The 144,179-nt window shown below is 44.7% G+C and overlaps 1 protein-coding gene across 1 annotated transcript; it reads left to right on the top strand.

The window, feature by feature from the left end:
- Positions 1 to 15,163: 15,163 nt before the first annotated feature.
- Positions 15,164 to 102,522, top strand: PMEPA1 (prostate transmembrane protein, androgen induced 1). The gene is made up of 4 exons (XM_078651962.1): positions 15,164 to 15,831; positions 83,624 to 83,778; positions 87,321 to 87,374; positions 91,057 to 102,522. The coding sequence occupies exons 1-4, from the start codon at positions 15,729 to 15,731 to the stop codon at positions 91,597 to 91,599; spliced, it is 855 nt and encodes a 284-aa protein (XP_078508088.1). The 5' UTR covers positions 15,164 to 15,728; the 3' UTR covers positions 91,600 to 102,522.
- Positions 102,523 to 144,179: the final 41,657 nt, after the last annotated feature.

Raw genomic sequence — 144,179 nt, forward strand, 5'->3', positions numbered from 1 at the left:
AACCAGTTTAAGACTAGAGTACCACTGAGTTTTCTAAACCACTGCACTGCTAGCAGGGGTGGTCTAATGCTATTGAAGATGGTCCTAAGGTTATTACTAAGAGAGATTGGACCGTCACCATGGATAGGGACCCTGGCGTGCAACTCTGCACACAGCTTGGGTGGTGAGAAAGTTTCTCACCTTCATTGCCTATAGAAATTGCGTCAGATATATTAGAGCAATGCTCTATGCTGAAGCTGTGATGGCCAATGAGCTTGCACTTAAAGAAAACACCAACTGGCAATAAAGGCCCCCTAGGCACAGCTCACGTCTGTGAAGGAATAAGGACCATCAGCCAATCAAAACGTGACTCTCGGCATTCTCTGATGCATGGTTCTACCTGGGGAACTCCTCATAACGTCCCACGTACATGCCAAAACACATGCAAAATGTTACGGTAAAAAAAAAAAAACTTTCAAGTGCAAATACCGGCGTTGTCATTTCCCCACTATGATGCTTAAATTACTTGCCACCCTTACAGTGCGGAGAATAAAGCCAGCACTTTATTACACACCTACTCTTACACATGCTAGACGCCTTCTCACAGAACAGACTCCCTGGTGCCGCACTGGGCACAATGCGTCATCGTAAATACTGCATCAGAGAACGTGTCCAATAAAGTGTTGGAAGGTCACACGAGTGTACACAATACTGACAGCACGTCCTCATCCTATTTGCGTTTCAGTTGAAGATATTCGGGTGCGGGGGTATTATCAAATGACAGCCTTTGAAACAGTTTTCGTTCTGCTGGTTACTTCGCGCACGATGTACGCGGGTTGAAGTTAAATTCGCTTACGCAATTATTGATTTACTCACATAAACTTACCAGAACCGGCAGACCGTACAGTACAAGGTGATGCAGACGAGAAAGAGGGCACGTTATCCTGAGTGCTAGCTTTGGAGATGTTGATCCATTAAGTATATGTATCTATAAACTACGCAAAAAAGTAGCATAGCATGAAGAACGGCTAAACCTGCACCTCGGCGCACTACAAAGCGGCTCCCCTTAACCCTCGTGTTGCGTAATTACAACTATTAGAATAATCGACTCTCGCAAATAGTGTACATAACGCATCTAAACGAGCGTCGATCTTTAACGGATTTGCCTACGTTTCGAGTCATGCACGGCAATTAAAATAGACGTTTTCTATTGTTTTACAAACTTAGCACACAACGTTACCTGTGTCGTGTTTTACCACATTAGTAGACTAACACTGCATGTCCCACTATTGAAAATATACATTCGTCTGCTAGACCCCTTATACTTTAACTGATGCTTCGAAAATAGCCCAGAGCATCTTTATACCTAAACGTCATTCTTATAACAAAACGTCCATTGTGGACATGTGTAGGTCACAGGCTCGAACCCCGACGAGTCCACTTGGCTGTGCATCCTTCCGAGGTCGTATCAGTCAGTTGGTGCTACGGTTAGCAAATATTTTATCACATACATGCGAGAAAAATGTTGTAAAGTGTGCGACATGTATACTTATTATTAAAAGTTTGTTTTGTAATGCACGAACCCGTGCAGAAGACGTCAGTGTGACCATTATACTGGAAAAAGAATTCCAAGGTTTAATATGAAGGAAAACCTTATCACCTGTTCTAGCTCTAAAGGGCTGAACCCACAAACAAAATCCCCTTTTGTTGCACTGCCCTTTGGCCACACACGCACACTTTGATTCCATTACTCTGCCGACCGAGACAGCCATTTTAAATATCAACTTTAAAAATAATACAAAATTTAGTCAACTCCACGTTAGTACCAAGCAGTAGCCGATGACCTGCACAGACAGGTGTATGGTTGATTTGAAGGTTTTACCTTAATGAAACCTATTTTGTTTTCCCATACATTTAAAGTACTCAAGGGCGTTCTAGGGTATGCCCCGTAATGCTAAGCTATGGCGCTTTCTGGCTATACACTCGATTACTTTCGATAATATTTCACACCCCAGATCCTTCCCTAAAGCCACTACGATTAACAGCGCAAAGCGCTTTGCTGACAGCCACATAAACCACCAACATAAAGTGTTCTGCTACCATCCACAGAGCGCTCGGTAGCCGGTAGGAGAGCAGATGGGTAGCACCGACACCCCCCTCCAACTCGGGCGACACCGACACCCCCCCCCCCCGACTTTGTGCCCCCGTCTGGAGCAACCGGGAGTCAAGCACCGGATGCTCGCCCTTGGACTATGCCACTGAGTAGTGTCAGGACACCCCGCTGCGTCCCTGCTGCACTCCAAGAGGCCTTGTCCCCACCCCGTGGCGTCACGAAACCTGAGCCTCCCACACCCCCCAAATACATGAAGACCCCCCTCCCTCCTCAGTCAAGAGCCCTCAGGCCAGGTTACTATGCTGAAGTGGCCCTCTGGAGCTCGCTCGCGCTCCCCCCCTCGCCCGCACCGCGGGGGCTGCCGGGGCCTACATTACGCCACTGGTCCCACCCCTCCCAAACCTTGACCGGTACTACCCACGATCAACCCAATTTAAGCGGGACCGCCCCACCTGAAGGCTCGAGCATGGACTCGGAGTCAGGGATTTAGGTATTAGGAGTGCGGTAGGTACACCGGAACCCCAACCTCTCGCGCGCAGCCCGGCGGCGCAGCTGCTGCACGCGGGCAGACCTTGCGTCGGTGGCGTGGGCCGCGGCGACCGGCGTGCCTCCATTCCTTTGTGACGACGCCGGGTCAGCCCGAGGTCACCCTGTCCCTGGAGGCGGGGTGCCGCAGGGAGCGGCCCTCAATCGCCCGGCTAAATAAATTGTGCTCTGTGCGCTGCCCGTCGCAGACAGTCACGTGGTAAGTCTCCGTTTCCCCCTACTCCCCCCCTCCTTCAGCCCCACGTGGGTCCCCCTCTTACAGACCAATCACAACTTCGCCGAAACGTGGATGGCAACTTTTCATTGGTCGTGGACTTTGTCGCTCCCGCCTCGGTCTAGGACGATAAAGGAGAAAGGCGGTCCCAGACAGGGCGTCACGCGCTTGTGACGTTGTGTCTGGCACCGCCCTCTTAGGAAACCAGCCGGGCGTGCTGCGATTTAAAGGGGCCACGTCGTGGCATGAAGACAGACTGAATGTGTACAGTTCACCTAGGTAACGATAAGAGAAAATCGATCTAAAGCTGAAGCAACCAGTAAACCTACCGCAAGCCTTGGGCTTCTACCGGAATCAATAGCTTTGCCGGCGAGTAACGGTTCTAACTTGTGTGAGTCTCTCACCAAATCTAGCCTCCAAATTCAATCTTTTTTTCTGTTATATAAGAGGTGTGCATGATTTATTTCGGACCCTTCCTTACCCGCTACTGATATTTTGAATCTGCTATCCTTATTATATTTGTCAATTGTTACAATAGACTGCAACAATTTGTGTACATCCGTGTTTTTTTGAATAGCAAGAACATTGCCAAATGCCTCTTTAAAGTGCCCATGAAAATATGTAATACTATGCATTGAATTAAAATGTGAAATGTCCAGACCTCTGCTGAAGTCAATCTAGTTTGAGAGGGCTACACCCCTATTCTTTCTCATCCCTCTTATGTTAATTCTCCAGCTGTGCATTTTAGTGACATCTGCCCTACGGGGTGTATTGTTACTGCAACATGAAAGCATTTCGGTTGAATGCCTCAGTAGTGGTTATGTGTGGACCCACCCTATTACAACCCCTTGCCTTTCGGTTAGGAATCTACCGCTGCTGTTGTAAATCTTGGAGGTGGGCTACATTCAGGGCCACGTGAGTTATGCGACAGGTGAGGGCCAAAATATGCGGCTGGGTTGAGTAAATTATGCGGCAACAAAACGCAAATTATGCGACATAATGCGGATCATTTTTTGGCAGAATTCATAATTATGCCATCTCTAAACACGTTAACACTGTCTGGGCACACGTTTCAACTGATTAGTTCCAAATTTACAGCCAAAGACAGCAATTTGTAAGAGTGGCAAGTAAGTACTTGCGAAGGGCTTTCTATTGCATAGCCGCATGCCTTTTTATTTCAGCAAATTGTGATCCGTTTAAAGCTAGAAACAATTTTTTGTGTTAAAATCTGACAATTATGCAGATGATGATGGATTATGTGGTAAAAGTGGCTAATCCATGACTATGTGGAAAACACAGTCACAGAATCCCATAATTCAAGGGACCCGGCTATGATGCCTTGTAAATGAGTATTTGTTTACATCTATATAGTATATATTGACATATTTACACACTTCATTAACTTTTATGACTTTTGTTAACTATTGATAATTATCCATGCTTGCATTTATGTTTTGCATGCTCCTTGTACCCTCTATGCCGGCTCCTGTTTTGTATTTGATCCACTGTAGAACCCTCTGCTTCATTCATTAGTTTTTCTGGGTCCAGGCCAGACAGCACCTGTAAACCATTAGCTTACATATTGTAGCAAGAGTAGCATGCACTTAGTCACACTAGGTTTAGCAGAAATCCCAAATTACACCTTATTGAAGTTAAGAGGCAAGAGCATATGTAAATACAAGAGATTTAGACCTACTTAAAATGTATCTCCTCAGAGATGCTTTCTGTGAATAAGCAGTATCGCCCCTTCTTAGCCACCTCAATGAACTTCAGGTAAGACCTCTAGAAGCAGCCTAACACACATCATGTAGAGCTGAGCGAATGCACCCAGATTTAATGGCAGTAAGAGCCTGGACCTTTTATTCTGGGTTGGTTACAGTGTTATGAAGTCATCTCCTCTGTAGATTGTACAATAAGCTTTTGAGTGTGTGCTGAGCACCGTAGGGAGCTTGAAAAGCAATAAAGAAGTCCTCTTTCTCCACGAACTCAATTATGTAGATTATTTCAAATGAATTAAACCAGCAATTAAAGCAGCCGTCGCTTCTAAAAGTAACCCAAACATGATTCACTCTCTGGTTGGTGTCAGTCCTTATCACATTAAGGTTATTGCCATCTTAATATACATATCCACTTTATTTTATGAGGAATTAAAGCAGTTCATCTTATGTATATTGTATTGGATGTGTATTAACATCTCTGTAGTTTATTTTCATGTGCTATTGTTATGTACCTCGCTGATGTGATAGGCCCTTGCCAGCAAGCCTAACTACGCCTTCCATCATTCTGAGGTAGGAACACTGAATAACACTGAACTGAGTAGCAGTAACACCTGTTATTCACAAAACATGGAAATGACAGACGCACCGAATGAAGGACTATGTCAAAAGAAGCAAGTATTATGATTGAGCCAATAATAATTATTCTAAAAGGTTTGACTGTCAATCAAAAGAAATGTACTTATATCAGAGTTCTCCCGCAAAAATATTGTTGCTTATTACCCAGATCAGTTTTTGAGGGCGGCCTAACCTGGAATATTGGCTCAAAATGTCCCCAGACTGCCAAACCCTTATTAAAGGAAATCCAAAAGAGAATTAGCAAGAAGGTGCAAGGCCAGCTGCTGAAATTATATCAGGAAACAGCAAACATCTTACTATTTATGAGATGTGGTAGGAGAATTTACAGATGCACTGATGAAAGATGTGGCTTCTTAGCATAAACAGCAGACACAGGGCGAATGTGGATACACTCATCGTTTGAGCAGCTAATGCTCTCCTCGTCCACACCCTTTTCAGTGACATGGTCTTCACACTGACTAAAGCCTTTACCCTGGCAGGACCATTACCATGATACTGAAGGAACTCCTCCTGTTCTAACTCCAATCCCAGAAGTCATTTTGGGGTTGAGGCAAATTCTCTTCCTGGCCATGTGAACAAAAAGTTTTGTCAGTGGGAACGTCTGCATTGTAATATTTTGTTACAAGTGTGTCTGTGGGCCGAATCACCCAACTAGCCTCTATGTGGTGGTAAAGACAGAGGAAATAATATGTAATCAGACATACTCAAATGGAAGTGATAAAGGAATTGTCCAGGGAAGAGAGGACTCTTTCTGAAGGTCAAGTGGTCATTGATGTTTCTCAGGTGCACATGAAAGGTACGCCATGCCTTTGCTGCCAGGCCCAGACCTTTCAAACTGCAATTTAACAACGTTGGGCTGACCAAAGAATGTGAGAGGGTTGTGCAGTGTCACACATGCACCTCCTAATCAGATGAACCACTGCAGTGTTATGCGCGTGCTATTTAAAGAAAGTGGCAGCCTCATATGCCAGCTGCTTGGCACGTGGAGACCAAATTATTGCGAAGTCTCCTTGCCTTCTTATTTAGGTGATGTAACATAGGCCTACATTCTCAGAAACAACAATCTGTTATAAGCTAGTCTTCTTCTGGAGTAATTGAGGACATTTTTGTGGACTGCTTAGTGAAGGGTGCATGAGGTCTAATAGTAGTTCTCTCCTCAGAGGCCAAAGAGCTAAGGGAACTTGCTGAAGGTAACACATGGTCTCAGTTTTTGACCTTTACCAGCAACTGTGTGCTGGAATTTTGATGCAGTTGTGTTCTGTGTGCAGCTGCTGTGCTAGGCCCAGATGTATACTTTTGGCACAGCCACTATTACAAGAACCTGTCTAGAACAAAAATAACTAAAGTTTGGTAGAGGGTCCCAGGGTTATTTTATAGACCAACCTAGGATTTATTCCCCAATCGATTCCTTCACAACAAAACAAAATATTCCGGGGGGTCTCTTGAAGCCGGGCCCTTTCTGTGGAGGACCCTCTGAACATGTGTAACAACAGGTGTACTACAGCAATCAATTACAGAGAAGAAAGACCCGAATAAAAAATCGGATTCCCATCATTCACCGAGGTGATCAGTATCATCTTCTGGGTATCCTTCCTAATATCCACTTTACCTCTTGATCATAGAGGGATTTCCCGTGGATGAATTTATATGCGTCATGTGGGAGGAACAAAGAACCAATCAGGAGCAAAGCTCTCCATGTACAGGTGTGACCATAAATAATGTATTGGAATGATGAGTGCAGTGCTATAATGTGAAAGTGAGAGATAAAAAAGGATTAGCAAGGAAGAAAAACTTTTATTGCGATATCCCTTGTAATCCTTAATTAAAAACAGTGCAAAAAGCAGTTTTCAAACATACCTGCTTATACATGTGGACTGCTTAGGTGCATGAGGTCTAATACTAGTTCTCTCCTCTGTGGCCAAAGAGCAAAGGGAACTTGCTGAAGGTAACGCATGGACACAGTTTTTGACCATTACCAACAACTGTGCACTGAAATTTTGATGCAGGTGTGGTCTGTGTGCAGCATCTGTGCTAGGCCCAGGTTTATACTTTTGGCACAGCCACTCTTGCAAGAACCAGTGTTGTAAGTCTAGAACTCCAGGAAGGAAGAGGAATATGGAAGATGGAAAAATCCTGTCTTCACTAAGTTTAGGAACTATGTCTCCATGGGAAGCTTTAAGCCATGATAACCCCCAAGTTTCAAAACTTGGTGCCTAAAAAATGGAATGCCCAAGGGTAGCGAGTCAAACATAAACTGCCCAAGGAGTGGCTGTGGCTCCAACCATCATGGATACCAGTCTTTTGGATTTGTAGTTAGAAAAGTGCTTTTCATCCTACAGTGGCCAGCAGGCATGTGGAAAATGGTCACGCCTTATGGGGGGGTTAAGGGAGTGAGCTTCAGAAGCAACTGGGAACCACCGCCACAGTTGAAAATGTTATCCCAAAAGACTGGATCATCTCTGTTAATGGCCCCACATAAACATTAAAAGACAGGAAGGAAGGGTGAAATCGTGACATTCCCTGCAAAGGCTTTTTGATGGTGGAATCTTGAATGCTGGCATAGCCTCTAGCTGGAGATCTAAGTAAGGAGTAATACAAACCTACGACAGTGTTACATCTTCGGTACAAAAGGGGGCAGAGTGGGCTAAAGAACGGTGATGGATCAAACCCAGATCTTTTGACTGGGTGTGAGTGTTTGATTGGTTCAGATGCTCCGTCCATCACCACCCCCTTTTGTACCGCTTTGGCCGCCATAAGTGTGGCAGGGTATGCTCAGACGTGAGTCCCTTGCTCACTTTGCCACTGGATTCAAGCAAGCTGGGTTGAAGACGGCTGGAATGCCAGAAACCGGTCCTCGGAAGCTTGTTTCCGGTCCAGGGAAGGCATGGCTTGGCAGTTCGGGCTGGACTGTTCCCATGAGGCACAGGGTCAGACTGATTTGCATATAGCCATGTCTGAACTGGGGTGGCAGAGTGGGCTAAAGAACTGTGATGGATCAAACCCAGATCTTTTGACTGGGTGTGAGTGTTTGATTGGTTCAGATGCTCCGTCCATCACCACCCCCTTTTGTACCGCTATGGCCGCCATTAGTGTGGCAGGGTATGCTCAGTCGTGGGTCCCTTGCTCACTTTGCCACTGGATTCAAGCAAGCCGGGCTGAAGACGGCTGGAATGCCAGAAACCGGTCCTCGGAAGCTTGTTTCCGGTCCAGGGAAGGCATGGCTTGGCAGTTCGGGCTGGACTGTTCCCATGAGGCACAGGGTCAGACTGATTTGCATATAGCCATGTCTGAACTGGGGTGGCAGAGTGGGCAAAAGAACGGTGATGGATCAAACCCAGATCTTCTGACTGGGTGTGAGTGTTTGATTGGTTCAGATGCTCCGTCCATCACCACCCCCTTTTTTTTTCCCCCACCCCCTTTTGTCACCACCCCCTTTTGTACCGCTAGTGTTACATCTTCAGCACATTTCGCGTTTTTTTGCTCGTTTCCAGGTTGTTTGGGCTAAAAGGCGCTATGCAATTGTCCCCTTTAAATCCAGGGATGACAAGCTTGATTTCAGATATGACTTGAGAGTTGGGTGGATTCCATATAGTTTGTTATCTTAATATGTATAATTTATAAATACCATTGGTATGGCCACATAGCAATCTGGCCTGTGTCTACATCACTACTGATATATAAGCAGATTGAATGGCTCATTGCATGCCCACTGTTTCCACTGGTTAAGATAAGACATATAGCCACCTGGTAGTAGAGCCAAAACAAACAAAAGTGTGAAAACGGCCATGTTTCGCTACATGGGGAGTGCTTCAGTGGTAAAATAGCTTTGTGCCGGAGTGCTAAAAATCGTTATCCCTTTCCAGCGCAGCAAAAAAGCCCATTTATCGGTACAGGACAAGCTCCCTCAACCCCATAGAAGACTAGGGATGGGTCCATAAAATGGGGTGCAATTGGCATAGGAAATGGCAGGCAGAAAGTCCTTTCTGGGAAAAGATCCTCCAGGGCTTTTCTCAACCTTCCCAGCAAGCATCTTGTTTTGTGTCTTAAAGGGCCAGCGAAAGAGGTCACACAATAAGTCTCAGTATCCAATCAAAGATCCTCAAACAAGGCCACCTTCTGGAAGAGTAAGCACTCAGCCCACACTGTGGAGCCATTTGGGCCGCAATTTTAATCCAACTGAGGGTCCTGAACGCTAAGGCGCAGGGGAGGTGGCAGGTTGCCTTTACCCCTACAGAAAGGTCCAGAAGTGGGTTGGGAGACAAGTCTGGGTGAAGAACGTGGCAGAAGCAGGCCAATGATTGGACAGTTCAAAGTCCATCAATCCATGGTATCCAGCCCCTCAATATATGAGGTAAGTATGTGACATAAGCCATGCTTTAGGACAGTTTGAGCCATGAAATCGCATCACCCACGCCACAGCAGATGGTGATAGGCTTCAGGGGTGTTAGATGAAGGCGTAAGGTACGCAGGAGGTGGGCACGTGTTGGGTTCTCTTCTGTTCTATTTGGCAGTTCTCTTTTGCAGGTGAACATCTAGAATCTGAACAGCTTGGAAGATTGAATGATCACATACCCTGGGGTTCTTGGGATACAAATCGACGGGGATTCCAGAGGATGGGTGGAAAGAAGCGTTGCGCCAAGGCCTGATCGACATGGCACCCCTGCTAACGCCCCAGAGACGCTGGCGATGTGACGTGCAAACAGGTTGCCAGATGTCCTGATGGAAGGGTCTAGGTGGATAGCAAACCAAGCCGAACAATTGGTGGACAGCTGTGACCAGCAGTTCAGTGATTTGGGGGCTGTCTTTTTTGTACCACTTTGTTCGCCATAAGTTGGCAGGGTATGCTCAGACGTGAGTCCCTTGCTCACTTTGCCACTGGATTCAAGCAAGCCGGGCTGAAGACGGCTGTAATGCCAGAAACCGGTCCTCGGAAGCTTGTTTCCGGTCCAGGGAAGGCATGGCTTGGCAGTTCGGGCTGGACTGTTCCCATGAGGCACAGGGTCAGACTGATTTGCATATGGCCATGTCTGAAAGGTCTTTTGTACCGTCTTTTTTAGGCCAGCACTTGCCACTGAGGACTGTAGTTGCCCACTGTTGGCTGGCTTGGCATGTATATGTACATTTTTATTTTTTAAATTTGATCTGTAATTTAACAAGTGTACAGCAGAACTTCGGCCAATTTGTCCACTATAAAAGGTGTGGTCACTGTTGCTAGTGGTGTGGCGGTTGGCCCTGGCACGAATGCCGGACTTATCTATGTTGTTGGTGGTGTTGGATCGAGTAAAGGGGCTTCGATTTTTTTTCTATTTAATGGACTGCAGGCAGGTCAGCACGATGACCCAGGGACCTTCCTTTGCTCAAAGCCCTTCATTCTACCCCCCCCCCCCCCCCCACCCTCTTATAGACCCAGCAGCTCCTAGGGCAAAGGATGACGTGTTTATCTGAGAATAATTGCACCGAAAAAAATACAACAGGGCTTTCGGGTCCGGGAACCAGGGCTTTCAGACCCCGGGAAACAGGACTGTCGGGTCCGGGAAATAGGATCTGTGGCTGTGGGCGTCTACGTTCAGCTGACAAGAGGCCCTTTTTCGAAGGGGCAGTTCTCGGTAGGACGGCTGAGCTCTCAGAGATGCATTGGCACATCACGCCGGCAGTGAAGGCACTTTGTTGTGTCTGCATTCCTGGCCCGCAGAATTCAACATATTCCTCTGCCCGGACGTTCCCTGGAAGCTGGGAGTAGAAGGGTACTTACACATATGTTCACGAGAACGCCCTTATATGGACACCCACGAGATGAAAAAGCATCGCCATAATGGTAGACTTACACACCAAAGTCAGAACAGATCTCCACCATAAGCAAACTAGCGCATGTATATATGTTCCCCTATGCAAGGACATAGAGGAAGAAGGCAGGTGAATATTTATAGACACCCACAATTCTTGGGTTTTGCACCGTCGCCGATATGACGTAACAACAAGTGTGAAATTAAATGATTACAAATTCTCGTTTTTTGATATGATGCACGTGGGTTATTTGCAGTTCACCGACCCGTGCACTCGTCAAATTGGCACAAAGATATCAGGGGGTGTCAGACAGCCACCGCACTGTTTATGTTGGACGTTTCGTGATAAATTACGAAAAATTCTCGGTTGTTTTTTTTATCATCTCATAAACCTGTGGTTTTGACCGGCGCGTTTCCTTCTTTCCTCGGCACAGAAATTAAGAAGTTAGCGGCACTCCTGGAAGAAAGCATAGCGCCTAGACTCCAGAGCGGGGTCTTTCGACCAGTTCAGAGCCGCACAAATGGGATTATTTCCAGCACCAGGTGCTGCTCTAAGCGCTTCGCCAGCTGTGAAAAAATTAGAACAGCGGGGTTTCGTTCCTGTGAAACCATTTACACACACAAGCACACTTACTGCTAACACATCAACTACACTCGTTACCACTACACACACAATTGCATTCACATCACAGTCCCGAAGGTGTAAATACGCACAATATATATATACAAACACATCACACACATATACACAAGCGCATATATGTGAAGTGTTATGCTTAGCGCTGCTTTAAGAAAGGCGCACATCCAGGCGCTGCAAGCAGAGCCAGGCGTGGCGGGTATTTGTAGGAATGTAGTTATGTCGTGGGTTTAGTCGCACTTATTGCCCCGATGGCCGTTTAATACCAGTGCAAGCAGACTGTGTCTGGGCAGAGGCTGGAGGAAGGGGGAGGGAAGGTGTTGGGGGCACCTGTTCGGGAGGGGGCCGGACAGATGGGGTGGAGGGCAGGTGCGCAGAGATATTTGAAATAGTACGCAGTAAGTCAATGGGAGGTGAGGAAGAGCAGAGTGTGTAGGGGCATAAAGATGCATGGGGGTACAGAAAAAGGCGAATATATGGCGGGCGACAGACTTTGGAAAGAGGAGGATGTTTTCTCGTGCAGCAGGACTTCTAAGACCCCAGGGGGTTTAAATGAGGGCTGCGGGTCTTAGCCAAACTGAGAGCATCCATCCGCAATGGCCTGTGCACCCCCCCCCCCCCCTTCCACACCCACACGGCCCCGAAGGCAATTAGGATGAACCCCCATGGGGCGAGCCCCCATGCAATGTGCAGACTGAGTGCCCAGTACCCCATAGTCAAGTGGGCTGTTTAGCATAAGCCCCTCCCCCACCTCCTGTGGGGTGTAAAGATTCCTCCCTGACCCTCCGGCTGCGAATGCACCCTCCCCGATGATATGTACAGACTTGCCTTGTGCGCCCCCCGCAAGTGAAAATGCACCCCCGCTGGGAATGTGGTGTCTGATTCCCTCCCTCTCTTGGGGCTGTGGAGGCGAAGCCCACCTTTCTAGGTTGTGAAGCGTGAGTGCCCCCACCCCACCAAGGTGCTGTCTAGACGCCCTCCTCCCCCCACTGGTGAGAATGAGGCAATGCCCCCCACACCCCAAAACCATATGCACACACCCGTGTCACCGAAGGAGAGCCCCCGCGAACTCTGAAGGCTGACCCTCCCCCACCCCGCGCCCGCAGACTGCACCTGTCTGCCCCCCGGTGATTCACGGTGACGTCTGTTACATTACCGGGCACTGCGGGTCACCGCCGAGTACTTCAAACGCTGATTTATGCCTCGAGACTGCACCGTCGGTGCTAAGTGACATCAACGCCGTGCCGAGATCAAGTTCACTTATCTGTCTGCGCAGCCGTCTGCCTCTGCCGAGACCACGTCTGCTGCTGGTGTGACTGTCTTTAAACCTGCTTCTACTCCCGCTATTTCTTCATCTTTTCTCCTGTCCAACAGTTTCTCTACTTATTGTATGTACCTTTCTGCCTTTGATTGGTCTGTCTATCTATCTATCTATCTATCTATCTATCTATCTATCTATCTATCTATCTATCTATCTATCTATCTATCTATCTATCTATCTATCTATCTATCTATCTATCTATCTGTCTGTCTGTCTGTCTGTCTGTCTGTCTGTCTGTCTGTCTGTCTGTCTGTCTGTCTGTCATGCCTGACCTATATTTTATATGTACCTTGCAATCTCTCTATATATCATATTTACCTTCCGACCGTTCCATCCATTCATTTTATCCTGTTTGTCCGTTCCTCCTATTTACCTTTCTAGCTGTACATGTCTGTCTGTCCGTCTGGCTCTCTTTCGTCTTTGCCTTCTACTCTTATTACGTCATGTCACTGGCTTTCTAACTATATGTTTGCCTTTCCACACGACTGTCCATCTTTGTCTGACTGTGTCTCTCTGTCCCATTTCTGTCTACATATCTACGCACTTGTTTCTAATAATCGCCTGCCGGCTCGTGTGTGCCTGTCTGCCTTTCTATCCGTCTACTACCACCTATAAATGTGCCCCTGCCCTTCACTTTTCACTGGCACAATCGTATAAAAGTGACCCCCCCCCCCCATCTTTAAGGTCGCCCACTTCCACCCCTTGGTCGCGGCGTTTAGCCCTGGGTACAGATGAGCCTAATTGTGCACAAGTTGGTATGGGGTTTTTACCTGTCGTGCAAAAACACCAGCGTGTACGTGGGCACCCACCTGCCAGGATAAACTTCGGTCTTAGAGTGAATTACAATCTGTGGGGTAAAAAACGCGCCAAGTGGGGCGAACATTAATGAGACTACCAGACAGCGTCCTCTGAGAGAAGGGAGAGCTCGGTGCACTTGGCACCATTGCTCATCCAGACGAGCACAGCTCATGCACCCCAGAGAGTCTGGGTTAGACAACTGGCCAACTGTCGGATCCGGTCACAGGGTGTCAGCGGGTCTTCACACCGCTATAGACTACACCTCAGAACAAACCAGACTATTCCACTGACATGCACCCCCTCAACTTAATCCTCAACCCCCCTCTAAGAATTCACGATACATGAAGGGTTAATGCACAAGCAGTGGAAATCTAGGCGCAACTTGAATCGTGGTCCTCACTGACTCAGCCTTTCACCCTTCAGTGGTCGATAAAATAAGTACCTTGAGTAGGGTAACGTACGTTTCAGTCAGTAACTGACAGGTTGCCCGCTGAATTGTGTGCCAGGAGCATTAACCCACTCGGCTGTCTTAACTAGCAGGACACACATTACTTCGCCAGAGTCGGGAAGGCATTGCGACAAGCCAGCACAGGGTTACAGTGCTGACATCCCAGGATATTGTTAAGAGGCTATATAATGAAGCGTTCTACTCTGACTGTATAATGTTTCGAAGCGCTATGCTTCATTGCAGGATAATGGGAAACCCAAAACTGGGATTGTGTGTCTCTTTGATCTAGGATCGAGGTGGGGGGGGGTGGAGGGAGATATGGCTTGAAACATTATGTTGCCAATACATAACGGATCACGTCATTAGCTCTAAAGTAACATAGTTAGAGGATGATATTGTACTTTTTGTATTGTATAGCCCCTGTGATGTGCTGATTGGCGGTGTCAATGTAGATATAATCATTATTTGCATTGCTGTACCGGTCCTGCGCGGATTCCATAGCGCCGACTACGTGTAAATTGACTACATGCTCTCGGCGACCGGGATACAACAATGTGTCTTCAATATTACCACATTTCAGACCTGCAGCCAGACTGAGAGGCAAAATCGTGACATTTTCTAAGTTGCAGCTCAAAAGGAACTACACGTTCTGCATGAAAAGTCACCCTCGGTCATTGGAATGTGTCTGCTACAGCCAGAAAATCCTCCGGGGGAGCAGGGAGTGTGGGAACTGAGTGGCTTCTTTGCCTAAACTTGAAACTTTAACAAAGGGGTAGACAGGAGACAGCCCGACCCCCAGACTTACTGCGTTCCCCCGCCCCCCGGAGCCAGGCAGAAGTTTACTTCTCTGAAGGGCGGCAGCGGCCCCTTTAAGAGAGCCGGAGCCCGGCTCTGAGATTGGCAGGCCGGGGGACCAGTCGGCTGCGAGGGGGCGGGGTCGGGAAGTCTCACACGTCACGGCTGCCCGTCTGCCTCCACATCCCCTTCTATGAAGCTGGATCTCCTTGGACTTGAATGAGGGGGAAGCAGGAGCCGGAGACGGGCTGAGCCGGGACAGGGACGCAGAGCAGCGACGGCCGAGGCTGCCCCCGGTGCCCCAGCTCAGAGGGGTGGATCGGGGCGGCTTTCGCCGGGGCTCCCTCAGTCCCAGAGGCAGAGGGGGGTACGCTTGTACCCGGGGCTGCCCCCGACCTATTGTCCCCCGTCCCCCCGGGTCTGCGGGGCGCAGTCCAGGGCGGCCCGAGCCATTGCCCCCCCAGGACTGGGGGAGCAGTGAGTCCAGGGCAGCCTTCGCATTGCCCCCCCTGGACTTGGGGGCACAGTGAACCCAGGGCGGCCGAGGGGCACACGGCGAGTCAGAGGCGGCGCCGGCACTTTACACCACACTTGTACCGAGAGACCGCCGGGTTCCTGGGCTGGATCCCGGCCCCACGGTGATGTAGGGGCTGGCGCCCTCTCGATGGGCTGCTGCCGGGCTCCGGAGACCCCCCCGCCGCGCCTCGAGCCCCCCGCTTCTCGCCGTGCCTGCTTTGTAAATGTATAACTTGATGGGTCTGAACAGCACAGCCGCTGCCATTCAGCCCAATGTCTCCTGCACATGCAACTGCAAGCGCTCGCTGTTCCAGAGGATGGAGATCTGTAAGTACCGATCAATGTCTGTGTGTCTGTCCCCTGTGTGTCTGTCTGTCCGGCTGCCCTCTCTCCGGGGATGGGGGGATATCTCTTCTAAGAAGAAGCGGGGAAGGCTGTACTTGCTCCAGGTCTTCTTGGCTTCTGGCCCTGGAAAAACTTTCCGACTTATTAAAATGTTCCTCGAGCAGTTTCTTAGGCAGCCGTGTCTTGGGATGGGGGCGCTGCGCGTACACGGAGCTCGGGAGCACCAACATGGCTGTCGGGGGAAGGAAGGGCCCGGGAGGGGGGGCAGATTGCTTCCACTCCTGGTGGGAAAAGCGCCTTATGGGACTCATGGACACAATCTGGTGTTTTACCCCCGTTAGCAACCCCAAGCTTGGAAGCGGTCATTGAATTCCTAGAAACAATCTTGCTCGCAGATGTACAACCATTGTTGAAACAGTTAGAAAAACTCATTTTTCTTGCAAATAAGACAGTTTTGGAAGGGTAGAAATGGGAGTCCCTTGTAAGGAATGATTGGTTCCTTGGAAAGAAAGTGTCTTTAGAGTCCAAAGGAATTGAGTTTTTGGTAAAGGGCGGTGTATACTGGTTGAGTTCCGCTACCAGATAATAAAGTGTTTTCTTAGCACCTTTTTAATAAATTATTTTACAGTCATTAGTGGCGCTCTTGGTGCCTCTTTTTGAGTCCTTTGGTGGGTAAATGGCTTTTGGAGGTTCTGTTAGGAAAGTTCTTTACCTATTTTCAGGAGAAACGCCACAGAAAACAATTTTATGAAAGCAGAACTTTAAAAAGGGAAGTGCGCCTGAACTGAACCGCTGAAGGGGACGTCCTGTTTGGTTGTCTGACACGAAGTTTTCAGTAACTGGATTTTTGTTCCTCTTAGGAAAGTACGTTAGAGCCCTTTTAAGTGACTTCCAACATTTAAATGTGAACGGAGCATAGGCACCGAGACACCTTTTTTTGTGGCAGCATATTTCCTTCCCAGGTTCTCGACACATTTTGTGTGTTTTCCGAGGTCAGTGCCCTGTGAGCTCCCGGGGGGGGGGGTGTTTATGCTGCTGGCTGGAGCTTCTCTCTGCGGGGAGGCGGCCGTCTCTTCCACCTCCCTGGGCAGACCCATGCTCGGCTAACAGCTGTGCTTTTTACAGCCGAGGGGGGCGGGGGAGGGGCAGACACCGGGTCATTGGTCAGGTTCACCGTGGGGTTAGCTGGTCGGTTTCGTTCTACGGATGGGTCACTTGCGTTCCTGTCACTTTCAGCAGGGAAGGGGCTCCCTGGTCACTTCCTGGAGGCTGGGGAGGGTTATGCCGCTGGCCACTTGCTGGAATGGTCCTGGTTACTTCTGGGGCTGTGTTTGGAAGTTACTTCTCCCCACATCCCTGTTTAGAAGAATTCACGGTGTTCCTACTTCCTCGTTAGAAGCCCCTTTGTAGCAGCCACCCACGTATCAAGCCTCGTGCCCGGACAGGGGTTCTACCTTCCTGCTCCCCTCACAGGCTTGGGGTCTCTCTAGATCCAGTCACCGTTCCTGGACTGGGCTCTCTCGCACAGGCATCCCATAGCAGCAGTCTTCTGTCCCGGGTTAGCTCTACCATTAGCCCCACTCGCTGTAATGGGCTATCACATCTGGGTTAGCAGTCCATTCGTGTCCTATCACGGATCAGCCTATAGTATTCCTTATATCCCGGCCCTGTCGCGGTTTAGCAGCCCTCTACAGTCCTATCATGGATGGTATTATATGTATACCCCGGGCTAGCAGCTTTTGGTCTTGTCTCGAGTTAGCAGTTCCTCTTAACCTGTCACAGCATAGAGTGTGTTTTAGTCCCATCAGCGTCTCCCGTGTGCGGCTCTAGTCTGGTTCATGGATGGGGGGCTTCACACTCCATTCTATTCCGTGGTACATATTCCCTCATGGTTTTATCCCGGGTTAACAGCCGCGTCATAGAGTTTATCTTACATTAACACGCTGCCTCGCTAAATTCTATCCATACCGAGTAATGAGAGACCCCTTGTCCCGGGTTAGCTTCTCCCCCTAAACCTAACCCGTGTCACCAGTCTCCTTCATTCATATCCCGGGTTAGCAGTTCTGTTAGTCCTCCCCACCCCCTTATTCCTGTCCCGAGTTAGCAGTCCAAATTATTCCTATACCGGTTTAGCTGGCCAGTTTAGCTATTTTAACACTGCCAGGTTCCCTGGTCCTCTTTGGTTTTACCCCGAGTTATACATAACTTTTGGTCCTATCCCGGGCGAGCTGCGCTTCTCACTCCCGTTCAGTAGCCCCCTTAGCCGACCCGTCCCCAGAAGTCCCTTTCCCGGACCAGCACTCCCTCTTTCCTTCACCCGGTGTTAGTCGCTCCCCCGCCACCACGCTAGGTTTTGAATTAAACCACCTATCTGAAGGGAATTGTGCATGGCGCTGCTGCTCTGTTCCCCACTCCAGCAGCCCCCGTGCCACCCGCAGCCTCACTGGGATTGTGCAACAAACATCTCGTGCCCCACGGGAAGAGAACGCTAACATCGCATTCAGTGTGTGCAGCTTTGAGCGCTAAGAAGCTATGTAGCGCCTTGCCTCCTCCCACAAGTAAACACGAGTGCTCGCCTCCCTCCAGGTGCAGACTAAACAGTCCCGAGCAGCAGCCGTCGCCGCTTCCTCCGGGATGCCGGCGTCTAGCCAGCCAGCCTCAGGGCAGCGAGAGGTGACTCACTGAAGTGGTGAGATAAGAGCGTTCTTCAGCTCTGGGAAACACGGTGTCACTGACCCGTTGCCCTCTGTACACGGCTGGAGGCGCCCCGCCCGTGCACAAGCGCTTGTCACTGTTCATAAGAAACTGGTAGGATGCCAGGGGCTAACAAGAGGGTGAGGGTCTCCTAAAGTCAGGTGTGCCATCCTTTTCCTCGTCTTAGTTAGGCGTGGATGTACAGAGTAATAGGCGACCACAGGGCCATTAAGAGGGGTCGCCGACTGCAACGTCACGAGCTTGTCTCAACTTGTCTACTTTTGAGTGTCTATAAGTATCCGACAGTATAGTTCAGTTCACTTGCCGTCTGCTGCTGGAGGCTTTGCGCAGCCCGAAGCACCAGGCACGCAGTCCAACGGCAAACACTCCGCTTTTCATCTTCCCAAGGCCGATACAATGAGTACCACTCAGTGGGGCAAAAAGTGACACCTATTGTTTTGCGTGCCTTTAAACTGTAGTTTGCTGAAGTAAATTATGTGGAAGGAAACAGGTTTTTTTATTGATTGCGGTCAGAGGTTCCTGTTACTTCTGTCACGTTAAACGAGTGATCTTGTAATATGCATCAAAGCCAAACGCCTGCAAGCCTGGAATGCTGCATACATTTTGCAAAAAACAGGGAACCCTGGGTAGTTAACATTAAAGTATATACTGTTCTCTTAGGAGACTACCGTCACACCATTGCATTACTCCATCAGTGGGACATTTGTCTGCTTAGGGCTTGATAGAGGAAGACAAGAAACATGTGGACCACAGTGAGCAGTTAATACAATATATTTCTGAATCCCTGCTAAATTACACAGCTCACATGCCCTCCCTGATTGCTCTGCATAGAAGGTTCTTTTCTCCCACTCCCTGCACACAAGGCAGCGCAGCGCCTCTTTCCACATCTGGAATTACTTTGTGTAGACGCTGCCTAGGGGACTGCATGCATTTCCAAATCTTTCAGTTTTGTTGAACTCAATATGGTCTCTTTCGTCTTTTTTCTACTTATTGTCACACGCTATGTCACTGTCATCCGGTATTTATCTGCAGGGGGTCCTTCTGTGACGCACACAAGCACCTTTATGGCATTTTGTGCCCCAACAGTCGTCCCTGCATGTCTCCAGCTTCCTTGCGTGGAGACAGTACAAGCAATTTCCAGCCTAGCCCTGTCTGCTGCCACAACTCAGACACAAGCAGTCATGGCAACTGTTAGCAGGCACTGCCCAGCCACAAGTAAATCTGACACCACACAAAGTGCCTCTCAATAGACAGCTGCCTGCTTGACAGATGGTGTGGGACTCCTAGCTTATGCAGATGTGCAGGTGCATTGACAAACTTATTCCACTTTGTAATGAAATTACATTGTCACTGACATACAAAAGTACCTGCAATCATTTAGGACCCATACTTGACAGTGTCCAGGTCTCCAAGGCAGTTGGATCAAACATACACGCTATATCTTTGGGACTCCCCCCAAGATATCTTGGGGGGCAAATTCCCCCTTTTGACCAAGTGTTCTTCTGCACTGTGTGGAGTTTGCCAGTCAACACATCTTTGCGTACTCTTGTTTATGTTTTTGTGCCATTTCCTAGACTCTGTCGATCAGTGTAGCCCTGCTTACCTCCATTTCATCCCTTTCCCCCTCAGCCCCTGCGTCACACAAAGGCATCCCTTGAAATGGTTCTTTTTCTAAAGTAATATTTTCTTCAGAAATATCTAAACTCACTACAGGTAATCTTACTCCTTCAACACACCACCTTTTCTTTGACTGACACAGAAGGTTGCCATGGATCATCTGAATAGGCGGCTGAAACATGTTCACACCACATGCAAAAGAATGTGTGTCCTTCATGACCCCCCCCCTCCCCTATTTCCTAGTATTTTGCTTCTGAGTTCTGTTAGCCAGCTCCATAGACTGGATTATGTTGTTTTTCCCCGTTTGTTGGCAGCCACGTCTCTTCCATTGAATTCCACTGACCTTCATTTTATGAGAGCCAAAAGTTGCCCCAGGCTAGTTAACATTTTTTTTACTAGCCCTGGGCAAGTGGATCTCGCCCAACACTGCCCACGTCAACCGCCCATAGTTGGGTGGCATGAAGGGGAGGTTTGGGGTCTCTGCTCCCCCTCTTCTCAATAAATTAATTCACCCTCCCTCCCACATTAAACAAAAATCCCCTTTGGCATCCTATCTGCTGGGCACAGTGCAGGGGATTGTATGGCCTCCGATGCAAAAACTGTAGGTTGTGTGTTGCAGGCAGACATAAACTCCATTTAACCCCAATCATGTCCAGGCAAAGCTGAGCAGCGTTTTACCTGCTTGTAAGAAAGTGAATGAATGGGGTCTTTCATCCTCTGTGAAATGTTTCCATACTCTCCCAGCCCTACTTCCAGATATTCAAATGTGCAACTGTTCTCGACTTTTCATTAGCCAGGAAATGAGTCGAATGGAAAGCAAAATTCAGAAATGTGTGTTGGTAGCAATAAAACATAACCTTCAAACCTGCAGGGCACCAAGCATGTTGTTTAAACATATTTTTCCACCAGCCATCATTCACTCATTTGCTGTGCAATGTATTTTTGTAGCGTTTGCAACTGTATGACTGTTCCTTTATGTAGGTATTGTTTTACTTCAGCTTTGCACATTACATTACTCTTTTTTTCATACTGATCTTAAGTGCTGATGTTCAAAGTTGCAGTAGTCCATATAGCGGTTCTATTAGCTTGGTGCAAATGAACTGCATTCTGCAATTTATAGTACTGTAAAAGAGACCAGAGTCCTTTAATCCAAGCTTTCTTTTGGGACGTTCGTTTTGTGTCGCACATGGAATTAAAATCTTTGGTTTCGATGTGCACATATGCATTTTATAAAAGTTTTCACTTCAACACCAGACAAATGAGATCATCCTCAGCGAAGCCACCCCTCCCTCCCCCCTACCCTCTCTACTTCTCGCCCAGACGAGTATTTTGTTCCTTGGCACATCAAAGTGGCGCATAGCACAAACGCACCTCTGCAGCAGGAGACCTGATCCCCTGAGGTGTGCACCACAATATCGAGCTGCGTAATGTTGTCCCACCAATTCACAGTAGCAATTACCACTGCATCTTAACTATAACTGTCGATTTAGTCTTTTTAACACCATGATTATGTACCTTGAAAGATATGTATATTTTCAAGGTACATGTGGGGTTAAGGATAGTAAGTCTGTATCTCTGCATGATACAGCCTGAATTCAATATTTTGGCAGGACCATGTAAAAAACTCGATAACGTGGATATTACCCAGGACGTTGGATTTTTTTTTTACTGCTGCAGTCTGAGATTTGAGGTCGCACCATTCTCCCGGTAGACTAAATGTTATCATTTGTGAAGACATTAGCCCCTCCCCCCTTTGCATTGAGGTGTCCAAGCTGCCATAATTGACAGCACTTGGACACTGGCTTGTCCCCTCGTTTCCCCATCGTGACACGTCCAATACAGGGATCTGCGTTCGACCTCAAGGTCACAGGTCCTAATCCTGACGGGCCCTGTCAGCATTTCATCCTTCTAAGGTGGTTCAAATGAATATCTTTGAGCCGCAATACACATCCTTGAACTGCACCGAGGGCCCTCTGGTAGAAAACGTCCTCTGTATCGACATGCCTGCCCTGTTACATGAAAACCCCGACATCTCTATTTGTTGCCAGGCTGTGACATGCTCTCTAGTGCGTCTGGCACGTTTACGACGTCTCGCGCCTCCCGCGCGAGGACAGCGCGCGCTGCTCGGTGGCAGTGGGGCCCTCGGTGTGTTTGTTAATGGCGCGAGCCGGCGTGCAGACGTCACCCCGTGGAAAGTTTCCCTATTGATTGGCTGAACCTGAGGTAGACCGGTGTAAGGGCAGCCGCGGTGCAGCACGAGCCCCAGGTGGGTGGGTTCGAGACTCCTGTCACCCACCGCCATGCAGAAAACGTCGATATATTTAGGGCACGGTTAACCCCACGAAGAGGCGGCGCCTTCATGAACCAGCCAACGCCATACGTTGTGAGATAATTAACTTTACAAGTTACTGGGGTGGGGGGAGGAGTGTTTATTCTCAATAATATATTCCTGTGTGTGGGGAATTGAGCGCCCCTCCTCCGGTGGGGAGTACAGAGAGCCGCACAGTGAGGCATTTGTTTCAGGCTGAATGGTCTGGCGGGCCCATTGACTGCTAGGGGCTGTCTGACTTGCTGCCCTGCCAGCTCACAGGCGGCCATGATAACCGCGCCAGACTGGGCCAAGGCAGGTCAAAGGGTGAGTCTGGTGTTTGCCCAATCTGGCAATGGCTCATTGTGCCACTAAGACAATGCCAGGCTAGACACGACAGCTCGGTGGAGGCAGACGAGGCTGTCTCCCTGCCCCCCGCACAGTCAAACTACCCATGCCTCTTTAAATCTCTCTCCTGCAAAACAGAGGTGCTTCAGAGCACCAATGGAGCCCCAGCAATTGCTTGTTGGGGATCGAAGTGTCCCCCAACCTTAAGTTATCCCGTACTTTGGCAAACAGTGTATTCCAGAATAACCCACTGGAAGTAGCCCTGTGGCGGCCCCATGTACAGGTGTTAATGCCATGTATCGCCCCTTGTGCACCATTCTGGGAAGAAGTCACGTGACACTGAAATGGGGTCCTCCAGAGACAGTTCGTGGTGCACCTCCTTTCGACCTGTGTGAATGAAGCACTGGCTTCAAGTTGTGCAACGTAGATCGGAATCCAAGCCAGATTTTCAGTTCATCCACATGAAGCACATTTCCATACAATTTAATATAAATGGGTAAACATTTTGGTAGTTTTGAGTTTGGTTGTAATCCTGCCTTGGCTCCGGCATCCTGGACCTACGTTGGACAGCTTTGCCTCTGTTCTGTCTGTTTCTGTAGTAGCCAACTCAGCCGTAGTGATACATGACACCACCTGCGGTGACAGTGCAAATGAACCTATGCTTTAGATTAACATGCATTACTTTCAAAGAGTTTTTTTCTCAAGAAACAATCTTGCCCTCACTACCTAATTGTGTCCCACCGTCGAATGGCATCTGTGTTTGCATCAGTTCTGAATGTCATGACAAACCACAAGAGGCAAAAGCACCACTTGCAGGAAAAAACATCAAAAAATTGTAGCACACTAACGATAAGAGACAGCACTGTAGTCTCCCTGGGTGGGAACATTACTCATAGACCATGGCACTGCTAAGCAAATCTAGGTGCTTAGAATATTTATTTCCTACATACCATTAATTTTTGTACTTTGAAGCATTTGTTTAGAGTGTACAACAACAAAAGGTTTTTTTTGGGTTCCAGTATAGCCTGATACGTGCAGAAAAGCCCTTCAACGCCTTGTTAGGCTAGTAAGCGCTATATAAATACAATTATAACTTTATATGATTCTTCCAAAATACCTCATCTACTGGCCATACCGAATTGGCCTACATTAGCACGATTACTTCAAGAATATGTTCAAGGTAATAAACAGGCATCATATTCATGTTCAATGTTCCTGTAAAGACATCAAGTCAATGTTCAAGTGTTCGTACAGAGGCATCGGGTCCCTTTTCTGGTGCTCTTGTAGAGACGTCAAGTGTTCCTACCGAGGCATCAGGTCCATGTTCAGTTGTTCCTATAGAGACATGAAATCAGTGTTCACTCTTGACCTGCAGTTGTCTAGCAAACTTTGCACTTCTGGTGTGCACCTTTGTGGAGCATTTGTTGGTTGTACAATCTCAAAGACCTCTGAAGTGGCCATCAGCCAAAATAGACACCCCACGATACATAGTAAATAAATATCATACAGCTTATAACTCATCTACTTTACTGCAGTTGTTATGAATATTATATTTTTTCACAGACTTTTCTTGAGATCTTTTTTTCATTGGAGAAAATGCTTTGAAGTTCATGTGGGGCTACATACAAATCAAAAATGAAAATAAATAAATAATCCAGGAGTGGTATCCCTCTCTTTTTTTATTTTTTTTGTGGGACCCAAAGATGCAGCTCGGATAAAATGAAATCGAGGCCCTTCGGGTTGTTGTTTTTCAGCCCATATAGGGCACAGATAGTATTGCGGTCCCTGTCCCTCTGAATAGTTGCCACCAACCAGCGGACGCCCCATATCTGTTTTTTGTCGCAAACCCTCACCGGCTATCACGTGCCACAAAATGAAGATGGCAACTCGCGGTTAGTTGGTGAATCCATCCAACTACGGAATGCATGCCTAACCCAGTTCTCTGACAGTGACCCTAGACCCCCCTCTGCCTACAAATCTTGCCATCTGGAGGGTGTCTGGGGCTTCAGGATTGTCTGTTTCCGGATCTGCACCCCAGCCGCCAGCCTGGGGCATAATGTTTGGCAGCAACGGGCACAGTGACTGGCTCCAGCTGGAGCTCAGCTGGTGGAGCACGGTAGAATGCTGTTGGATCCTGGTCGACCGAAATAGCCGTGGCTGGTGGCTCATCGATGCATGTTTGTATTGGAGGGAGCGTGGAGCCATGGTCTCGCAGCCCTTGGGGAACTTGGCTTTGGGCAGCCTCATAGGTACTCTCCCTTTCGACTTAAAGTGGGGAGGACAGCATCTGCCGGTAACTGGGGTTACTTTGTGGCAGGACTCTTTCTTCAGCCACCAACCACATTGCCAGTTTAGCTGTGGGGCGGCTGCCCTGTTTGATGCCATGTTGCTGGCTGGAAGGCAAGCCTTTAGGCTGCAGGCTGCCATGGTAGAGCCTGCCCTGAATGGGAGGAAGGCTCCGGTTCCACTGTGGGCTGCCTCTCAAGCAGCAACCAGAATACAGGTCAGGATGCCTGCCAAGGTTGGACCAAGGGGGAGGTGGGTCGATCAGGAGCAGACACCTCCCCAAAGTTGGAAAAAAGTATTGGTTACCTGTCAAGTTGAATGACGATAGTATGAGTATCTGTAGTGGGATAAAAAGGGGGGGGACACATGCCCTCCCACAAACACCCAGTAGAGGGCAGAGGATTTCTCTGTTGTAACCACCTTGGGAGTTAATCCCGATTGAGTAGGCATTCGGGGATACTACTGTGACATGTCCAGCTGGACCTGACGGACTGTTTGTTACCCTGCTCACAACGTACAATGGATTTGTTTTTGACTGTGGGCCCGCCTTCAACTGTGTCTGCTGTGGTAATGATATAGGGCAGATCGATCCACCGATAACTGCCTCTCCTCTTTCTGGCCCAACAGAAGTTACATCTGGCACTAAGGAGCTGACTGCCTCTATCTCCGTTTTGTTTCCCCACCTGGATCTGCCTGAGGAGCTTATGGCTCCTGGGAACTCTCCTTATTCTGAAGTAGGGCCCTCAGTGGCTCACTTGATCTTAATACCGCAATCCATGCCACAATCCCTCCAGGTCCTCCAGCTTCTGTACCTGGGCTGCTCGCAGCCAGCCGCAACAGAGGAGGGCCAATTGGCGTTTTTCTCTTTTTCGGATCTTTCTGACAGTGGTTGGAACGAGGTCCTGGATCAAACGGCTCAATCAGTATTGGCATCTACCGCCAGCAGCAATCGCTCCGATCTTTCAAATAAGACATCCAGGTGCTCTGATCTTTTCACTATTTCATCTCAACGAAGGAGCAGGCGTGGCGGGAGTAGTGGAAGCATACCATTCGGCTCTCTGAAAAACAGTGGAAGCAAAGACCTCAGGGATTACTTAGCATGAATTGCAGCTCACCCTGTTATCAAGGGTGGAAGATTTGGAGAACAGATCATGTCAAAATATTCATTGGGTCCTTAAAGGCCTGGAAGGGGTGGATAGAGATGATTCCCCCCCCCCTCTGCTTGTTGTTCACCTGTTCCGCTAGTTCTTCCCCACTTTGAGTGGCTGGAACATGGATTGCAGAAGGATGGTGGATTGGGACTATTGGCCTGTCCTACAGCACATTTGGGGCAATATTTCTGGCCATGTGATTTGGAGCAAATGTGTTTATGGTGATGTTTATGGTGAAAGAAACATGTATATCTTGGTCTGGCAGTATATTTATGGATATGGTATATTACAATCTATAAGGTGGAGGAGTAGCTTGTGGACTTCGTGTTGTGATGGCAAAAGTTAGCAATGGTGGCAATCCTGGTGAGCTGCTGCATATCCTATCATGGAACATCAGTGGGGTTAAGTCGCCACATAAGCACAAACTTGTACAGGAAGAACTGAACACGCTTGGACCACAAATCCTCTGTCTTCAGGAGTCTCATCTGGCGTCTCGGACAAATGGTTCATTGTTAAAAGAACTTGGCTATCAGACTCTATCCATTTCTTGTTTTACTTCCGCCCAGAGGGGGGGAGGTGCATTCCTGGCACATGATCGAAAGGCTCTTTTTAAGACCTGTTTAAAAAGCTTTATGCTATTGGTGCCATCCAATGCCATCTTTCAAAAAGAGCAAAGCAGTGCCAATAACCCACCTGCCTGGTGCATCCTGTACCCTCAAAGAGCGATCTCTGAAATCCTATTCTTCCAACATAGTGCCTCTTGGTTCCAGCCAGTCCCTCGAGATTGAAACAACTGTCAGATGTTATGACTCCCCATACCACTTTGCCCTCCACATTTTGAAACCTTATGATGAATTTTGCCGAAGGGTGGTGGTTCCCCTTGATTGTCTTGCTACAGTAAAGACGCTGATCACTCTTAAGACAGGTGCTCTGCATTTCTTCGCCTCTCCAAATGATTAAATGGTACAAAGTACCTACTTGCATTGTGAGGCATCACCGTAGCAATTTTAGAAGAGTTGTTTGACAGCTTGAAGGGGACCCCATGTTGACGGTCACATGTCTTACAGTAGTCTGTGCCGTCCACACATTTCATAGTCTCCTATGTGACAGCAAATATCAAAATCTTCCAGTCAGCCAGTTTCTGCTCTGCAGAAGCGACTTGAATGTGCCATTTGATTTTGCTGAAAGATTGGAGTGGAACCTGGGGGAAGCAGCTTAGACTCCACCAGAATTTGTTTTTTTTTAAATCAAACCGGTAGGGACCAAGTCTACTATGGAGTAGGAAGAGAGAGCAACTAAACACCAATTGGTACAGAAACCCCACAGGTGCATTTTGTTGCTTGCACAAGATCACACAGAGTGGAAATTGAAAGTTGGAAACATAAGATCTGACTTAGACAGACTCCAAACTGTGCTCTACAGCAAGGGTTGATAATTGGACCTGGAGGAGACCGGTTTTGATGCACCCAATTAACAGCAGTAGACGGTCTAATGTGTTTTGAAATGGCGAAAAACCAGGAGTATTGTGATCCAGTATCCCCATGGGCAGCAGAAACGGGTGAGCTCCCAAGTTTCTCAATGCCAGACTAGAGAACGTCATCCATGTCTATGGATATTTTTGCAGTCTGTATTTCTAGCCCTGTGCAGACCATAATACACCCAGAATTAAAAGTAGAAGAAGGACCAGAAACACTGAGGACTGGATGTGCTATTTACACATAGAAACTGAAAACCTAGTAGATCTGAAAAGACTATGAAGTACCACCATTGATTGGTGCTTTCACACATTGGGCCTGGGTGACAGGTCATCACACTGAACATTTCCCTGCGTGTTCCTTTGGTAACTATATGAAACCTTTTTGTTCAGGCCATGATCTGTCAAAATGTCTGCCCTCCATTTGCGCCCAGCAGCGAAGCATTTGTGTGGCCGTTTTTTGTGATCTTGTGTCTTCTTATGGGTCTTTGTGATGGCGTTTTAAATTCTTTGTCTGCGGCGGCCTTGATGTAGCGCTGGCTCATATCCCCCAAAAATGGCAGTCTGTGTTTTCTCTTGGGACTCTTGGTCTAGGAGTGAACCCAAACAAGACTTGTGGGCAAAACTAATGCTTGATTCATGTTAACGTGGCTGCCTTGTGGCTAAATCTAAGCAGAGTAGTGGTGGAGACTTTGAATTCTTGCCAGCAGTGTATCTTTCAATGTCAATTTCCTCCATCCTTTGTTGTATTAGCAATCCTTACTTTTCATGTTGTTTTAAAATGAAACTGTTGTTGCCACAAGCACTCTCATTCTCCTTTTCTGAGGCCTGTGGTTCAGTAGATCCGAAATATTTCGTGATGGGGTTAGGCATGTTATGGCTTTTATGTTGGGTCTCGCCTTTTTTGACATGCAGTTGCCCTTGTTTTCAAAGTTTCTCCTTGAATCACTGACGCTCAGTTACATGGCTTTTGATTGGGAGTAAAGAGGGCATAACCAACCTCTATTATGTATATGCAATGGTGTAAAACCTCCACTGCATATCTTTTCATGAAAATAAATCCAAGGCCGGTGTTATACCAGGTCTGTCTATACTAAAACGTTTTAATGAAGTAATTTTGGGTTATAAGAGCAGCTGGGACCAAGAAAGACGAATGTGAGAAGTTAAAAACGTGCTTATGTGAGGTAAGTGTTTAGTGGCTGTCAGGGTAAACCAGGGTCTCCAGGTGCTGCAAATGTTGATGCATTGGTCACACTGGACTTGCCCGCTACCTGTCTCAGCTAGGCACCTTTTACTAGGCCTGTGTAAATTCTGAATTTAATTGAGCACAATACGGTGTATGCCCCCTGCACACCACCCTGCTTACTGGAGTTCTTGATTCCTATTCTGTCTGGAGTCTGCTAGCCCCCTTACAAAGTGTTAAAGTGTGGAAAAACTCTAAAAAGAAAACATGCTGATCAAGTATATACCATGAAACAGAATTAAAGGCCTTGCATTTGGTAAAAGGAAAGTTTAACAGTTCAGTGTGTACCTTTTTTTCTCTCCTTGTTACAATAATTGCCTGTTTTAGGGTGTATTTGTGTTCCCGTTTAAGCAATGTGTTTACTTAAACAGTATGTGTGGGCAAAGTAAGTATGTGGTTCATGCCCTTAATTAAAGAAGCACAGAGATTTTAAGATTTTTTTTTTTTAACCTTTTTACTTCCTTTATGTTTAAACCTTTACGTGGAGTACCTTCATAGAAGGCAGGGACAGGAAGTGGGCCTTTCTGCATATTTATAAGTTCTTTAAGGGTATCCGTAAATGTGTTGCACTGGACTCCCTTGCATTACATGGGCTTTTAGCATCTGTACACAGCAAGATCAGGGATTGCCCAGTTGCATATCTAGTCCTTCTGATTGTCTGAAAGCATTGCACTTGCTCACCTTGATGTGGCACTCGCTGAATTCCCAACATTTAATGGCAGACTCCTTTATATGTCTCAATTTTAGGGCCCGCTTGTTGCGAGACATATTGTTGGCTTACCACGAACCGATAGGGGCTTGGAACCTGCCCGTTGCTTACCTTTGGTTGACTTTCCCGTCACTCTCATTTCCCTGCTTCGCTCAATTGTCAACATTGTGTTTTGTCATGCAATGGAGCATAGCCCTTTTGATTTGGCCAGAGGATGAGAAAGGTGGAATAAGCGACTACGGTTTACTTAATGCATACGACACCTGATGCAAGTCTGTCCTGTAACGCCAAAATTCTGCATTCTCAGTCCTGTAAGGATAGCTGTTTGACAACCAGTTCAGGCTGGAACACTTGATGTAGAAACTGAATGAATACAGTTAAAATTATATTTCTGTAAAAGTGTTTTGAAAGGTCAACCTTTGAGAGACAAAGCTATTTAAAAAAGACTAAAAAAAAAGGTCTCAAGCAGCCCATTTGCTCCCCATGCTGGTTCGGCAAGTGTATGCCACGAGGAAACACTCAGTGGGTATTCAGTCATTCTGTACACCGATGATTCAACCTTTGCATGACTTGGGGCAAACATACCGAGCTGCTCCTTTGTTCGTTTCATTTTACTTTGTAATTGGAGTCTGTAAGAGCCCTAAGGTTTTGATCTTGTGAAAAGCATGATTCATTTATTGGTGTCTGCGCGGCCTACTTATCTCCCAGCACCTCGTGGACGCTGCAGCCAGCTGTCTGATTCATACGCGACTGAGTGCCCGGAAAGATAGGGACGCGTTTTAAAAAGGTAAAGAGGGTACAAGTACAAAGGGAGCCTAGAGTGGGGCCGATCGGATGTTGATGGGCGCTTCATTCGTACATAGACTGGTCTCATCTGGGGCTGTGGCATAAGAGGAATGCAATAAATGGGGTTCAGTAGGCGCCTGAGGGCTGGGCCCCGGCTCCACAGCACCTGCTACCCCATTGATGTCTACACCCCTGATTTTGAGCTGGTACAGTAGCTCATCCGGTTAAGTACCACATGTGGGCATCAGTTCCAGGTTTCCAAGTATCTGTAAGGTGTGAAGTAACAAAAAAAAAAAGACCAAAAGAGCTGTTCGTTTTATGTTTGTATTTAACTTTTTGCAGCAAGACACACCCATTCTTTTAGTTGGCCCCAAAGACTGAAGCGGGGTGTTCACCCTGAAATAGCAGTTTTTCTACTTGTAAAAGCAACTTTTCGGCAAGCACGTCGTCCCTTCTTGTGTTGGGGGGGGGGGGAGAGAAAGAGGGAATCGCCTCTGCAGAGGAATTTCTTCATGCCATGTATAGTGCTATGAACACCAATTTGAAGCACTGTACAGAAACCCTGACCCTTCCTACTGGTGCCCTGGCGGTGGGTGGGGCAGACCAGGTATCCCAGGGGGGCAGATGGGAGAGGTGTGCTGTTGCACTCGATAAAGGAATGAGCCGGCTTGGCACCGCTTTTCAGTGGCCATTTTCCAATGTTGTCTCTCCACGCTTCAGCGACTCTGATGGAAATTGGAAACACTTGCACAGTGTCCCATTAGACACTATATAAATATGACAATTTACCCATGATGATTGTTTGCCAGACGAGTAATCAGGAGGCAAACAGGATGTGACATTGTGCGTGTCTGAGACGGCCGCGAAGCCTTTGGAGCCTGCGTCATCGGGACAGTGCCAGACAGAGCCACTGCGGAGCAGTTTTTGGGAGGGAGAAGGGCCGCTCTGACTGAAAAATCTTGTTTTATGCCTTGACGCATCCTGGCGCGCAGCAGTCTGATTGCAGGAGGTTGCACCACCGCGATTCCTTCCTCTGGCTGCCAGTAATCCCATCTTCGCGGGCAAAGCAGCATTTCTCACCACTTTTCTGTCTGGCTAAGCACCCATGGGTGGGTGGGTGGTGGTGTGGTTGTCTGTGGGAAGGGGTGTGTTTGAAGTGCTGGAACCATTTGCTCTCTGCTTGCCTCTGATCCCATGTGTTACATTTAAGGTTAGCAGGTGACTCCATGTCACCAAGGAACACACGCTCCATTCCTGGATGTGTCATTTTCAAGTTCTTATTTTTCGACTTGGTTGTTTATTTAGTGCACCCAATGTTCCCCAGGGCTGAGACTCCCAGAATTCACTGTGTTCTTTTAAACTTAGCTTGAGCACTGTAGCCTTGATGACTTTGAGACTTCTAGTAAACTCGGAGCTTCCAGGAGCTGTAAATACTACAGGTTTACGTGGTAATTTGCTGGACTTCCCTGATGGTGCCTCGCAGACAGCACAACAGGCTCCTTACATGAGCTGAAGATAGTGTAGATGGGTTGGGGTGAGCACACATGTACCCGTGGATCATCCAACAACCTTTGCTGTCCCTCTTGTAACACTTTTTATGCAAGTGAAGGTACAGTGTTAACCAGACAGTAATTTACCACTGCGGGATCAATACTACACAAATCGCTTTTAATGACAATTAGATTGCTCTCTTGTCAATCTCAGTTCCCACTTTTTATTGGTTCCTTCCTCACGGTTCGTCTTGGTCCCTACACTGAAGCAAAACGTGCTTACCGTGCCTTTTGACTGGCCAGGGTATAGCATTCCGCTAGCGACGCCATGCAAGTAATTTTTTTTGTTTGTTTTTCTTTTCTTTTCTTTTCTTTGAATGCATTACTTTGCACACCATTGGAGTGCATGTCGTGGTTTTCAAAACGCGATCTTCAGCTTGACATCTTACCCTCTCGCGGGACTCGCCCTAAAGTACGCAAAGTGCTGGATGATGGCCTTGGTGATACTCTGGATGTTCTACTTAACCAGTCTCTTCCCCTTCCAATGCTCCTTCGCTGCTTGCCAGGCGACAGATGCCCTTGATGTTGTCGGTTGTCCATTCCAATGTTGCTCCTCTCCATGGTCGTAGCTCCTATTGTCTTTGCCAATGTTGGAGGATTTCAAACACTGCAGCCTTTGCAAAGTTAATAGCAGTGACAAGACATTTTAAAATTATAGAAAACAATTGGAATATAGTTTTCTGTACTTTCAAGATGGCCACTGTAATGTGTGATTCACCGTGCATTGTGTCGTTAATGCAGCGCAGATCGCAACACAAAGCTGTGGCCAGCTTGAAAGTATGTAAACAAGTATTTTTCTTTGTTTTCTATACTTTTAGCATGGCCAGTTTGGCACTCGCGTAGCTGATTGTGCTGCTCGCTCAACATTGGCAAAGCAAGACCAGTTGGCTTTGCCAATACTTGTTTTCTTCCTCTGACCTCCCAGCAGAGATTTAGCGAACCAATTTGCTTTTAGTTTGTGGGTCTACTTCATCCCCAAGACTTGTTGATTATGTTCATTGCAGGTCCCTGTGCAGGTTCCATTCGAGACAAGTTCAAAAATGAAACTGGCACTGCAGTATGGGCTGACATACTGATAGAACTAGGCGCCAGTGGTCCTCTGCTGGTATCTTCCATATGGGAGAAGGGGCGCAGTAACTCCACTTTCCTCTGTTAAACCTCACCCACTTTCATTTGAAATACTCAAGTTCTTGCCTGGCAAGCTTGTTACAATACTTCATTAATATTCGAGCGCACCGTTTAATTGCCTCCCACAAATGACATTTTAAGTGACGGCTTTAATGCTGCCAAAAAGAGATTAGCAAATGATATACACACAGCGGGTACCACGCACTTTGTCTTCACAGAACAATAGGCTGACATTACGTTCTTGTCAGGTGTGGGTAATCCCTTCCATCTGAGTAGGCATACTCCTTCAGCACTTGCGGGGACAGCCAATCAGCTCAGTCCCTTTCAATAAACCCTTCTATGGTTTCCACCGGTACTTCTGGAACCTCCCTTCCTGCTCAGGATTTACACTTTAAGGCAGTACACATTTTCACTTGCCTGGGAACTTGTGGCCTGTTGAGTGGCATGGACCGGGATGCCAGCTTCATCTCGCCACTTCTGCACGTTGTACCATTTTACATGCCGGCAGCTCCTACCACTTTACCCGTTGCCCTAACTTGTTATAGATTAGTGGTGGTCTAGAATGTAACCTCTTGGAGAAATTATTTTCTCCAACTCTCTAACCCCAAAATCCTGGTGTCTATCTAAATATTATGATGCATTCCTCAAAGTTAACTTCCTGGCAGGAGGGTTCCGTAATGGAATTTTGGATACATTTCAGGAAAGATTCTGAAATGGTTGAGGTATGGAGTCCATCATTCTACCTGCACTGTAAAACTTTTGTTGTTCGTGGATACTTGCAATATCTGTCTTTGTGCTTTTACGCGTGTTAACATCAATTTATACTGGTGACCACTGCATCTTCTAAACTCCTCTCCAGCAAAGCCGTCTTGGGTGGCCACTCCTGAAGAGCTGTAGACCCATGCCAGCAGGGAGGGCTTAGGTTCCCTCTATTCCTCCTTTATCACACCAGGCAAAACAACCCTCCTGTGGTATCCGACAAGTTGTCGTCATTTGTTCTGTATAGCCAATGACTGCTCAGTCCGGCTTCACCCTAGCACAGAGACATCATTAGTATTTTATTTGTATCTTTTGTGATATTTGTATCTGAGGAGACCACGAGGACTCCGTGGCCTTGGTCTTCCTTGACCTCGCGTATGGCCTTACATAAAATTCTTCTTGAATGACTCAGTCAGGTCAGTATAGTTTGGGTCTCTTCATAACCTCACGACTGTGCTAGGACAATCCACCTTCCACCTTTTCGTTCAGAGTTTCAGAAGTTGAGGTGAGGTGTGCTGCAGGGCTCTTACCATAGCCCCACACTTTGCAGTGTCCATGTACAGCTGTTAGGAACCATCCCGTCGTTAATTTCCTAATTTTGCGTGGCCTTTTTTTTTAACAAACAACTTTACTGTATTTCAGGAACTAGCCCTGCTCCCAATATCTTTTACTGCTGAAGACCCTGGGATTTGGGCGAGGACATAAAGGAAAAAGAACTAGTGCTTAGTTTATGCTGACTGTTGCAGGTGGTGGGCACCAGCAATTCATTTTCTGCCACAAGGACTTATATTTCAGCAGAGAGATGGGCAGAAAAGCGAGGACGATGGAGGAAGAGCAAGATGGGGAAAACTGGGCCAAAAGGAAAAAGCATAGATGAAAAGAGCCTTCAAGAGTGAGAGGTGAGGGGTGTTGGAAGAAAGAGCCATGAGGTGGAATCAAGACTAGCCAGCCTTGGCGTTCGTCAACCTTGGCACTCGGCAGCTGGCTCATAGCTAAAACTTTGACATGCCCAAAGGAACCTCATGCTTCGTTTGGCTCTCAAGTCCGGTAATACCTTCCCACCCCGCGTCTGGTCAACTTGGGTGATGATAACCTGGCCTTTCATGTTTGTTCTCCATACATTTAATGTCTCCCAGCACATGCATCATTCTCTTCAGCTCTTTGCCACGAACATTCTTTGGTGTGGGAGGGGTAAACAGTCTTTACAAAAAGCATGCGATGTAACACAGCCCAGAGCTTGAGGTGAGACTGAGCCAGGGTGGTCTCCAAGTTACGCTATCTGAAGCAGCTCTCCGAGACAAAAGTTAAGCCGACCTCCAAGGAGTTAACCCTGGCATAAAACCGTGTTTGGAAAAGCTGTGCACTGCAAGAACAAAGACAAGATGTGCTGTCTCTGGCTCCCAAAGAACACAAAAGGAAGATGACAAATATAGCTGCTGTCGTAGTGTTGCCTGGTCTCGCCCCAAACGCGCCCGTCTGCCAAGTGCGCCGTTAAAAAGCATTCGAAGACAATTCTTTTCGCCCTGCCTCCGCCCTTGCTGTTGCTTGTTTTTCAAAGTAGTTGCTGATTTGAGAAAAACACATTATTTAGAACGTCGCCTTAGTTCGGGATTGTGAAATTAGGATTGCTGCTGGGCTGTGCTCTGTGAGTATGCCACCTGCACATAAGTGCTGCTACCCTTCAACCGCCAATCCCTCCACACACCCCGCCCCCACACTTTTGGGTTCCTGCAGTGTGGTGCTGCGTATTGTGTACCAATAAATGGGTAATATCTGTATTCCATTACCATGGAAACGTTGGCAGTCGGCTACACAAATACACACAACATAATCACTTATCACAGTTCTTGAAAACACAGATGTGTGGTATTATGTGTTTTATAAAAAAAAAAGTGGTATGACCAAAGCTTTGCACCTTTCTAGCTCCATCCCAAACTCTTACTCTATTCACCTTGGTGCCAACCGAGTAAAGTACGCCTGCCAATGGGAACTCTTATCTATTTTATTATTTGTGTCTTGATTTTTTTTAGTAGAGTGCTGCATACTGGGACGTCAAAGCGCTTGGGGCCGAGGGACCCACACGGTTCTACCACTGCAAGGGTTGGGTTGGGGGGGGGGGGTGGTCATGCAGGCTTTGATGGTGAAGACCATGGCGAAGTGAGCAAAGTATAAGTATTGAGCCACCTGCTGGTTGATGGGTTAAAGCAGGTCCATTCTAAGTGTTTGCCGATTCACTTGCTGATTGTGGAATCTCCTGATGCAGTCTTTCATGTACTCTTACCAACTGCAATAGGAAAATCTGCTCAAATGGTAGCGTTGTAACCTTCCAACTTGTATTACTAGGTTTGTAGACCATCTTTCTCTATGGGATATTGAAGGTCTTATTTCGTAGGCCGCCTTTTGTTCTGTATAGCAGCCTTTGCCTGTCTCGGGGTGTTGCTCTACACGCACAGATAGTAAACCTTAAATATGTTGTCGGTTTTGTGGTGCATGATATGGGTCTTCTATGGTCGGCAGCAGAGAAATCTGTGTTTGGAAGAAGTCTGAGTTATTGGTATCTTGGAAATGCTCGTTCGTTGTGCCCTTAGGTAGACATCCCCAACACATATTGTTCTCCAACTTTGGGGTTTTCTGTCAGTGACCAGAGTTACAGGCCATGGTTAAGTTGCTGCAGCAGAAGGCCTCTTCGGCCTATGCCTATTCCCTGTGCAAAAGGATCCTACATGGTCACCCCTTATTGTGGTTCAGGATCACGTATGCTTTTCCTCTTAATTCACAATACCCAGTGGTGATGGCTTTAAATTTCTCTGCCCTAGTTATGGCACAGGCAAAGAATCCGTAGATTAGATATGGGCATGATAAAGGTATAAGGAGTAGTGGCAGTGGAGGAATCTGTAGGGCAGCCCTTCCTACCGGCAGAACCATATCATATGCACATGGAGTGGCTGTGTAGACGCGCGAACTCTTCTATAACCTTTACGGCTACCCAGAATCCTCCTAATCACGGATGCCATATTGGTGCTACAAACACCCGAAGTGGGGGTTGATTAGAGCAATGTAGGGGTGAGACAGGGCGGCCAATAGAATGGCAGTTTCAAGATGGTTTTCTTTTCCAGAGTTCTATATAGCGCAAACTTGACCCGAAGGTATCAGAGCGCTTTACATGAGCACCAGTTGCGTTACATATGAACACATACATTTTTGTTAGGCAGGGGGAGATTAAGTGATTTGCCCAGAATTCCATGATGTTGAGCGTTGTTGCAGTGACTCGAACCCTGTTCCCTAGATTTGAGGTCAACCACCCTAGCCGTTAAGCCACATCCTCTCCCCACATAGCACTAATGTTCTGCAGCGATCCCTAGACTGTCAAAGCAAACGCACCAAACCACCCTGGTTCTTGAGTCGCTCTGATGTCCGTAATTCATGCTTGTTTTTGTTAAATTTGCTGACTGCTTTTTGACCGGAATCCGTGCCCCATTTTTATTCTCTTGCCGGGATTCTGGAAAAGCGTCTGGTAATTCGTGTTTCAAGGGCTCGGCTCTATTTTTGGCTGTCTGAAACTCTACGCTGTGTGAATGTGATTTGAGCCACAAAATGCATATTTTCAGATATGAAAGGTTTGAGTCACCTGCCAAAGCAGTGGAAGAGTGCGCCCCCATTGGCAAGGCCCATTGGACGTTGTTCGTGACAATGACAAACTTGGCGTATGCTAATAATGCGACGATCCAAAAATAAGAAGCTAGCAGTTAGAAATAAAACATGTTGTTGTCGTTTTCGTCAGAATGAAGCTCGCTCATTGTGTGTCTGCTTTTTTTGGGAGCAAACACAAGGAGATGATGGACGGAGTGCTGAGACTTTTTATACACTCGCCCCCAGTCACAGATCTGGGTAGAATCCATCATTGTTCTTTACCTCTTTTTTGGAGGCACATAAGCAAGGCCGGAAGTTTGCCCATGTGGGTTGAGGGGGTGGATCTTGGCATGCCGCGTTGTACAGTGTCTTGGCTCTGTAGAAACTGGTCCGTTGCACTGGCAACTCTGGCACTTTAAAATGAATTGTGTCATTGTTGTGTGACTAGAATGGCGCCATCAAGGGTGGGTTTGATAACCACTGTGAAAAGGGGAATATGTCCCACTTTAAAATTCACTTCAAAACCCACCCATGTTCCCACACTTAAATCACACAGTAGACGAGACCGCTCGTGAGAGAGTGAATCTTGCTTCATCACATAGCTATGTTTTTATCCTCTCTCTCTCTGCTATGATCTTTTTTCCTGCTTTCTGTCTTTTGGCCCTCTTGTCTTTTCTTCTACTAGTTCACTCTTTCATTTGTCCCTGCCTTCCTTTGCCTACTGACCCCTTTACTTTTCTCATTCTTAAATAGGTGGGTCTCTTTAAGAGCAGTGTCTGCTCCAGTACCTCAAACCAGTGACAGTACCCCAAACGATGGGGCTTCCCTGCACAATATGGTGAGGGACTCATGCTACTCCCATTTCTCACAGATTTTCATAGGCCTTGTTCTGATTGGAGCCTTCACTGCTCCACAAGGACTGCAGGGGGCAGCATTACACCCCTGCCTCAACCTGAAATTTCCACCTGGAAAGAAATTGTGGAAACTATCTTTGACCTAAGAGATTTTAAAATTGTATCTCCTAACTTGAAACCTTAAAAGAAGCTGACCCAATATGATTTGGGTGTGAAGGGTGTGCCACTGCTCCCAACTTACTTTTCATGAACTAACAAAAATCTCTGATAGCCATATTCCATGATGTCAACATTTCCTTCCACATCTACGCAGTCATGTAGCGACTCCATCATTTTCCTTGTTCAAAATCCTCCCTATTTAGGCCTGTCCAGAAAGGGATTTTGTTGCAAAAGACCTTGTATGTGTGTGCGTACACCAAGCACATTTTGCAAATTGTTTAGTTATGTATATGTCCACGTATATGACGGTACTAAGCACATACCCCAAAATATCTTATTAAAACCCTTTAAAGGCTATTTTAATTGCTTCATAGCATCTTTAATTCTAACATTTGTTAAAACTTGCACGATTTCCTCTTTTTACCTAAACAAAAAATGCTTTTCGCATCACAAGTCAGTGGAAAATGTAAACCTAGCTTTGAGCCAACAAAAATCTGCCTCGTAGCTATTTGTAACTATGGCACTGTATGTTCTTAGTGCAGTGTGGGCTGAGCCACAGAGGAGGCCTGGTTTGGCAGAACCCCGCTTCTCTCCCTCCCATCCTGGGCCTTCTGCACATCGAGCAAACACATTGTGGCCTTTTTCTTGTCTTCAAAATTGTTTTTTAACAAAGAATTAAACTATTGCAATTCTGCTGGGGTATCTGTACCTTGAGGCACACTAACGGGTGCAAGCATTAGCTACTGGGTCGTGTATGCAGCATCTGCCTTGCTGTGTTACATGTTCTGTTGTATGTGGGGACTCCACTGCTTCCTGCCTCCGATATTAGGATGTTTTCCACTGTTCTTCCTTTTTTACCAAATAACCCAGCATGACATTCTGAAGCCCTTTGGTGCTTTCACTCCGTGTTAGGGTGACCACCTCACTCAAGGTCATTAAAGACACTAGCTCCAGTCCTGAACTTGTCACCTACAATTCATTGTTCTTAGGTGTGTTAGTTTAATCGAAGCAAATGAAGGCTGCAACTCCCAGAATGTATTAGGCGATCACATGAAGGTTCAGGACTAGAAATAGTGTCTGTAATGACCAGGAATGAAGTGGGAAGTCAAGTCAATTATGCATTTTGTGGTTTATTTTGCCAAGTGGGTCTGCAGATTGGTTAAAAACGTCCTGGGCATGGTTGTGGCAGAAATTACATGACACAAATATAATTAGTTCATGTCTTGCCTATGAGCACTGTAATCACACCAAAGCACCTGAAAATGGTTAAATTACTCGCCAACTCAAGGAAATGGATGTAAACACAGTTTAAAAATGTACAGTTCTGTAACTGTTGGGTGCACCAACTGAAATCAGCTCACCCTCACGTTGGTCCATGATTGATCCTGGTGGTCTCTTTTTTTGGATCAGTTTGGATCAGTTCGGATCAGTTCATGCCCACCCACGCCCCGGCCTATGTGCTTGTGTCCTGTCTACTGTCACGTAGTGCACATCTGCCCTACTTTTGCATCTGTCCTCTCTGATTCGGATGCCCCACTCATCCGTACCTAGTGGAAGAGGTGTGGCGCAGCGGCCAGGGTGCCTGACTCCGGACCACAGGGTTCATGGTTCTATCCCCTGCTCCGGTGGCAAGTTAGCCCAGCACCATGTGACTCTGGGCAATAGCTTGCTCAATCTTCCCAACGGCCCAATCGCCGGGACAACTCTCTGGAGGTAGCTGTGCACTTTACAAATGCTGGCATTTATTTACATTTATTTGAACCTATACCTCTTTGCTTTAGATCATCTGGACCATGCCTGTTTTCAGTTTCAGATCATCAACCATCATGGGATGGGAGAGGATGTGGCGCAGTAACCATAACCAGAGCTGCAAACTCAAGAGCTGGGGATCCTGGTTCAAGTCTCTGGGCAACATCCTATGGCTCTGGGCAAATCACTTAATCTCCCTGTGCCCATGGAAAGCGGCTGCATACCCTCACGGGTGATAAGCTGCGCTATATAACTCTGCGAATTTTAGCTAACCCATGTCCGATTTTGGGCTGGGTTTTGGATTACTACACGTCCCGGCTAATCGATAACCTTGTGACGGTATTCTGACATGAAGCAAGAGTGGTTCGGGATTATACTGTTTACGTGTGCCAGTCTGAGCAATGGTGCCAGCCGTCGTGCCACCATGCCAATCTAACCGCTGGCCTCTCTGGTCTGATTCAGGACTGTCTACCCTGGTCCATGCCTACATGAACCTGATCTTCCATTTCTGCTCAGGACACATCACCCTTGGGCCGTCCATCTATGTCCTGAAAGGTAGTTACTACCAGATTCACAAAGTGAAAAAAGCACATGCCGTAAAAAAAGGCACAGACTTCTTCAGAAGTTGGTGAAAGCCCAGCTGTCCTGATCCAAATGAATGGGGAAAGTTTTAACGCCACTTTTGTGAAGATAATATGGCACTTTCTAGTCTAGTGGTTGTAGAAGACTGCTTTGCGATGCAGTTGACACAAATAAAGTGCCCAGCCAATTGGCTTTTTCGGCTGTACGGCCATGGCTTCTTACAGACACTATACGTGCACGACGTCCGCACGTTCATGCGTTGTGCGTCGATGACATAATAAACCACTGGTCTACTCTGAGACTGCCGGGAATAGCCACTGTGGTCATTCACGGCGACATGCCGGTCTGCAGTCTAGTCTTCCTGGAAAGCAAGCCCCCTGTCCGATTGTAACCCCTGAGACAGATCGTTAAGTAATGATCTCCTTGCGTGGTAAGTGGCCGAAATGCGTCTAGCCACCCCAGCTTCCTTCTAAGTATATATAACAAGCCTGCACACGCCGTAGTGATGTTGAAATATCTTTTAGGCCTTTGGCTCTGCAACTTCCAGTTCCTTCTTGTTTTTAACAAGCTTTTCTCTATAGTTTCCAGGCTTGGCTCCCAGGGAGGAAACGCTACATGCTTGGTTGTTTTTTGTTGTGAACCCAGTAGCTGTGTGGTCGGTTTTGCAAATGGTCCGGAAGGGACAGGATGCGATTTCACATTTTAATTAAACCCACACCGTTGTCTTTTGCAGCAGAGACTATCTTGATTGCCCCTAAACGATTTTCTTCTTTTCATCTGTCCCATCACACAAGGGATGAAGGCAAACTAGTTTGATACTATAGATAGGCAGCATTTTTAAAATTCCCTTTCATGTTTAGCAGGTGCTTCCTTTTATACTTGCTCCGAACGGTCCCTCGTTTGCATTGATTACGTCTTTATAATGGCCCTATGTTTACATCAGAAAAATAAAAATGTTGGGTGGTGCCATCAAACACCTACACATTGTATCTTTAATGTGGTCATGCTTTCAGTAACTATTGTTGTTTATCTGTATTCTGGAGGGTAGCCAATGGATGATTTTTCATTGGCTGATCAGCAAATACCAGGGTGGTGCTCCCACAGGAATTGTTAGCCTTGTAGAAGTATTCTTTGTTTTTTGTTTTTTAATGGACATTTTGCTCTGGGAACTTTTTTAATGGATTTACTGCACCTGCAACATGGTTGCATATTTCACACAAAAAGTGTGTATCAAGCTCATATTGAACAAAATAATACTACCAGGTAATGTTCCACATAATTTGTTTTTGCTGCATAATTTAGATAACCTTGCACCCAAATGAGTCCTTCCATATTTCAGTGGGAACTGATAAATATTGTTTATATTCCAAGGTTCACTGTGAAATGTTTTTTATATCACTGAATTATGTGCAGTAAAGGCATGCAAACATCACTCTTTCTACACAAAAATGCAGGAGAACTCGTCGAAACTCAGATTAGAACTACACTCACAAACATGCAAATCGAGTCAAAACCAATATATATATATATATATATATATATATATATATACACATACATACACGCACATATATTATATATATATATATATATATATATATATATATATATATATATATAATATGTGCGTGTATGTGTGTGTGTGTGTATATATATATATATATATATATATATATATATATATATATATATATATATATACACATACATACATACATTTTCTGTTTTTTCCCCTTTCAGCATTATTCTGCTCCCTATGGCTTTAGCCTTCGGGATGTCTCGACGGCCTACAACTTGCTATGCCAGGCGCGGTTTTCTGCCATGGACACCGTGCAATGTTTTGCATATATGCAAAGGATCCTCCTGTTTAATGTCCAGCTGGTGCCCACATCAATCACTGCTGCTATTCTTCTGGCTGAGGGGGTAGCCCCACCCTCCCGAGACCCCTGACTTCTGCATCCCTCCTCGCTTTTGCCCCTGCGCTTCACAACACAACTCGCTCCTGTTCTGTCTGCTCCCTGGCTGACCTGAACTCCCACGGGGACTCGGGGAGGTGGGGGAGGGGTGTATGCGACAGGACAGTGGAGGGCTGGGACAATGGCGTACTTGGGAACAACGAGAGAGGCTGGAGATTGACGAGAGGGCCTGGGAGTGAATTGTCTGACCAGGCACGTCCCATCGCTTTAGTCGTTACCCAAATAATTGGAGACAAAAACCAGCTCCTGTAATTTCATTTCACGATAGCTCCACCCCCTTAAGTATACCCGGGACTAGTGGGAAATTGAGATATTGTGCAAGAGATTGGCGGTGGCTGCAAAACCACTTGGATGGCTCGGGCTGAATGGTCCGAGACTACATCTCCCAGGATGCTTTATGCCGGCAAGTGAAAACGTGGAGTGGAGTGGAGTCACCCTGGCAACTCTCAACAGCGAGCTATTTCTTGTGTGTGTTGGGAAAACGTGTTTTCATAGGGGGAGATAATATTTGAAAGTTGACGGTGGTGTGGGGGCGCAAGTGAAAAGATGGTAGAGTATGGTATTTGAGTAATATGTAACACAGTATGAGTTATAAAGAAGAACGTGTTTCAGACTAGAGAGAGAACGTTTAAGGAGAGTCTGCCTTGGAGGGTTTCAGGAATGAGCAGGTGTGATCAACAAGCATTGGTCCTGGCTGCTGAGCGGTGTGCTTGTGTCACGCTGGCTTCTCAAACAGCTCAGGGACCAGACCCCCTCAAGTACAGAGGGTGGTTTTGTAGGACACTGGCATGAGTTTGGATAGGCTATTCCCTTTAAATGCCAGTAGGTTTGGGGCACAATATGCGCTAAAACCTGATATGTAGTGCCTTTGTCTATCACAGGCTCCTCCATCTGCCACATTTCCTGTAGGCCAATTGGCCACACCGGAAGTCAGTTTTTCTGCCCGCTCGCTTTTCTTTAAAAAAATCTGTTTATGAGGGACTTCTCGGTTCCTCCGATTTGAGTGGAGACCCGCATGGTTTTCTGTTAAAAGTCGACGTTTTATTTCAAACACCCTTCGCTGTCACTCCTGCGCGTCACCGGGCCCATGATGCTTTTCGCAGGAGCTTGTAAATACGGAGTGCTGTGTTTTTTTCAGGAACCTGTAAAAACGAAATGGTCAGACTGGCCAGTCCCACAGCCGTTTTGTTGCGGTCGGTGGAGGATGTGGTGGGGGGCGCTTGTCTGCGCAGAAGTCATTTACAGCTCTCCCAGCATCAGTAATGCAGTCAGTCTGGAGCCCTTGCAGCTGGGAGGGGAGGTCAGTGCGGGGGCTTCCCTCAGCCCTACGATTTGGGGGTCAGGGAAGGAGGCGAGGGGGCACCGTGGTAGCAGCTGGCGCCTCTTTTTAGGCGGCTCTCTGGCCTTTCTTATGCAAACCCCAGCACTTACTCTGCGTTTATACGAGCTGGGAAGCTGGGTCCATCCCACAGGCGTGCGAGCGGCCAGAGCGAGGCTTTGTATCCTGGGTTTTACGAGACCTTGTGGGAAAATAGTGTCATCTGACCCAGCCACCCCATACCCCAAGTCCGATTTTAGGAGTAACATAGCTCTCAGCTTTCCCAGTTCTCTCCGTGAATAGCTCATACGTTTCCTTTTTTCTTTCCTTGGCATGCTGGGATTTGTAGTCCTGTTTAACCTATGCCTACGTCACAGAGAATTACAAGAAAATGCTAGGAATGGATGGTTACGCAGTCATGGAGCTGTAAAGCTTGAGAGCTCTGCTATAAACTTGCGTATTTTGATACAGCAAGCCACCAGACTAACATTCTTCCTTTGTCAAGATACAGCACATACTGGTTATGTCTCTCGAGACCTTTGTTTCTCTCATGGCTTCACTCTCGCTTCCTTATTCTAGACTATCCATATTTTCAGCCCTCGTTCCTCCCCCTCGCCCCATCTCTGCTCTTCCCTTTGCACTTCCAGTATTGTTTTTTTTTTTTCAATTACAAAGTTTATTTGAACCTTTATGGAGTAGTGGCTTCCAGAACTGAACACATCACTGTAGCCAAGGCCTCGTCTATGATGCTGAAAGCTAAATCTGTTTTGAGGGTCCAACAGCTATTGAAATACTTTGCACATTGTGCTTCAGCAATGATCGCCCACATACTACTTGGAACCTGGGGGCAGGGTGGCCATCGTGACCCAGGAACATGGTTTACAGTTCTGGGGTTTCTGCATCATAATGTTGCTATGAGGTGTTTAAATGTAATTAATTCAATTAAAGCAAACCTATACTACAACACCCAGAATGCATTAGGGCATCGTATTATGCCCATGAATAACTGTCCATGGTGACCGGGTGAAGTGGTCACCCTCAAAGCTCTCAAGTTCCCTAAGGAACCATGTGTGAGTAGCTGGTCCAGCCCACATTTTCGCTTTGAATTCTGGTACATGTAGTCGTTCATTTGTAATGGCTAAACAGGGCTACTCTAGTTCCGGCTTTTATGCCATGATGTGCATCTGTGTTGAACCACATGCAGGGTTCAGAAAAAGGGTGAGGGTTTAAGTTTAAGGCTGGTCGTGAGACTGCAAAACCTTGCTTGTTGGGGTGGTATCGGAATTACTGACCCCTCTTTGGGGTAGACCCACAAACAGTGACAATTCCATCACATAGGTTCAGGTAGAATCCAGTTATAACTGGGATTGCAGCTGGGTTAGGTACTTGGATCACCAATGGCTAGATCAGAGCAGGCATTACCCATCACCAACCTTGACTACAGTCATGGTGTGATTGTCGCAGGTGCTCTGTCTTCGTTCGCTCTCTGCCAGAAAGTGAAAGCTGAAGTCCCTAGAAGTACACTTGGATCAGAGTTGGCACCAAACTCCAGGTCTACATACCCCAATCGAACCAGGGAAGAGCTCAGTGAATTGTTCTTTTGGTTGAGAATAACTCCAATTTTCTTACGCTCATCACAGACTGCATTGTCTGGGTGTTTTAATAATTGATTTTGCCCAGTTTACTGGCACCTGTCCTGTGAACTGCAGACAGTTGGAAGCCTGACTCATCCCAGCTCGAGTAAGAACTTGATCATCTGTTGTCTTGCAGGTGCCTACTATCTTAGTAGTTTAAAATGATAAAAGCACTGCTATTCATCTCTGCAACTTTTTTTGACTGTTTTCTGTATCGTCCGACCCTTATAGTGATACTTTTCTGTGGTCAAGAAAAATGTATGGTTTGAACTCTTACCCTATAATGTTGTTGAACAAAAATCTTTCTATGCCCTACTACCATCCAAGCCACTTAAAAAGGACCCTGCTATCATCCAGGTTGGTGGGGGGAAGACTCGTTCTACCAGACACGTCAACAGAGATGCATGAATGTATCCGGCGCATAGGTGGAAAAGTACTCTTTGAACCGTGCATGTTAGCAGGGAAGGCTGGTGTGCCTTGTTCGACCACACGTCCATGAGGTAATGGTGCTTTAGCGTGCAAATCCACGGGGACGAATTTTACTATGGTTCATGCCTGCAGACTTTTTGCTTTTCTATTTGTCAATGAACCTTGCAAGGTTTTAGGTTTCACCAAATATATTTGAGTAAATCAAACTCAAGAAAACTGTTGCATGTTTTAGGGATTTTGCTATCTGCTTTCGAAGCTGTACGAACTACTTCAGTAACATGTGGCCAAGATTGCATTCAAAACTCCTTTCGAAAATGAACATGAGGAACCCAAATAATGGCTCTCACTATTCGGCAATTGAATTATTGTTTCATAATGTTAAACTACTCCTTGTCTCTGCCACTCAATGGCATCATGCCACATGATTTGAGCACTTGTAATGGGTGCAAGCAAGACCGAGTCACTTAAAAGGTGTTTACAGTGAGCCGTGACCCTCGATATTGGTAATGCACAGCCACATCTCCGAACCCACCTCGACCGACCATCACTGCATCCACTTCACCTTCCGGAAACCCGTCGCACATCACCGCACCCTACAGATCCCCTGTCGGTGATTTTGCCCCAGCAGCGGAGTACAACTATAGACAAACCTCGCACTCAACCCACCGACCAACCCCTCCAACCCCATCGATAGTGCGCACCCTTAGACGATGGATGGACGACTGCGCCAACACCTTAGCCCCGCTAAAAAAACAAACCCTCAAAGACACCAGCAAGAGAGCCAACTGGTTCACCCCGGAACTCCTAGCGTCAAAGCGCACCTGCCGGAAGTTGGAGAACATATAGGGCACAGTGAGAAGTCGCTGGGCAGCCGCGCAGCCCACAAAGACTCCATCCGCAACCACCACCACCTCATCAGGACCGCCAAGAGGACCTCCTCCAAAGACAGCCTCGACAACAACGCACACAACAGCAAGGAGCTCTTCAACGTCGAGAAGGAACTCTCCAACCCCAGCTCCAACGGCAACGCCATCCCACCGTCGCAAGCCCTGTGCGACTCCCTCACCACCTTCTTCCACCGCAAGATCGCCGACATCCACGATAGCTTCAACCCCCGGATGACCCTAACAGGCCCCAACACGCCGGAACCACCTCACCCCACCGACTATGACCCCCTGACAACCTGGGCCAACGTGAGCATCGAAGACACAATCAAGACCATGGGCACAATCCACTCCGGCTCGCCGTCTGACCCTTTTCCACACCACATCTTCAACAAAACGGCAGCTCCATCGCACCCCACCAATGCAACATCATCAACCTCTCCTTCGAGACCGCGAAATTCCCTGAAAGCTGGAAACACGCCGAGATCAACGCCCTACTGAAGAAACCCAAGGCGGACCCGAGCCAACTGAAAAACTTCCGGCCCATCTCCCTTCTTCCGTTCACAGCAAAGGGCATTGAGAAGATAGTCAACATCCAGCTCACCCGCTACCTCGAATACAACCGCATCCTGGACCCCTCCCAATCAGGTTTCCGCAGCAACCACAGCACCAAGACCGCTACTACTGGACTACGGCGGCCCTCATCATCCTGGACCTCTCTGCCTCCTTTGACACCATCTGCCAATGCACACTACGCACACGACTCCACGACACAGGGATCCGAGACAAGGCTCTGGACTGGACCTCCTCCTTGTTCTCCGGCAGAATCCAGAGAGTCCAACTCCCCCGTTCCGATCCGAAACGTTCAAGATCATCTGCGGCGTCCCACATGGATCCTTCCTCAGCCAGACGCGGTTCAACGTCTACATGTCGCCTCTCGCACGCATCGCCCGACGACACGCAACTGATCCTCTCCCTCACCAAGGACCCCCTCACCGCCAAATCCAACCTCCACCAGGGAATGAAGTCCGTTGACGACTGGATGGGGGATAGCCACCTTAAACTAAACACAGACAAGGCGGAAATCCTCATCCTCTGGCCCAACCCCTCAGCTTGGGATGACTCCTGGTGGCCCGCATCACTGCGGACACCCCGCACCCACCAACCATGCACGCAACCTGGGAGTCATTCTCGACTTGAAACTCACCATGACCAAACAAGTCAACGCTGTCTCCTCCTTCTGCTTCAACACCCTCCGTATGCTCCTCAAATTCTACAGATGGATCCCGATAGACACATGGAAAACAGTCACCCAGGCCCTAGTCAGCAGCAGACTCGACTACGGAAACACCCTCTACGCCGGAGCCCCGACCAAGCTCATCAACAGACTGCAAAGAATCCAGAATGCCTCTGCGCGCCTGATCCTCGATGTTCCATGCCGCAACCACATCACCCCCACCTGAGGAACCTGCACTGGCTCCCTGTCGACAAAAGAATCTCCTTCGAGCTCCTGATCCACGCACACAAGGCACTCCACAAGACCAGCCCAGCCTATCTCAACAGTCAACTCTCCTTCTACGTACCCAACAGGAAACTCCGCTCCACAGACCTCTCCCTGGCTACCGTCCCACGCATCCGTAGAACCACAGCCGGAGGCAAATCCTTCTCCCACCGCGCCGCCAAGACCTGGAACACCCTCCCCCTACTAACCTTCAGGAGACAACTCAAGACCTGGCTGTTCGACCAGTAGCAACAGCACCCCCTTCCTCCCCTCAGCGCCTTGAAACCCTTGCGGGTATGTAGTGCGCTTTACAAATTATATGATTGATTGATTGACAGTCGTCCGGGAGTAGGATTGTAGAGATTATGAAGCCAAGGTAGGACTTGGAAAAAAGAAAACCAGCAGCCAATCTATTTGCCAAGCCATCTCTATAGGGCATTAATGTTTATACTTGCCTAGGAATTTCCCAATAGTGCAGAATTTTCGCATTTATAGCCATAACATAGGATGCTGTTCTTTATGCATTAATCTCCTTGTTTGCAGCATAAATAATTTATTAAAGTGCTGATGGTGAACCCGGTAGTCAATCCGGATCTCAGCTATGGTTTTCAATATGCACTTGGTAGTACTATACTTCTTGTCTTGTAACATGTAATGCACGTTATTTCACTGGGAACAAATGTGGTTCTAGAATACAGTAAATTTGATCAACTAGTGTTCGTTCTTTGGGAAATGTTAATGGACCGTGAGCTGATGACATCTGCGATGTAATCTGTAGGTTGTGTAAATACATAGATGGCTTCTTTGCTTTGTGTCTAACGCTTCCCACCATGTCCTTATTTTTTCCTTTAGTTTTATGTGCCCTCAAAGGCAGCCTTCACTTCCTCTGACCAGTGTAAGATGTACAGATACTGGTGCTTTTATAAGGGCTATTTTCTGATTTTTCTGGGTAAACAGCTGTTCTCTGCACAGTGTCTTGAGCTGGTGACAAGCACCTTAACATTTTTGGTCCAAAACCAACGCAAGTACTGAGGCCATCTTCATCTCTTGCACTGAGTCTGTTGTGAATACTCTGTGGATGTAATCATCTCTCATCACTGCTGAAGATCCGCTTGCTTATTAACTACTAATGAGTCCCGGAACCATTTCCAGTGCTCGGGATTCGATTTTGTTCTGCGTGATATTAATTAGGATCTCATCTATTATATATGTGTTCATACAGTAACTTCTTGAGCTGTCGTCCGCTCCTCTGTATCTGCTGGTCCAAATAAGTGGCATTCTGACCGATGCATTTTGGTAGGCCCTAAACCAACTGGTGAAGCAAACTGTCCTGTGGATTGTTTTCCTCAACCAAATCCATGTGTATGTGTGTCAGCTGATGGTTGAAGGAAGGGGAGTAGGGAGACTCCTACAGATTATAAAAACAGGCAGAGAACAAGAACTCTCCCCTCCCACCTTCGGGTTTTTTGCAAACCACAAGTGGTTAATGTTGAATTCTTGGATGTAACATCTGCAGACCCTGGGGCGTGTGCTTTTGCACAGGTAGTAATACCAAAGTTGGAGCCATTCTTTTAACAAAATATTTATGACGTTCCATTTGAAATAGAATGCACATGTACATCTAAAAAGCAGAGCAGGTTGATAAGTACAAGGCTGTTCAATATGGAATCTTAAATGCCATTTTCTTTTACATAGGGATGGATTAATGTCCATTTTTGCACCACAGTGGGTACAAGAATGGAGGCATCAGATGAGAAAATGATTTGATCGGTCTCATAAATTTTGGTTTGTGTAGACATCATAAAACTCCCGGTCTCCATGAGCATTTCCAGCAACTTGGAAACTGGCCCTCCCAGATGTCACTGTGAACTTGTGTTACCATTCCCGCCCTTTCTCTTCAACCTGCTGTTTTGGTAATGAGTATCGTAGTTCTGATTAAGTGAATCTAGACTTAAGCCCCCAACGTACATTTGTTTGTTACCTGAAAGCAAAGGTGGCGTCCAAGTACATTGAGGCTAAAGTTAATCATGTGGAGAGAAGATCAAGAAGCCGAGGCAGGGATGGAAAGTTCTTTAGCTTATTGTTGACCAGCCCAAGTTCTGTTCTTCCTACAACTTATTGGCTCTCGGAAGAGGTGGGAGTACAATCTCTGCATTAAGTTGAGGGACAGTATTACAAGAGGAAAGGACACATATCAAACACCCCTTCTGGATATGTTAGAGGAGCTTATTTGCCACGCACAAATATATTTCTGAATCCCCATTGCCATTGTGAGGGTCATCAGTTGATTCTGTCAGTCGACCCGCCTCCTGTCCGGAGCTATCTTTCTAGACCTTATATTCTATTACTCTAATTGTGTTGTTTCAAGTGTAGTGACCGAAGATGAATCTCCCAGTACGCGCTATGCCTAAATTACCAAGATTGGTGAAATTTGACCCAGTATTTCCCCTTGCGAAAGTTACCTGTATATCTGCGGCATGTGTAATACCCAGGGTCACAAATAGTCCTGATTTGCGTAATGACATCTAGGAAATATTGTTTCTCCACGGATCCTGACTTGTTTTTCACCTGTGTTTCGGCAGCCAGTGTCTCGGGGTGAAACACCACATGCTGTAATTCCGATGCTAGTGACCCAAAGATAAGGTATGAACACTGACGATCACTATGCTAAATCAGGAGTGACTGAAATAAAGATCTCAGTGTAACAGCAGAATTTCACGTCTGCATATGAGCCACTGGGTGTTCATCATTTCATTTCACACCGATTGTCCCAATCAAGTTGTTGTACACTTGTTGTGTTGTTGTACCCTGCTAATGTATATGGAACAGTAGTAAGAAGATTGGTGTTTGGAAGGGTATCTAGTGTGTGAAGGATGAGGCAACCTGTTTACTATTAGTAGAAAGCAGGCATGCCTGACCACATTCCTCCCATTACGTCTTCTGGGGTCCTGTTGTCAGACTAGGCGTAAGTTGAGTGATGTGTCTGGAAGGCATCTCCGCCATATTGTGCTAACTGAATGCATGTACATCCTGATGTGTTTGCAAACCATGCTCTTTTAGGATTTCTAGCCATTGAGTAGGAATAAGTTGCATGTGGGCATCACCGAGCACTCTCCAGCAGTTGCCAGTAGGTCATTGTGCTTCACCATTTCATACAGTATTGGACTCAATGGCAAGGTGGAAGGATCCTTTCTTAAGTAAATTAGCCCTTAATACGCCCACACCTAATACCGCTATCCCGAGGTAAAGAAGGGTGGGGGAAGGGATGGCAAACTTCCATGTTTGTGAATTTTCCATCTTGGAACAGCTGTAGGTGAACTGATCTTTCCCAACCTGGCCTAAAGTCCAAGTTTTATTCTTACTCTGAAAAAAACAGAGACTGAATCAAAGTAAAATGGAGGTCCACTGGAGATTTTGTGTCGCAAATGCGGAAGTGGCAGGGCAGGGGTGACTCTTAGGATCAGGTTGACAGCCAGCAAGCAAGTGTGCCCACCAAACATGTCCATGTACAGACAGTAACTTGAATGTTCAGGGTCTGGTGGGGCCAGACATTCCTCAATCGTTTCTAGACTGATGAATTAAGTGCCACCTGGTTTCGATCCCCACGGTTTTCATTCTATATAAACATTCTCTTATGATAACTCCAGATGGGAGGACCTGGTGGAAAGTAGAGTTCTGAGAGTGGACAACAGTTGGAAGCCCAGTGATATTAGTGAGTTCCAGTTGCCACTAGTTACACACAAGGCCTTTGTTACAATAGCAAAAGCACAAAGCATGGATTTTGCACGAAACACTTCTTTGAGCGAACCATTGAGAAAACAGGATGAAGTGACTTCTTCTCTAAAAGCTAAAACACAAATGAAGTAGTAAAAACACATAGAAGAGCTCAAATTGCTACATCTAACCTGGTGAAAATGACCCATACAGAGACATCCAAGGACCTTCTGTTGTAGTTCCTCAATGCATGGTGCGTAAATGTCCGCTCTGAACGAGTATTTATTCTGTAGTTTTAAAAATATGTTTTGTTGGAACTGGTAGAGATAACTTATCTCTCTTTTTTTCTGCCCATCTGACAAATTTGTGCTCGAGACGTCCCTAAACGGCCATTTTGCGTCAACGCAGTTCCCGGTGCCTTTAACGCCCCTTTGTTATCTCTGTCTAGACAGGACACAGACGGAATATTTGCTCAGGATTTGACAAGGTTGAATTAATTTACAAGCCGACTTTTTTTTTTTAATGTCGCGTTTCCAAACAAATCCTCCATAAACGTCTCTCCTTTTCCCCCCTCAGATGAAATCGCTCCAGCGTGTCTGCGCCACTTACCGTCGAGTAGAGAAGCCCCTGCAGCCGGGACTGCCTTAATTATGCCATTTTATTACTGTCTAGACACCATGCAGATCTCGCGTTTGCGACGAAAAGCAAACGCTTCCTTCTAGATGTGTGTATTACATAGATATATGTATATTCCCCAAACTCTTAAATGTGAAGGGCGCCCAATAATCCCGCAATTATTTTAACTGCATTTTTATACTAAGCATTTTAATTTTTCGCATTTTTTTATTATTATGATATTTTGAAGTTGGTGTTAAACTGAATTTAGGACTGCAGGGAGAGAAATGTATCCCCCTAGTCTGTTTCTGTTTTTTTTTTCTTCTTGCACCACATTGTAGGCTTGCCTTTTTGCTAACCTCTCGCAGGGCCATGTTTGGGATTATTAATGAGCTCTTTAGGCCAGTGACCTCCAAGGCCCCTTTTGTACTCTCATCTTGAGGCCTACAAGAATGGAGTGCTGGAGCCCCATTGGCTGGTCCAATGATGGGGTGTGGGGGAGGCCTCCCGATTTAAATATGGTGCAGGGTTTTGGTTATGCAAACAAGATGCATTAATTAACCCTGTTGCTATGGCGACCTCTTGATTGTTAAATGGAGTAAAGTAGAAAGAGAACAGAGCGGTCTGTATAACACCCAGCGCCTGGGCTCCTCTTGAAGCCAAGTGCGCAGTAAAAGTCAGATCCTGCTCTTTTGGCAACAGAAATGAAAACAAATCTGTATTTTGTTCCTCTTGGTGGCGATCCTCTTAAAGGGAGGGGCGAGTGGGTTCCAGTGGAGAGCATGTCATAAGGGGAAGCATGCGGGGGGCAGTTGAAGTGGGTGGGCCGGCGGCTGGGCGGTTGCTACCTAATCTGGTAAAGCAGTCAACATTGTGCCATAGTACGTTTTTTCCAATTTTGCTTTGGATCTTCTGTGCGTCAGTCTTTGTTGCTTTTACTCTTTTTCTTGGATAAATGTGCCAGTGTTTAATATAACTCTGTGCCTTGAGTGTGACAGTTCACCCTAATACTCAAATAAAGGATTGTCCAACGTATATACATCCAGAAGGCCCGGATTGATGCCAGATTTTTTTAGACTATATGTGTAAAACATATCTACATATAGTGAATTTAAATGGAACTTTTTTACGTAGTCTGTGATTATCGTGAAAATCTACCATAACCTATCCACCACTCAAATTACTTTCATATTTCACTATACTAATTCACCACTAATCCTAATGGGTTCTGAAGAAGCGTGCTACTCGCCGAAAAAGCGCTTCACTGCCTCTTTGCGCTATATAAATGCAATTACAATACAATACAATAATGCACTTTCCTGAGCTTAAGTTGGACAGGTTTGCAGATATGCCAGGAGGCTGCAAATGCATGGTTTTAATAATAAACCGCTCAGGATAACCAATTGGAGAATGCGTTTTAATGTTTGGGGTAAGCGAAGGCTTTTTGATTTCACTAAAATGATCAACATAATACATTAATAGGGCCTTGCAGCCAGACCTCTTCTTTGGTTGAACTTTTGTTCTCATGTACAATTTCCTTCCACCCTCTGCAGCATGGTGCAGCCCACTTAACCTATTGGCTGGCTTAAATATGAGTGACATCATTCGACTCTTTCACAAGGAGCATCATCGCCTTCAAAATAGTTCCCTTCAGTGCTAGGGACAAGTGTGGCAATGTGAGAGTTTGTAGACCATATATATTTTTTAAATTTTAGCCATTTAAAAAATATATTGGTGAGGGTCTGGCAGCTCCCCCAACAAATAAAGGTTTATAAAACAAGCATTGACAAAGCAAAAAGGCTACCACCCGAAGCCAGAACTACTGGCTTTGCCAGTGCTTGTTGTGCTACCGTAGGCTGGGTGTTTTCTGAAATGTTTGAATTACTGGTGTCTAGGAAGATAATCTGCTTGGTAAAGTTCTGACTAATTGAGCGTGAAGCTGGACCATAGTGCGCCTAACATGTTACTTTCTGGATTCCTACAGTCCATGTAGCAAAGCAACCCTTCTAAATGGTGTCAGTACCCACTACTGCTGCTACAAAGATTACGATGATAGTAGTGCCCAGTCGTCCTCTACCAACGCTTCAGTGATTACGATGATAGTAGTGCCCAGTCACCCACTGATACAGTGATTACGATGATAGTAGTGCCCAGTCACCCACTGCTCCAGTGATTACGATGATAGTAGTGCCCATATACCCACTACCACTGCTACAGTGATTACGATGATCGTAGTGCCCATACACCCACTACCACTGCTCCAGTGATTACGATGATAGTAGTCCCCAGTCACCCACTACAACTGCTCCAGTCATTACGATGATAGTAGTGCCCAGTCACCCACTGATACAGTGATTACGATGATAGCGGTGCCCAGTCACCCACTGCTCCAGTGATTTCGATGATAGTAGTGCCCATATACCCACTACCACTGCTACAGTGATTACGATGATAGTAGTGCCCAGTCAACCACTGCTCCAGTGATTACGATGATAGTAGTGCCCAGTCACCCACTGCCACTGCTCCAGTGATTACGATGATAGTCGTGCCTAGTCAACCACTGCTCCAGTGATTACGATGATAGTAGTGCCCAGTCACCCGCTACCACTATTACAGTGATTACGATGATAGTAGTGCACTAGCTTCATGCATAAGATAACTCACTCTGCAGTTATTAAAAGGTGTTCAGTCTTGTTCTCCAAAATGATTGTGCTTTTTTAGGGGACAGAATTGGATGTGGTAAATATGATCACGCTGATGGGCTTTTCCAGTAATGCATAAAAGTAATCTTATGCATATTTGATCCTTATTATTATTGTACTCCATGTTTTTTTTGTGTTTCTGCGTCTCTGGCCCCCAGTTGCTGCCTCTCTACACGTCGGCTCCCGCTGTCTCTGCCTCTCTTAACCTCGGCTCCCTCTGTCTCTGCCTCGAGTGTCTCTGGGGCTCCTTGTTACTACTTCCGGGTTTGTCTGGTCTCCGGCCCAGAATGCCCCTTTTTCACCTGGACACCTGCTGGTACTGCCTTCGGCCTCAGGCGTCTCCGTCTGTGGCACCTGGCGTCTCTGGCCCCAAGTGGACGGCCTTCCTCAGGACTGGGTCTGACTCTGTACAGCCACAGACCCTTGGATTTTAAGGCGCTTGTCGTCCTGTCCTTAAAGATGCCACCACCAGGGGTCATTCGAGCACCCCGACATGTCCACGCATGGCCACCCCGACTTCTGCCTGTGGGAAACCCCTGCATTATGGGGGCGGTGGCCGAAGAGGGCAGGGGGAGAGGAGCCGGCAGCAGCTTTCCCCATTTTCTTTTGGGGACGAAGGGCGTGGGAGAATGAGAGGATTTCTTCTCATGAAACCGGTTGTCTCCTGGTGTTGACCTTGCTGAAAAGGAAAGCCGTAAATCGTGAGCGCAGAGCAACCATAAATCTGTCCTCTCCTTGTGTGGATTTTATGTGAAGACTGAGTAACAGCATGCACGGGACAGATGCCTTGGTAAACAAAGCCTCTGCGTGCAAAAAATAGCCTACCCTTTTAAAAAATAAAAAACTATTTCCTTACCGAATTATGGGGATCGTCTTGAAATAAAATATTGACATCCTTTAAGAACATATAGTATTAAGAAAAGCAAATCCTGGGATGTATGCATTTATGTATTACGAGGTAATCGTTTTTTCTTAATTTTTGCTCTTCTCAAACTTTCTGCCCAAGATCTTAGGCGAAGTCCATCAGCCAGTTCCCAGATCATCCTACAGAGACATGAATAATCAATAGAAAGGCATGAATTCCGTGCCTACTGGTAAATTGCCATGATGTTTCCCATCCAAAACATTAAACAAAATGTGCGTGCAAGAGGCGCCATTGGCCAGCCTCTTCCAGACTATGGATAACAGCCCATCATACAAGGCACCTGATCCAGGCCCCAATTCACTGAATAGAGCCTTGCACCGTTTTGCTTTCAGTAACTCAAGTTTGATAGTTGAGCTCTCACGTGTGAGGTGCAGCGCTCTCAGACTGGGAAATAAATTGGGGACGGTGGCCCAGACCCCCAAGACGATGCATTTATGTCTGGCCAGACTAGAGTTGTTAAGAGGGGACCTGGCAAGATGGCTTCGAGCAGCAAGAGCAAAGTTCCAACAGGATACCCTGCAAAGATAAGTTGCGGGCCTGAAATTTTGCACAGAACCTCAGTCGGGCAGTATTGAATGTCGAGAGTGACAAATACCAAGTCTGCGTAGTTTTGATTCCACCAAATGCCTCTTTCATCCGCCACTAGACGCTCCCCACCCTGGCTCATCACTCTTTCTCCCTTTTCAGTCTCTGCCTCCTTTTTCCCTACATTTGTTCTTTTCTCTCTCTTGCTCCGGGTCAAAGTCTGATGAGGAAAAATAAGGGCCAATCCCCAAAAATGAGTGCTGGTGGCCCATCCCCTCCAACCACCACCTCAAATTAAGCACTGGTGATCGAGTTTAAGAAGACACTCGAGCTTAATTTGTTGAGAACCCAAAGACACAAGTTGGACAAGCCAATGTTTATAATCATCATCTCATTGTGTACGGTAACTTATGTCTTCCTTAATGGGGTACAGAAAGCTTAATAGAGAAATTCACACCACGTAACCTTCCTAGGGGCTGCCAGAGCTGGGCTCTTGATTGCCCACTGATCTGGCTTCCCCTTCATCATCTATACCAGACCTGATCACCGAATCCTTAAATATGATCTATTCTCGCCGGAAGGGCAGTTTGCTAGATAACAGGAAGTCCTGAAAGGCAACCTTTATCATAACAGGAAGTCCATGGGCATAGCACCGCCTTCCCTCGTCTGCGGCTTTGCTGACGTGCATGATACAAACAGGGCTGTGTTTACTGGCTGTCTGGTCTCTGGTGTGCACACAATACAAATAGTGTTGTATTTACAATCTCTCTGTCTGGGGACACCAAGAACATGAAATAAACGGTGACATGTTTACAGTCTGAGCGAATGACTGAGCTTAAAAAAACACGAAGAGTAAACCAGAATATTGATCAGCCTTGTCTGTGTTTGTTTTGCGGAGGTAGCGTGTTCTGTCCCAGAAGAAGCATTGTTGCGTGGATCCCAGTACTGGGACACTGGAGCCTTCCTGTGCCAGCAGATGCTAGAACTGAGGCTCCAATTGTGTTTTGGGCGACGTGCCCAAGGGTTGTGACCCGTTCCTAGGTTACAGAGCAGCTGAAGCAGGCCAGAGGAATCTGGCCACGTGACGGCCTGGCGCCAGCCAGTAAGAGTAAAGCGTTTTAAACAATGGCCGTGACATCAGGCTGCCTGTGTGTGCTTCGCTTTGGGGTCAATGGCAGCATTGTATTGAACTTGATATGGTGAATTGAGAATATTTAAATTTGAGGGTGGCACTAAAAGGAGTTTTGTAAACATGGTTAGGTTCTGCCTGATATGTGGTAGACCCTGGCCTAGCTCAGCACGCCTCGACTAGCCTGTCCCGTAATGCTCAAAAATCTCTCATCATAAATCAAGTGATCTCATCTGATGACTTCATATTTCATAATGTATTATATAAGCATACTTAAAATAGGAGAGGAAGAAAGTGACTGGTGATGCTTTGGGGGGGCGGGGGGGTTGTGTCAGTCAGAGGTTCTAAACCTGGTGTGGCTCACACACGCCTTTAATCTTTCGGAGGTTAATAAATTGAGTACTTTTTACTTTTTAGTTAGACACCAATAAGGATCCACCATCTTCTAATAGTGTGAAAATACCTCCTTACGGATGAACATGCATACAAATAAACCTGTTCTATGATTTGTCGGTCCAAGCACTTTTCTGTCTTCATGAATGGACACGATGGTCTGGCCGGGGCGACTTCAACACGCCGTTATTTCCCACTGTAGCTGCCAATTGCACCAAGAGCCATTACAGTAGCAGCCAACTTAACCGAGAACCATTACAGTAGCAGCCAACTGCAATGAGAACCATTACAGTAGCAGCCAACTGCACCAAAAAAACCATTACAGTGGCTGCCAACTGCACCAAGAACCTATTACAGTAGCAGTCAACTGCACTTAGAACCCCTTACAGTGGCAGCCAACTGCACCAAGAACCCATTACAGCAGCTGTCAACTGCACTTCGAACCCATTACAGTGGCAGCCAAATGCACCAAGAACCTATTACAGTAGCAGTCAAGTTCACGTAGAACCCATTTCAGTTGTAGCCAACTGCACCAAGAACCCATTTCAGTAGCAGTCAACTGCACTTAGAACCCAATACAGTAGTAGTCAACTGCACTTAGAACCCAATACAGTAGCAGCCAACTGCACTTAGAACAGATTACAGTAGCAGCCACCTGTGCCAAGAACCATTACAGTAGTAGTTAACTGCACCAGACAACCATTACAGTATCAGCCAGCTGCACCAAAACCCACTACAGCAGCAGCCAACAGCACTTAGTACCTATTTCATGTGTAGTGTACGTGTGATGAGGTTAGCTTGAAACCCACAGAGGTTCCTCTGATGAGTGGTTCACTTGGCTCGGACAGAGCCCCCCTCCCTCCCCAGTGGTGGGCTCCGTGGGTGGCCATGAGTGTGTAAGTCATTCCAGATGCCTAGCTCGTCCTACTCCTGGCCGGTCTGGTTTATTGGATGTTTCCAAACCTAAAGGGTTTTAGTTTTGCATAAATAAAATTATAACATAGGGTATGAGTGTTTAATTTCCTAAAAGCTTCTTCTGAGCATCCTGTGGTTGTCTAGAAAGCCAAAGACCAGCATTTATCGCTCCAAGAAAGGACGGGGATTTCCAGGGCTTTTTTTCTGTCTCCAAAGCAATATTTTTCTACTTCAGCAGCGGTGATGCGACCGGTTTAACTTTTTTTAGTTTTTATCTTTTAGGCACCTTTGAAACGTTAAACTGTGGTCCTCAGGGGAGGGCTGCAAGTGACGTCCAGACCATCCATCGACTGCCCATTCCCTACATCCCAAATAATGCTCCATATCACTTTAACTGATTTAGAAACGCCTAGAATTCACTGGTTATTCTTTTCAAATATATCAAACGGTCTCCCATCCTGCGCTTGATTTCCTGTCCCAATCTGGCCTTTCTGCCCCCAGGGCTCACCCAGCTATGCCCAAATAAGCCCGAGTTGATCAACAGGAAGGTCCTGTTGTGAGATGAAAGACCGAGCTGGAGGCCACTGTGTTGTTTATGGAGAGAGATGGGCCTACAGGACACGCCTGGCAGCCGGCAAAAGCCACCTGTTTGCACCAGGTAAAAGATCTAAAGAATGCTAGGGCATGCGCTCCTTTCTCCTGTCTTTGTTTACAGTCTCCAGTCCTTCCTTTGTGTCTATGGCGCACACCCAGACCTCTCGAAACGAGATATTTCCCATCACCAGGTGTATGTGGCAGCGCGGGGAGGGAGGGTGGGGGTGTCGTACTCTGGTTCAAAGAGAGGGGCATCGGCCCACCCATATGAGCGGGAGAAGTATAGAATGAGTGAGTGCAGGTGTGCTGCGGGCGCACCTGGCTCCGGTTTTAAAGTGGTCATCAGTTTGCCAGACGCTGCAAAGAGAGGCAACCACTCCTGTGGGCAGCAGTGTAACAAGAGACCCGTGTTTATCACGCAGCGACAGGTAGGGTGCATAATTGGCTGCCCCCATACAAGTTTCCCACCAGAAGTGCAGGCCTCAAATGCAGCGCCCGCAGACATGGCGAGTGCGGGCTTCTGGGCCAAGAGCGAGGAACGTGAGGGCCCTCCTGGGTCCAGGGGCCTTGTCGCTCTTTAGTGGCGGATCTGCGCCTGCAGTCCAGGGGTTCCTCGGGGGTGAGCACGTAGCAACGAGGGCGAGGAATCAAGTGGGTAATTGGCAACTCAATTACTCAGGAAAAAACAAGTCGATAATGTCTGCCTCTGGCCTTTTCTTTAATCTAGACTTTCTTTTCCAGTTGCTATATTGTACATATTGTGAACAAATTTCTTTTCCTTTTAACGGTATTTTTTTTTGTTTGAGCAGAATTCCTTTCCAGTGGGACAGTTTTGGCAATTACAAACAAAGCCCTTTTACGGAGACCTAGTGTGCCCTGCCTGGTGCTGTAAATATGCGTCTTTTTATCTGCTCCTAGTTTAGTGGAATATATGCTCTGCGTCTGTAAAACAGAGCGCTGTAGCAGCCAGAATCATCCTGCAAGGGTCTATTGGTTCGATTATTCTGGATTTTGGTAGATAAATTGTTCAGTTTAAAAAATGCATTCGCAAAGAATGAGGCTTCGGAAACGTTTGTAGTTGATGAGTTAGCCCAAGAACTGGGCCACTCATAGTGTGAGACTCTGAATCAGTGTTTTGTCTGAGGTGTACGCCGAATGAGCAGTCCCTGCTTCAGGGACAGACGTAAACCACACGTGAAGACCATTTTTCAACAAAGCAGTCTACGTTTTGGATGCATTGAGCACCATGCTCAAGTAACCCTTGTTTGGAGGGCCTGACTCTCAATTTCACATTTTTTGTGATAAACTGGGTGACCTTGACCTTCAGACATCATTCAGCCCAGTTCATTTCAATATCAAATTCCAGTTGGGTCCACCGTGTGTCTGACCTTAAGTGCAACTTTCCCCATGTCAAAGTATATTACATAGAAAAATATTATTTCACACCACTAAATTAGCACACACAAGCCCCACCTGGTGTCCTGCTTCCACAGGATTGCCTTTGCATGCTTGCATCTGTGGCGGACTGGTGGTTGGTTGAGGCTGCTTCAGTCAAGAGGGCCAATTGGTAGCATTTGTCCTTGTCAAGAGACTTCAAGCGGCACAGGCCTGTCTGGAACTCTTTGATTTCCGCGTAGGCCCGGCTGCGACCATCTACACTCAACAGTATGAGTATGCCCAACCTGAATGAGAAAAGATCATTCCTGGTCCCCAACGCCCTCACAGCCATGTCCCAGACAAGGCATCCCACCCACTAGATCTTGTAGTAATGCTCTACATGAGGTAGGAAGCCTTACTTGGAAGAGCACCTGTGCAAACAATGAATGTCCGACTGAATATAGCCATGGATTAGTGGAACAAAAAAAAATCCAGGATTGCAACATGGTTTTGCCAGTGACATGAAATCACCCGGCCAGCCTGCAGCGCAGCCTCTGGACATAAAGGCCTTGAAACACGCCCCTACCGGAAGACTCCCGCCTCTGTGAAAAAGCTCCCACCCCCTTGGTGTGACCTAGGCGCAGACGTCATCATCCTAGACCATGTTACTCACAGGTCAGAAATATAAAAAAAAATAGTGGATAAAAAAAACACAGAACTCACAGAGTGTACAGCCTCTTGGCCTAGTGGCGTAACTGTCCGACTATAACGTTTGGCCCCCTTTACGCGAGCCCTCCCCCCCCCCCCCCCCCTTTAACGAAAGACCCCCTTTTACGCGAGCCCCCCAGAGGTGTTTGCTGTCTGGAACTTGTTCCAGACAGCAAAGGGTGCACGGGGAGGGAGGGGCATGGGTGGTACACTGTCTGCTCCTCTGTCTGGCTTCTGTGTGAGAAAAAACGGCTTCTTTATCAGAGCATTTGGACAAATCCTGTCTGGAAGATGGTGAAATATGATTAACAAGTGAAACACAAGCCCATTGTCTGGCTGCAGAGCCAAATCTGAAACCAATCGCATTGTTTGCTAAGAAAGGAGAATTACATGCTCTTGCCTGGGATTACTGTGGGTTGTGTCTGTGGGTGTCTGCTGCCTGTGTGTGTTGTGCAGAGGCGTATTTGTGTAGGTGTGGTTCAGTATGCTCCTGTGTGCCTTTGCAATCTGTGGCTAGATTTTTACTTGGGTAGTGTGAATATGTATTTTTATTAACACAAATCACGAAATTCTGCTTTTACAGCAAAATGTGGCTTGAATGTAGCTTGCAATTCTTCTTTTTAAAACGAGTATGCCTTGGTGTGCCATTTTCTGCGCAAGACAGTGGCCTGCAGGCTAACATTATGCAAAGTTACAGTTCGAGCAATTGTACATAACGTGAAATTTGGAAAATTTGCCAAAATATTTACAATTTCACCTAGGCCTACTTATTACTGAAGACATCTTCATGATCTTGATTTGTCTTAGATCCGGCATAAATTATTTGTGTGACGTGTGTTTGTTAGAAGTTGCATTCTTGTGTTGTGCATTTAAAGGAACGTACTTGTGTTTTGTTAAATCTTGGTGTGCTTTTGGAATCACTCGCTGGCCTTTTGGGATTTTGTGAAGTTTGTGTGGACGTTTGAGAAAGTGAGCATTTCTCTGTGTATATAGACTTTATGTAACGTCCGTGTACATTATTTGCCTATAGTCATGCAGTAGATGTGTGGCTGTTTTCCAGAATGATTCCGTGTTTTACTGTCATCTTTGTCCGGTCTTTTGTTCTGTGCCTGTCCTTTTTATATAGTTGTGCTCCTGAGAGAGTTTCTGTAAGTGTTTGTTCTGGTCTTTTTTTTTTTTACCCGTTTCTATATTGTATGAGTGTTCCTGATGTGTTTTTCTTTTTCTTCAGAATGTCCCAATCTGGTTCTGTGGTGATATGACTAGCCTTGTTGAGTTGGTGGGCACTGAAAATTAATGGTGTTTTGGGTCGGAATGTTACTAGTTCACAATCGGAACTATGCCATGTTTCTATCTCCTCATCAAGTTATACCTTTTTTAGTAAATGAACACGTTTTATTGCTTACACCCTGTTGCGTTAACCAACTAGATATGTTTGCATGGAGTTGTTGCTTGTGGGTAGATATATATATATTTGCTTCTTACATCAGCCTCTATTCTTAAATCGCTGTAAACACCAGTTCAGTGCCAATACCTTAAATCCTTTAATTAGGATTAGATACTTAATATTGTAGACGTCATATCCCCAGAGGAATACTGCTACTGTGAACAAAAGATCTAAATTACATGAAGAAATGTATTTCAGTTCAGTGGGAGCCTACTTCAGGGTCCTGGGTCATAGGTGTTATGTTATGTTATGTTAAAAAGCTTATACCGCGCACGTACACCGAAACGGTTTCTTGGCGCTCATAACAGACATAGCAAACTTGGGCAGTGGGAATTACTCAAAGGCAGCTTTAAAGAGATGAGTTTTTAATGTTTTACGGAATAACTCATATGAAGGGCAGTGACGGAAAGAAGAAGGGAGAGAGTTCCAAAGGGAAGGCCCCAAAAAAGAGAGGCGCAGGCCGCCATGTTTCTTACGGCGGTTAGTTGGAATGCACAGAAGGTTGTCAGCAGAGGAACGAAGGTTGCGGGTGGGGAGATACCGCTTCAATTTAGAGGAGATAAACACCGGTGCACAATTATGGAGAGATTTGAAAATAGTGCACCCAAGTTTGAAGGAGCACCGTTTAACCACTGGGAGCCAGTGGAGGCTCCTTAGGAGAGGAGAAACATGCTGGTGTGTTGTTCTGGTATTTTAGAAATGATATTTGGGGTGACTCTGGTGGGTCGTGTCTTCGTATGGGTGGGGTGCTGTACTATCTTTGTGTTTTAATAGCAGATATACTTGAGGGCTTACTAAATGGTGGTATTAAAGGAAGTGGGCATATGTTTGGCCTCTAGTAAGTAAAGAGGAAACTCTTGAGATTGAGAATATGATTATGTTAAATTGAGATGTTCATCAGACCTTGGAAGGTGTTGTGGACCAGTTTATGTCCAGCTTAGGAAAAAGAGAGTATTTCTAGTGGTGTTTTAAATAATAGACATGCTCTGGGCCCATTAGGAGTGTAGGATTTCTTGGGGGTTGCAGACCTGCCAACTCAAACTCAATATTCGCAGTCTGAGGAGGGAGCGGGGCCTTGGAGGGGAACTTTTGCCCCAAACCCCGCCTCTAAACAAAAAGATTAAAACCTTGCTGAGGCCAGTGCCGATGTCCGGGGCTGTTTGTTTTCATAGACTTTGAACTGCTGATGTCCATTAAAGGGGTCAAAGTGAAAACCAATGTTTACAGTGGTTTTCACCTCCGTTTTCCTGCCACTGTGTGATATCGGCTCCTCACCGGGTGACCATGTGAAGGGAGCCGATATTGCGTCACACTGTGCACCCTTTTACTTTGCAGGTCTGGGGTTGGAGTGTACTTTAGTTTAATCTCTTTGGGCTCTTTAACTTTTGCGGTATGTTTTTCTCAGTTTTAGGTATATGAAGTTGATCATTTTCGGCTTCTTAACACTTGTTCTCGGAGAAGACTCTATTTAACTGCAAAGTTTTTCACCATATGAATTTACCAAGGTGCAAGACTGGATCCGGAAAACGTAAAAACTGTGCTCTTACGCACCAGTAGGTGGCACTGCGTGGCTGTGCGTCCACGCAGTTTTGCGCCGGAAATGACAAACAAAGCTGCATATGAGCACATGTTGATGTTATTTTCTTTCATGAAATCTTCCACACTTTTGGATGATGAACCCATCAGCACATTGATCAAAGAGACCATACCACAGAACCCGGATCTGGCAGGGCAGTGAGGAATCGGTGGTTAGATACAGCATACATTAAAAATTGATTTATTAATGCTAAGTAACTTGTTCTTCCGATGGATACTTATAACTGGAGATTTCTCATCTTGTGAATAGATAGCAAAGTTGTACCTCCGATGGTGGGGAGTCTGGAATGGTTCAGACTGAGACTGAAGTCCTGCTAGACCAAGCATGCAAAATGTGGGCTGCCTCTTAACTATTGCATACCAGATCTTAAAGCAGAATACTACCCATCTAGAGATGGTCTGTTTCTGCACGATCTTGCCATCATTCGTGCCTGAGAACCCCACAAAGAGCTGATCTTCTACCCTATGTTATTTGGTGAGATTTGATTTGAAAACTGGGTGCCATCCTGGGGTCTAAACAATGGAGTCTTTCTTCCTCTTCCGAGGGATGAGGTGGAGGAAGCAAAGTCTGAAATGTGATGGCTTGTTCACCATGAAATGCTAATATTACCGCAACTAAAAACACGTTTTAGAATGGGTATGCACAATGGATATCTGCGCAGTTGTTCAGAAAGGGTACACATTAGAAAAGTGAGAACTAGATTGAAGCCCCACTGTGGAATCATGAAGGATCCTAGTGGAAACAAGTGCTGTAAACCTATATGAGGAAACTCATCACAACCGGTAATTTGAATAAGGACAGCTTTTCTGCTGTACTCAAAAAAGGCCGAAGGGGTCGACAGGTAACATTTAAGTGGGCAAGGAGCAAGACCTTGCCTGGCCAAGAACAAAGCCAACAACCGTACATTTGCTAGTTTTGCCTACGACAGGTCCAACTGGCTGGACCTGCACTAAACCACAAACTTGTCCCAGTGCCCTGCATATTTTGTTGAAGGACCTGGCTGCCAAAATAACATCAATGACCTTTGGAGGCAAATCAATCGGGAGCAACGGTTGATGTTTAGTTTTCATGCATGGAGATGCAGGCTATTCAGGCTCAAGTGCAGGATCATACCCTACTACTATGACAGAGGATCCTCCCAAAGTCAAAGCCTACAGGACAGATGCTCATTCCCGCTAAACTCTCTTGTCCAATCCTGATCTGCTTCAGAACTCTGGACAAGAGGTAGCAGCGGCAAAGGATACAGGAGGCCCGAGCTCCACTCTAGATGCAAAGCGTCTCTGATAGGGAACTTTCTTGTAAACTCCAGTGTGCGAAACTGCTGACATTGCAGGTTCTCTGCTTTAGCGAAAAGATCAAGCAAAGGTTCTTCCCTTTGTGAGAAGATGCCATGTGCCATTTGTGATCCGCTGGGCACTGCTGCCTGAGTTCATCTGCCCTAGCATTTAATGATCCCACCTGGGAAATCCCCAAATGAACCAGCTCTCTCTAGAGGTGTTGAGCCTCTTGGCACATGACCAGGTACACTGAAATAATTCAATAGTGAAAAAAAAATTCTAGCTCAAATGTTACTAAAAACGCAGCAAAACATGTTTTCGCACAGTGGAACTCCCTGTGCAAAGTTTGACCGGTCACCTTTCTGTTGCCTTTTACTATATTTGAGTTTTAAACCAGTACTGATGAGGTGCAACATATAACCAGATAGTGTGAAAAAGTGTAAAAATTATTAATCTTGCAGTGTAATTTAGTCAACCCTACTGCATAATTTGGCACTCCCCTCCTGTATGATTCCAGTGGCCCTGCACATGAAGCACAACCCCACCCGGCTTGTTGCAGTATCACATAGTGTTATGTATTTGAGAACCTGCACCCGCTGTTCCTTGATGGTGGGCAGGAATGCCATTAGCGCCAAGCAAATCTCCTGAAGCTCCAGCAAATTGATGCGGAGGTAGGTCTCCGCCTGTGATTTGAGTCATTTGATCGTCACCTCTCCCAGATGAGCTTCACAACACATTAACACATCCGTCACCAAAGTCAACTTTGGCTGGGGCAGAGAAAGGGGAGTCTGCTGCTGCTCCATTTGGAGGTCCTTTGCTGTTTCTTCTGACATGTGGATGGTATCCGATAGGTTACATTGGTGTGGGGCTCACTGAGATTTCATGTCCCACTGCAAAGCCCACAGGTGCCGTCTGGCATAGTAACAGGCAGGAGGCTAGCAGGCCAAGAAGCCTCAACCATTCTCACTGGGACCCAGGAAAGAGGCTGAAACATTACAATCACAGCCCGAATGTCCTGGACTCGTACCACTGGAGGAAAGGTTTGAAAGTGCACAATTTCATTGATGGTTCTGATGAAACGCAGCTCCTGTGAAGGAGTCGGGTGTGACTTTGCAGGGTGATTGAGAACCACAAAGATGTCAAAAGGCTCACCATCGTCTGGAAGTGGTCCTCAACTAACTGTGGTGAACCTGACTTTAACAGCCAACCCTCCAACTAGGGGGAAGACTGGTACCCCTGCCCTCCAGTGATGGGCAGCAACGACCACCATCAGCTTTGTGAACACTTGTGGAGCTCTATTGAGCTTGAAAAGAAGCCTGGAAAATTGAAAATGCTTGTGCCCAACTTTGAACTTCAGGTAGTGTCTGTGGCCTGTGGGATGTGAAAATAAGCATCCTGATGGTCCAATGCTTCCATCCAGTCTCTGTGATCAAGGGCAGAGAGAACTTAGGCCAGAGAAAGCATTTTGTATTTGTACTTGCCCAGGAAGGAGTTGAGAGGATGCAGATCTAGCATAGGATAGAGGCCTCTTTCCTTCTTTGGCACCAGGAAGGAGTTAGAACCAGTTCCTCCTACCTCTGAAGCTGGCACGTTCTCAGTGACTTCTTTAGCGAAAGGGAACCTGCACTTCCTGGCATAAAATTAACTTATGGTCCTCACAGAAGTGGTCTAATGTAGGTCGCTGGTGTGGTGGGTTGAAAAGCCATAGCTGGGCATAGCCCCATTGGACAATCTGCAGGACCCATTTGTCTGATGCAAGGAAGTGGCTGATGATGCCCCTTGACAGCACAGAGCACAGAATGGCTGTGCTCTAGAAAGTATGCACTAAAGAGGTCTGGAGGTTGAGGACGGAAGATTGGGATGAGTACGGTCACTGGCGGCCAGGTCGTTGTCTATTGGGCCTTCGAAAGGACTGGGAGACCTGTTAAATGGATTGTGGGCCCTGATGCTGAAATGCCAAGCCCAAGGCATATCCCTGAAAGGGACAAAATTGTCTGGGGGCTTGCCTGATGGTAACTGAAAAGCCAAAGGAGTGTTCCATGTCTTGGACCGCGTTAAAATGCTCCATGGCCAAATCTGCCATGTCACCAAACATGTGGGAGCTGTTGAAAGGCATGTTCTTCAAGGACATCGAGATGTTTCCCAAGAAGCCAGTGGACCTCATCTAGGTGTGGTTTTGAAGCACCACACTGGTTCCCCTAGCCTTACTCAAACAGTCTAGTGTTCAGGTCAAATGGGATGAGAAATTTGGCTGCATCCCCAACCATCTTGAATGCTTTTGGTTACGGAAGCCCATAATCCATCTGGGACTGTACATAAGATCTCAGCCACAATGTCCTATAGTGCATCAGTGTGGCGACCTAGCAAACAGCTTGCAGTGACTGACCTCAAGGTGAGACTGGTTGAGGAGAACACACACTTTCTGAATTGCTCTACTTGTTTTGACTCCCTGTCAGGAGGTGTGTTTGGAAAGCATTAGGATTCCATCTATTGGTGGACACCTGTACAACCAGACTTTCATGTGATGGATGATGTGTTAGGAAGTCTGGATCTCCTGGAGCAGGTCTATTGCGGCAGGTGATCTGTCTGTTGAGTGGGGCGCCGGAACATAGTTTACCCCCCATGCCCATCAGTTTGTCAGTCAGGGTTTCAATGATTCGGTGCAGGCCAAAAGAGGTCAGTAAGTGCATGGCCAGACTGTAGGGCCTTTGTCAATATGTCTGTTTTTACCTTACCTTTTATAGTAGGGAGGTGAAAATCTAGAACCTCAGCAGTCCTCCTGATCTCTGCAGCAAAAGAAGTACTTTCCTCTTTTGGTGGACCAGTATAGGAAACCACCCCGGTATCGGGTGAGGTGTTCAGCCCAGTGGCATTATGTAGGTCGATGTACCAGTTATCATCATCATCTGGTTCCCACCACTATCTTCTCCATAAGGCTGGCTGTGGTCCGGGGTCTAAGCCAAAACGTTGGTGTAATGTCTGTGTGCGACTTTGGGATCGTGTCTGAGTCTCAAAGTATAGTTGAACAAGTGATCAGAGACCACGACCGGGAGCGTAGGTTTTAAAAGGTTATCTTTCTCCCTGTGACATTTGCCATTGATTATAGATGACCATTGCCTTTTTGCTGCTTCCTGGCTTTTGCAGGGACTTCAGCCTTTTTGCCCTATAAGGTAGCTGTATGAAGTAAATATGTTTATTGTTTGATTATTTAAAATCTTTACAATAAGAAGCAATGAAAGTGCAACATTAATCCTGATCATTTAAAATATCAATAAAAATAAGATGCACGAGTACACATTCACTGAAAGGGCCTGGAAAAAAACAGCCAAGGGACAATCTGCAGCGGAGTAAATAGCAAGATCACAATAAGGCGGGAAAATATTGTGTTTTTAAATCATCCCTATAGGTAGGGGAGGGGGCCTGGCTGAAGCTGGACTCTGGCTAAGGGCTGAGGGGTGCTCTCATCACACTAGTCGTGCATCCCCCTGTGGTCTCATTGAGTGCTACAGCAGAGCTAAACACCAGTATTAAGTACTACATAGACTGAGCATCTAAGAGAAGAGGAATTGTTTCTGTCTCACTAAACCCCCCTACTTGGAGATGCCACTTCACTCCTCGCGAGCCTGAATCTCTTTTTTCAGATGCATTTTGACACAGCGTGAAGAGCTCAGCTTTGGCGACGTACATCGACCCCGGATCAAAAAGTGCTTCCGCTGGCTGTCTCCTCTGGTAGCGTTCCAGTATCCGGGGTCCCATTGAAATGATGCTGGCGGCTCGGTCCACGCCCTCCTGGGGCCCGGATAAATGGGTTGACATGCTCTCCGAGAGTCTCCGGCAGGGTACGGCCTGGCTGGAATACCAATGAGCCATGTCTGCCTCCGCGCGTAGGCCGCCCCTGCTAACGAGATGCGGCTTCAGACGTTTCGCACACGTTCACTTCCTGACACCTTGCTGGACAGCCATAGGGGGCAGGCATCACTCAGCTGGGCCAGAAGCCAGTCAGATAGTATATTGTATTGTAATTGCATTTATATAGCGCTTACTACCCCTGACGAGGCGTCGAAGCACTTTTTCAGCGAGTAACACGCTATTCCGGAACCCATAAAGGATTAGTGGTGAATTAGTATAGTGAAGTATGAAAGTAATTTGAGTGGTGGATATGTTAGTCAGTTATTTGGATTGATAAGGATAGTGGAGGGAGAGAAGAGGGGAAAAGGTTTGCATTTTTATAGCGCTTGCTACCCCTGATGGGGTGTTGAAGCATGCACTCGGGTACTACAAAAGCAAACGCATGTACCAGTGTAAGTGTGCATCTGACAGGGCACACCTAAATGTATTTACGCTACTGCTGTACACTGCATTAAGCTTAGTATGTTCTATTCTCCTCAATCTGCCAACACAGAGAGGTGAGGATGGGGGGGGGGGGGGGGGCATCTTGTGCAGGCCCTCTCGTCACATACTTTGCTGCTGGGAAGAAAGTGCAGATCAGACGGGGCCAGTGGGACTCAGCCCTTCAGTTGGACATTAGACCCAGGAGCTTGGAAGACGTAGGAGCATAGTGCAACAATATGTGTGTTATCTGCAATATTTCAAAACCGAGCGTTCGAAAATGATCCAAGATTCCTCCCTCTTAAGGTACAAATGGGAACAATGGGCCATTAGTCTGGATGGAAAATGGCGCATCTGAACCGAGAATGGAAAATAACGTTTTTTTCTCTGTGTTGGGGAAAAAAACATATTTCGTTTTCAATAAATTTTTGTTAGTTTTTAATTTGAGTGCTTTAGAGTAAATCGGCCCAAATTTTCATTACTATTTTTTAAAGATATTTGAGGAAATATATATATTTTATCCCAAATATATTAAGTATAAAGAAAAGATCTATATGAATGAATTTCAAAACGCATACTTCAAGTTCGAATGAGAAAACGTTAGAACAGAAGAATTCAGAAAGTTTTTTTTTTAAGTGTACTGTGTTAGGCACAAATATAATGTCCTTAGTTTCACATTCATCTTTCATTTTTACTCTGATTCATCTGACCTGCTAAATGTGAAGCACCTCTCCTTGAAAAACTGAAGTATATATTTGTAATCCGCTCATTTTGAAACATTACATACAGTTAATCATTTATCCACTCTTTGATTTTAAATGTGCAAAACGGGGTACACCACATAACCTCCTTGCACCTCTTACTTTGTACCCCTAACTCCCTTCTACTTAACCTTCGACCAACACTTTACCCCGTCCACTTCTCACAGTCCCCAATAATTCTTGCTGAAGTGTTGCATAGTGGCCCATTCCATTCCTCTTAACCTCCCTCAGCCACTGCCCCACTTGACACCTCAAATCATGGCTCCAGCCCACTGTAGGAAAATGATATGCATGTTGTCTCTATGTTAGCACATGGCACATCTGCTTCTGTGAGGGAAACTGATGCCTTTCAGATCTCTCTGCAGAAATGGTCTCCTGGCCTGCCACCAACTAAAAGTGGGGGGTGCATATGTAGGGGAGGGCGGTGCAGACTGGTGCCCTTGAAATTGGGCTGTGTGCTCATAGGTAGCACGCTGACGAGGAGATACGCTGCGGCCTACGGCCTACAGAAAGCGTTCACTTTGAAGATTTCCTACAGCGATGATCTTGGAGAAGGTTCATGCATAACATTCTATGACCCCGCAGCAGGGTTGAGATCTTTGAGGTCACAATTGGAGTTCAGGGGTTGGTGATCCAGAGATGAGTCTGAGACTGTGCTGGCCAATCCCTTGCTTTCAGTAGCCTCTGGTTCATGTTCATGCATTGGGCCTCAAGGTCTCCTCCAGTAGCGCTAACCTAGCACATCAGTGGACCTCTTCAATTCGAGATTAGCATACAGAATGACACACATTAAGCATTTAAATTCCGGTGACCTTGCTTCTGCCTCTGGAATACTATTGAGCCGGTCTCGTGAAGCCTACAGCATCCATCGTACGTGCCAAGGAAAATGTTACAGCGGCAAATCGAGTGAGAATTTTTTTTATAATTGAAAAGTAGCAATGATTAGCAAGCGTTCGTTGGCAAATGCAACACCTCTTTAGAGGGCATCACAGGAGTGATAAATGACTCTAGTTAATGCTTGTGCCAGAGACTACACATGTACGGATTGCAAGTCTCTCACTGTGTCAAGTCTCCTTCATGGCAAACACTGTACAGCTTACTTTAACACTTCCCTCAAAAGGAATGTGATCAGAAATTGTGCAAGTAATGGAATCACTTGCATGGCGTATGCCCTTCTGGGGCACATCTCGTTTGCCAGAAATTGTGGCTGGGTTTAATCATTCACACAATGTCGATGCTGTCTTTTTTTTATCCTGTAATGTCCCCATTACATCAGAAGTGTGTTTTTATATGAATGGACATCCCTGGAGACTTTCCAAACATGGTCCAACCTGTTAAATTCCTCTATGCTTCCATTAACACAACTGATTGACAGCAGTGACTTTAAGAGTCCAAGGTTTGTGGATGACCGGTAGACCAGGATTGAACTACAGTAGAGTGTCCCAGACTCTTTGGACCTCAACAAACATTCTGTGATCATCAAAGTCAGTGGCAGCAGACTTACTCTCCGCTCGTAACCCTCTCCTTGGTGGAAATATATATCTTGCTGAACTGATGGGGAGAAAAAGTCCAGTTGATTTTTCAGACCGGTTGACCCTGTTGATAATTTCACATAACCAGTGGAATTTCCATGAGTTTTCCCACTGGAAGCCTTCATCTAAAGACCCCTATCGTACATGGAACAGAAACACGTTGTAACTGGTCAACCACGAGTTTTGTGGAACTCACAACTTGAAAGTGATGTCTTTTCGGAGTGATTAAAGTGCTTCTTCGTGTAAACCAAAGCAAATGCAGCCATATTTGTGATATAAATGTGTGCTCACTGCTCAAGGGTTCAGCCACCTGGCCTTTTCCAAACTTTGGAACAAAGCCTAAGGAATTTTGAAAATGCCCCTTCTACGCCCTCAAAGTACCAAAATATTTCTTATCCTGGCTCAAAACTGCTTTCAAGCAAATCTTATAAAAAAGCGTTTCTTAACTTTTTGACTTCTGTTGATACCCACTGAATCATTACAGGAATCCACTGAAGAGTTGTTGTTTTAACTGCAGTGGTACACTATTTTTGAAAACTATGTTTTGCACACGATATTTATGGCACACACTATCTCCACTTCCGATATTCTGAAATGTAACCATACCGAGCAAGCCTGTATGTTGCCTTCGTCACTTCCGGCGTGCAGTGGTGAGCCTGCGTGTGGCCTGGCACCGGCCGCCTATTCAAGCAGGCTCCTCGACCGGTGCCAAGTGGGAGCTGCTGGAGTCCGGGTTATCCTGGCAAGGCAGGGCCGCCGGGGACAGACTGTACTTTCTTAGTTAAGTTACACAGACTGTGCCAAGCGGGTTTAAACAGATAATTGTTAACCATGGCAGGCCCGGCAGGCCTAGCATCTCCTTTCCTGTGAACAAAAGACACCTCGGCGGGTTGAGCGCTGACTGCCAGGAGCGTAGCGAAAGCTACAGAGACTCAAACTAGGGTAGGACCCACCTACCACCCTTAAGTGCGTTTGAAGTAGAAAGCAAGAGTATATGTTATTCCGATTATAGTAACTGGGGTGGTTTTAGCGCCCAGCGACATTAGAGTTAGTAACAAAGCATAGACATAGATAAAGCTGTGTGTGATGCATATAGCCAGTCAGGTAAAGACAAAAATCGTAGCCCTGTTGCGCACATACACAAATGTTAGTGTTTATTGGTGCTTTAATCCTTGTGTTAATGTGGCTAGGCTCAGTGGCGCTTGTGTCTGTTGATCTTAGAGTGATGAAAGGCCGAGTCGACCCTGCCTCTGGGACTTACAAATTGAAAACCGATCCCTACAGCGGGCACTAATCCCTCCGAGTTATGTCCACTGGTTGGCACCTGGAACCTCTCGTGTCAATATTGCTGTTGTGCATAAATGCCACCTCCCAGATGTCAAGGACAAGACCAAGTTGTGAAGTTCAAATCCAGTCGGTCGATGTCCAAGTAGCCCCCTCCCGGGACAATACTTGGGGGCGGAGGGGTGTAGCAGAAATTTGGGCTGGCTACCCTTCCAACCCGCTACTGCCTGTGCCCTACACAGGGGAATGTTTAATCCTTTATGTGCGCATCTCTTTCACCAGAATGCAAATGGCAGCTCTTCCCATACGGATCCCATTGTGGTGGCCCACCGCCCCCAGACAGAGAGTCGTGCTCCGTTATGGCCTCTGTAACCTCATAACCTCTCCGCACCATTTAAGGGAGGGGCCCTGGCCTGTTGCGGTACCCCCACCAAGACCTGGGAATGGCGGCCTGAGTGAGCCCCACCCTCCACACCCCCCACCCGACCAGCTGTCCGCCTGCCAGATTTGGGGGCTGTCTAGGAAACAAGCGCGCCTGCCCCCCGGAGAGAGCGGTTAACTAGAGGACAAGTGGCTTGACTCTCTGCCGGGGCTCCCCTTACCTTTAACCCCTCACGGCTGGGAGGGAACAACGGGCTCAAAAGACCCCCATGCCGTTCCAGCCATGCGGCAGCAATGGTGACAAAGTCACTGAAAGGCACATATTTAAATGAGGCCGAGCGGCAGCTGAGCGCCTCTCTTCTTTTCCTCCTGTCTTCACTGCCATGTTTACGTCGGAGCAGTGATGTGGCTTTTAAAGGGACTTGGCCTGTTCGAGGTGGGCATGCGAATTGAGCAATTCGAGAACTTCTTCCTGGGCCTCTTGAAATTAGGCGGGACTGTGAATATTTTAAGCGCTTTATAGATCACAGTGACTGCCGTACGTGTGATCTTTCAGTGACATTAGCAGATCCTTCGATCGCCACAGCAGCCTGAGCAATCCTACTTTATTTACAGAGTTGGTAGAATGTTACTGATTTTGTTGTGTGAATGGTATATTTCATAGCATCGCATTTATTCACTCTGTTTGTTGCTTCAGATATGGCTTCGAAATGCTACAGTTGGAAATAGGCGGGGTTAGTAATGTAAGGCTTGGTTCCACGCAGACCTGGTGTGATCTTGAGCAGACAGTTCAGTCTGCCTCAACAGAGCGCCTAATGTATGCACCATGAACCAGTCTGTGAGGCATTATACTTTCTCAGGGACATGTAGCTGGCTTGGTTTCAAAGAGATAGGGGAGAGAGTGTGCCATGTAAGGAAGAGTTAACGTTGTTTGGGTGTTTACTGGCAATGTTTTACATTGTTAAGTTATCTTCAATGAATTTCAAGGGGGTTGAGATTGTTGGTCTCCATTAAATTATACAGATCATATTTCTATCTCATGGCTAACATTTCTAGTGTGAGACACTTAATTGCCCTTTCATATGAGAATTCTGCCATTTCTGTCAAAGATTTTCAAAACCAATGACCAAGAATTTTAACACTTGTATCAAAGGCAGGGAAGGAAGCCAGACTCCACCAGCCTTCCAAATGAAACCAGGCCTCAAGTTGAACAATTTCTAAGCTATCAGTTGACAAAACAGAATATATTCCTTATCTCTGCTTAGCCTTGGGGGTGTTGACTGTGGTCCATGTGACAAGTTTAGAGTGATTCGGATTGTAATCAGTGGTGGTTGTTTACATTACCCCATTGGCTTTAATATCCCAATGTGATCATGAGGTGTTCAGGAGTCTTCGGAACCCGCAGCCTCCAGAAGCCTATGATGAATCCCGCTGGAGGTTTGCCGCTGATCGCCTGCTTCCACTCCATATCTATAACTACATGCTGCCATGGATATAGATTGTACAGCTGTGTGTAAACCAAAGGGTGTTTCTGGGCATGTTGGTACAATATAGACCCTGTATCACATAATTGGAAAGCATTGCTGACATCTGCCATTTGTATCTGTTAACTGTCCTACACATAACAAGAATTTTGATTGCACTAGAGCTCAGCCTTGATCTGCAGCCTTATCACAGGAGTGTAGGCCTGATATATCCAGAACTGGGCTCGGTCTACATTGAAGCATTGTTCCAATCCCGTCTGGGTAATAGTGTTCGTCCATCAGTATACCTGTAAATGAACTCATGGCTTTGTACCTCTATATACTGCAATAGTTGCCCATGAATGAGAGGTCTCACCCTCGTAGAGAGAATTTACTATTCAACTTTATCGCACACACCCATCTGTCCATGTGTACCTTGAACTAAATGCCTGCAAGATAACTTACCCGTGTAAAGAGGAATCGACTCCCCATTCATCTTTGGCAATGCCCTGATCACCTTCAATTTAGAAGGTTCCTCAAAACTGCACTGTTCTAAATCCTTTCTCTCTCTCTCTCTGGCCTATTGCAGCTCCTCCATAGCACAGAGTTCCCCTTTTGGGGGTGATTCGAGTGCTTTATAAATAAGTAAATAAATAAATAGTCCTGTACTTGCCCACACAACTGTGTTTGCCATCAATGAGAAAGCTTGCCCTGCAGCATTCTTTCCCTCTTAGTTGACCCACTTTAGTGTCTTTCTGTCCATGTGTATACATCTAAATTGGGCTTTCGTTCGTAGTATCTAGAGGGTACTATTTATATCCACCAACCCACATCAGTCTGTCCATGTATATAGCTAGAATTGAGTCCTCAAAAGAGCATAGCATGGCTTTTACCTGTCCACATTACAGTGTGTGCCATCAGTGCGTGGTCTATTCTATCCATCTTTATCGGTCCACATCATTGTCTTGCTGTCCATGTTTTAGCTATAGTTGAATGTGCACTAAACCCTAGTATTGATCTACACTTCTCCTCAGTGAGATGTCTGCCACCGTATTCACCGATGACTGGCCTCACACTAGCATATTATTCATCTGTAATATATTAATTCACCTGAGCATTAATGTATGTCCATGTTTATACCTATAATTGCTGGCCTACTTGAAGTGAGAATATATCTGTAGCTGTCCATAAACTGATGCTTCTCAGCCTTTCAATGAGCGTCCATATATTAAAGCACACGTATATAATTCATATTATCTGCCTCGGCGTCTGTCCTTATGTGTAATACGGGTCTGCTCGCGTACCCTTGATCGGTGTATGTCCAAATCATAGTGCCTGTCTGCCTATAGATATACAAGCCATTGGACTCGGACTGGGCGGTGTGGACTGGTACTTCGTGTTGTTCGATTTAGTTTGTCTGCCCGCCGTACACATAATGGGCTAGAACAGCACTTAACCACTTTGTATCCTTGCTTACTTCTTACTGAAGCAAAGCAGTGTCTGCCAAGTGCTTCTAGATCGTTAGTAGGAACACTGTTTTGCTATTTCTTTTGTGCGTCTAATATCTGCTGTTTAGCAAAACGCTGTGAAAGGTATCTGGCATGGGGTGCCATCAGGACTTGCTGGTCTCTCATTTTAAATGTTTTCCCTGGCACTTAACAACTGCCAGCTGTCAGGAGAAAGCGCGCCATCAAAAGACAGAGTAAAAATAAAATCCCGGAAGACCAGAGTCAGCAGAAACATTGCTTTAGATCCAGCATCAAAACGAGCATCCTTCCTCCTGCAGCCTTGATTTGCATGTGGATGGGAACATCTGCACTATCAAGTGTCCTAAAACATTTCTGTGCCTAGTTTCCCCTCCATTACTTCTCTGCATTCTTGTTGGTTGAATAATCAGCTTGTTAGAAATTATTCCTCATGGAAACCTCTCTAAAGGAAAGAGAAAAGAAAAAAGTAAGTTGTTGGCCTCAACCTTTGGGTACAGGGCAGTATGTTTCTTGGAAATCAGGACAAGATATGCCGTAGTAAGGAGGACATGAGGTGTTAATGTGCGCTTTGAGTGCAAGTACCATGGAGCAACTATGACAAAAATGCATTTCTACACTTACGGCTGAACAGAAGACCACTAAGCACTATGGGAAACCATAGGCTTCCATATAAGCCTGTTTGGTTGCAGCCGTACCATTTGCTTACATCAGGCAAAGACTGGGTGATTATCCCTGCTTTTTATTAATGGATTACGCACCATAAAACCCAGCAACAGTAGCAATGCAATATTATATTCCTCCACTTTCCCCATGGCACCTATGCCCATGAACTTTTTGCAACTAGTATAATTCTGAGAAGTTTGTGTCATTTCGAAGCCGGCCTGGCCATACCGGGCATCTGGTGTTTCCCTGGGAAACTGGAAGGGCGTGGTGCTACTTTTGTTACCGGCGACAAATTATGTAACAATGTAGCTTTTTCAAAAGCACTGCAGTTTTAAGGCAACAATAAAAGTGCCAAGATAACTCTGGTAATTAACGTACATGCTGGAGAGAGATCGGAGTTTTGTTTAGTTGCAGTTTTGAGTTATCTAAGGTAGCGCAGAGGCTTAATATGCCTGCTGCAAAGAGCGCGTACTACAAAGATCACAAAACAGTATTTTATGCATATAGCTCAAATGGTTACTGCTTTTGTTACAGAGATCCTTTTGTCGCCTTGCAGTTCATAAGTAACAATCGCAATCTAGGTTATAAAGTAAAAAAAAAAAAAATCCCCAGTCTTTCATTATCCTAATTTTGCTAAAAAGGGTTTGTTTGGGTAGAAATACATTCCTATTAGTAAAGTCAACCCTAACCACTGTGCTACGTTCTGAATCCAGAGTTTGTCCTTCCCCAGACCAGCATGGATGACATTTGTAGTCCCTTTGTCTTATGTAACATTTTGTATACAGTGATTTACAGACGTATGAGTCATTGTCTCTGTATGTGATGTAAAATGCTCTGACATTCTACACTGGAATGAGAGGTGCTATAAAACATAAAATACATATGAAAGAGGGCCTATGAAGAGATGAGAGCACTGTTGGAGGGTGATAGTGAGACAATCACCGAAGAGCCCCTATAAAGATTGCTATATTCTGGTGAACTATGAAGTCATCATCTACTATGCTTTAAAAATGAAGACAATCTAATACATAATGAAACATGTATGTAGAATGAGCCTCCTAGAGGAGAGAAAGAGCCCCCGCCCCCCCCAAAAAAAACAACCTTTGTATTGGTCCGGCTCGCTCTCTGCTCTCACTATGCAAGGCATGGGGGCTGGCCTGACCAACTATTCCAGGGATGCTTTAGGTTCCTAATCCAGCCCGGTGTCATCAGTTAGATGGTATAGAACCTGCTGCAAAAAAATTGCGAAGGTGGCAGTATTCACTATAAAAGTGCCTCAAATATCTGGCAGTAACAGAACTCAAATAAATGCACTCCTGTAGTGATGAGGGAGTCGTTATGAACGCATTATTTCCCATTCGTTTGCCATGAAGGTTTCCTCACTTCACTCTGTAAAATGGAGTGGGTGAGTACCACACGGACCTCGACTACACGCGCCCAACAACTAACTCATCACGTTAGACGAATAAGATTTTTTTTTCTCCATCTTCTCGTCGTCTCCTGTCAGGCACGTCGCGCGAAAGCGATGAGCGCATTGTCATCTCAGAGAGCGCGCGCCCGCCCGGAGTCTCGTGGCGGCGCGCGGTACCCGGCTCTCGCCCGCACGCCGGAGGAAGTAGACGTGCTCAGCGTGTCGGAGCCGCAGACGCGCACACTCACGCTGACAGGCGGCCGAGAAACCGCCGCGTAACTGTCTGCGGAGGAAGAGGCGCAGACGCTCACCTGTCTGGCGGGCTGCGGCTGCCTGCCGGGGGAAGAGGCGGTGCGGACCCAGGGGAGGGGGCAGAGGCGACGGGGAAGGAGGAGGAAGGGACCCGTCCCTCTTGCACAATGGCAGGATATTGCCGTCCTCTTTTCATCGGTGGCCAGCGAACACGCCGTGCTCGCACAGCCGGCTTGACACAGACGGGCCCTTGTTTAACTGGCGAAGATCCTCTCCAAACATGACGACGCTTTTATTTCACTTTGGCAAAGTCCACCCTGATCACTCTGAGAATGACAACGATAATAACTCGTTACATAACGCTTTATACTGCACGTCTGCTGCTTCCATGGGTCTGTAAATGAAAGAAAGGTGTTACTACTGTTTACCAGATGTAAATGGTAGTCCATTTACTTGACAATTCCATATAACGCTTTATGCAACACTTTGCCACTTGTACGGTCTGTAAATGAAAGGTGTTACTACTCTTACCAGATGTCATGGTAGTCGGTTTACCAACAGCTACCTATGACGCTTTATACTCAGTGATATTACCAGTGGCGGCTCCTTCGCTAAGGTGGAGAAGTGTCGCCTTGCTTTATGAGCAGTGCAGAGGAAAAATAAAATGATAATAATGAAGCGTTATTATCGTTTTATTTTTCCTTCCTATGTGCGGGGCATGCCAGAGCAGGGGCCAGGGGAGGAGTGATGAACACACAAAGTGCGCACAAATGTTTGACCGGACGTCTTGGGCAGGCCAAACATTCATGCGCACTTTGCATGTTCCCCACCAGGCTGCATTGCACAGCATGGTGGGGAGCATGCACAGGCTCCCTGTCTGAGAGCTGAACCACAGCGCTCAGACCAATTGCAGCACTGCATTGCAGCGTTGTCACTGGTTTAGGGAGCCTGGGTGTTTCCTGCGAGGCGGAGAGGCTGCAGCTGGAACGCAACCGGCAGGTGTGTTTAATTGATTATTTCTTTTTTTTTTTTTCTGGGCCCCCGCCACTTTTCCCTACCTGCCGCCACTGGGTATTACTGTTACAAAATGGAATGGTAGTCCATTTACAGACAACAAAAGACATCTCAGCGGAGATAGCTTAACTCACTTAGCCACCCTCAGTACAGCATACAAGTAATATATCTATTGTTCTGGCTCATATTCCACTCTCTTCCCAACATAGGAATTTTGTTACGGAGCACTAAATGTGCTAGTCATCAGCATGGGAGGGGTTAAAGCTGACTTTTCGTCTCTCATAGCGTGGTCCCAATGTTAACAGATATGGGACTGGAGCAGAAGGATATAAAGTGGTTAGTTCAGCACACAGGGTGGCGAAAATTAAGGGCTGGAACCAAGCGAATACTCTTAGTGCTACATTCGACAATTTAAATTAAAACCATTTCTCCATCACAGACCACAGAGGGATAAATTAACCCCAACTGCGCAGTGCGAGGATGGACTGTTAGAGTGCTAGCCTAAGAAAGTTTCAAACCACTGGCAACCGATGATACTTCAGGTGTTTTTATCGACAATTTCGGGATGAAAAGACTGCGGTCACCCTCCCAGAATTCACTGTAGTGACAAGCGAATTAAATGCTGCGGACTTCCGCACACTGGACAACCTCACCGTCATACTAAACCCCTGTTTTTATGCCTGCATGTTGTTTGTCTGTCTGGGTGCATGCCCTCCAGCAGGCTACCTGCAGTCTACCCCCTGTTTCTGGGGCACTTTATAGTACACCAGGCGCTTCCTGGGAGTTGCTTGTGCTTTTGTCTTTTACATAGCCTGTCAACATGCCCAAGTTGTCCGATAAGACCACCTTGGCTAGCCAAACATCGATAGCATTTGGGCGTTTTTTTCCCCCAACTAGTCTTGCCCTGACTTAATTTATTATAACTATAGAGGACAGTTCTGTTTACCCTGGGTAGAGCAATCGGCCTGTATGTTTGAGGAGTGATCTTCTGGTTGCAGCATTGCTGGCCCATTTGGAAACAAACTGTCATACTTGGAAAGGAGAGATTGTAATTACTTGGGAGAAAAACATTTGTTCTACTTAGACAGGCAAAGGTTTCTGGGACCATAGTATCATGCTTGCACGGGTAAAATGGGGGTGAGAACTGTTTGGAGAGGAGAGATCACTCTCTCAGAAGAAGGGATTGTGTCTTACCTGGGAGTGGATTGTGGGTTTCATGGTTGTACTAATCAGCTGGGGCTCGCATTTGCATTCTCGTTGGAGAATAGGAATTGTACTGGCCCGGGAGCATGCCCTAAATGGATGGAAGTGCTCACATCCTGTTTCTTATTCAGACTTAACCTACATTTAGTATCAATGGAAAAAAACGATCTGGTCAAGGCTTGATGCATGTCGCAGTTTCAGGATACAAAAGGGGGTGCTGATGGACGGAGCATCTGAACCAATCAAACACTCACACCCAGTCAAAAGATCTGGGTTTGATCCATCACCGTTCTTTAGCCCACTCTGCCACCCCAGTTCAGACATGGCTATATGCAAATCAGTCTGACCCTGTGCCTCATGTGAACAGTCCAGCCCGAACTGCCAAGCCATGCCTTCCCTGGACCGGAAACAAGCTTCCGAGGACCGGTTTCTGGCATTCCAGCCGTCTTCAGCCCGGCTTTCTTGAATCCAGTGGCAAAGTGAGCAAGGGACTCACGTCTGAGCATACCCTGCCACACTTATGGCGGCCAAAGCGGTACAAAAGTTTCAGGATAGCCACATGCTGTATATTTATGTACAGTTAATTGAATCTGTATAAATAGTTATTAGTTAGGAAATGTTACATGCATCTGACCTCTTGTCTCCAGGTTGGACACCCATGCACATACTGATCGGTCAAAGAGCATGTTCTGTACCGCTCCCATAGTTTTTCAAAGCAGTCTCATCAGGCGGTGTTTACATTATAGCCTTTAGAATTGACTGTTTCCCCAATCTTCATTCTGGAAGTCCTCAATTTTTTGCATTTTTTTTTATTCTGAGGCTGTTGTGTGGGAGCAACATGTTTTCTCCAAACTGGAATCCGCTCTCTTATGTCCTTTGAAATATCTGACCTCTTGGAGATCGTTCTCGGTCAGTGTCCTACCTTTCCACCCTTCTGGAATCTTTTCCCATTCCTTGTTGACAAATACATGCACAATTACCTTAATGGGGTACCTCGAAGACCAATCTAAATAGGCTTCCATGAGTGATCGCCAGGTGGCTGATACTGATGTGCTTGACCTGTTGCTCCCTCAGTTTTCTTCTGTCAACTACAACCCTCTTAAACAGGAGCACAGAAGGATATGTTGTACATTTGATACTGGTGTATTTCCAGGAAATATTGTTTTGTTTATCCTTCTGACTCTAGTTGAGCACTTAGTTGTTCCTCATTGTGCAAAACATTGTTTTTAAATGTAGTATGTTTCTCGGATTACTTGATGATGTTTTTCTTTTCCTCTGTCTTGCAGCGGAGCTGGAGTTTGTACAGATAATCATTATTGTGGTGGTCATGATGGTGATGGTGGTGGTGATCACGTGTTTGCTGAACCACTACAAGCTCTCCGCACGATCCTTTATCAACAGGCACAGTCAAGGAAGACGGCGAGAAGAGCACCAGTCTTCAGTAAGTACTTCCTGCTGCTTGACTATTCATTGACCGCATCCCACCCCCCTGACCTGATGCGAGATATTCATCTAAGATTGTAAGGAAATTGGACAACCGATGTTGGTATAGCAACCAGATTTGAGAGAGCCATGTTCGGTATGAGTGACATGAATGGAATTCTTTGATCCAGAGTTGTCTTGAGTGCTCAAATTTTGCCTGTAAAATTTTGTTTAGGGTGGGAAGAGGCGAAGTGATCAGTATGGAGGAAGAACATGTTGGAATCTGTGCACAAATGACGATTGTAGTAGTTATTCTCCGGATAATAGAGCACTTATTATTGTACCCTGTGTTATTGGAAATTCCTTATGTTCTAATACAAAAGTTGCGTAACTGGAACTATGCGCCTCAGTCGTGTGTCAGTGCATAACACCTGTATCTCGAATGCTAATTAACAAGCAGGTCTTTAAGAAATTGAGAAACTATTATTTCCTTGGTACATTTTTAGCTGAAGATCACTGTTCCGAACCCCGAAACCGGTCCTAGGATGCTTGTCTCCAGTCAAGGTAGGACCTGGCCTGGCAGTTCAGGCTGGACTGTTCCCATTGGGCACATGGTCAAGACTGATTTGCATATGACTGGGTCCAAACTGGAATGGCATGGTGAGGAAAAAAACGATGGATTTAGGCTCAGATCTCTGTACTGGGGTGAATGTATGACATTGTTCTGCATTCTGTCCATCAATTGTTCTTTTTGCATTTGTACCAGAGCCAACAGTGTGGTTATGTACCATGCATTGTGGTAGTCAGACATCTTTAACATCAGTTTATTGAGATGCCTGAGGATGAGTTTGACCCATGCATGACACATCGTGTGCCAGCCTGTTTCTCGCAGTTGGCTTAGGTTGCTATATTTGTTATTGCATCGAGGTTTCTTTCACCATAAGCATTGGTTAAGTTAGCTCTTTATTAGATGTTTCCAAGTCTACCACAAACAGCCTTCTAATCCAGGAAGTCATAGACTTCAATGGATTGCACTGTATTTGAAATTTTCATTTCCACATTTGAATCCTGGAGGGTATTCTTAAACTTGTTGATGCATGGTGTTTTCCCCTTCAAAGGATGTGAGTCTCCACATCCACTCTCTGTGCCCTCATTAGGACTAGTACACATCTTATTACCTCCAATTTCTTGATTTTACTCTCGGATTAAAAAAAAACCAAAAGAAACACACAAAGCAAATCCGTTGGATGCCACGTCCTACTCAGTTGTTGCCTCCCATATTTCTTTTGTGAAAATGTGGTTTTCTCTGAGGTGGTAGGATTGACTTATGGTTCCCAAAAGTGGAATGACTTAGTAGGCAGTAGGTATCGAGATTCTGGTTGCTCTTGATCAACCCCCAAGGTGAAGCACTCAGCCTGGTCACGAAGAATAGAAAAGAGTGATTGCTGTACTCTAAGTCTGAGGGGAAGAGCTCATCTTGTGCCACGGAACCCGTCCTCTTCAGAACCCTGAGAGAAGGATGGCACCTGAAGCGCAGCGGGGGGAGGGAATACATGAATCTGTACAGCCAGCAGACGATGCACAGATCGTGCCAGACAGCTGGGTTTGTCCCTTCTTCGTAGCTCTTTTGTGGCTGCTTTAGCAGTTGGCGTTCGATTGCAACTGACAGGATCCCAGAAAGAACTTGGGAAACAGACGGCGGAGATCTTGGCTCTCTGCCTGGGCAGAAAGAGCTGCATATTAATATGTTCATTAATGCACCATTATAAATAACTCCAACGCCACACCGGCAATGCAGATGGAGTGCTACAGTGGGTGCATAGTTGAGGGAAACCCTAGCACAAGAGTAGGAAAGTATCCAGGGCAACACGAATCGTGCCCCAGAGAGGAGTTCCTTCTAGGCTAGGTATTGCTTTGCATGACATAGTGACTTGGGCTCAGAGAGTATTGGCTTTGCCCGCGGCCCCATGGTAACTTTGGTAAGAAGCATCTTGCTTTGGTAAGAAGCATCTTGCTTTGGTAAGAAGCATCTCGCTTTGGTAAGAAGCATCTCGAGGTCCATTGCTAGCCCTAGGCCATGTGGTATCTTGGATCATTTTCTGGTCCAGTGACAGTCTGATCAGCATAGTGCCAAAAGCAAGAATCATCTTGGGTCCTTGAAGGCTTCTGCTGCACAGTGCCAAAGGCAAGGAATATCTTCAGGTTCAATGCTGTCCCTAGGCTGTACACTTCCAGAGCCAAGGATCTTCTTCAAGTCTAGTATTTGACTATGATTTTCTAAGCAAAGAATATCTTCTAATGGCTCTACTCTCTCCCTCACTTTGCTGTGGGAATTAGCTTGCCAGTAGGGCAGTGGGCACACCTATGGCAAATGGTGTTCCGTACCTGTGCTTTGCCATGGGTTTGGGTTGGTAGTCCGCATTTGTCTGATGCAGGAGTGATGATATTGTGCTAAAACCTTCCCTGTGCTCTCTGGGATTTAGGCTGAGATGGGACAGTGGGCACCTGCAAAGCTTTAACACCTCTCTGCTGTCCCCACTTTGACATCCGATACAAGATACTGAAGGATAACACGCAGGTGTACAGTTACAGGAATACCCAAGTGCAATCACGCTTGCTCTCCATTCCACAATTGGAATGAGAGTAGGCTTGAGTAGTGCATACGTGTTCCGCCATTAGCTGCCATTCCACTACAGCTAGAAATTAGATCAAGAAATGACCCAGAAACGTATTTCTGTGAGCCAGTTCCTCTTTTAAATGGTCTACCTGGGATTTCAAGTGCACCATGGCAGATTATTAACCTGAACACATCGCGGTGTCTGCTTAGACCTCGAGTCAAGCTCTGATCGCAGTTTTATGCACCCATGCCAATTTGGACGGATCCTGCCTTGATGACCAAGGCCCGGTATGGTAGAGGTGAACTGACCTGTATGAAATTTAGTAGATTTCACCAAGGCTAGCAGAGTTATTACTTATTCTTATGGGGCCCAACTCCACACCAGTGTCCACAAGGCTTCTGCATAAAACCCCACAATGTGTCTCTGATGGCAAAAACTTGAAGTGGGCCTGCTGGGTAGTGGAAGCTTAATGTGGTCCATTTATATATATATTATATACCAGAACTGGAATTGTCTCTTACTGCTGATATAAGAGGTACGTATTGTTGAAATTAATTGTATTCATTACACCGGCCTCGGAATTATGAAAGGCTGTGGTGGTCATGCCTAGGCTGAGTGGATCTTGTCCAGAAATGAAACCAAAGGCTTTCAGTGTCAGCAAAAATCTTTGCAGCAGGTATTCAGATTGCTGAGATGCCTGAAAAGTGTGCAATGTAATATTGCTTATAGAGCAACTGGTGGTTAGATATGAACATGGTGTCCGTGGGGAAGTTTGGATCCAGCCTGTCCCCGTTCCGTGGGCTGCATTAATGTCTGTTACAGTTCGAATGCATTCTGGGAAATTGTCATGTTATGCACATCACTTGTGTTTTTGTTCTTTTGAAGCTTGCATGCAAAGTTATAGACAAGTTGTACTTACAGTGTTCAACCTTTTCCTATTCAGGAAGGAAGTCTGTGGCCTTCAGAAAGCACAGTGTCCGGAAATGGAATAACAGAGGTAGGAAAATGTGTGTGTGTGTGTGTGTGTGTGTGCGTGCCATAGTGCAGCAAAAATTGGCACAAGAAAAATACTTTTTACTGCCTAACAGAATACACACAACGATTGCTGTATGCAGGGAAACATCTCTCCTAATAGTCACAATATTGCTTCAATATGGTTCTACCATACTTCACAAATGTATCCCTTGCATCCTAGTTTTGTTAAAATACCTAAAAGAACACATGAAAAATCATGAAACAATACAGTGGCATGAAATGTATATTGGCAAGTACAGAACAGAATATTCTATTTTTAGCCATTGTTGAAGAATGCTCTCCCTTTCTCAACAATGGGAATAGCACTGCTCATCTACATGTATGCTATATATGTATCTATAATACACGCTTGTGCGCACATGTGGTATGGCGATGATTGTTTTTTAATTTTGTAATGTCACTAACCACGAGCGACAAAACTGTTGAATAGCTTGTCTACTTAACACCCTAGGTTAAGTACTGCAGAATTGCATTGCTACATAGCAGTAATGTATTTCCCCAATATCCCCATTTTCATTTGGGTTTGTTTCTGATCTTCTTTGCATCCTCCCACTTTCAATTTCTCTTGGTGGTTGTTGGGCGCTGTCCTTGTCCCCTTTCTGCGCAGGGCCATCCATTGTCTAAGCTAGCATGGATTCGAAGCGTGTCCGATAAGATTGCACTGTGTCCTTTCCAGTGCATTTTGGGCATGCTTTGACAGATGTTTAAGATGGGTCTCGCCCAGTTAGAACATTTAAAGAGTCATTGAGGAAATGCCAGTCATAGCCTTGTAGTGAATTGGTCCCACATGTGAATTGAGGAGGGTTTTGGAGCTGAACAGGTGATGTGACTGGATTATGAGTGCTTGGTCCCAGGGTCTTTCTGTAGAAGTATGTGATGTCTTTGCCATGAATCCTTGTATGGTTTGATTAAGGTGCTAGTTTGAGACATTGAGTCTATGACCTCTGCCCTGCTGGTAGATGTTTGGTAGCTTCCTTCCTTCTCTGCCTTTGTGGACAGGTCATGGGCGATTGCTTCACTGCAATTGTCCCCATTAGAGTATCCCAATCGCTCTGATGTTGGAAGCATAGAGTGGAAGATATAGCAAAAACATAGGCGTGCCTTGAGTTTATTATGTATGGGGGGGGGGGTTGCACTTCACTCTCAAAATGATAGCCTTTGGGCAGAAATTTACTACATTTACTACATTTCTTGTATTTAATGATAAATCGTAAGTGTTTACACTGAGCTATCCGTATCACACGCTTACTCTCAAATAGTTTCTGAAAATGGGCACAACACATTCGACCTGCCTGTTTGTGATCTCAGTAAAACTCAGCAATTCGGTGCTTGGATTGGCAACCACCACACTGGGTTTCCACGCCTTTTTTAATAGGCGCACAAACTCGCAGAATTACTGAATTAGTGCACTCTTTGGGTGACGTGATCCGGGCCAATGATCGAAAAACCTGGCCTTGATGCTGAAAATACGGGTAAATCAATTCGAAATTGTTTGATGCATGGGGAAAGCAGATTTTGCTCCAGGTGATACAGTGGCAAAGCTTTTGCATAACTGCAAAGATTTGTACATATTGTAATAAGCAGAGTAGAAAAAAACTGATTTTTTTTTCACAGTTTTTGTTACAAATTCCCCACACATTCGAAAAGTGGGAGATGGGGAGTGATGTTGTTGCACGTGTGTGTGGGCCTAAGAGACGGGGAGAAAGGTGGAGAGTGAATGTGGAACACACTAGAAATCTTCAAGGAGAACAAAGCAATGGCATGACCTGTTTTTGAGTGATCGCAGCATGCACTAGCACAATCTAATCACACCTTTGAAGAAAAAGCAAATCTGCTGATTACTGTGTCCTGAAATGCCAGATAAAATAGGAACTTTGGGCAAGATGGACAAGGCACTTTTTCGGTCTCAAATGCTACCATCATGAGTTTATGACCAAAACACTGATTTTTGCAATGTACTAAACCCATTTTAGGAGTCTGTAACTTTTTACTGACTCCTATAATGGGTTTAGCAGTGGACAAGGAATCTCACCTTGGAAGGGGCGTGTTATAGGCAGCGCTTCCAGATAGCAAGTCACCTCTCTATATGTCAGCTATTTGAGACTCGAATAGTGGTTATAAACATGGAACAGGTTGCAAACCCATACGTTTGGGGAGATTTCCCTTTCGCAAAAGGAAGGGGTCCCTTGAGGAATACTTCCTATTTGTAAATGTTAAAGTTTGTTTTGGAGTAAAGAGTTGAACACGGGGCCACTGCAAACTCTCAAATTTAAGGGAAAGAAAGGTTACGTTTTCTTTTCAAACCACAGCCTAGTTTCCTTTAAGGAAAACTAACTGCATTTAAAACTGTTACTTTATTGAAATTGGATCACAGACATCCTATGATGGCATCCAAACATAGTGATTTGCACTATGATCTTCCTCCTTAATATTCATGAGGTGTATTGGATTCCAACCACCCCGATTTGGATATTTAGGAAACAACCTATAAGAACTTAGCTAGTTTGTCAAAAAAATTTAACTGGTCACAGAAAATACCGGTAGAAGTTTGCGGCCAAATATTTATACATATTGCCCTGGTTTTGGAAAATAAACCCAGTAATCATTGGTAAATATCAGGAATCAGTGTTGTGAAATGATGGACTTTCAGTAGCATCACACAAAAGACTACAGAGTGCCGCACATTCATACGCCTATATCGTATAGAATTTTGCTTCAGGATTACAACCCAGGGGTTTACCCATGAACGCATATGATATTGGCATGTGGTGGACTCTTAGATAGCGCATGCTGTGCCTTGGTTCTCAACTAACAAGTTTCTCCTTCAGTATCCTTCTTGTCATTTTAGGTAATCCGCATGTGTATAGCACTCGTTACCTTCTCCACTGCATTGTTTCGTATTGCACCAGTATGTGCTAGACTGGAAAGACGTTAGTCCATTCTAGTGTTGGATTGTGAGAGATTAGTAGGAAATGGTCAATGTTTGGTTTAGAAGGGGTTTGTGTAGATTATTGTGGCAGTAGGTTTAATTTGATCTTTGTAGATCTTGGCAGAGTCTTGGGTATAGGGGTGCGTGAACCAAAGGACTCTACATTAACCACATTAAGCGATCGGTTGTCCATTGCTCGACCAAAGTGGGGTGTCCTCTGTTGGTGTATCACGGCCCATGAAGGTACTTTTGATGCAGTGTTGTCTGCTTGGGGGAGTTCTGTTTTATACTAGTTTTTGTTAGAGTGGTTCAACTGTGTACGTTATTATGGTGCATAAAAGTGCTCTAGGTTTTGCAACCCAGTTAAACTTCCAGTACCTGGTACCTTTGTGGGTTAGCTCCTCTGGTAAGTTTTTTGAGTTAAAATGGCTATAAAGTATGTTGATCCTTCTGCCCCATACGTTGACCCTCCAGAGCAGAAAGGGGGGCTTCACTGGGTCCGTGTGCTGGGTAACCTTTACCTTAGGGCTTGAAGGTTGCACCTCCTGTAGGACCAGTACCTTTGTTAATATGCATAGGTGTTTTTCCATAATTGGGAGTAGCTTATCCACGTTCCCAAGCCATGCTTTTGCTGCACTCCTATTTGTTTTTTGGTATGTTGGCTTTGATTGTGGGTTGACTGTTTATCTAACTTCCTTTTTTTTTCTATTTCCAGCAGCACATTTACACCCCACGACCGTCGGACCGACTTGCAGTCCCATCCTTTTTGCAGAGGGATCGCTTTAGTCGATTTCAGCCAACTTATCCGTACATCCAGCACGAGATCGATCTTCCACCTACCATCTCCCTATCGGATGGCGAAGAGCCTCCGCCATACCAGGGCCCTTGCACCTTACAGCTCCGGGACCCAGAGCAACAAATGGAACTCAACCGAGAGTCGGTGCGGGCCCCGCCCAACAGAACCATCTACGACAGTGATTTGATTGATACCTCTCTGTTTGGCGGGCCCTGCCCTCCCAGCAGTAACTCTGGCATCAGTGCCACTTGCTATAGCAGCAATGGGAGGATGGAGGGGCCCCCACCCACCTACAGCGAGGTCATAGGTCATTATCCTGGATCTACGTTTTACCAGCACCAGCAGAACAATGGAACGCCCTCCATTTTGGAGGCAGGCAGGTTCCACACACAAATCAATGGCCTTGAGAGCACAATTGCACGGAACAAAGACAAAGAAAAGCAAAAAGGGCATCCATTTTAGAGTTTCAAACAATTTAAACACTCTGCACTTCTAAATTACAAAAACAGAATTGGGGAGATGGAGGGAAGGTCAAGTGAGACGTTCTTTCTGTGCTTTCTATGTATAAATATTTACTTGTTATGTCTGGTCTGACTGCACAAGCCAATAAGCTTGCAACACGTTTTATGTTGAGCTATGTCTTGAAGTCCTTATATCACGGTAGTCTGTTTGTTCCTTTTTTTTATTTTTTTTAGTTGAGCCGTGTGTGAATGCTTTTTTCGTTTTTTGTGATCATATTTCACTTAACTTTAAAGAAAATAACTATTTGCACAAAAAACCTTCTGTTTAAAATATCTGCAATATATAAATATAAATATATATATAAAATAAGAGATGAACTGTAAGTGTGAGGGCTGGGGTATTTTTGTATTAGAAGAGGCCTATAAAACGTTTTTCGTTTTGATGTTTCCAGAGCTTGAAAGAAATAACGGCAAATCGTTTGAGTGCCAACTCAAAAACAAGTGTGTTACGTTGTAAAAAAACAAAAAAAAGAAGAAAAAAAAGCAGGGGTTTAGAGTTATTTATATAAATGTCGAAATTTTGCACTATTTTTTAATATTACTATGTCAGTGCTTGTGTTGAAAGCCTCTATCACGTCTGCCACAACCTCTAATGGGGGAGAGGATAACTCAAGCTGAAATGTTGGATGCGTGCACACAATGGTAACACAGCAGCCCTGGAAAAAACATCGACATGGGATTATATTTATATGCAAATTGTTCGTGCCCAAGTGTTGCCAAAGCCCCATTCCCCTTTTTAATTTCATTATGAGGTTAACTCAACAGAATTTGATTGTTAAACATTCCCCTTGAATATAAAACACCACAGCGTGTTTGGGACGTTTTATTATCAAAACATTTCAAAAAAACTTCTGTTTTTTTTTTTTTTTAAAGAGGGGCAGATAGTGACAAAAGTGCTACCCGAATCAACCACTGCTTGTGGTATACTTTGTTTGGCCTTACCCGTACCATGGGATACAAGTTGTGTGGATCACAAGGAAAAATCAGTCCTCGTGTTGGAATGATGGTATTGATGAAGTGCTGTTGAAGGAGGTTTATTGTTGAGTAAGTTGCAATATACTGAAGGGATATGGACACATGTTAGCTCCAGGCCACCAAGACACCACAATAACCATGCCTGTCTTCCACGTTTTCGGCTCAGGGCAATATGGTATCTGCCACCTTCAGTTTTCCGCAGAGAACCATAATTGCAGTTTTCCTGGAACGCCTGTGTCAAAGGCATGAAAAAACAGGCTCTGGTGTCTCTGTGACCTGGAGCAACTTTGCCCGAATGCCCTGTTTTCTAAAGTATTTCCTCCTGCTGTGCGTGTGTAACTGGGTTGGAGGAAGAGTTTTCTGAAATCAGGATCCCACGTCTGCTTTTAATTATTGTTTGTGTTTCCTGAAAAACAGTAATGTATGCATATATATAGTTGTTCAAATTGTTTTTCTTATGATTAAACAAATTCCAACATCTTTTGATTGGAAAAAAAATCTTCAGTCAGATTGGACAGCTTTGTTGTTTCCTGCTGTTTTGGGTGGTTAAAGGGGTAGGTTTGGGGTTAAGAAGTTTGAAAACTGTGATTTTTAACAAAACTTGAAAGTTCCCCAGCGAATCTGGTTTGTGTTGGTCTAGAGCATGAGCTGAAGAAAATTGTTTTCTGCGAATCCTGTCCAGATAATGATCCTTCCTAAATCTTCCCTTCGAGCTGTGCGAATAATGTGATTTGAAGATATGGGGTTTCTGAAGTTTTGCAATTGTACCCATTGACAATGACTTGGAAAATGACATCTTGAGACCCTGAGTGCCAGATGAAGAACCTTTGGCATACTTTACATCATCAGCCCCGGTGCCCCAGACCACCTTTCCAAAAAAGGAAATCAAATTCATTCTGTTACAATCCCTCAGTGGTAATGTCGTCCTTCATTGATGTGATCAGCAGCAATATCTGCATTGCGGTTACTGCCTACGTCTTTCGCAGACAACTCTGTCACATCCAGGCGCTATGTGCCTGACCCTGAGAGGGCCACGTCCACATTTGTGGTGAGCTCAGCACTTGATTTTTAATAGATCCTTCAAATGCGTCACAGATTTATCCCCTTTCCCCGACCACCAAAGTGGAGTACCAAAAGCTAGTTTCAGACATTGGTCTGTAGGATTTGAATTCAAGATCTATTTAGATATATACATGTATTTTCTGCAGAGATGCAGAATCTATCCTGTTCTTTTTAGAGCTGTTGAAAATAATCTGAAATAAAATTGTTTTCTTAGGGAATCTCTATAACGCTCCAGTATGTCTGCGGAATATCTCCTGGGTATTTTGTGATTATTGCTCATACAAAAATAGAGTTCACATAAAAATGTCCAATATGGCAGTTGCGGTACTTGACTGTAGGGAGGTGAGATGTGATCGGTCGCCACATGCATGTGGTAACAAACCAGGTAAAAACATTTGGAGAGTGGGAGAGGGGACAGGAGGATAGCAACGTGCATGTTGGGACATGAAGAAAGTAATGGAGCAGAATCTTTCACTGGGTGCAGTAGAAATAGGTTGAGTGATGTCTTGCAATTCACCATTATTAGCTCTAGGTAGCATTGGTTTAAAAAAAGTTACTTCATTCCGTATTCAGATTTATATAACCATTTTTGGGGCTCTTTGGTGTGCTGCTTCCTCATGGTGAATGAGGAATCTGATGAACAGCACGGCATTTCTATAACAGACAAGCAAACGGAAGCCCTCTCAGTGGAGCAGGATAAGTGTGCAGATAGTGTAGCATTACACCTTGGCACCTTCGGTCACGATTACTGTCCGAAGACCACGTTCTAGTCAATAAATACTTGTAAGCGATTCTGATGACCAATATTAGGCTGTTGCGTTGCTGTACTCAGCCTGAGCTAGAGATGCTCTGCTGTCAAGATTTTTTTTTTTGAACCGTGAGTATGCATGCCATGCCTGTCATTGCAAATGGCACGTTTCAGCGCAAAAAGAGAAGATAAGAACGAACCTGAGGAGAAGTGTGCTTTTTACTCAAAGACTAGGTGGCGCCTTACGGACATCACCTACTAAGAGTTCATCATCGTGGTTAGCAAGAGGTAGTCTGGCTAGATGTCCAAGTTTCAACTGCATAACTTCGATGAGTGCCATGCTACAGTTATTCGCACAGTCTCAACTCCCCCCTCCTCCCCCACACCTAACCACTCTTGTTACCCTGAGAATGCAGTGAAACTTGTTTGATTCCAGAGTGCTCTATCCTACTCTTGTTTACATTAACATGGGATCACCAACTCGCCTGGTAGCGTTTTACCTTCCTGACTGTCTGTGAGAGAAAGGTGGCTGCCCAGATCTTCTCCTACGTTGTGTTGCTGTTACTATAGCCGTCAATTATTTGGTGTGGTTGGATGGGTTTGTTTATCTGGCAAAAAGAAGAACGCATACATAGACTTGCCAAACTAGAGGTTTCATGCTCTGCCAAATGAGAATGGGTGATTTTGACCAAGGTGGTCAGTTAAGACCCACGGTCCCTGAATCCACAATGGCTGATTCAGGGTCTATGCATCCTTGCATTTCCTTAAGTAGTTTACTGCCATGAACGGCTTTCCTATAGTGCTGCCATTAATGAGTTATAAAGGCAATAACTATTGTTTTTAAAGAAGTTTTCTATTACTTGAAAAAATGAAATAAACTGAGGAGAATACCTTGAAGTCCCCCTGGCCCACTGAGGTGGTATTTGTACAATTGAAAAGGTGGCGAGAGGCACATTTGAAGTTTCACTGTTTTACTCATCTGCTTTAATGGCTATTCCAAGGCCACTTTACGCAGAACTTCGGGCCACTTGGTACTTCTAAATAGCATTACTGGCAATGAGTAGCTGTAGAATATTTAGACTTGACTTTATTAGAGGGCAAAGGTTTATCTTCAGCTCCCTGAGGAAGAGAAACACCCAAACAAAGTGAAATTGACTTTTTATCTGTTCATGAAACTTTACTTTCTGTGACTTGTCTACTTAGTGCCTTATTAAATAAACAGTAACTCTTTTGAAAGGATTGTTTTGGGTGGGGGGGGCGTAGGTGATATGATGACCGCCCTTAAAAGGGTAGCAGATGACGTAGCCCGTATTGGAAGGGGAGAGGGAAAAGTTGCAGCAAGAAGGTTCCGGGCTCCCAGTCCCACACCCTCCAAGATGGCGGCCATCTTGGCTCTAGCGTGTATTGAGTTTGCTAAAGGGATACTGTTTCTTTAAAACGTCCTCTCCAGTCTATCCTAGCCAAGTAAATGTGCCTAGCCTTGTAAGGTGCTCCCCTTTATTGCCGTTCCTGCTCTTTGACTGTTTTGTGAGGTGCTGTGTATACCTTGAAGATATTAATGCACATACCCGATTCCTTAGAGGGAGAACAAAATGATGAGTTTATTATTCTACAATGAGAGTCCAAAGGAAAGTTAAAAATGAAATCTATATGATGCCCTATTTAGAGAAAACGTGGAACTGTGCTAAAATCAAATAACATCTCAAAGCTTATTTATTTCAAAGGCCACTCTACATCATAAAGGGATGAGCACAGCAGGAATCTGGCTACCGAGATTGAGGCTGCAAAGTCATTTATACTACAACTTCATAAAAGGATAGGCCTGCCAGCTTATTTTTTCTTTTTTTTAGTCAAGTTGGGCGTTGTTTGGTTAACTCCGAGTCGAAGGAGGCACCCTCATTTGAGCCAAATTAACTTTTACTAATGGTGAACAAGTTACAAAAATGTAACTCTCTTCCCACCAGGAGGGCGAGATGAAATGTGCTTTTGGAGAGTGAAGGCCCTAGCCTGCCAGAGCCTCGGGCGCCCGTGAAAATAGAATGGCGCGTTCTAGGCTCCCCACAGCTGCGCCATTGTTTTCAGTCAGATATGTACACAACCTTCAGGTTTGATGGCTAGGCGAAGCCTGACGCATGTTTAGATTTAAGTCACCGGATATGTGTGTTATGGCTACGTGAGTGTCGGCTTCCGTATCTTTTCGCCGTGCTTATGTTCTTTAGGCGTTTTGAGGAAGTGAATCACATATTTTACCAAATGTCCCAGTCTGGGCACTTCAGCGCCGTCACTAACGCTTGAGCGAGGCAGTTGAAAGCCATTTTCCCTCTCACATGTGTATACGGATAACATTTTACTACATCTGGGTTGAATTAAGCTGCTCGCATGGCCATTTGGTAGTGATTACCTCGCAGCTCATGTACTGATCCCTCTGAGTGCCAACGTAATGTTTCACGCACCCCTTCTTTCTACCCCATGAGGCTTGGCTGCTCCAATTTGTGTTCTGCCAATCGTCTCTTTTTACTGGTGTTGAAATGGTGGTTAACGTGCCACTGTTAAGATCGCCAGAAAGTGCCTTGTATTACATACTGAATTATCCGAACTGCCCTTAGTGCATGCCATACATGTTATAACAGCCTTTAGTTACTGTAGAACACAAAACTACTCCAGAGTTTGTGTTACTGCTCTGCAGTACTTATGAAAGTGCACACACTCCACTGGAAGTGGCCTTCAAACCCTGTCTACATGACCAGAGAATGTGCACGATTAGTTGTGTAAGCAAGCATTACAGTATGGTTTTTCTCCAATTCATATTTCCATGCCTAGTTTTAACTCCAGGTTGAGGTTTCAATGCTTAGATTGTAATTTTGATATTTTATGCCTGGCATTATCATATGTTAATTTTTACAGAGCCTGGCTTTCAGATATTATTTTCTATGCTGACATGTGTTTCGCTTTTACAGTGTCAAAGTGCTGGCTCCTGAACATTCCCTTCGAACAGATCTCATTGGTATATAAAGACTCCTCTTTAGAGGCAGAAACATTTGAATGTGTATCTACAGAAAGATAACATTTTTAAATAGTTATCCGCTAGGACAAGATTTTTCTTATAATTTTTGGGGTGGTTCTCAGTCAGATTTTTGCAAGGCTCTGCACTAAGAATCCCTAGCTCTCAGCAATCCTTTAAACAAGCAGTATTCTGCCTTTTTAAAAAAAAAAAAAACTCGAAATCTTGTCAAATATCTCCGAAGTTAGAATTCGTTAGTTAGTTAGTCTGCCCGCCTGTTTTCTCCATCGGAATGGCAAAACGATGGGTATGTTCACCCTCTTGCTCAAAACCCTGACACTGGCACACCTCAAGGGTGCAGTGATGCTGCAGTGTGCCTAGTGGAAACCAGCACACCATGTTTGATTTTTGCCTGAGAAATAAACAGTCCATCTGCTCATGGTAATTAAAATTTGTTGTCTTGAAACAGTCTTATTGGGCGACTCTGTTCCGTTTTTCTCTTGGATAGCACTTTTTTTTATATCGAAGCAGCCATAGTCTGTGGAACCTGCTTTGAGTTAGTGGTCGCTAGCCCACATGCTCTTATGGAACTTATCCTCTTGTGGTCACCTAGTCACCGTGCTTAGTTGACGTTTTGCCATTTGTGGCTGTACTGTCATCTTATGGTACATTTCAGAGTCTGTCTTTTACCCATTTGTTTAAAAGCATTATTTGGGCAAAGGAGACGCACTACCTATTGCAGTGAGTGTAAGCAATAAGAGGCAATTTGATTTGTTTGCCATTAAAATACTGGGCCCGAAGATGATTGAGTCTACAAACCAGACATTTGATTTAAGGAATTCCATATGTGCAGCCTGTCTTTTTTTTCTTAAACTTTACCCCGGTGGACATTTTTCCCTTATCCTCGTGAGTTTTAATAATTTCTTGAATTTAAAACAAAAAAAAACCATTTGGGAGAACCATTTTGATCCATGGAGGTTCCTTAATGATATTGCCTCAGTTTGTGTGCTGGGTGCCACTTGCCCTCTTACATTGCTATTGATATCAGCAGGTGGGCACATTTCACCCCCTGGGGAAGCCATCAAAGACTCGCTGAAGAAAAACGTTTCAAAGAGTACTTGGCATCTAAAGTGATTTAGATGTTTTGCATTAGTGGTGCAATAGTGTCACTCTTCTTCCCACTTTCTATTAACGATCTATTTATTTGGTTGCTCTAGAAGTCTTGCTCTTCCAGACTCATGAAGTCTTGAGCTTTACGGAGAGTCTCAAAACTTAAAGCAGGATTTCAATCTTTGCAGATTCCAAGGGATTCAGAGATAAAAATAGAGTCTTGCACCTTGAAGCCATCATCGTTCTCTATTAGAACATCAACTTTTGGTCCAAATCATCAAATATGCTTATTGGATCTTGACTCTTTCTAGAGGCCTTCGTAATACACACCCTTCTCAACTTTGCAAGCATTCTTTGTGGCTCATGCCCAGCACGCAGCTGCACTCTGAACTCAGAGAGCTACTTTGATTGACCTACAGGAAGCACATGAGTTTGATATGGCTAATATGTTTTTAAAATGCTCAAAAGCAGACCGATTTATCATTGATTCTTCCTTTAAAAAATGGGAAGAGGAGAGCTTCAGGTGTCAGTTCTGATGGTGAAATAGGTTACATTTCCTAATACGCAGTTGTGCAACTCCATGTCAACTCCTCTTATTGAAAACAAAATGGAGGATTGTTTAGAAGTCGCTTCAGAGAACGTGGACAGACAGTTGTTGCCTGGTCATGGACTTGCATTTCTCATTTTACTGTTGGTCTGCCTTTCCTCTGGAGCACAGAAGACTTCTTTTTGGGTGAAGCCATCTACACAACAACACAGATGCTGGACTGCAAAATGTAATGGTTTGTACTTTCTTTTAGAAAGCTCTTTTCATTCTTGGGAACAGATTGTGCCGATTCTGGTCAGTTCCCAGTTTTGGTGACCTTGTGAGGCGCAAAAGACACTTACACCTGTAGAGACATCTTCTTGTCTGCCAGATCCATTCTTGATCCCTTCATGTACCAGTACAATCTTAAGGCCATTTTTGAAAACAACCTCTTTCAGATCTTCCATGCTCCTTACATTTTAACTATCAAGAGATGTAATGACGGTCACCCTCAAAGACCTTTGCGTTTTAGAAAAATAATGTCAATGACATAGATGCGATTTTCAAATCAGTTTGCTATTATTGTGTCTCCTGATAGCGATTGCCATCTGTGCAAAGATACGGGTGTTTTTTAAGTATTCTCTACCTTCTACGAAAGTGTGAAGAAAAAGCATAGAACAACATTCATGAAACGGAATTGATCTGCATTTAGAAGTGTTCTTGATATAATGACCGAAAAGTGCAGCAATGAATACGTAGTATTTTGCGTGGAATCACAGAAACTCCATTGACCAAAGGCTTGCCTCTTATCTAATGCACCTTGCAAGACATTATGATCTCTTTGGTGAACTAATGCCAACTTTATTATAATGCACAGCTAATTCAGTCACTTCTAGATTCCCCGGGTCTGAAATCAATACCTTTAAATAGGGGTTACCACTTTAACACATAAAAACATGTCCTATTTTGCTTGCTTATCAACTAGAAAAATGAATATTCAATGCTGCATGAAATATATTTTTTACTCTGCACTGAAATTCTCAAAATTGAAATTTAGTTCCATGGGCTGTTTTACTGCAGCAAAACCTAATATACAAAGTTTATAGCTCAAAACAAAAAGTATAGATACCTGGATACTGCAGTATTTTTGGCAAGATACTGCCCCTGAATCATGTTCTGAGTAGGTAAATGACTTTGCATCCTCTTGTGCTCATCTGAAAGAAAGGCTTTTAAAAGTTGTCCTCCAGTTCTTCCTCCTAAGGGAGCGCACAGTCTTTCTCATTTCGTAGCACAGTTCCAAAATATATGTCGATGGAATTTCTGTTGGAATAGGGGATGGTAGCTGTGGCAAGTCCTAAGATGACATTGGACTCATCAAGGGTGTATTCATTCACAATGGCTTTAAGAATGATGTTCACCACAGAGGCCAAAGAAAGGAAAACATGGGGAAAATGTGACTAAGTGTGGTCATTCTGTTACCACCACAACCCCAGCCCAGTCGCTCTGTTGTATTCCAGGTGAGTGAAACTTCAAGTGTACGTGATCCATAAGATAGTGTGTTTATATATTTAAAAAAAAATCATAGAAATGGGACCGGGCCAAATTGTGTCCCCTTGAGGAAGCTCTGTTTACTTATCTAGTGCATTGTTTCCTGCAATTTTTTTTCTGTGGGAAGTAGAACGAACGGCTTTCTGGCGAGATGTTTTTTTTGTACGTGTATGACTGTAAATTACTGAATTGCACTATATGCCACGGATATAAATATTTCGGAAGAAGAAGAATAAAAGCCCAATATTTTTACTAAGTGACACCAATCAATCCCGATGTTTGTGGGGATCCACTCACGACGCAAGAATTTAAAAGAAAATGGATTTTTATTCCCTTCTGCCTATATGACTTGTATATCTGGGCACTCCTTTTTTCTATGTATAAAATAAATCTGTAGAAAAGTAGAAAAAAATGACGCAAATACAATGTTTTCCGAGCGCTATGGTTCAAAGTTTGCTGTACTGTAGTTGTCACTTGGAACAACCTTGTAGTCCTGATTTGCTTGCCTTATAGCCACATTTCATAGTTTCAATGTTCTCGAACACTCAGATTGCATCGCTTTGGCTTGGAGTTTGTGATCAGCAGTCTTGTATCCCAAGTTCTGTTCGAGTTTGAAGATTATGTAATACTATTTACAGCACATTCAATGCAGTACTTATCTATATTTTGCAATTTTTGGTATAACTATGTACTCTGATGCCAAGTTACAGAGAAATCTGTTGTAAGCGCTTACTGTGCAAAAGTAACCGATCGTGGCGACTATATGTTCATTCGAAGAGCTGCAATACGTATAATAAATTTTACAACACTTTGGAAGGGTGTTCACACTTTTCTTTCGCTTTGCGATACGAATTGTAAAAGTGGAGAAGCATCCGTGACTTTTGGAAGCACTTTCTGAAATTTTGATGTATTTTCTAAGCAATTGATGTAGTTTCCAAATCACTGCTTTGCTAAGTGGCCACGAAAGAGGCCAGATTTATAGAATGTACACTGTGGTGCTCCTCTGAAGATAGTATTTTAAACACCAGGTGTATTTGCATGCTGTATTGCTTTCCGCAGCAAAATACTTTGTATTTCTATGTACGTAAATTTGTTGATGTATCACGTAACTCTTATGTGTCCTGGTCCATGTCGTGTGAGATTATAATCCCTTTCCTTATTTCCATAAAGAGGCCATTTTGGAAATTCTCACATAAGGATTTAGAGCATCCCCCAGCCCTCTGGTCTCTTCGCGGCTCTCCTCTCGGGTGTCACAGGGGAGAGTGGGCGATGACCTGTGGTTGGGTAGATGAAGGTTTTCCTGCATGGCTAGCATGAAAAATGGTTGGGCCTTGTTTGTAAGTGTTTTCTAAGGTAAGTTGGTCCTCCACTGGACTGCAGATAGCTTTTGGAAAAAAAATGGCCTCACAAAGGCTTCCAAGTGGATGTGTGATCATTTTTTTTTATTTTTTTTTTATTTTATAAGGTGGGTTTGGGGGTAAGCCTCTAAATTATTGCACCTTTCAAAGAATCAAAACATTTTTTGTAGGGATGTCAGTCGTTCAGTGGCTTTGCAGAAGAATTTCTCAGCGGTCTCAGTACTGTAGATCCAAAATTGTGGAAACTAGGAGTGGATTGCAGTCTCACACGGACCACCTTGCACTGCTGAGCTACGAACATATGCCTGCATATGCACAGGCACATATAATGTGTGGCCAAAAAGGTGTTGCAGCTTTAGTTTGTTCCGAAGCATTCCTTATGACCTGCATTATTGGACTAGTATATCTGGCACGGGTGATCCTGCCTTCCCTTGGCCGCACTGACGCACAGTCTGCTCAGTTTCCTTTTAATGTTGTAGACACCAATGAAGACTCTGAACTGTTTCATCTGACGATTAAAGTCATAAGCACAGTAACTGGTTTGGTTGTGTGTTATTTCCTCCCTATGGGAGCTGCTTCTATCTATCTTTATTTTCATTTAAAGGTTATGTGAAGTGTTTGGTGCGCAAAGAGACTCAACCAGAACAAACATTTTAATGATTAAGAGACTTAAAAACATATAAAACACAAAAAAGCATTTTCTAAAGTCTAAACACATTTAGATCTAAAATAGAGAGTACTTTGTTCCTCTCTCGGTTCTATTCGAAACACTTTCTGTTTCATGGTGGTTGAAAAGTAATCCAAAAGTAAGGATGGAATTCTTAAAATAGACTGGGCCACATTTTAGTCTATTTTTTTCTCTCGATTTGCCACTACAGACTGGGACTGTACATATGGAAATCAGTTCTGGCCTCTGAATGATAAGAAACAGTACCTCCCAGACTTCTAAAACTCATCCCCTCTGTATGGGAACACACGCAGCCTCAGACATGTTTCAGCCTTGTTGGTCATCATCTGGAATGTGGAGCTTGAGCCATATGGTAATGGGACCGATGTGTGGACACATATCCCAATTCGGTTCAGTCACAAAGCAAAAATGGACCGATTGGAGGATTAAAATGCTCTCTGCCGCTGGTAATTAATTTGAACCAATCCCAATTCCTTTTAAACTTATTCTGCCACTCCAGACAGCGGCCATTCCTATGCAAAGTAATGTACAGACACTGAAATCTGAATTATTGACTCGAAGAACACTATGAGCCAAAGTTCAAGGCAAACAAACCCCCCCAGTCCTCAAGATAAATAAATAGCAGGGCCTATGTAAAAAGCATTGCATAAAAATAAGGCCACTTGAACGGTTGTATGCCGGGTAAAGTGACTATAGGTATTGTTCTGGAAAGTATTGTTCCATGACCCTCCCATCTGGACACCCCTGTCACAGTGCTTAGTCTGAGAGGTCAGTCCTCATTGAAGAGACATCTGCCTTCCAAACTGAATATGTTTTAAATAAAGTTTTTATTTATTGAATACTCCCCTTGGTCCTTTTACTATTTTTATATATATTTGCTATATAAACCACACCTACACTCTGGTTTTACCTTTCTCCATCTGGAGAAGATCCTCTTCCTACCTAAAGTCTTCAATGGAGAATTGTTTGCCAGGTTTTTTCAGACACCACATTCGATAGCGCTTGTGCAACTGCTACAGCATTTTAGGGTGGCAACATCAGAATGCAGTCATATACGGTTGTGGCCTCAGAAACTGGATGCTGCACAAAGGGCACTTATTTCATACCTACAACAGAACTGTTAGACCCCAAACTAAATGACCAAGTACTATAACTTAACTCTAAGTGGTAATGAGACAGAAGTCCAAGGCCGTCTCAAAAATGTGATGAGGGTTAGACATTCACAACACAGTGAACAACAACAGTGGCCCTTAATAACTTGCTATCCGCTTATTGTTGTATTATACAAAATTGGGAATGCTTTAACAAACCGAAAACAAAACGCTTTACCTGAAATAAAGATCAACATAGAAAATCAGAAATCTCTAGCTGCTTAGATAGAGAACTGATCCCCATGTCCTATAATTTGTTCTAAGCAGTATAGTTTCAGCCCCTGTTGGAATCTGTGGCCAATGTTAGCCTATGCAGATATTCGTGAGTAACAGCCTAACTGTCTTTAGGCACACGGAGCATTTACTTCAGTGAGTATGAAGGCATGATCGTGACATAGGTAAACAAATCATACAAAAGTGAACTGTCCAAAGCATACAGCCCATGTACATGTGCTCCCTTTGTTTATATTTAGAAGATGGGATGAATGGACCAGAGCTGAGGGCTGATTTAGTAAAATATCTCATTTTATCAGACATATTCGTTAGGCATTAAGGGCCAGATGTAGGTCGCCCAATACCGGTCGGTAACGGCCGAAATTACCGAATTACGGCCGTTACCGACCGGTATTGGGCTTTTTAGATGTAGGTGGCATTTTTGTAGGATTGGGTATTTTACCGAATCGGTAATTTAAGTATTCGGTAAAATACCAAATTCTTAACGTACCGATTCGGTAAATTACCGAATCCAGGATGTAAGGAGCACTCAAGTTAGTGCATTCCTCAGTTAAGGATTCGTTATTTACCACCAACTATAAGTTGGTGGTAAATAATGAAAACCTTTTAAAAAGCAATTTTTTTGCTATTCCAACAGTGCCATGTTGCAGACATACATGCCCTTAGGGCGTGTATGTCTGCAACATGTGCACCTATACACAATTGAGGGGTGCAACAGGGTGTCAAAGTGACACCCTGCCACCCTTCAATGTTTTCCTTATTCGGTAATTGACATTCATTCCTATGGGCCTCCAGGCCCATAGGAATGAATGTCAATTACCGAATCCGTAAATACCAAATTTTACAGATTCGGTAAAATTTACCAAAAAATTACCTACATATTATTTACCTATTCTTAAATGCCGAATCGGTATGATTCGGTATTTAAGAATAGTTAAATAGTATTTACCTACATCTGGCCCTAAGTCATCAATTCCCTCCTAGTGTCTAACATGTTTCAGCCCCTCAATGCAATATTGCCTGTGGACCTTCATGGCCATGTGAGCCTTGTATTGTTTCTGGATTATCTGTTGATTGCCACATCAATCGAATCTTTTGATTAGTTTGATAGAACAAAACTGGTGGGGCCATATTAATTTTTTGGTGTAACCAGTTCTTTAAATGGGCAGGTACTGTCCATTACTGAGTGCCTGCAGTTCCTTAATTTGAGAGAGAGAGAGAGAGAGAGCGTACCTGCACTTCTAAGCACTGCGCTGCTTTTAATGAGAGTACTAGCACTTCTCAGGAACATAGTGAGTACCTGCACTTCTATATTTTCATTTAAAAGACTGGGTGTAAGGTCTCAAAATGTACAGCATGTAACCCTCTTGTGCACCTGCAGTTGACTGGAACAGTACTCTTCATTGTTAATAAAAAATTTAAAAAATCCCAGTGCCATTGCGATCTTTCCTGCACTAAAGCTAGTACTGCAATGAAAGTCGGACCAGCAGTTTGAAGCCACCGAAGGAGACGGACCAGCTGACTTTGAGGAGGAGTCATGGATTCTCCTCAGTTTGGTTCTGTGTGCAACCACATCTGCCTCTGGTGAGAAGCTGTGGTTGGCCCTGGGACTCCTGTATCACCTCCCATGAGTTTGTCCAGTGTTAAAAAACGTAGTTTTCAGTGGGAGCTCATTTCATCAATAACAACCCATTGAAGCCATAACAACAAGTCAATAATAAAACCCTATACTTAAAGGGTTATGCCAACATGATCAAGGCCATACACCGACATACTGCCTGCCAGTACTTGTCTTGCCCTGCAGTACCCCCTAGATGACATTACAACATCCATTAACAGATAATCCATCAACACCACCAGGCCCAAGTCCTCATGAAGACCCCATGATAGCCCATGTCAATAAGGGTCTCAAACTCATCACCACACACTAGGGTAGACCTACTCCATACCCCAGTGGCGGCTCATGCTTAATGGCAACAGGACTCTGCCCTCCTTGTTTTCTGATCCTATTTCATTGTACCAATTGTGAATATTAGCCTATTATTCTCTGTCAGTATAATTTAAAAAAGCGTGAAGACCTTCGTGATGGTTGAGAAGGAGAAGACCTATCCCTGGCGTGAGGGCCCTGCATGCCTTAGAGCCCTCCCATTTATCACGCTGCATTGTCACACAAACAGATAGACCCGGGCACTTTAGTCTTAATAATCAAGCTGTCACCTCTTTTTCTTTAATCTTGTCACAGGGTGGGATGGGATGAGGGTCATCACTGACACGCCTCCGCCCTTTGATGAAAAGGTAGAGGGTGAGGTGAAGAAACAAGAACTTGAAAAGTTTGTGCTCAGCGGATAGTTTATTCGTTGTGCTGAGACCAACTTTCAGTTTTCTGCTTCAGCCCGTGAGGTGGGACTGTGTGCTGGTCAGAGGATCTTTGTAGTAGCAGTGAGGAACTGTAACAGACCTGCACAGGCAGCTGACGCCAGTTGAGTGAAAGAAACCTTTTAAATATTGTGTAAGCCTCCAAGAGAAAAGAAGAGTGAGTGCGCATGTGTGTGAGGGAGAGTCTTTGTACATGTAAGTGTGTGTATATTTGTGTGCAAGTGACACAATGAGTGAGAGAGTAGCAAGCGAGTGAAGGAAACCGTGAGAATAGGTGAGCCACAGTGTCTAAGAAGTGTCAGAGTTGGACAATGAGAGGAAAAATGAATTGAGTATATGTGATGGTGAGAATAAATGCATGTGAGAGTGAATGTGAGTGAGTAAATGTAAGTGAGCATGTGTGTGAATGAATGTCAGGAGTGAGTGAATCAGATCGAGAGATCGAATAAGTGGCACAGATTGTGTGTGTGTGTACAAGTGAGTAAGTGACAATGGGAGCTGGAATGAGAGTTAAGAGTGAGTGAATATATGTGACGATGAGAGAGTGCAAGAATGAGTGATAGGGCAGTGAGTTAAGCTGTGTGAAAATGAGTGAGTCAGTGTGAATGAGTCAGACTGAGAGAAAGTGAGAGTAAAAGTGAGTGCTAATCAGTCAAAGCTAGTGAGTGAGAATAGTTGAGTGTGGCAGCGAGTGAATTTAAGTGAGCATGAGTGGTGGTGTTTGTGTTACTTTTCTGTTGGAATTGAAAAAGACCCCTCTACGTGGCTTTGTAAAAAGTGACACTTGGTCCCGAGTTAACCTCAGCAAGCTGTTGGGCGCCTCGTCACAAAGGTAAATGTACATCCAAGTACATCTACATATGTGAGTTTACACCTTCATTTTTTAGTAACTTTACTACTTTTTGCTATTCGCCATTTACAAGTGTAAATTTACTTAAAAGTGGAGACTTACAGGTCCCCAGCCCCTGAAATAAGGAGTGGAGAGAGAAAAACCTCATATACGAAAGTAAAGTTACGATTTTACGGTTGTGCAGTGACTATAACTGTATTTGACATTCTGCATACTAGGCGGGGACCTTTGCAGTTGGGGATATAGTATAGAGGAATTTTGAAAAAGTATTTAAAATCTTTTAAAAGTAAGTTATTTAAAACATTGTAAGTTAAATATAAAGGCAAAATATTTGTATATGCATTTTAAATATAGAATATATATACTTTTCAAATAATGCTACAGCACAATTAGCTTAATTTGTTTAATTTAATTAAAGTATATCAGGTTAAATTAAAATAATGTTTTAAAAGATTTATTTTAAAAAGGCCACCATCTAAAGAAAAATGTTTATATTTATTATGCCATTTTACTATTAAACGTTTAATACAATATTAATTAATATTATAACTATTTTAAGTTCCTGCAAACCATTATTTTCTATAGGAGGGTGTTACAGTACCTGTGACTGCACCAGTCTGCATAGAAACCCCAAAAATGTATAAATGTCCAGAGACAGTCAGAGAACTAAACTACTGCAACATGCATATAAAGATGGAACAGAAACTTCCATTCTGTGTGCCAAGATACCCTTATCAGAAGCCTGAGGCATAACGCCAGTGGGGACCGGGAGAATCCACTGAGCTCCAAGGTTGGGTTACTGACTACCAACTCAACTGGCTAGGTTCAGGACCAGAACTTGGGGAAGGTCTGACTAGACTCCCAGGAGAGGCTACCTACATTCATCTTTGATGGAGAGAGCTGACTGACTGCTCATGAGAAGTAGTTGAGGTGCTCTAGCTTGAAGATGATGCTGCTCATATGAACCTAGGACTGCGATGGGCTCAGTTATGGTGAGTTAGCAACATTTCTGTGACTTTGGGGCGCAACGTGCACCAAATAAAGAGTGGGAGGTCTAGGGCCTGGATGCACGTTCCTAGCAGTAGTCAAAGTGACCCCCTGTGATCAAGGATGTACTGGAACTGAACTGGAGATGGGTTCCATTGGAAACAAATAGCGCCAAGAAGTGCTGAAGTGCTATTACAGTCTTAGAATGCCCAACTTGGTCAGCCTCTCAAGAATCTGCACATGCTAAGGAAAAGTCAAGATGAGCTTGAAGAGGGCCACAGATGCAACCACGTGTGTGTACCTTTTTGAGGGGGGTTTGAAAATAAGCATCAAGCGAGATCCCTGCAACCGTGAAATCAGCAGACTGGCACTGCATCTGCTTAGCAGAAGGACTGGTACTCCTTGAGCGATTTGTCTGCTGGGCCGGAGTCTGAGCCTGAGCCTTTAGCCTGAGCCTCTTCGCTTGGCAAGCAATCCACTGGACGCAGCCAAGATCGGGCATACCCCTGCTGACGGTGAAACAGCAGGCACAGTCTGCCCAAGAGACTACGCAGACTTACTCGAACAGCAGATACTTGATTCCCAAACAAGAGGGTATGACTAAATGGGAGGTTCTTTCAATTTACATCATTGATAACCCTTGATTAAGCTGTGCCACACCAGTGGGAACCAGCCCTGAATATCACAGTCTGGTCCCAGTAATCTCTGACTGGCCCAGGACTCCAGAAAAAGTCCCACGGCTTGCAAGTCTGTCACAGGTCCAGGGCAAAAGACTGGTGCTGCCATATTGTAGCTAAATAATAGCATGTGACCTCCTGTGCCAAAATTCTGGCATTGCCATACAGGGGGTAATTCTTGGCACATGGGGTACCCATTGGATAATTCTTGCTCTGGTATATTGAAGATAATTCTTGGTATAAGGGGCACCCATGGCAGAATGCTGACGGTGGTATACTTGGGGTAATTCTTGGCATATGGGGTACCAGTGCCTAATGCTAGCACTGACACACTAGAGCAGAGGCCTTCAAGCTATGAGGCGCGACCCACTCCCCCGCGGTCCGTGATTCCATTCCCAGAGAGGTGTAAATGCATCTGCAACAACTTATATATTAAGATATGGTCTGAAACGCGAATTTGTTTATTTGGTGCGTTTCCAGGCGGTCTTCATTTATATGCAGATTTTGAAGTTGATAAAAAGTGTGGAATTGCAATCCTGAATGTCCAGGGGGCACAGTCTCTGAGTGGGGTGGCGGGGGCAAAAATGTGGCTAAAAATATCATATAATTTACTAACTATTTTGTTGTTTTTCACCTTTAAGTATATGCATATAGAAAACAGCGCACACATTAAATGACAAATAAATGCAAGTTAAACTAATTGGTAGAAAATGTACTCTTACATCCTGAAATCTCAGTTAGTTAATCAAATCACTGCATATTGGGGCGTGACCAGAGAGTCACATAATTGAATCCTAATTGGCTCAGTGGGGATTAGTGACTTGTGTATTTATAGCTCTATGAAGTCTTAGCTTGTAGTAAAAAGCACTATGCATATGTAAATCATAATTTCTATATGCTAATAAGTTATCAGACTATACCTAGTGGTATTTTTTATAAGTGTTCATTAAAAGGATGTACTCCAGAACCCAACTTTTAACACCCTTTTGTTACCTCTCAAAAAATATATATATTTGTCGAGGTGGAGGTCTAAGTGACTTCATCAGTTAAAGCCTACACTATCTCCCAAGCAGACAAGTGTACAGGGTAAAGTAGCATGAGGTGCTAACTAAACTCGGGGCCACTGAAATCATGCAGCAGGGGCGGATCAAATCATGTGGCAGGGTTTTACAAAATTGTGCAACAAGAAAAGGCAAATTATGCAGCTTAATGTAGCACATTTTGTAATAGTATTACTTTTTTTTTTTACATTTGTTAAAACTGGCAGAGATTTCGCCTCATTCTTACTGATTTAACAACCAACGATAGCAATAAGCAACAGAAAGGTGAGCTCTTTTTTTTCTAAAAGGAAAGAGATGTGGCCTAATGACTAGAGCTGCCAACTTTGGAACCTGGTTCAGCTCTTGACGTTTGCTCAACATTCTGTGATTCTGAGCAAATCATAAAAATGTTTGCTCAACATTCTGTGATTCTGAACAAATCATAAAATATCCCGCACCTAAAAATAAAAAAGATAAGGAAAAGGAATCTGACCTTTGTATAACGTAACTGGTGCTAATGTAATGTGTTCCATTGCCCTTGGTCCAATTCAGAGCTTTATAAAACTCCCCCCCCCAAAAAAGGAAGTAGAACCTATTTCAGGATTGGCATGATGATCAAGCATGGTGGAGAATGAGTGGGGTCTCTAAGCTCTGCCCCTGCACTTATCCGTAACACCCTCCTGCTCCCACAATGCTTCCCATAAATCTACGGATGGATGGAGGGGGGCGGGGTGGAACAATTTAAAAATATTTAGCTTTTGGGGCTCAGAGCAAAAACGCTTGAAGATATCTGCGCTAGATGAAATTTTTGGCATATAGCCATTCATAGCAAAATGCTGGTACTGGCCTACTGGACTCAAATTTGTTAATCGGGAGGACAACAATTTCACTTGAGGCAGACAACCATTAAAATATTCTGACTTTGGCATGCTAGAGGTAGTATTTCACGCATATGTTATCCATGGTATATGGAAGACAATGACAACATTCTCGCACTGCGACATATTTAATTCTGCAAAAAGAACAATTGATGGACAGAATGCCGAACAATGGCATATATTCACCCCAGTACAGAGATCTGGGCCTAAATCCATCGTTTTTTTGCTCGCCATGCCATTCCAGTTTGGACCCAGCCATATTCAAATCAGTCTTGGCCCTGCGCCCAATGGGAACAGTCCAGCCTCAATTGCCAGGCCAGGCCCTCCCTGGACTGGAAACAAGCATCCTGACAGGTTTTGGGCTTTCAGCCCTCATCAGCCAGCATAGCTTGACTCCAATGGCATGGAGTGCACTGGACCCACATCTGGGCATACCCGTCCCACTCGGTATGACTAATTCAAAAAGTACTCAGGACGCTACTAAACCTCAGAAAAAGCAGTTGTTTGCAGTAGGAAAAATAGAGTGCACGTGCTCAAAGATCTAGCTAAAAGAACCCTCAGGCTCCAATGGAACATTGGTAGCCAGTTGTCTTCATTGGGTCCTATTTAATAGCTAGAGAGATGAAAGTGAGTTAAAAAGAGTGTGGACCACTTCTCAAAATTACTTTAATAAGAGGGTGGCTCTAACTCTCTTAAAAACAGTGATTGAAAAACGTTATTATTTTTCTGGACTATAAGAAGGTTTATTCAATGAACCATTTAGTCCAATACAACAAGTGAAGGAGAAGAATTAGTAAAAACTAAAAAATACGGTCAACATGTTTCTGCTATAGGAGCGATAGTTAAGCTCAGCATTCTTCAGGACCAAAAAATACAATACTCTACCACTCAATTGTCAGAGCACGCTAAAGCGCTAAATGACACTTCCCTCTTTTCTGACCCCCTAGTCGCTCAAGCAATATCCCAGACTACTGACTGGGATAAGCTTGGTGAACAAAAGAAAAACAGAATTAGAGCAATTCTGCATGGAACTATGATGAGGGAATACCTCAACAATAAAATGGCCCCAAAGGGACTTTTGGTTACTAATGCACCACGCATTTTTTTAGAGGACAGTGTCTTTCGAAAGGAATGGGCTCAAATAGCCTGGCACTGCACTCATGACTGGGTTATCCTTATCATCAAGACGGCGATGCGCCTTTCTGAGGCTCTGTTAATAGAGATTCAGGCCACAGAAACCCATATTAAGGCAACCGTTACAGGTTACAAAAAGAAGCTTGATGAGTTTAACAAGGAGCTTAATGAATACAAAGAAAACCTTGCACAGTCAAAAGTAGCCAAATTTCAAAAAGACTTAAAAAGATGGTCTTATGACAAAACTTATCCCTATGCTGCCCAAGATTATGCTCCCCAACACGTATCAATGAAGACCCCGATACTTCAGTAAACTCAGATTCGAGTAATTCCAGCACTGACAGCAGAGGGAACAAACAACGAGGCAGAGGCAGAGGTAAACAAAATTATAGCCATTACAACCACCAATGGTTCCCCTATCCACAGCAAGGACCTGGAGGTTCCTTTCCGGACCCCTTTAATCAGCCACCATTTCCACCGCAATTTGGTTGGAATCCACATTTTGCTCCCCCGCCACAACAATTCCATCAGAATATGTACCCGCAGCCTTTTTTAGGTTTTGGCCGGAGAGGCAGGGGAAAGAGACGAACAGGCAACCAGGTTCACTGGGGACCTACGGAAACAGTGGGGGACAACACACGGAGCAAGGCTCAGGAACAGAGGGCGGGACCGAGCAATCAACAAGTCTGATAATCAACTTATCTAAAGTTGTTCTAACTACAGATGAAACCAAAGTGTTAGAAAAAGGACTCGGTTTCATACCTAGCCCTAGCCTGGATCGTTTCAAATTGAGATGTGAATTGGGAGAGTTTTTTAGGAAACTCAGATTAAAATCCTTTTTTGAACAACAGAATACAAATGTCCCCACTACATCGAGTGATACCAATTTTAAAAGGAGATCCAATTTTACTCCCCCATCTCACTTGATACCGGCCGATATAATAACCTTTGAGCAGGCGGTGTCTCGAGAAGTGGAGGCTTTGACTGAACCAACCTCCTTTAAAAATCTGACAGCTGGGGAATACAAAGCTATAAAATCTCTACAAGAGAATCAAGAAGTTGTAATCAAAAGTGCTGACAAAGGGGGTGGCATAGTGATTCAGGATGCCACGGCCTATGATGCCGAATGTAAACGGCTTCTAGGTGACACTGCCAGTTACACTGTGCTCCAACAAGACCCCTCTTCTTTCCTTAAAGACGAAATCTTGGAGCTGGTTTCCACTGCGGAAAGAGACGGTTATATCACCAAACAGGAAGCAGATTTCCTTACAAACTCAGAAGACAAAATCCCTTACTTTTACACCCTTCCCAAAACTCATAAAAACCGCATACCACCGCCGGGAAGACCTATAGTGTCAGGGATTGGGTCTCAACTGGAACCACTTTCTAAGTATTGTGATTTTTTCTTCAAACCATTAATTCAGGCAACAAGCACTTACATTAAGGATACTAAGAGTCTCCTTTCCATGCTACTTAATGTACAACTTCCAGAGGAACCATGTTACCTAGTGTCCCTTGACATTGAGAGTTTGTATACTTGCATCCCGCAGGATGCAACTCTCAAAGTCTTGGCAGACATCCTGGATCAAACTACATGGACATACAACACCTCTAAGACTTTTGTGATAGACTGTGCCACTCTGGCATTGAAACGGAACTTTTTCCAGTACCAAGACACCTTTTACCTACAGAGGACTGGTACCTCGATGGGTAGTACCTTTGCCCCCAGTATAGCGGGGTTGTATGTATACAACTTCGAGAAAACGCACATCCTGACAGATGCCAACCCTTATGCTGTCAATGTAATCCTGTGGCAGAGGTACATTGACGATGTGCTTTTAATCTGGAAAGGGTCTGAAGAAAGCTTACTAGCTTTTTTCGATTGGGTCAACACCTGCGATCCCCATTTAAGATTCACACACCAATATGATTCCAATTCCATTGTCTTCCTTGATGTCACACTCACTAAAACTGGGAATCGACTAACAAGTAAAACTTACTATAAACCAACAAGCAGGAATAGCCTCCTACACTTTTCTAGCTTTCATCCGCGTTCATTACGTGAAAATCTCCCATTTGGGCAATATCTACGAGTACGTAGAAATTGTAGTAGTGTTGCGGATTTTAACACACAAGCGGATGACCTCACAAAAAAACTAGAACATAGAGGTTACCCCAGAAAAATCCTACAAACTAGTCGGAAGAGAGCTAGAAATAATAATAGGGAAGCACTGCTGGAAGACAATGTGAAAGCAAGTGAATCTCAGGTTCCCCTTACCTGTGTTACTACTTATAGTAACATATCTAACTCTGTAAGTCGTTGCATTGGAAAACATTGGCAAATCCTGACGAGCAATGGTAGAAACTGGCAGAAACCATTATTCTCGTATAAAAAAGAAAGAAGCTTGCAAGATGCCTTGGTGCACACCCGCCCAAGAATTAACCAACCTAAACATGATGATACTGTTTTGAATGCCTGGGGTTTGCCCCCCATTACTGGTCATTTTCCCTGCGGGGGATGTAGTGTGTGCCACCTTACGTCCCCTACAAAAATACTACAACTAGAAGAAGGCAAGATATGGCACTTACGAGGCCATACCAATTGTAATTCAAGTAATGTCATCTACTTGATTACATGCCCCTGCGGACTAAGATACGTAGGGATGACCACCAGAAAAATTAAAACACGAATAGGAGAACACCGCAGTAATATCCGGTGTGGCAGAAATACTACGAAGCTGACTACCCATTTCCTTGAGAAAGCCCATTGCCCCAATGATGTCAGATGGGTAATAATTGAACAACTGAGTGCTGTTGAGGAGGGTAAATTGTATGAAAAGGAGCAGCGATGGGTATACCGTCTATCTACTTATAATAATGGCTTAAATGATGACATCCCGTGGGGATCAGTCATGCATAGATAGACGGTCTACCCCTTTTTGGTAAACTTATGAATCCTGTCTGCCTTCGTGTTCCATGATTTTTCCTTCCCACTATTATGGGAATAATAACCATGTGTTCCCTGAGATGTGGGTGAAAGGCTTAATTAACCATGATTGGTCCCAACAAAGACCCCTAATACTTTATTATCTATGGCCCCAGTGCAATCTGCTTCAGTTTGGTCTTTTCCTGCACCATGGGAGTAACCGAATATGTCTGGCCACCACACGATCAATTTTCCTTTCGTGTCCTATCTGTTTGCAACTGTTGCCCGGGATCGCGCCGACAATTGCATGGACACTTTTAGGGTGTTGACACGTTCGAAAGAGGTATTCCTTCCATCATGTTGTAGATGTGCAAAAAAATCTTTTGTTTTGAAATGCGTCTGTAAATAAACGGACGCCTTTAACAAATGTGACATGACCACGTTAGACACGTGATCTTTAGAACTGCCCCTTACGCATTACGCGTCTCTCACGTTTATTTTACTCGCGGCTCTACTTCCGCGTTTACCGATTCGGGCGGCGGATGTGGTCGCTTGTAGGTGTACCAGCGGGGAGCCGTTTGGAGACAAGTAAGTCTCTTAACATCAATTCTAACGCGGGTTTAGCAATTACCATCTAGCGGGACTGAGAGGGTTTATTTATTTATTTATTTACCCAGTCCCTTTCCTTTCTTTTGGTTTACTTCGTCTAGAGACCAAACGTGAAGATTTCCTTCTGCCGCTATGCCCATGGGGCACACCACTTCGTAAAACATTGTAAGTGTCTGACTTATTGCTCCTTCTTCGGAGTGTTTTGTGCTGCGTTTACTCCTTGCAAAGGTGTCTTCTTGGTTGATTATCCCAAGTGTTTTAATACATCTGGTTTAATGAGCACTGCTTTTTATGCAATCACTTACTTTGTGTAGGTAGCTGGTACACAATGCCTAATGATAGAACATGCTTTGAAATGCAAACAGCGTTATCATCAGTTTGTTCCTCCTTTGGTTTAATTACAAAAGGATTAATTTCCCTCAACTTACAAATGAGTTGAATCAAGTATAGTTGTGCACGTGTTATGAGTCTACTAGAGTGGATGTATGTTTCCAAGAGTTCGTAATTTGGACACTTTATTGTTTTTATTCATCCCTGTAGATTCTGATCGTTTCCCCTACAATAAGGAGGTTAATGATTTTGAGGAAGACTTTCCTAAAAGGAGCTTCGACAACTGCAGGTCGTATGGTTCCCTATGTACACTGCCCAGGTCTGAGCGCTTTAGCGTGCTCTGACAATTGAGTGGTAGAGTATTGTATTTTTTGGTCCTGAAGAATGCTGAGCTTAACTATCGCTCCTATAGCAGAAACATGTTGACCGTATTTTTTAGTTTTTACTAATTCTTCTCCTTCACTTGTTGTATTGGACTAAATGGTTCATTGAATAAACCTTCTTATAGTCCAGAAAAATAATAACGTTTTTCAATCACTGTTTTTAAGAGAGTTAGAGCCACCCTCTTATTAAAGTAATTTTGAGAAGTGGTCCACACTCTTTTTAACTCACTTTCATCTCTCTAGCTATTAAATAGGACCCAATGAAGACAACTGGCTACCAATGTTCCATTGGAGCCTGAGGGTTCTTTTAGCTAGATCTTTGAGCACGTGCACTCTATTTTTCCTACTGCAAACAACTGCTTTTTCTGAGGTTTAGTAGCGTCCTGAATAGAAATTTGCTTACCTACTGTGTTTGTTACTCGTTTTAACACTCTCTTGTTGTTTGATATATGGATTTATGAGGGGCATGAGAGTGTTTCCTTCCGGCCCTTACTCTCTTGTTGATGAAGTTAATTCAAAAAGTACTTCAGTGTTTAATGTCAATGTCAAAGGTTCTTATAAAGCGCCTTATCACCGCAAGGTCTCAAGGCGCTTGCTTTGGGAACCCGTCCTGACTTTTTTCCCTGTGAGATAACCCGTACTGGGCATCCCCAAGGTGAAAGCCAGGCATCCCGCCGCAGGAGGGCCCGTAGTGGAGATTAAGCAAGCTATTGCCCAGAGTTGCAGAGTGTGAACCCGTGATTCGAGTAGGCACCGAAGCGAGACTTATTGAGTCCGTGGACATTTGGCCTCAAGACCCTGCCGCATCGGGAATTGAAACCTGGTCCCGGGTCTGACCTCTGTTTCAGGGTCTGCCTCCTCTAACCAGTGAGCCACACTTCTCCACTGACAATGAGGGCCCTTTCAAAGCCTATGGCTTTTGAGCACCACCCTGGAACACTAACAAAAAGAGTCTGGCTCAATGGCTTCACTGGAATTCAAGGCCAGTATAAAGTGGCACCTCTCCTGAAGATCGCCAGGTGCCACGACTCCAAGCGATCCATGCGACAAAAGGAAACAATTTTTCATATCTGTCTTCAGTTCTGGTCCATCCCACCCAATCTTCCAACAATAAATTAATACAGGGGGCATTTGTACATGGGCTATGTACTCCTCACATTGTTCCTGCTCCTCAACAAAGTCGGTGTGATATCTCTTTCGGTAATAATTGTCAGTGGCAGCCTGCACTTTCGAGGTGCCACATACGCACACATCCACACTCACGCATTCATGCATGCACACACACACACACATCCACTCCCAACAATCAATCCCAAATATTCATGCACATAATGTCAGCCAATCAGGGAAGGCAGCAGTCCCAAGCCTCAGAGGTCCAAGGAGGGTTGGGAAGGCCGCCTTCCCTCTTTGGCTGACCTTTGGTCAGCCAATGAGGGCAGAAAACAGTCCCTCAATCATCACACACTCCGCCCTGGGCACTTAAGGGCTTAGAACTGATGCGCCCAGGTCCGAGGCACACCCCCTCCTCATCACAACGGGTAGGGGCTCGAGGTGTTGTGGCCAGGCTGAATATGTCATGTTCACAGAAGCTGTGACTACTTCAGTTGGACAAATTCAGCTCAGGCAGCCAGGAGCCTGTGCATTTAACACTTCTATCTCCTGGCTGCCTGATCTGAAAATAAAGTGTGTCTGTCAGGCTGACCTTTGCTCAGCCTGATTGACATTCGTTATAGAGGCCAACATTTGAGGGGACGTGGCTTATAATTGGGCCATTAACGTGGCCCATTAAGAGGGGCCGTGGCTGATAATTGTTCTGAATACATGACAGTTTTGGTTTGTATTGATTTGTTTCTCTACCAGTAACCACAAGCTATTCACATTTTGCACTATGACCGGTGATGTGAATACTCTTGTGGCTGTATCGACAAATGTAATTGACAGAAAAAAGTGCATCTTGTATCTGAAAAAAAAGTGAAACTATCCAGTTCAAATATCATAGATAGTCTGCACTAGTCTGTCTGCAGATATGTTACTCCAAGTCTGTGGTCCCTACAGTATAGAAAGCATATAGGCATAGATGCATCAAGGTAAAATTGCATTTGGGATGCATCATCCCAAATGCAAAAATCACAAATTAAGAAATCGCAAAATTGCGATTACTTGCATTTAAGGAATCTCAAATTGAGATTCCTTAAATGCAATGCATTAAAGTTTAAAAAATAGTGATTTCGCCAATAGGGATCACAAATTACCATGAAGTTGAACTTCATGGTAATTTGCAAAAACTTTGAAAAATGCACTTAAGTGCATTTTTCAAAGTTTCATGTTGCGCACACACATGCCCTAAGGGCATGTGTGTGCGCAACATATGTGCACAGATCAATTTCAGGGGTGCAACAGGGTGTCCTTTGGACACCGCTGCACCCTTGAAATCGCATTTTCAATTTGCGATTCGCTAATTGCGATTCACAAATTGAGAATGTCTTCCCATTCGGTATTCCTTAATTGTGACTCGCAATATGCGAGTCGCAATTAAGGAATTTTTAAGAAATCGCTATTTTTTTGTGATTTCTTCATGCATTGCATTTTGCTATTCCTTAATAGCGAATCGTAATTTTTCGCTATTAAGGAATAGCAAAATAGGTTCTTGATGCATCTGGGGGATAGACACATATTTGCATTAGTTGCACCCTGAAATGAAAGAATGCATTTGTCTGTTACGTGGAGTTACTTGTTGATCTAGAGGTATCTTATGTTTTATACTAGAAGGGAGAACTTTCCACTGCTGGTTCCAATAAGGTCCTCTCCCCTTTTCATTTAACCACCCCCACGCAACAGTGCTTTATTTGTAAAAAAAAAAAAAAAAGAAGAAATAAGCGCCAGGGCTACTTGCGCCACATATTGCCCCTGCCATGCTGCCAATCACAATAACCCTTGGAACAAGTGTTCACATGGAACTCATTCTTGGAAAGGTTTTTTAGTTCCACAGATCTTTCTGTGCAGAATAAATCTTTAACAGCATATTCGATTCAATCAACAATGATCTTAAATAAGAGTTTGTGAGGATTACAGCACAGCCAGTATTTGTGAGCAACTACGGTTCAGCCGAACCGAGTTTTTATTGAACAGAGATTATTTAGATAAACAATTTGTAAGTGTTTCGCAAGGCAATAAAAGAAAAGAATGAGTGGACCCCTGGTGTAAAGGCAAACCAAAACTGAAATCAAAGAAGAAAAGTGAGGTAAAATATGAACATATATGGTTTATTGGTTGCTTTATATCAAAAGACAGCAGTTTATATTCAGTACACTTTAAGACATAAGGAATCAATTACTGTATCGCAGTAATGAAAAACAGTTTGTCTTGACTTTGAACTTGATACCCCTGTTCACATGGACATAAGGGTTGGTCTTGTTTCTTAACAATAACAGTAACAACACAACTACTAACCATCACACTCCTACAAGTGTGGCAATTCGGACTCTATGAGATTGGCTTGGGCGGCAGTTAATAGTCATTTTTAATGTATATTGAAATAATAAATGACAGTTGTTGTGGTCACCTCTAAAGTAGCCAGACGGCGCCACCTTGTGGCAGACTGTCACAAGCATCGGTGTTGACCATTTAATTTATTTTTTTAATTTTAATTTGCATTTTATATAAAGAACAACTGAACAGCAGAGTTCTCTATAGTCATTAAAACATTATATCATCCCATACATCTTATCATTCAAGGAGCCACAACAACGAATAAGAGCAAATTTACAGTAAAGAAAAACAATGCAGTGGTATTATATGATATGGTGTTTTTGAATACGAAGGCCCACTCCAACAGATGAACTCAAAGAGAAAAGAGGGACTGTCAGCATTACGTTACATCAATTTTGCCTAGATACTCTATTTGGCAGCAATGGTTGGGGAACATGCCCTGGACTGTACATTTATATCACACAACGACTAAGAAGGGGAAGGAGCTTGAGATCATAGATAAGTTAAGAATGGTTCCCAAATGTCTATAGGGTGGGAGGTCGGCAGCATTAATTCCCAGTAATGGACCAGTTGCTCTTGACAGTAGGCGACGTGTCGTAACCAAGACGCACCTTTGGGTGCACGTTTTCACCGTCAATGCTTAGCTATTTCATATTTGGCTACAAGCAAAAGCATGGCCGTGAGTTTGCGATGTTCAGGCTTGTTTCCGCTGAGCCAGATTCAGAGGTAGCTCACCAGTTCAATCACCCACGCCAAAGGGTGCCAGTGTGGCATCAGTGAGGGGAAAAGCAATGGAGTGCAAATTAGTTTGGGGTTCCCGGACTTAGAGAGCTGTGTCATCGGCATACATTGAATTCATAACCCGTCTATTTATAAAGGTAAGCCCCCAATGCACATGATGCTGCCGCAGACGGCCACGAGAGGTTCCATCGCTATTGCTAATAAGATTTGGGATGGGGGCACCCCTACCGGGTACCCAGGGAGCTAGGAAAAGGGACTGAAGTCACCCCATTTAAACACAACCTAGCCGTTGGAGATGTGTTCAGCAGTTTAATAAGACGCAAACATTTTGGACTCTGTGGAGGAGCGAATAGGAACGGGCATTCTAGTGAGTCAAATGCTTTTGTAGCGTTGAGTAGAGTGGCCATCGGTGCAGGGCTAGGATCCACACTATGCAAGATAGCAAAGATTGTACAAAGGTTATGTGCTGTAGAGTGGACAGGCATGAACCTAAACTGATATCGGCTTACTATATCCGGTCATAGGGCCAGGAGTAAATGTAAATGTAAATAGATACTTGTATAGTGCACTATTCACCCGCAAGGGTCTCAAGGCGCTTGTACGAATACCGCTGTGGAACCCATCCTGGCTTTCCCTGTGAGGTGTCCACTCCTGGGCACCCCCAAGGTGGAGGCCAGGCATCCTTAGCATTGTGGGGGCCGTTGTGGAGATTAAGCAAGCTATTGCCCAGAGTTGCAGAGTGGGACTCCATGAGTGGAATAGGCACCGAGGCGAGAATTATCAGGTCCGTGGAATTTTTGAGCTCAAGACCCGCTGAGGTGGGGAATTGAACCCTGGTCCCGGGTTAGACCTCTGCATCAGGGTCTGCCGCTCTAACCATTGAGCCACACTTCTCTGTTCTCAATGAACTTAGCTAATATTTTATTGTCAGTGTTGATCATCGACATTGGCCTGTAAGAGTTACAGTGATTTGCTGGTTTATCGGGCTTGAGTACAGTGACAATAACTGCCTTGCGAATCAAAGGAGGAAGCTCGCCAGACTCCAAAGAGGCTTCAAACATGGCCAGGAGGTGGGGCATTAGAAGGGCAGCATATTCCTTGTAAAAGAAAGCCGTTAGTCCTTCTAAGCCAGGTGCCTTTTCGCTGGAGAGGCTCGTATAACCTGCAGTACTTCCCCTTCAGTAAAGTGTGCGTCCAGATATAATTGATGGGCGTGATCCAGCCATAGTAACTGCATTGTGTCTAAATAGGCATCAAGTTATTAGCTGGCCGGCAATATCCTGGACTGATAGAAGTGGGAGTAGAAGTACGACATGTTGAGAAGACCAGTGGCAAAGATTGTTGCTCCAGGAGGTCATCTAGGGTTTCCACCACATATTCGGAGGCTCTAGGCCATCTAAGCATATTCGCCAGCATTTGTCTGGGCCAGTCGTTCTCGCCATTCCAGCATGCGGTTGTCTCATTGGACAAGAAAATCAATTCGCAGTCTGCCTCCTTATTAAGCTCATAATTTTCCCTTGAATGTCTGCCAGCAAGGCAGGATCTTTTGAAGTGTAGTAGTCACGCTCAAGCAGAGATATTGCACGTTCGATCCCAGTGAGACAATTTAGTATCTCCTTTAGAACACCAGCTCCCATAAAATCTGTGGGGAAGACACTGAACTTTCAGAGTAGTCCGCTATGGCGGTCCAGACCTCAGTACAATAAACCTGATCACGGAGCGTTCCGGCCGGCAGGCGCCAGCTGAAAGCCTGTGAGGTGGCCAAAGGCAGAGAATTCTAAAAGTACTGGTTTGTTATCTGAAAGTGTGCAGAGGAGGTGAGTCAAGTTGATTGTCCACGTGAGGAAGTCTTGAGAGGTCAACCAATAGTCTATTCTCGTTCAGGTGTTATGGGTCGATATGATACACGTACACTCCCTGAGGTTGCCATGCAAGCAGCGACAAAAATTGACAAGGCATTCATAGCTAAGCAAAGTGTGAAGCTGTGTGGCTGCTCCAGGGTGGGGGCAGCGGAGAGCGCCAGAACGGTCTATAGTGGGGTCCAGTACTACATTAAAGTCCCCTCTCCATATCACAGTGACGGATCCCAGACTGGCTATCTGTTGCCACACCTCGAATAAGAACTCCGGGAAGTCTGTGTTTGGGCCATAAATGTAGGCCAGTATGATTAAGTGATAGCTCAAGGTGCCAGATGATAAGGCATATTGTCCCTCCGTGTCACATTTAGTCTGAGTAAGTTGCCAGGTGGTGCCATTCCTAATGAGTATAGCGGTCACACAGGCGTAGTTGGAGTAAAGGGATGTGTGAATTCCTGAGCACCATCGCGCCCACAGTCGGGAAGTTGTGTTGCGACTTAGGTGGAGTTCTTGTAAAAAACATATATCAATGTGATGTTCGGTAAGATAACTGTGTACAAGCTGGGCCTTGCATTTGTCGTTGAGGCCTCATATGTTCCCGGTCAGGCATTTAATTGTTGTTGTCATGACATTTGTGGGAAGGGGCAAGTGAGCCGAGCGTAGCGGACATGGAAAGGAGCTGTTTTACGTAGCACAGTGAGAGTATATTTTCTGCCAGTGAATACAATAGAGAAGAGACAGGGGGCTTGGGTGCGGTTTGCCAACAGTGAAGAGAGTGAAAATGGTACATGCAAGCAGTGTACAATTCTGCCATCAGAAAATGAACACAACATGCTAAATTTACGAAAAAACTGTCGGATCCCACCCCCACCCCAACCCACACCAACCCAAGAAAAAGGTTGAAAACTAGGAGCCCACCGCACACCCAGAGCCCATTCCCAAGGAAAAACAGAACATGCGGGATACATCCCTGAGGGCGAAGTAGAGCCAGGTGGACTCCCCAGTCAATAGTCAACTGGGTGGCTGAACTGATGAAAGTCACTTGAGTTGTGAACTGGCGGCTACATCCACCGCCACACACAAAACAATCCTGCTGCCAGGAAAAACAAAGAAGAAGAACAGTCTGTGTGGCAAGGAGAATACAGTCCCCTCACTGGATGACTAGGACCTCTCCTCCGAGGAGAGGAGATTTAAAGTGGAACAGCAGAACATATTGTAAAGGACATTAGTCTTTGTCGTTGAGGTCAGCCCCTTCCCGGGAGTGTGGAGATGCCCTGGGCGAGCCTTTTCCAGCTGTGATGCTCTTTGCAAATTTGAGAGCGGCCTTTGCATCGGTAAAATGGTGAGGTCACTGCTCCTATAGGACAAGCAGTTTAGCCGGGTATAAAAGAACATATTTGATCTCCACTTTTTGCAACAGACGCTTAGCAGGTAAGAATTTCCTTCCTGCCGCCTGCACTACAACAGTGAAGTCGGCTGGAAGATATAGCATTGGCTACACGGGCCAGTCAGAGGACTGTATCTCGATCTTTGTAGTTTAAGAGCTTTGTGATTATTGGGTGGGCTGTGGCACCTGGAGGTGGCCTGGGCACAAGGGAGCAGTGTGCGCACTCCACAATGAAAACTGGTGACAGGGCCTCCCAAATAAGTCTCATAGTATGGTTTCGACGAAGTCCTCCACCTTTTCTATAATCATGGATTCTAGGATCACAGGGCCGCAGAGGTTGTTGCACCTCGAGCGCGCCTCCAAGTCTTCATTCTTGGCTTTAATTACCTCCAGGACTTTATCCATCCTCCGTAGGTATTCACTGGTCTTGGCTCATGCATCTTCATTGTCAGAGACACGCAGTTCGAGGTGGTCCAGGCGGTCATGTTTATCAACATGTTCCTTCATTCGATCCAATTGACTGGCCATGATATCAAGCTTAGCATCAGTGGTCCTTAGGCTTGATTTCACGTCTATTAATATTGCATTAACCGCATGCGTGCGGCGGCTTTTCCCGCTGTGTGCGGCATTTTTTAAATTGCCGCGATACATGACGAGCTCAGCTCGTCATCCGCGTACGGCAGGTAACGCTGATGACGAGCTGAGCTCGTCATCAGCATGGAAGGGGTTACGGTCATCATCTTGGTTGGAACCCTCGGTGGTGGGCTCAGCCCCAGTATCCTGCGGCACCCACTGATCTGCCTTTTACTTTTAAATAGGAGCTTGGGTTGTCATGCGTCATATTTACCTGTATTGCTGAAGTCCAGCTGAAGCGCCCAAAGACAGAGTGCCAGCACTTTGAGTGAGTCAGCTTGTCACAGCAGGCTGTGTAGTCCTCTGGTGTCCCACAGGCACAGGAGGCAGGCAGCCCAGTGTTGAGATACGCGCACAGCATAGTAGATCCCGCAATGTCCAGCTAGCACACTAGACCGGGGGGGGGAGTGAGGGGAGCCATGTTGTTATGTTATAAAAATCTTATAGGGCGCACGTACACCAATTGATTTCACGGCGCTGTTTCTAGTACTTACCGAACCCGATTGGAGTTATTCAAATGATGGGTGAACAACCATGTCTTGAGGGATTTTCTGAAAATCAGTAGATCAGTCTGGGTGCCAGGGTAGAGTGTGCCATGTTAGGTACACTCAATCAGCCTCAACAAGCAGGCAAGATTCCAACAGTCTCTAGCCCCAGCGCGGGCCAAGAAACCTCTATCTGCTGGTGAGGGTGCAGGGGTCCAGGCTCCACCCCCAGGGTTCTTGAGGAGATCTGAGAGACGGACAGCAATCTCCCATCAAGCCAGGGGAGCATAAGTCCACAGCCCCCAGGCCAGAAATCAGGGAAGTCACACGGATATATAGCGTTGCACAGTCTGCAGGGCTTAGTACCTGTAACAGTGAGCAATGGCCCTCCAGCCCAGCAGGAAAACCTCACATCGGCAGCCCCAGGCAGGGAAATCCTGTGAACTCCCGGGAGCTTCTGGCCCTCAGATGCCACAGCTTGCGCAAGCTGCACCTATCACCGCCCTGTTCGGGTCCGCCGTGTGGATCCGTGCCTCTCCTCAGGGTGCAACAGCCCCGGGCCTCAGCCGATAGGGAAACCGGTCTCAAAAGTCCACACGTACGTAGGCAGCAATGCTCCTCCATGCGCTCCAGGCAAGGATCCCAGCAGCGCCAGGCGACAACCCCTCCCTGAGGAACAGAGCAGGTGCGGTCATACCGCATCCCACATGCGGCCCGGAGCATGATCACCTAGACTGCAGCTCTCCCAGCGTCTCCAGCACCTCCTCCGCCGCTTAGAGATTCCTCTCTGCACCAGATATTGGACCACACAGTTAGTAAGCACCGGGACTGTGCGCATGCGGCAGGGCTCTAGCCGATGGGACAGGATAGTTTAGGTTTTTGGATTCCGCTGGCAAAGGCCCTCTATTGAGCGGCCATCTTGCTGCCCGGCTAGGCTCCGCCCCGCGTGCTGACAATTAAGTGCTGGCTCAAATTAAGCACTGCCCCCAGAGGACTCCACCAGTGAGCTTTAGAGAGCACCATTCGCTAGCCACACTATTGAACTTATGGAAAGAAACACAATCACAGTAAGAAAAGTGGACATATATTGCCTTATTTCTATAACGCACACTATAGGCACATTGTTTCTCATGATACTTTCAATAATAAGAGTTTTAAAGCAGTGGCATTAACTGTTATCACCTCAGAATAATAAAAGGCTAGATTCGGACAAAAAATTCACACAATCTTTTTTTCAAAATTAAATGTGAAATTAAAAATCTCTAAATTATGTTTGGAATTTGAATAAAAAAAGTTTACATTAGTGGATAAAAAGTTAGATATATCTTTAGCACCCTGTTAATAAATTTCGGTATTGCCAAGTGATGTTAAATGAACACATTCAATTATCCATCTCAACTTAATGAAAAACTACTAACTAACGTGTAATTGTCAAAATGGGTGGCCTATTCATTGAAAAGTTACAAATATATTGTTCAACATATTAACAATGTCATTATTTTAAAGTCTTTCTGATAATGAAACATTTATGCTCTCCCAGCATGTTCCTTCCCACAAAAGTACACTATCCAGTGCAAATCGTGCTTTGTCCCTTGGGAATGACAAGTCAAAATTCACATTTTTTCCATTTTAGGTGAGAAATCTCGTGTACATTTACTGTGCTCATTCCAAGATTAGCCTTCAAGAAATCTATTCCTTAGGGAATGACGCATTACTAGGAACCCCAACGTACAATTACCATACAGTTTTGTGGTTGTATATCTTTTATGGAAAGTATATTATCTTCACTGTTCTCACTTTACCTCTTTAAGTGAAATGCATGATAAAATGAAAAAAAAAACAGTGCCCTAACCAAACGGTCTTGCTCGGAAATGTTGAGCAAGCGATACGAATGGCTTTGTAAGTGCCCCCCGCAGACATGTTTAGAGGTATAGAAAGCAATGAAAATATTGTTTCTATACTTTCAAGATGGCCACCATATAGTGTGATGGTAGATGCTTTGCATTGTCACATTTGTTGCCACAACGTGATGATGCATTACGTCACACAACATGGCAGCCATCTTGAAAGTATAGGAAGCAATGTTTTAGATACTATTTAGCTTTGCCAATGTCAATGGGGTTTAAATACCTCTGCCATTGGCAAAGACAATAATGACTAGGATCATATAAGGGAATCACCAAGGACAACTGCCACAGAGGAGCAAAACGATGAAGGGGGAAACGGGACATCCAGAGCATCACCAGGACTACCATGCAGTGTCTGGAGTGCCACCGCAGTACATCATAGAGGACATTCAGAGTATCACCAAGGTTGCCAGGTGGTGCCTGGCACACATCTAATCATCATTGTAGAGAGGACATGAAGAGACATAGGAGAATTGGGGGCTAAATGTAAATAAAGCACGTGCGAGGGCTCGTAAGAAAAAGTGAACTCCCATTGAGTGCTAAACAAGTAATGATAGTAAAAAACACGAAAAGAAGTTCCATGACGTCAGCAGTGGGAGGCTACACAGTAGCCAATTAACGCCTTAACCACAGCGGTTTTTCCGCCGGGGTGCGGGCGTTCTACTGAGTGGGTGGGGCTCCGACGGCCGATGGCCGACGGCAGCACCCGCGAGGTAGTTGGCCGACGGGAGCACGGAACGGGTTAAAGGTAAAGGTCACCAAGTTCGGAACGGGTTTGTTGCTGAAACATAAAATGGTAATAAATAAATTTTGTTACCATTTTAGTTTAGAGGAGCCGCATCTGTCTGGGTTTTAAAAACAGAGACCATCCTGAGCAGAAAATTATAGTGCACAATAAGGGCCTGATTTAGTGTTTGGTGTACAGGTTAATGTGTCACAAATATGATGGATATCCCATATGCCTTATGACAAGTGCATTACATTTTTAGGAAAAGGTGGATGGGATATCTGTCACGTTTGTGATGTAGTAACTCGTTTACTAAACTCTAAATCAGATCCTTAGTGTTGATAAGTCAGGTTTCAGCAGTTTATGAAATGGTAAAATATTTTGTACTCTAGTAGAATCCAGAGCGTATTTCAAAATTTTAAAGAAAAGAAGATAAATCTCTGTCTACAGACCAGAGTCTCCTAATAGTAGGGAAGACTAAAAGATTGGGCGCAGTGAAATTAAGAGCGTCTTTGGTTCTGTTTCTCTGAAAGAGCAACTGGAACAATAACAATAAGCTGCATCCATATATTGCAAAATGACTAAAGAGGTACAGTAGTATGGAGCTGTTGCATCGTGGGTGCATGAGGGAAATACTGGTTCTGTGCTCAGGCACAAACTAAAGAGAGCCGCTGGATTCTGAATCATCTGGATTTTAGACTTTAGATACTTCCGCAAAGCCTAATACATTAAGTTGCATTAGTCCAAACTTTAACACTTGATCATATAAACAGAGGGTGAATTTGTCTCAAAAGACTACGACTGGTTATTAATTTGAGCCTTTAAAGTGAGCGCAGATTCAGAATATTGGAATGGTGGGAGGGCGTGTAATGTGGCCATCAAGCTTGAGATCAGCGATCGCAGGGACCTTCGGCCACGAGGGCTTCAGTCTTATTGGTGTTTAGTTTCATTGACTGAGACTGATCCACTGGGCCACTGTGGAAAGGCCGTTTACAAACTGGGTTTGTGCGTACGGAGCATCAGCATCCTATCTAAGAATGAGCCTTGTGTTGTCAGTCAAGGAACAAAAGGTGAGATCTTAAGGAAGAATAAGTGAAGTTGAAGTAACATAGAGATTAAAAAGGGTAGAACTAAGGGAAGAGCCGAGATGTACGCTGCAAGGGAGATCTTTAGAAGAATTTAGAAAGTGGGAGAATGCAACTGCCTGATTTTTGTTTTGGAGAAATTATATTCTTGGTCCACCTGCCCAAATAAACAAGTTTCAAGCAAGGAGGGGGAGACCATGTCAAAGGCCACAGAGAGGACCAGTAGGATCAAGCTGCAGTCTTCCTTTATCTGTGACCATTATGAGATCCTCCAAAGCAGTATCATGATCTAGTTGTATGACTTATTCCCTGCCTAAACACTGTCAAAGGAGTGAGTACAGCATTAACCACTGTAGCCGAATAAGGGTTGATTTCCATCCACTGTTTGCTTTTTCAAAAGGGGAATCCGAACTTTTGTTAAGCGGGTGAAACCTTTCTAAGCTCATGTATTTAGTTTTAGAAAAATGTGTGACTTTTTTGTTATTTCATGTGAGCTAAATTTTGCATAATTTTCTCCTTTTAAAACACTTGTTAGGGCAAAAAATATTCTGTGACAACAGTTAATTATTGGCCAAGAGACATATTCTCTTCAAACAAATCTCCTACCTATATCTTTTTGAACACAAGGTATGCCTCCGAGATCAATTTTCAAGGAAGATACTGCCTTGGAAATTTCACCAAATGTGTGAATTTATTTTGTAATATTTGTGAAAATTAGGGGTTTTTCAAATAATTTTATTTAAAAGTTTACCCTCCTTTGATCAGACCCATCTGTGTCCAGAAAGTTGGAACTGGGTTGGTTTCAAGTGAATGATTGGATAAGGCAGGCAGCTACCATGTGCTGGTTGGTAAAATAGGTTGGCTCGATTGCCTATTTGACTGGTTGGGTTCTAATTAAATTTAAAAAAAAAAAGCTTTTTTATTGTTTTGCTATTCGATCACAGTTTTATTTTATTGCCAATATTACTAAAGAATGTACCTGTCACAACCAGGGGCATAGCTTCAAGTGGGGGATAAATAGTTGGGTGCAGGTGTTTTAAGTTGGGTATGGTGAGGTGTCTGTCGGATTTCACGTGGGATTTTTACATACTCATGCAGACAAAACATACACACATACTCTATATTTTTAAGGTCTTAAAAGGGTTATTTTACAAAATATTGAGTTATATGACCCCCTTCACAATCTGCACTCCTCTCCCTTCCTACTGCTGTTTAAGGGCCCCTCCTGCCCAATTATCTAAAATTTCTGAAAAAATGAGTGTGATTACGACAATGCAGATCCTTCACAATGTGCTAAATGTTAGCATGAAATGCTTCCTTGCATCAATTTTTAATGCAAGGATGGATTCTACGCTAAAAGAAAATTGTTTTAAAAACACAATTGCCTCAAACAACATCCGCTAGCAATGGTGTTGTTGGTGTTATTCCTGCGCTTTAATTTTCCCACAAACGACGATGCAACTACGCAATGTGGTTTACAGCCGCGGTCGGTAGTAGGAGTAGCTGCCGGGCGGTGACGTGGGGAGGGGGAGGGGCAGGTTGGGGGGTAGTAAACTATGGATTACGGAGGTTTACAGGTAAGTAAACATATAAATAAATAAAAGGAATTTCGTTGTGTGCACTGCATCGCATTTGGGGATGCAGTGCGCGCAACAAAATTTGTTTTATTTATTTATATGTTTACTTACTTGTAAACCTCTGTAATCCATAGTTTACTACCCCCCACCCTGCCCCTCCCCACGTCACCACCCGGCAGCTACTCCTACTACCGACGGTGGTTGGTGGTTTAATGGTGCAATCGCAGGATTTCTTTTTAACAAGTGAAACGCAAAATTCCTGAAACAATGTCACTTGCACCGGCATAACAAGTTTCGCCTCGGCTAGTGTAAGTCATTAATGTGGCAGTATATGCTTTCTTGAGGACAGACTGGACGAGTTGCGGCCTCCTTTCCCTTCAGTTCATGTTGTTACAACAGTGACGTATCACAGGCCCCCACAGCCCCCGCGCAGCAGGGGGCCCAAGCTTCAGGGTGCTCCCTCTGCACAATACTCTGGCTGGAGAGCTCCTAATTGAGTCAGGAGGGGGCTACTCTACGCACTTTGCAGTGGGCCCCCACACGTTTCAATACGCCAGTGCGTCACAATGTTTTATTCTACTCGTCCAGTGATACCTTCATTGTGATACCGCAGGGCCTATCTGTCCATTGTCCTTTCATGCCAATGTCAGGTCTCTGGCTGGGTTTGGAGGAGCGTCATGTGCGCTTTCGTGATATCCCTGTCAGTCTCTTGCATCCAGCTGACGCTTGCAGATAATCTCAGCCCGCCAAAAGGTGAAGCAGCACTTTCTCTGCCGGCCTCCTAGGGATGCTTCTCTGAGCTTGCCGGGTGGACTGTTTCTTTCCCAACTTAAAGAGCATGATTTCCCAAGAGCAGGCACTGATTTCTGAAGGGCATCGGGCCTACTTGCTATGACTTGCACCCCAGCAGATGAAGCACATCACTATACCGTCAGGGTGTAATGCTTGAAGTCCTTACAAAATAGACCTCTATAGGCCTTCATTATGAGTTATGCATAGTGGTAATTACCTTAGGCCAGGTTAAATAGTACATAAAATTACAGACATGTCTGATCACAATATTTAAAAAGTACCACATGTTGGTGGTCCACGTGACTCTTTACCGCATGTGATATTTACCATATGCAGTAAACAGCACATATTCAGCCTTTAACAGATGTAATAAATACCGATTCCATGGTATATGGTAAAAACTCATAATCCGTGTTATTTATCATATTTGCTCTTTACCGATTCCCGCAGAAGCAGTATTTACCCAATGTGCAAGTTGGCGGCTTATACCACTGATGGAGCAGGGTTTTCGCGAAATAAAACCTGCTTGGATTGAACTCCTCATTGTGTGGATTATTAACACAATGGTCTGAAAATTAACAGCACAAAAACGAAAAAGGGGTAAAGATGAAAACTGCACAAGGGCGTGCTGGGGAAAGTTAGTGTAGGTCGCAAACGCACACGATTAATGCAGAAAATAACAGCCGGAAGACGCAAGTTTATTTTTCACTAACTGTTTGAAAATAGAGTACCTAATGTAAAGAAAATATAAGCAAAAGCATTTATAGAGTAGGGTAAGGCATTTAATGCACCTGGTAACTACCCCTTTTGTTAAATACCACCCAAATTGGAATTCCGACCCCTACGGAAACAACAGTTTGTGCCGGGTCGGATAGCACCACCTGTATAATCAGGGCCTTAGAGGGATTTGTTTTTTTTAAATACATGAAATCTGGGAAAGCACATGGGGGGAGGACTTTCTTCAACCCCTGAAGCCAGTTGTTTGCCTGACCATCAGAATGAGACATCTAGGGGTGACGTAGCTGTTTCTCCCCCTTCCAGATGAGACTTACGTTCTTCTTTTCTTTCACTTTTAATCTTCCTCTTCTATTTTTCATCATAGCCCTCATTGCTGCTGTAATATCCCTAGCTTGGTTTAGCCCAATTATTTTCCTTTGCATTTATTTTTCTTTGCCTTCACCTTCATTCCTCCTCTCTAAATTTCAGCCTCAATTTCATAATCTGCTGCTTTTTTTAAGTATTCAGATTTTTGTTGCTACCTCCTGAAGCTTAAAATAGCAAAGAATACAGAATGGGTAGAGCCCTTCGCTAAGTGGACTGGAAAGTCCATTCACTGTAGGGTTCAAGAAAGCTTGGTGAGGTTTTCAGACCACAATTCTGAGTCCTAGAAGATCATTTGGTATGAGTCCCGGAAATCGAATATGAATTATTGTGATACCTTAATATTGTAGTACCTTAAGATTGTAGTACTTCAAGATTGTACTACTGAGAACTAAAATATCTACTGGTAAGTATTTCTAGAATTTCTACAGTAACTCCATACCTATGTACTCTGAATGCAGTTAAGAACTGTACATATACTTCCCTATATGCACTTACTTTTTGATAGCTGTGTCCACAATCTTTTTTGCTACGATATTAACATATACAAATATTTCATTCTCTACATTCCAGACAACAACCAGGTGTTTCCGCTCAGAGGAAATAAATCAAAAGACTGGATCCTTTTTGGAAGAAAGTATCTTCCTATTATCTTGGCATAAATGATCTTGTGACATTGTCAAGAAGTTTTGTTCTCGTCCTTTAGCCAATCTTCTAAACTTCTACATGCATGGTTAAGAAAAGTCCTTTCAAATCTGAGCTCGCTCTCTACAACATGATTGATCAGCTTGCAAGGTCTCTTTAGAAAACACTACTGGGTGCATTCAATACTGAATCACTGAGCCATCCTCGACCCATGAATCCCTGTGAGCAGAACACATTTGTTCTTATGTTCACATTGCTCTTGGTGGCTTGTCACAATCAGCTTGGCCTTATTCAGAGAAAATGATTGTGTACAGGAGCAACAACTAGACACTACAACAATTCAGTTTAGAAATATAGAACATAAAGGGTTCAAAATAAGGTTGTTAGAAAAAAATGTTTATTAAATGTCATGAAAGCAATGCAAAACAATTTGAGTTCAAAAGTTAGGAATGAAAGAAAACTGTCCTTCAGGAAAACAATAGAACACATTCAATACTCTCCTGTAGGAAATATATTAAATGTTAAAAAGTAGCAGATTGTACTCCATGTCCAAGGTTTCTCCGCAAGTTATTGTGCTCTCTGGAGCCAATAGATCATGCTTTGTCTAATAAAGCTGGTTCCCGAATGAATATAGATGTGAACTCCTCTGAGCTAACCAATTATGCCCTGTCAAATAAGGTCATTAATGATTGTAATTTGAAATGACTAAATTGGAACATTGCAGATTTAGAGTCTAAACTACTTTTACCAGAGTGGTTAGATATAGTACAGGAGCAGGACATTCTTATGTTCCAGGAGACGTGGGCCACGGAAGCCCTATATATTGATGGGTTTGAATGTCATAACACCCTTGCCCTCATTCCCATCTGCCGGCCTTTCAACTTGGATTAATACTGCAGCTGGAGGTACTATAAAGGTGTTAGATACCAAAGATGATAAATGTCAAGTGCTAAGTTATAAAAGGGGTATATTTATATGTTTAATTAATTTTTATAACCATGATTTTTATTCTGTACCTTACATAAATTTTAGCAATTTGCTTACATTTACAGCTTGGTAATGCTCTGGGTATTTTTCTGGGGGGTGATTTTAATGCCAAAATACCCAATGATCTTAGGTTACCTATAGGTACTAGTAATAGGGTATATCAATGTAAATGGGGTATTGAACTACGTGATCACTTGTACAAGCATAATTTGATAAATGTGATGGAAATTGTTGAGGTAAATTATAATGGTGACTTTCCAGAACCAACATTTAGAGGAAGGGGTAGTGCTACCACTGTAGATTATATTTTTATTTCCCTTACTCTCGAGTATTGTCTAATTAAAGCCAAGGTTGTCCCTGCTATTCATGGCGACCACATTCCGATTATGATAGAATTAAGAATTGCCCCAAAACCAAACCATAAAAATGAGTGTGGTGCCAGGAATTTGACACCCTCTACAGAACAATTTAACATTGGTATGGCGAGGAATTACTTATACAGATCGTTTTTCTAAGATGATTAGGGACTACCCGAGTCTCCTCGATTCATTTTTGTCATCACATGATCCTGACCTGGTGGTAGTTGGTGCCTTTGAAAAATTATGTGAGGGGATTAAATCTATATTATCAAAACCAATGTTGAGAGTGGAGCTCAGACCAAAGTGGTTTAAAGGTGAATGTTCCTCAATTAACAGACAGCCGTGTGGTTGCTTTATCAAAAACCCCTAGAGATTCTTCTTTGGTTAGATCCTTAAGGAAAAAGAAGAAAGTAGCCGTCTCACAAAGGAAAGAAGAACTTGTGAATGAGTGCTGGGATTCCCTAGCAGAGGCCACCCTCTCAAATAATGGAAACGCTTTCTGGGCTGCAGTTAAAAATAAAAGGTCTCTCGCTCAACCACTATCTTCTAAAAGTTGTGATATAATAAGTGAGGCGTGGGAAACCCACTTCTCTATGATTTATTCACTACAATTACAGAGCGAAGCGCTCTTAGAGTTTGAAGATCCTCCTGGGATTGTAATGTCCTTGCAGGAAGTTGAAGATGCTGTCAATCAAAGTTTGAGTACTAAAGCTCCAGGTCCTGATGGGCAACCTATTACTTTAATTAAGTTTAAACCTGAGTTTTGAGCGCCCCTTTTACTAAATGTTTTTAATAAACTAATTAATGCCCCACTCCTAAGTCCCTGGTCTACAAGTATTATTGTACCAGTTTTTAAAAAGGGCGATCGATCTCAACCTAATTGTTATAGGCCAATCTGCTTTATAGACAATACCATGAAAATCCTAGGGAGGATTTTGTATAACAGAATAAGGACATGGGCCGAGGATGACTGTATTTTACAACCGTCCCAATTGGGATTTTGAAGTAAAGTGGGCACTATTGAACAATGTTTGAATCTCAATCTAATTATTGGGAAATATACTGTAGACCAGCAAACCCCTGTATATTTGGCTTTTATGGATCTTACCTCGGACTTTGACTTTGTTAATAGGTCCCGTTTATGGTCTATCCTCTTAGAATATGGTTTAGATGAGGTTTTAGTCAATTTTTTAGCATATTTTCATATGGACCTGCGAGCTTGTGTGAGGATCAATAAGAGCGGGGAAGTTTAAGGGGACATCAGAGTCAACAGAGGTGTAAGGCAGCGGTGTGTTTTGGCCCCCTTGCTTTTTATTTTATATAACAATTTGCATAAATCTCTGATCGTACTCAGTAATGATGTCCCCAAAATCAACGGCAAGTTAATCCCCGCCTTATTGTATGCTGATGATGCAGTTTTAATGGGACGAACACTGAATGCTTTATGAATTTTAGTGCAGGGTTTTGTGGATTTTATGGGAAGGTTAGATCTGTGTATCAGTTTAAAAAAATCATTTATTATGTCTTGTGGGCCAAAAAAGTATACTTTAAACTCTATTATGTTAGATGGTCAAAAACTTTATTGCACTAGCACTTTTCCCTATTTGGGGCTTGTTTTTTCAGCCAATGGTTCTTGGGTAGACCATGTGACATATAGCAGGAACAAGTTTTCCAAAGTTATTGATTCAATCATTGGTCTACCGCAGCCTTAAAAGACAGGGATAATATTAGCACTCTTAAAAATGTATAAAACGCAGTGCATTCGGTCCTGGACATATGGCTCGGAAATATGGGGATATACAAAGTGTAACAATATTCAGCTTGAAGAAAACAGACTGTCAAAAACGATTGGGATCCCCAATCTCCACCTCACAGTATATTTTCCATGCTGAATTAAAATAACACTATGTTGAAGACTATATAAAGGCACAATCCACCCTTTTTTGGCTTGTGATTTGGAAGAATCCAGCAGCGTCACTCACTAGAGATAGTTTTGGAGACTGCCTTAAGTGTAATAAGGGAAGAGAAATGCCATGGATTGCTGCAGTGAGGGATAGCCTGAGTAGTATAAACCATGCGTTAATCTGTACAAATCCGAATGAAATTGTTGGTACAAATAAAAAAGTTATTCGGGGGGGCTCTATATGATCACAACAGAACTCCTAAGATTTAAAATGGAGGTCCACAAAAAGCCTGTAGAAAGTTACTTGCCCATTTTGGATGAATCAAATACCCCATCAAGTTACCGCTAAAAATCAATTGGACATTGGGAGAGAGGATTATTGTTTTGTTTAAAGTCTGGCACAGCTAATTTTTTTATTGTGTTTCCCTTTGGGATATACTGCTAATCTGGATCAATTACCTTGCCCATGTGATGATAGGAGTGGGCAGACAACACTACAGTTTTTATTTTTTGGGAACTTTTATAGTCTATACACTAACCAGTTTTAGATTCCATTTTTAAAGAGTACTCTACCTATACACTTAGAGGAAGCTTACTTAAAAATTCGTTAAGTTAGAAGATGATGAACTAAATGCCCGTGTAAGTACCTTTTTAAAAATTTCAGTACACGCTTAAAATTCAATGTACACTTTATGATGCTTTGTTTTTATTGAATCATTCGGCATATGTTGTGGTGAGGCTCAATATGAATTTGAAGGAATCTGTTTTTACACAGTGCTAATTGGCTTACAATACTACAATTGATTTATGGGGTCTCTTCTGTAAATATTTTTAGGCTAAATTGATTGTTATGTATGATTTTGCTTTATTGTGTTTATGTCAATGGATTGTGATACACCTCTTTTATTATAATACTATTTGTGCTTTTACGGATATTCTATATATCTGAATAAAGATTTGAATTGAATTGAATTGAAAAGTTCTTTCAAATCTGAGCTCGCTTTCTACAACATGATTGATCAGCTTGCAAGGTATCGTTGGAAAACACTACTGGGATGCTTTCGATACTGAATCACTGAGCCATCCTCGACCCATGAAACCCTGTGAGCAGTACACATGTGTTCTTATGTTCACATTGCTCTTGGTGGCTTTTCACAATCAGCTTGGCCTTCTTCAGAGAAAATGATTGTGTACAGGAGCAACAATTCAGTTTAGAAATATAGAACATAAACGGTTCAAAACAAGTTTGTTAGAAAATAAAAATTGCATTAAATGTCATGAAAGTGATGCAAAACAACGTAAGAGTTCAAAAGTTAGGAATGAAAGAAAACTGCCCTACAGGAAAGCATTAGAATACATTCAATGCTCTCCTGTAGGAAATATATTAAAGGTGAAAAAGTAGTAGATTGTACTCCATGTCCAAAGTTTTTCTGTAAGTTATAGGGACAGGGCTACCTTAAAAAAAGTCCACAAACTTCAGGGGTGACTCCCTTCGTCCATACCATGCATATTCACCCAGAAAAGATTAATGTCGTGGTTTTTTGTTGTTAGAAGCTTCCCACAACCCTACTGTCCAGTTCAGAAGAGCATTTCTAGTCCAGCTTGGACCATTTTAATTCTATACAGCAGTCATCAGCTTTTCCATCCTAGGGACCTCCTGTAGCTTCCACCCCATGGGAAGTTCTACAGTGGCCAGCATACAAGTGTGCAGTCTCAAGTGATCAACTGGAGTTCTTCCAGAAAGGCAGCAACTTCCTCTGTCATGAGATTGTCTACACCCTCCAGTGACAGGCTCAAAGTGCTACAAGGGCCAACAGGGGAAATGCTAACAGTAAATCATTAATTGGAAATGCTTAAGCCAACTGAGGCTACAGAAGGTCCCTAGAATAGAGGAAGCTGATGACTGCTGTATAGAATTAAAATGGTGAGTCAGTGGGAAGGTGGCTGCAGACAATTAAGGGGCTGAATATAACGCCATTTGGTTCAGCTTCTCTTAACAATACTGAGACAGTTCAGGTATAGTAGGTTACTTTTAAATGGACTACTTTGAAGTTAATTTTGTTAGGAGATTAGCTTTAGTTCATGAGAATGATTTGAACTTGGCAGAACTGGCCGAGAGGAGGCGGGCCTGGTTGATCAGTAGAAAGAAAGTTACTTCCTCTCAGAGGAACTGTTAGTACAGGCAAATACAAAGAGCTGGGAAGTGACAAAGCTAGGAAAGACGAGGGAAAGTGGAAATTACAGCTATCCTCTAAGAAGGCCAAGATTAGTGATTAGGAGAGTTAAAATTGTTCTATGTATTTATTTATTTATTTTGCATTAGTAGTGTTAGGTTTGTGCCCTTGATTTCTTGTGTGTTTAGTAGAGTTTGGAGTAGGGATAGAATGATAAGAATGGATTGAAAAGAGGAAGTAGTAAGTTGTTTTTGTACGTATTGGTCATATGTGCTTGTTAATTGGGTGGCATGGCTAAAAAGGAGCGGGGAAAGTTTGAGAAGGAAATTTGGGAGTTCGTAGTAGTCAGTAAGGTTTGGAATGAGTCTGGGGAAGAAGGGATGGAAAGGACAGAAGGAATTTTTTATAGCAAAATGTAAATAATATATTAATATATATACACACACACACACACACACACCATGCTTGGTAACATTTTGTTTGCTTGATTAAACCCCTCTATGTAAATACCCAAAAGTACATTAAAGCAACAATATTTGTGCAATAAAATGTCCACATTTACCTGCTGTTGTATTTTTTTTTATACATTCAAATAACTGTAATTAACTGATATATACATAGATATGCACATGCCATGTATTGTGGTTATTAAATGTGCACTAATCCTCCTGACAGGCTTGAGGTGTTGTGTTTTTAACCTATACAATCCAGGATTGTCCTCCTGTAGAGACTGCAGCAGTTGAAAAACTTAGTTTATACCAAAAACATTTCTAAACATTTACATTTCGGCTAAGCAGTGCGCCTTGATATGAATGAGCCTAGCAAAAGCATTATTATCTTTTCAAGAGTGGTGTTTATTTGTCATCAAGAGTTAATGTTTGCAGGCCAAACACAAGAAGATGGTGAACAGAGCACGGAAACTTTTCTGACACTCACCCCCAGTCACAAATCTGGGTTGAATCTATCATCATTCATTAGCTCACTTTGCCACCCCAGTTCAGACCCAGCTATATACAAATCAGTCCTGACCATGCTCCTCATGGGAACAGTCCAGCCCGAACTGCCAGCCAGGTCTTCCCTGAACCGGAAATAAGCATCCTGGGACCAGTTTGGGGGTAACACTTCTCATCAGCGAGGCTAGCTTGAATCCAGTGGCAAAGTGTGCAAGGGCCCTCAGCACTAGCCATTGAATTAACACCCCACACTGTTCACCAAGAATTGTCTGATCAGCTTTGCTCCTAAGGACTGAACATCAAACTATTCTTGAATATTTTCCAGATTTTAGAAGATAATTCTACATTTTAAGCTTTAAATGTAAGACATTATCCGGGGTGGCACAAATGTTCTCCTACAAATTTCTTCTTAATTTGGGTTTTGTTCACAGGATTACCAATGTAAGGTGTATATATTTAGAGTTTATTACCCATGATAATATCATATCATATCAGCAGGATTTGTAGATCACTGCTTATCACCCTGATGGGTATCCAAGCACTGAGGATGAGCCGTCTATTCGAACAGCCATGTCTTGAGTGCTCTTCTGAAGTAGGCGGGTGGTGGAGGTCTGGAGGTGGAGGGGCAAGTCGTTCCAGGACCTGGCAGCAAGGTAGGAGAAGGATCGGCTTCCTCTGAGGATCCAATGGATGTGTGAGGAGAGCTGGGCTGAGCCAAGATGTCTGGTGAGCTGGTGGAAAGGTCAGGCGGCGGTTGATGAAGGCCGATCCAGTGTTGTGGAGGGCCTTGTAAGCATGAGTGAGTTGTATGAAATTGAATCTCTTCTGATCAGGAGCGGCCGTGCAGGTAAGCTCGGCGCGGGGCAGAGTGGGGTGGGAAGTCGACAGACGACGATGAGGGAAATTAACCTAAAAAAAAAGAGAAATATGCTTACCTTGCACTCGCCGCAACACCGACTCGGTGAGCGCAAACTAAGTGGTTTTCTTTTTTATAATGTTATTTTCCCTCGTTGTCCTCTGTCGACTCACCCCACCCCACCCCCGCCTCACAGTGCTTACCTGCACTGACTGCTACTGCGTCTGATTAGCTCAAGTGCTTTACAAATGGGTGGCATGCTACCCTGTCGGAGTGCAGTAAGGGCAGCGATTATAGCCAATGATGGAGTAAAGCTTCACAAATAAACTAATTGGGAGTTTTCAATTTAGTTTGAAACATAATTAAACCAACTAGATTAAAAGACTCCATGTATTTATTTATCGAATTTCAACATTTCTAAATGTTTAGAAAACATACTTAATGAAAAATTGATGTTCTCAATCTCTCCACAGCACTAGTTTGAAAGTCATATTGTCAAGGGCAATCCCTGACACACACCTCTCATAAGCTTCCCTTTGTCCTGATGCATTGTGAGGGTCTCTGCACCATTTTCATCATAGCCTCAGTCACCCCGGGAGTGTGTGACACTTAGAGCTGGCGCATGCACGAGGCTCATGCATTGGATGCCAGAGAGGTGTGAGACTGGGAGTAACAGAGCCACTGGGACTGTGTGGCTTCCCTGCTAAGACCCAACATGCAGGTGCACACTGCTTAACCCAGTGCTTAATTCGAGGCTGTGTTTTCCAGTGCTCGGCACCAGCACTTAATTCTCAACACCACACTTGTGACATTCTGCCACCTGGTGACGCTGTTTGTCTACTTTTGAGATGAGCACAACAACATTTGTTTAATCATTAAAAATACATTAAAATGAACAATAACTGATGCCCGCGCCATTCTTGTACCTTTGGGTGGCCTGAAATAGTCTGGTGGTTAGTACTTGAGTCGGTACTGTCATTGGTAGCACTGGCAGGGACAATGAGTGGTGCAAGCTGAAGTGGCCTACCTGGCACTTACTTTTTTACAAAGTAAGTACTGGTTCAACCCAACTAGTAACTCTGTCGAACTTCCATCCACTCCTGAAATCTCTTTGCATTCTGGGATTTTTAGCCCTTTTCGCATTCCTTTATTAAATCAGGGCCACAAGAGCAGAATTAAAAAAAGATACATATCTTGTACTACTTAAGCTACTCACACACGGACCTGGTAAATTTCTGAGTGCTGCAATTCTTCCATTCTCAAGCTTTTGCACAGTATCTTAGTGCTTCGAAGTCCGTCAATACTAACAAATAGGTTAAAAATTAATAGAAGTTTCTAAAGTGTGCAGGCAGTTTCCAATATCTCCAAAATGTGCAGTGAATTGAGAACTCGGCATTAGTACAGAGACGTCTGTATTGCACTTTTGTGATGCCCTTAGACACAGCTGATTTTTAGTTTTTTTTAAAGAAAATACAGATTCATCTTTGATTTGATGTACCAGTGCCACACTTTAAATTTTTCCTTGACACCTTTGGCATTTTTCACGCTTCTTGTGTTTGTGAGATGTAGATTTTCGCTTTTTTTGTTTAATGACCTTCCTAACTGCTTGGTGGTACAAAAGGGGGTGGTGATGGACGGAGCATCTGAACAAATCAAACACTCACACCCAGTCAAAAGATCTGGGTTTGATCCATCACCGTTCTTCAGCCCACTCTGCCACCCCAGTTCAGACATGGCTATATGCAAATCAGTCTGACCTTGTGCCTCATGGGAACAGTCCAGCCCGAACTGCCAGCCAGGTCTTCCCTGGACTGTTCCCATGAGGCACAGGGTCAGACTGATTTGCATATAGCCATGTCTGAACTGGGTGGCAGAGTGGGCCAAAGAACGGTGATGGATCAAACCCAGATCTTTTGACTGGGTGTGAGTGTTTGATTGGTTCAGATGCTCCGTCCATCACCACCCCCTTTTGTACCGCTTTGGCTGCCATAAGTGTGGCAGGGTATGCTCAGACGTGAGTCCCTTGCTCACTTTGCCACTGGATTCAAGCAAGCCGGGCTGAAGACGGCTGGAATGCCAGAAACCGGTCCTTGGAAGCTTGTTTCCGGTCCAGGGAAGGCATGGCTTGGCAGTTCGGGCTGGCCTGTTCCCATGAGGCACAGGGTCAGACTGATTTGCATATAGCCATGTCTGAACTGGGGTGGCAGAGTGGTCTAAAGAACGGTGATGGATCAAACCCAGATCTTTTGACTGGGTGTGAGTGTGTGATTGGTTCAGATGCTCCGTCCATCACCACCCCCTTTTGTACCCCTTCCTAACTGCTTGGTCCTAAATCTTTTGAAACCTAGCACTATGGTTCATTAGACATATTTTCCCCTTAATATAATCATCAGAATTTCTTTAAGCAATAAAGGCTGTATTCCTTTGAGTTATCTGCAGTAATTTTTAGAAACATGGGTTTTCAGTTTCACAATAGTCCTTTGCTGGCACTAAGGCAATAGCTGAACACATACATACCCCATTCAGCAGAACCCCGAGGGTTGACTTACCACTCCCAGAAGACAAGGCGGGTGCTAGAAATGGTGGTGAACAGAGAGACGCGGACCACGTCTTAAGTGGTTTACAGTAGCTAGACAGCAAGTGATTCCAGTAACTTAGGCCAGGAAATACTAAGAAAGAAGCATTGGCAAAGCCAATAGGTTTTGCCTTTGGGACCTATTTGCTTTGTTGATTGCTTGGAACCACGCTCCACATCATCCTTTATTCTGCGCATCTTGACGAAAGTTTAAAACAAAATGCTTTTGAAGGATGCCTCCACATCATTTTGTATGCGCGCTCTTACAAAATGACATGGGCTCTTTTCTTTTTTAGTTACTGATTAGAGTTGGATGGGTACCTAAAAAAAAATGAAACGTGTAAAAGCATTTTTTTAAGCAGTTTGGAGGGGTAGGGGGGGAATCAACAGAGGGCGGAAGTAACACCAGCCCAGAAGCAACACTAGTTGAAAGTACAGAACAACAAAGGGGAGAATGGGAGGCGCAGAAGAAGCAGGGGGAGGGTGAAAGTGGGCAGGAACAACACAGGGGTGTGAGGAAGCAACACACAGGGCACCATGGGAGGCAGTAACAGCAGTGGCATAGCAAGGGGGGCAGGGGGTGCCGTCCACACTGGGCGACACAAATTTTGGGGGCTGCGGGCTCCCACCACTCTTACCTGTCATCTTGGGGCAGCAATCACCACCCCTCTGGCTCTTCAATGCGGCCGTCGCGGGCGGCAATCGATTTAATCGCCAGCACCCCCCACTCTTCAATTCATCTGCTACAGGCCGCAAACGAAGGGACTGCCAAGGGCCCCCAAAGGTGTGGCTACGCCTTTGAGCAACAGGTGTGAGAGAAGGAGGGTGGGGTGTCAGAAAGCAACACAGAGGGTGTAGGTGGGGGAAGCAATAGGGAGAACACACAGGTGAATGCAACATGGAGGGGGAGGGGAGATGCAAAGGTACACAAAGCAACACACAGTGCAGGGGGAGAGAAGTACACAAAGATGACAGCTCGCAAGCACACCGCTCCCAAGGTGTGCTTAACACAAAAGAAACAAGTATTTGGCAAACCAAGAGGTCTGGTGTTGGCCACCAGCCTTTTGACTTTGGCAATTCTTCATTTGTTCTGTCATGGTTTTCGAAAAACATTGCTGGGAAAGCACCGGGTCCTCATCATCTAAAAAACATTGAGTAAAGGAAAAAATATTTTATTTTTGGTCAAAAAAGGCACCCATTACTATAGTAGTCCTTGGTACTAAAAGGAACTACTTTGTGTGTAGATGTGCTCCTTGTGAAAGAGAAGCATGCTGTGTGACTCACAGTGAAGTCAGACAACAACTGAATTGGGCTTTGAGTAGAAGAAAAATGTGAATGACACAGCAACAGAATTATGAATGAAGATTGGCTGTAAACCCTTTTAAGTAGCTATGTTATAGACATACGTTTAGTAAATCAAAAGGTCAAACTAACACCCAACCTAAAAAAAGCCAGTTGAGTTACTGTTGGCTGTCAGCCTCGTGCCTTTGCTAATGCTTTTTGGTAATGCTTTTGTAAATCAGATTATTACAAACATGTAGAGAAAGTTGAAAAGATAAATAGAGACAAGAAAGAAGCTCACAAAGACACAAAGAGGGTTGTATAGAAAAATAGATAAATAGATAGACAGAATAACAGATGGATAGGCAGATAGATAGATACAAGCCCAGCACAGATTCAATTAGTAATGTAATAGTT

This window comes from Lissotriton helveticus, chromosome 7, assembly GCF_964261635.1.
Source record: "Lissotriton helveticus chromosome 7, aLisHel1.1, whole genome shotgun sequence".
NCBI classification, from domain to species: domain Eukaryota; kingdom Metazoa; phylum Chordata; class Amphibia; order Caudata; family Salamandridae; genus Lissotriton; species Lissotriton helveticus.

Excerpts from the sequence above, each read along its gene's own strand:
- PMEPA1 (XM_078651962.1), top strand. The coding sequence starts at position 15,729 with ATGTATAACTTGATGGGTCTGAACAGCACAGCCGCTGCCATTCAGCCC. Across the intron at positions 15,832-83,623 it reads GTTCCAGAGGATGGAGATCT|CGGAGCTGGAGTTTGTACAG; the intron begins GTAAGTACCGAT and ends TCTGTCTTGCAG. Across the intron at positions 83,779-87,320 it reads GAGAAGAGCACCAGTCTTCA|GAAGGAAGTCTGTGGCCTTC; the intron begins GTAAGTACTTCC and ends TTTCCTATTCAG.